The sequence below is a fragment of the Nelumbo nucifera genome, chromosome 2 (genome assembly GCF_055504915.1).
Source record: "Nelumbo nucifera cultivar China Antique chromosome 2, China Antique-T2T, whole genome shotgun sequence".
NCBI classification, from domain to species: domain Eukaryota; kingdom Viridiplantae; phylum Streptophyta; class Magnoliopsida; order Proteales; family Nelumbonaceae; genus Nelumbo; species Nelumbo nucifera.
This window is the reverse complement of record NC_142650.1, coordinates 53,898,562-54,016,806: the sequence shown is the minus strand read 5'-3', so window position 1 is coordinate 54,016,806 and position 118,245 is coordinate 53,898,562. Positions and strand designations below refer to the sequence as shown.

Here is a 118,245-nt window from a genome sequence, read left to right as displayed (position 1 = left end):
ATGAAATATATGGTATCTATATGTAATATTTTTTTCTATACATGAAATAAATGGTATCTATACGTAACATTTTTTGTTTAGTGTGAATATATGAGGAATGAAGCTAGGGCTTGCTATTGACATATTTATTTTTTTGTTTGTTTTAGTTATTGTCTCAATCACGTGTGAGAGGTCATTCTTCTTCTTTCACCACACTCCACTAATCAGCAGAACAAGCCAAACACTTCCACATAGGGGTGAATTCGAGCTGAATACTTGGATATTCGAGCTTAGCTCATTGAAATTGTGTTAGGCTCGAGCTCGATTCGAGCTAGAGATTTGAGCTCGATCTTGGCTCGACTTGAGCTCGACTGTAAGCCAATTTTTTTCTAAAATAAATTATACATATAAAAATATTTTTTTATTTTATATACAAAAATTATTTACTATTATACATAAAAAATAAAAATATTATTATATATAATAAAATTATTTATTATATATACTTATATATTTATATGTATATGTATATGTATATGTATGTATGTATGTATATAATAAAAATTATTTATTTATTATACTAGGCTCGATTACGTTTGTGAGCCTCACGAGTCAAGCTTCACAGGGCTCAAGCTTGGCTTAATTAGCAAATGAGCTTATATATCAAGCTCAAATTCAGCTTGAAATTCGGTTTAAACCAAATCGAATCGAACTCAAATAACTCATAAGAAGCTCGGCTCACAACCACCCCTACCTCCACACTCCAACGTCCTTCAACAAGTTTCCTAAATGACCATTATCGACAGCACAGCCATTGAACACGCATCAATAAATAAATAAATAAATAAATAAATCTAAACACCACCATTAATCTTTTACCACACTCACTTTTCTTCACCATCAAATGGTCATCCTTTCCACCGGTCAATCTGTGGGCTCCTCTCTCGTTGCTAGACACCAAAGTACTATGTAAATCAAAGAGACAAAGGCTGCCTGTTAAGCTACGGAAAATATTCAAAAGGGTTGTAACCCTTTCTTTGCAAGTTCTTCCCTCCTTTGGTAATCTTTTCTTGAAGATTTCTTTTTTGATAATTCTGCCATGTTTTTGTTATGCATGGATGGTGGTGTCCATTGCCTGGGATTGATTTGAAGGAGAAATGGCAAGAAGGTTGAGATTCCAGGGTCTGGGGTATCAAAGAAGGGAGAATGACAGTTCAGCCTAGGGTCAGAATTTGTAGGCTCAAAGTACATTTGGGGTAGGTGCCAGTTCAAAATTGATGCTAATTCATGGGCGGGTATGGATGCATAAAGTGTGAATTTTTGACCTTTTAAATGTTTATAACTCTGCATTGGGCCTGTTCGTACTTCTCCGTATTGAAGAATACCGAATTGAGGAGCAGCAAAGCGAATCTTAATTTTCACGTCTTGCTTGGTTCTTGAAATCCAAGAAATATGCTGAATGTGTGGTTGCTGGCACTACTTTCAACCTTGACGCCTATTAGGGAATTAAGATAGTAATTGGTGTATGGATTAAGATAAATTAAAATAGACTAGTCATAAATAGAGTTTAAGAATTTGAGTTTGAATAGATTTGATCTTTGTTTTAGCCTGTAAATAAGATATAATTATTACATTCATAAATACAATTATTTTCTAACTTTTTTGAATTTTAATTTAGTATGAAAGCCCAAGAATTGAACCTAGAAACCTCTCATTGTGTCTTTTCTGTTTCCAGCGGGTGGCCGGCTTCTTAACCACCCGCTGGGTCTGAACTCTCTCTCTTTCGTATTAGATTTTCTTTTGTATTAGTTTTTCATCCATGGTTTTGGAAGAAATAGATATGTCAAGGCCTAATACGTTACTCATGGCTCCCTAAGATTTTTTGAAGAAAGCTTCTATGATATTCTTGATTTAGCTTAGGAGGGGAGTGATGTGGTCTCGTCACATCACTTAGTTTCTCTCAAGAAGGTTCCTGCCAGTGATGTCTTTGGAACTATTTCTTACGTCTCGACTGCAATTTATTTCTCCTGAGCAACACGACAAGAAAAATGGGTTTTAAGCACGGTTTTTCTAGCAACGGACAAAAAAGCGTGGCTAAACACTATATTATAGCAACAGAGTTATTTGCCCGTGGTTGTAAACTGATTTACTTGCAACGGGTTTGTCACGGTCTCGTAATCCGTTGTTTAAACTAACCAACTAAACCAGACGGAAGCTAATATTTGATAGGACTGTGGCTACTTGGGGGTTAATGCGCGCTCTCCAAAATTTTGGCCTGCGTTCCCTCCGTTCTCTCTCTCTCTCTCTTGTTGCTATTCCTTCCCCGCTGTTGTTTTCTCTCTTCCTTTCCCCCTCTCTCCTCCTCAATTATTCTCTGTTGTCTCCTTTATTTTTCCTCTCTCTCTCTCTCTCCTATGGATTTGAAAATAAAAGGTGTGCATACCTCTATTTCAATAGTCTCATTTCAATAAACAGGCATTGGGGTTTGCAAAGTAACGGTGTGTAAAGAAAGTGTAAATCTGAAAAGCGTAAGTTACTTTACCTTCTTAGATCAAACTCTTGTGTTGTTTACTTATACTTTACTTAAATCTACAAGTGTATTTGTGTTATTTGATTACTGTGCATTGTAGGAAGTAGCTCAATTCTTTGTGGGATTATGTGTTAGCCGCTCAGAAAATGCCTTTATTTCGTAGGTGATTAAAAACTAATAAAAATTTACCATGATGGATAAACTATAAACTAATAACATGTTTCTTAAATGATGGTATGCGGTTCATCAAAAGAGTTATTAGAAGGTATTCTATGAAGATTCACCATTGTGGTTTGTTTTCCATATTCTATTGTCATCTTCCGAAGGCACAATTGAGCGCTATAAAGGTACACCAAGATGTGTTTTGGAAGGTCAGTCCATATGAAACCAGAATAAATAATGGAAAAAAAAAGATATGAAAATAAAATAGTTTTTCATATTTTGAGCCAATGCATGTCCTTACAATGTTCATGGCTGAGAAATGTAGGAATTAGTTGGACAATTATGCTCTGGTGTTTTAGAAAATTTTCATTTACCCCTATAATTTCCTTAATATATATTTTTTTCATTTGCTTCAATAATGGTATGAATGTATTGATCTAAACAGATGAAGATTATATGTTTGCATATTTTGGATATGATCCATGGGGTGCCATTCCATGATTTTTTTGGATAATTTATAAGATCAGAAGAGCTTGTTAGTAACTAAACAAAGCTTTAAAAATATACAATCATGTCTAGAACCAGATAGTGGCTAGAAAAAAAAAAGCTCTCAAATATAAAAACCCAAACCAATTGGGCCTAAAATTAGCCAATAAGATCTCTCTTAAATACTGTTAAAAATTCTTTTCTCTAGAGACCTGGATTTTCTAATGTATTTATCAAAGTGTAGTTTCACAACTTGAGGGGGAGGCGTCCAAACTTGGTTAAGCTCCTACTTGGCTGAAGTTGAACATGCTAAGTGGGTCCATCTCTAGATAATGTCATCTATATAAAAGTCTAGTGCTCAGATTTTAAGTAACTCTAATGGTGATGATATCCATCGGTCCTTTGGTCAACTATTCCTTCTATCACAACATTATAACATTTGTTTCCATCATTTTTTATTTTTTCATTATACTAATATTACAGTTAAGTAATATACATATATAAAGCCAAAGGAGTGTCTTAATCATGTATAGAGAATAGCAATTAGTTTGGTAGTTAAGCACATTTGTTAATTTTGCTGTTGAGTAAAGCATACAAACCAATTGGGTTGGGAGAGGGTTAGACTGCAAACTACAGGCCTGGGCAGGGATTTGAATAATTTTAGGTCCAATCTCACCAACCCAATTATATAATTATAAAAAAAATAAAGCTTCCTAGCTATTTTCAGTCAAGTTTATCATGTTATCCTCACGCATACAAAATAAGCAACTTATTAATAATATTATCAATTATGTAATTTATTGACATGAATTGGGGTTGACCTAACCTGAGCTTATATGTAACTTTTAGTGTAGATGGATTCTGGAGATGATATTAGCAATACTGGATCGGCAGTATATCCCAATCCCTCAAGGAAGAACTGGTGGAGTTTCTTCAAGGATAAAAAATAACCTTCTCATGGGCTTGAATGGTTTGATACTAGAATGAAGCTACCAAGTGGTGATTACTTGGTTGTGCTCTATTTCAGACCCCCTGGCCCTTTAGATTATTAATAAGCAAAGGTTTGTCAATGTTGAGATAGCCAATATTTCTAAGCTTTCTATCATATTTATGGAATTGAATTGGCTTCTCTTAGGGACCGTTGATTCTGCTTTCATTCTGTAGTTGTAGACTCATGAAGACTTGAATACTGCAAGCTTCAAGGTAAAATTTCATTAAGCCAAAATCTTTTTATTAAGCAAAGATGCACATATGAGCAGGGATGCCACTTAGTCATGTTAGGTTGGGTTTAGGACCAACCCAGTCCCAATGCTAAGACTTGGGCTTTGGTTCTGGGCCTAGCCCAACCTAAGGTCAAAGCCTAAGTTTGCTAATCCAATCTCAATCCCATAGTTTAAAAATACAAGCCTAATTGGGTCTGCTTATATATTTTATACTTATTTTCTTATTGAATTTTTATTTTATTATCAAAAGAAAATTTCTGCTATGGCATAATCTGAAAATCTATGAAAATTTCAACTTTTAGGTATCTGGGAAAATTTCTGAGCTAAAGACTACTATTGGTGTTAGGCTGATGCATCATCAAGACAATTTGTTAACGATTATCAACTACGAATATAAACGGTGGAGCTTTTTGGTCAGTCCAAACTTATTCTATTAAATGGAGTCTCTTGTTTCTTAAGGGGTTGTAATGTGGGAATTTCTTCCATGGAATTTTCTTCTTCCCATCTCTATCCATTTTTTTTTCCATTAAGCTAAAAAAATAGAACGCTATTAGTGGTATTTATTAGTTGAATTCGTGTTTAATACTTGAACTTTTTATCTTTGAAACCTTGAAGGTGAGGAAGGAAAAATCCATATATATATCATACACTGAAAATGCATAGCTTTGATTTAACAAAGAAACTTCTTGTTGTAGAGGATTGGAGCCTTTTATTTTTCTTTTTGCTACAAATCAGGTATTCTTCCTTTAGATGTTCAATATTTCTCTAGTTCAACATATATCATACCCTTAATAAATCATCTATAAGTCAAAATATTTTACTAAACCCTTAATATGCCATTCTTTGTTTTGTGCAGATTCAAGATGCCTTACAGTGAGTAGCATTTGACAACAACTCAAAAGTTGGATCCATATTCCAGGCCTTGAATATGAAGGAATCTACACTAACATATTTCCAAACAAATAAGTTTATTTATGCTTTTCAAGAGATTGTTGATGCATATGGGTAAGTTTGAGTCTTTCTCTACTATTAATAACGAGTAGAAGAAATATCACTATCATATTGGACCATATCTAATGATTTCTTGTCTGAAAATATGATGTAAATTCCATCTTTTTAGGAGGTGATATGGGCTTCTTACAATTAGAGAATTATTAGATTATTCTACACTAACTCCAATCAGGTTCTTAGAAAAGCATTTAATTGAGAACACCTCATCCTTGCTCCACCTCCATATCCTCTTCCCATTCCCAAGTGTGCTAATTGGGACTAGCAGAACACAGCTTTTTCATTAAATCCATAAGTTGAGACACCACCTAATCATTTGGAGCTCTCCTGAATAGGGGATTTCACACTTTGATACCGTCATGTAATACCTATTAAAAGAGCTATTAGTAGCATAACAAAAAAAAGCACACTATTACAAAAAACAAAATGCGAGTGACTATTGTATAGATCCATAGGACATACTTGGAAACAAAGAGAAATGGAATATGAAGAATTTAGTCCCTTCTTATTTGATTTTATGACATCTTGAATAATTATCACTTTCTTGGTGGAACTCTATCACAAATTATATGTTCTTGGCTAATTTAATGACATCATGAACAAATTACATGTTCGTTCCTATAGTTGAAGAATTTTCTTGTCTTTTCACAGGGATCGAAAGCTTGGGGATTTTATATTTGGTGTACCTATTGCATTGGCATTTGTAGCAAAGTTCCATTGAGAAATACATTTATGTATCTGTATACCTATTGCACTGGCATTAGCAATTCCGTTTATCTATGTGTAATAGAAAAAGAAATACATTTATGTATCTGTATGCCTTTGCAAATGCATGCATGCCCGTGCCTATGGAATATTGTTTATCTGGAATGGAAGAATTGACATATTATTTATGTCATAAAGTTGTGTTCTGTATGGGCCCTATAGGATTCATCTTTATTCAGGCCATTCATTTATAGTCATGTATAGGTCCTGATGCGATTCTCATTCACTTGGATAAGGAGATTGATTAATTTGTTGGGTTTGATGTATATACAAGGGATTGATTTTAAGTAGTACTGTCTAGGAAGTCAGTACTAGTAGATAAGAAAATAGGAAGGTATTAATGTCTAACCTTGCTCACAATTTTCCCTTCGGGTCTAGTTTGTTTGGTGACTAGTATCTGCCCAAGCATCTTCCCTTCAAGCAATGGGAACATGGGTTTAAAAACAACAACTTGTATGCTATGTGCTGAATGCTGATGAATTCAATTATGTGGGAGCAAACCTTGTTAAGAATCTTTCCAGATAGGCAATTGGACATATCATGAACATATCAGTCCTAGCTTATACTTGTGAAGGGAAAAAATCACTCTTAAGACAATAGAGTTAGGATTCTGAAGATCTACTTCTCCCCTGTATCATCTTTTAATAAACAATAAAAATGTCAAAAATTGGCCCAATTATTGGGACTGCTTCCATGGCACCTGGGTTCTCACGATGCATATCCCCTTTGAACCTATATCTCTTGTTTAACACAATCATAGGGGAGGTGAAAAGGAATTCTGAAGATGTACTACTCCCCTGCATCATCTTTTTTGTTTTTTGCTATTGATAAGAAAAGAAGATTGTGGGGTTGACTGGGATTAGATCTGAATTCTTATGACTGACTCTACCAATTCAGGTTCATCATGTAGAAGTGCATTAGAACAAGTGCATATCACAATGCGGTTCTATTAATCAAGATATTAATGAACTAAATTTGGATCCGGATATGTCCTATTTGGTCCTTTGAAACATGTTTACTTATCTATACTGGTTTTGTAACATCACCCATGCTTTCTATAGAGCTCAACAGTATTTTGATTGTTGAAAACTGTAGTGACCATACCAAGTGAATCTCCATTAGTGATTGAAAACTGTAGACAAAGCCCTGCATGGCTAGTCAGTGGGACCATTGAGCTCCAAAACCACAAAACCCAACACTATTTCAAGGAATTGTGTGAGTTAATCTAGATCCTCTGCTGCATGGAACTTGAAAAATTCAATCTTGGAATGTTTTCTAATTGCCTAAGTATAAACAGATATTTTGGATTATTATATGGTTTTGACAATTCATTACTCAGTTATTAATTTTTGTAGATTAATTCTTTTGTTTTTGGTATTGGGGATCTTGTGTTCATTATAGAACCTTCCCTTTCTTTGTCTAAAAATTTAAATTTGGCTCTTGTTAAGTCTTATGGTCTACACAATATGAATTCCAGGCAAGGCAAAAGAGGTCCTGCAAAGAAGGATCTGAAGGTGGGTTGTGTTGGTGCAGATTTCCCTTGTACCAACCTTAGTTGTTGCAGATCTGGGAGCAGTGTGGGAAATTCTTGTCATTTAAAATAACTTGATGACAAGAATAGAAAATTCAAAGAACTTTCATTCAGACCAAAAAATCAACTTCATTAGAATGTAGAATGTTGCTACTTTTTCTATTTTATTATTTTTTATTAAATCAATGGCAAGTGCATAATGCATATAAAACTCTTACATTATTTAACTTACATAGCTAATTATTGACATCAATCCTTATGTATTCATTTTTGTTGAACTTGATAGACCGAAGTTTATGATCCAAAGCGAAAGTCTTGAGTGTGATGCACGTGCATATTTGCAACTATTCAGATGCAATGAGGATAATTTTGTTAATTCTCTTTTCTTTTTTTGTGATGAAAAAGAATTTATAAAATGTGTATATTGAACAAAAACCATTATGGATATATTGTATTGATGCCTTACACATTTGTTCATCCTTTGAATTCTGGATTTATGCGTAGACTCTCTCTCTCTCTCTCTAAGACCGACCACATTTATGATTGGCGACTTATAATCTAATAAGCTGGAGAGAGGTTGTTTTAATGACGAATTTTCTGGGTTCCCAGCATCTATCTCCAGTTGCCGCTAACATAATCACATTCCTGGTGGTCGGAGATTCCTAAGTCTTCCCTTAAACTGCAGAACCCAGTGCGGTCAAGCCACGTTGCCTTACACGTTATTTTTTATTTTTTTTGTAATGGCGTCCATTCAGAATTTAAATGAGAAATAAACTTTTAGCAACGGTTTTACGAAACCGTTGCTTCATCTCTTTTAGCAACGGTTTTTCTACCGTATAGTAATCATTATTATAAAAAACTATAGTAATACAAAAGAAATTTAATACTTTTAGTGACGATTTTATCTAAAACTGTTGCTATTGCTAGTTATTCATCAATACCGTATATTTTATAGCTACGGCTAAAACCATTGCTACAGATTGATAATAGCAACAATACATAATAAATCCGTTGCCATAAAGTTTTAAATTAGCAACGGTTAAAACTGTGGCTATACATATATTTATAGCCACGGTGTAGGGTTGTTCATAAGAAGACTCAAACCGACCAACCCGGTTCCACCCAACCCAAGTCGGTCGGGTTTTCTTTAGTGTCAATCGGTTTCAGGTTACTAAAAAGCATAAACCGATGGGTCGATTTAGTTTCGATTTCCACACATGAAAATCGAAACTGAACCGACCCAAACCGATTTAGTTCCTAGTTAGTACTTAGTAGTTAGTACCTAACTTAGTTTCTACTTTCTAGTTACTTATAGTTACTTATAGTTTCTACTTTCTAGTCTTCTCTTTAGGAATGCCATTAATGGCAAGCATTGCAAGACAAGGAATGCCATTGATGCTATTAATAGCTTCTTGCATTTTTATGGAAGGTTTAAAGAAGGATCCTATTTTCTAAGGTCCTTTACACCAAATAGGTAATTACAAAAAAAATTACAATTATGTGTCTTTTTTACTTATATTAGAAGCCTTCTTAAAAATTCCAAATTTCAGTCCTCTTTTTCTAACACAATTTGACTTTCTCTTTTCTTGGTAACTTCTAACTTGGCCCGCCCTTACTCCCTTAGCCCCTCAACTCAAGCACTCAAACTGACCAGGTCGGTTTTGCCTAACACAGGGTCGATTTTGGTTACATTTTCAGGCAACCCGACCAGGTTGGGTCGGTTGGAAAAATAGCAGTAAACCGACCCAACTTGACCCATGAGCAGCCCTACCACAGTGTACAATATTTGTGGCTATAAGTTTTAGCCACGCCAATATTCGCCAATCGCCATGGACAGAAAACTGTTGCTATAACCTTTAGCGACGGTTTTTGGGAGCATTTAGCAACGGTTGTCCGTTGCTAAAACCATTTTTTCTTGTAGTGCAAGAAGCTTGCATTGCAAAATGATTGAAACAACTTATGACTAGGGGTGAGCAAAGTTCGGTTGAAACCAAATAACCGAACCGAAATTTCGGTTTTGGTTTGATCGGTTTGGTTAGTTCGAGTAAACGGTTCGGTTCGATTTTTTAGTGCGGTTTTATTAAGATCGGTTTTCAGTTTCGGGTGTGTTATTTCGAGGTTCAGTTAATCGAATTAACCGAACTATTAGGGATAAATTAGTAATTATGTTGCCCCTCAATCCATTGGTAGGCTAGCTAGTAGCTGAACCAACAGTTTTCCCTTTCAATCGTTTAGCTCTCATTGTATTCACCTATTGGGTATATTAGGTTTGTGCTGATGACGGGTTACAGAGAGCAGCACAAAAGTACACTTGGGGAGTTTGCTACTTGTCGCCATGCCTATAGCTAGCACTGGAAGGGATCATCTCTTCGGCCCTCATTAGTCATTAGGAAACCCGAAACCCTCGAGTCGAGTCTTCTTCTACTCTCTTCGTCAATTCTTCTTCTACAGTCTTCTCTTCATCCTACTTAGTTACTCTTCATCTTCTCTTCGGTCTGGCAGATTGGCACCACCGCACCACTCACCAACAACAGCGGCGACGCTGGCAAGTGATACTCCGACGACGGCGACTCTACAACTTAGGTATAATATTTGTTTTTTGTTCTTTTTAGGTTTTCGTTCTTCTGCCTTCCCGCTTTGACTCAACATAGTCAATGTATTTCAGTTATAACCGAATCAACCGAAATAACTGAAAAAAAATTCGGTTCGATTTGTTATGTTTTGAAGAAGTTCGGTTTTCAAAAATACTATTCAGTTTTTAAAATTTTAGTTTATTCGGTTTGGTTTTTAACCGAACAAACTGAATGCTCACCCCTACTTATGACACATTGTTGGATCTCAAGGCCTAGTGCCTCCTGTGTAGTTACTGTCTATAGCAATAATCCCATCTTTGAGTGTCCATGTTCCTTCTCTACACATCAAACTTAGCTCTTTCTTGTAATCTATATGGTGTCTCCAAGTATAGACATGTTGTCCATCTTGCTTATCTTTTGGAGCATCGGAAGGTGGTCATTCAATCGCTTCCTTCTCCTTCTCTCGGTTGTTTGGTTGGCTACCTTGATGCAACTAGGATGCTTCTCGAGAGTGGAGCAATCTGTTCCAAGCACACCTTTGGCAGTGATCGGTGTCATTATGTTGCATTGAGTCTCAAAGTGCGGAAGCTTCTCAAGGCTTTTGAAGCTCGACAATTTTCTAACCGTGGCAAACTTTCTAGTTATTCTTTCTCTCCTGGTAAAGACGTTTCTGAACTCTCTATGACCTTCTTGGAAATCTCCCACAGCAAAAAAAATAATAAAAGAAAAAGAGGAAGCCCATGGAGGCACTGCCGTTTAGCTCATTGACCCATTAAGGTGTTTTATTGGCCCTTATTGGCCTATTTTGATATTGGCCAGATATGGCCTATTCTTTGATTGGCTTAAGAAGCCAACCCATTGTGGCATTCTTAATTGACCCACTAAAAGTGAGGTCTTTTCATGGCCTATTTTGGCCTATTTTTAGTTTGGCCCATGGTTGGCCCATTGACAATTTTCATCATCAACCCATGGAGGTTCTCTCTTGAGGAAGCAATATCATGCTATCAGCACGGCCATGTCATCGTTAGTTTGCCACATTATTATCACAACAGATTTGGAGATTTGGACACATTATCACAGGTTCTCATCATGTCGGTCATCGTTTGCCATCATCATCATCATTCCAATAAGCTTGTTATCATCTTCACAACAAGACACCATTAAAATCATCATCATCTACAGAGCTATCACCATATTGCGACCATTTATGATCAAACACATGAAGATTTCTGATCCCCATGTGTTTGAGGGGGCGTGTTAGGGAATTAAGATAAGAATTGGTGTGTGGATTAAGATAGACTACATAGAGTAGTCATAGATAGAATTTAAGAGTTTGAGCTTGAATAAGTTTGATCTTTGTTTTAGTCTATAAATAGGATGTAATTATCACATTCATAAATGCAATTATTTTCTATCCTTATTGAAATTTAACTATGCCATTCTCTAATACTTTGCCGATGAATTGAGGTATAACTTTGATTGAGCTCCTATTCAAACACCAATAAATTCAGTCTTGGAAGTTATATGACTCCCCCATTTATGAATTTGGCAAGTATTTTTTGAAGCATCTTTTGCACAATCAAAAGATGGCTTTCTAGCATCTTTTGACAAGTATTTCCATGAATCCCAACAAATCTCCTGGTTCGGATGGCTTTCCAGCTCTCTTCTATCAAACTTTCTGGCATGACACTAGGAAGGAGGTTGTCAAAGCTCTACAGATGGCTTTCTCAGAAGGTACAATCAGCACTGAGCTAAATAGAACACACGTTGTCCTTATCCCTAAAACAAAGAAGCCTATTGAGATTACAGGTTATAGACCAATCAGCCTTACAAATGCCAGCTATAGAATTTTGACCAAATGCCTGGTTAATAGACTAAAAAAAGTCATGCCTTTGTTGATAGATCAAATTCAAGGAACCTATGTTGATCAAAGAAGCATCTCAGATAATGTTCTTCTCACCCACGAGCTTTTCCACTTTCTGAAATCAAGGGAAAAGAGTAAGAGTTGTTACATGGCCATTAAAGTTGATATGAACATGGAATTTGATCGGATGAAATGGCACTTCATCTTAGCTCTCATGGAGAAACTGGGTTTTCACCCTCATTTCAGGAAAATAGTTCACCAATGTTTGTTAACGGCGACCTTTTTAGTGTTGATCAATGGCACAAAAAGAGGTGATTTTGAAGCTCAAAGAGGAATCTGACAAGGTGACCCTTTGCCTCCATTCCTCTTTATTCTAGCAGCTCAAGCATTATCCACTGCCCTCTCCCAAGTAGCAAATTCAGGACAGCTCCAAGGTATAAAAATTTCAAGACAAGCTCCCCGAGTTTTGAATTTGTTTCTTGTTGATGATTGCATTTTCTTCATTAAAGTTGATATTCAGAATGTTTTAAAATTAAAAAGCATTCTAGATGAGTTCTGTTCTGCCTCTGGACAACTGATAAATCTCTCTAAGTTAGATATTTACTACAGTAGCAACACTCCTCGCCGCTTTAGGCGTATCCTCTCATCAATGCTTTGGATTAAAGAATGTGCCATCCCAGCAAAATACATGGGGCTTAAAATATCAATGGAAAGGAAGAAGAAGAAAAACCTTACTGAAATGCTGGAAAAAATAGTGTCCAAAATGAAGGGCTGGAAACGTCAACTATTGACTCAAGCTGGAAGAGAAACCTTAATCAAATCAGTGGTCACTGCTTCTCCATCCTACCTAATGAGTCACTTCAAAATTCCTTCCTACTTGATTTAGAAAATTCATAGTAAGTGTTCATCTTTCTTCTGGGGGCAAAGAGAAGATGAAAGAAAAATTACTTGGATAAGCTGGAAGGGGCTTAGTGGTAGTAAAACATCAGGAGGCCTTGGTTTTCGGAATCTATCTATTTTTAATCTTGCTTTGCTTGCAAAATTAGCATAGAAGCTTCTGAAGGATGGTGACTTCCTTTGGGGAAAGTTAATGAAGGCAAGATATTTCCCCCATACAGATTTCCTTTCAGCTCCAACAAGCTCGAACCCATCTTGGGGTTGGAGGAGTGTGATTTCCGGAAGGAATTTCCTAATGAAAGGCCTAATTAGAAGAATCGGAAATGGGAAAACAACAAATATCTGGGAGGATCAATGGGTTCCATTGCTACCAAATGGAAAAATTCAGACCCCAAAGCCAGATCAAACAAGTCTAAACCAAGTAGCTGATTTGATGTTGTAGCATCCACAAAGATGGAACTTGAATGTTCTTAGACAAAATTATTCGAATCAAGAGGTACAAGCCATCCTCACTATCCCTCTTCCTTGGTATGACTTTGAAGATATCTTGATATGGAATTGCACTAACGATGGAGTTTACATAGTGAAATCGGGATACCATCATCAGTGGGGAGCCAATAACCCCATGTTACACCCAAACAAGGAACTTTGGAATCTCATATGGAAATCTCAAGCCCCTTAAAATGTCAAAAACATTATTTGGCATTACTGCACAGGAGCGATAACAGTGAAAAAAAACTTGCTCCTACGCCATATTACAAACCAAGGTCAATGTCCTAAATGCTCCCATGAGTTGGAATCCATTCAGCACTTACTCTGGTTTTGTGACTTTGCTAGAGCAGTATGGATTACTAGCCCCATGAGTTATCGATCTGGAAATTTTCAGTACAATAACATAGAAGATTGGATAATGAGTTGGGAACAAACACCTTGGTGGAGCTCAAGTGATAGGAAAAAATGGATAGCTCTTCACTTTTTCATATGCTGGAACATCTGGAAAGCTAGGAATGACTAGCATTCCAGTCAAGTGGATAGACACCCAACCTCAGTAGTAGCTCAAAGCATTAGTCAGCTCGAAGAGTACAGTACATCTTGTAACATCAACAGTCCTCGAGACTCTGAGACTAAGGCATTTGCAACTTGGAATCCTCCTCCCATAGGCTGGACCAAATGCAATTGTGATGCGTCCTTTAGAGAAGCCTCAAAAGAAGCCACAATTGCTTGCATTGTCAGAACTAATGAAGGAGCACTCTTAAAAGCCAAAACTGAAAAGATCCAAAGTCCATCAGTAGAAGTGACTGAGCTCCAAGCAGTTCGAATGGGTTTAAAGGAAAGCAGTAATCTCCCTCATTCAAGAATTATCATAGAAATGGATGCTCAAAATGCTTCCAAGGCTATCAACCATGAGGCTTCATCCCGTTTCTCTCCTATAGGAGCATTATTAAGTGATATCAAATCTCTCCGAGAAAGATTTTTGGACAGCAAGGTAATCAGAATCTCTAAAAGAGAAAACAGTGCAGCTCACCACCTAGCTTCTAAAGCCTGGCATCTTAACATTAATCTTTGTGAAAGAATGAATGTGCCTTCCTGGTTATTGCAAATCCTGCTCAATGACTATCCAATGATGTATCCTCCATAAAATTTAATGAAATCCCATTTTCTATTACTAAAAAGAAAAAAAGATGTAATGAGCTTTTACATTAAGATCTTGACAACCTGAAAACTATTTGGTTAAGGTGCGTCTTTCTGCATGTCCTTTTGTGCAAAGATGAGTTGAAAAAAAAAAAGAAAAGTTCTATTTAAAGCTTATCGAAAATCTTTTAAAATGGGTTTTACATGTCTTTTTTGGCACAACATCTTTTGGCAGTTGAATTTTTTTCCAACCAAATGAGAAAAGACGAAAATGCAAACTACCAGACTTCTAAAAAGCCGATAGCTCACACAAAAAGGCATGCCAAGTGGGGGGCTTAAGACGGCCTCGTCGAGAAATAGGATAAAAATAAAGTGAGCATCAAAATATTTGAAAGTGTACATGTCATTGGCTCTAGCGGGTGGGGCATTTTTTAGAACCGAACCGGTAGTATCGGTTTTTGGAAAACCAGTAACCAAAACCAAACCGAGGCTAGTCAGTTAACCGGTTGACCAATTCGGTTAACTGTCGGTTTTTTGGTTTTTTAGTTTTTAAAAGATATAAGTATATAATATTATATTTTAAATAATAAATAATAAATAATATATTACAAATATATATTTATATAATGCATATTTATTAATTTATAATATATATATATATATAATATACATAAATATATAAAAAATATATAGAAATATATGTATGCCGATCAGTTCGGTTAACATCCGGCTTTTTATATTAGTTAACCGAAACCGAACTAACCAATTCGGTTAACCAATTTTTCAGTTCGGTTTCGTTTGATTAGTTTTTCTTTTCTTTTCTTTTTTTTTTGCTCACCCCTAATTGCCTCAGTCGACTTTTCATTTTCGTTGATGTTGATGTTAGGTTCTTAATTTTAGATTTGGTTTCCACCAGTTTGGTGTAATTCTCCTTTCTTAATTTTCTTAATTTTCTCATATTTCTTTTTTTTTTCTTAATTAGTTACAGGTTGATAGCTCTAAATCTAGCTAATAGCATAGCTGTAATACACATGAGGGAAATGAACCCAGATTTCCTACTCACTTTTCCTATCCAACCTCTACCCGCCGTGAATTGCAATCACACATCTCTCGATGCAATCCTCACTCATCCTCCCTCCCATTTTGTTGCTTCTCCTCTACTGAACCCTACCCCACACACCAGCAAGCATATCACAACGGACGGTGACTCGAACCATTGGGCATTGGTGGCGAGAGCTCCGACAATACGTTCTCTGGCCTCCTCCTCCTCCTCCTCCTCTTCTTCTTACAAAGGGTTTCCTGTTTTCTTTTTTCAACAGACCGAACACTTATTTTTTCAACACTGGCAAGATTCTTCAGGCGAACGAAGGTGGGTGAACTCGAAAAATAGTTCACACCGGCAGATTGCTTTAGTTCCTAGCTATTTGGATAACAAGGTCTAATCTGAGGCCTCCCTCATGATGGATGCTGATGACTTGAAGCAAGAGGGTTAGAATGTATTGCCTTGCTGCAACAGAGATGAGCTATTGCCTTGCTGTAAGAGGATTTAGTGCAACACAGATCAACACGTTTCAGGTTGAAGATATGGTTAATGGTTGTTTTGTTATTATGTCCAGACCTTCCATAAGACAGCAAAAGGGATGGTTTAGGTAGCCAATGTATTGCTGAGATTATTGGGGAGTTTTCCATGGTTTATTGCTTGTTTTGTGTTTTAGAGAGGGTCAGACTCTTTCTTTTCTGCAATTGAACATGGGAAGATGATCTGTCCCTAGTTTTTTTCTCGTATATGCTTTGACCTTGAAACCATTATTTCTCGTATATGCTTTGACAGTAGTAAGTGGTCACTCATGAAATAGCCCTTAAACAAGGGATTAAGGGAGCAAGTGGAACCCATTCATTTTGCCTTTTATTTTACAAGGATATCCCATTAATTGAAACATGTTAAACTTTGCTCTATGCGTCAAATGCACGCTTAACTACTTGTTTGATGTGATTAAGGGAGGTCATAGATCAGACCTTATTGTCCAAATAGCATAGCCAAGAACTAAAGCAATCTGCCGCCGGTGTGAGCTCCTGAAACTTTGTTCGCCTGAAGAATCCCACCGGTGTTGAAAAAAAAAAGGCTTTGGTTTGTTGAAAAAGACAATAGGAAGCCCTTTGTTAGAAGAAGAGGAGGCGGCCAAAGAACGTACTGCTAAAGCTCTCACCGCCAATGGCCAATAGTTTCGTGTCACCGTCCAAAGACCCATTAACATTAGGAGGATTGGCCCCAGACGACGTGGTCGATTGTCATTGATGGGTTCACAGATTGCAAACTCCTTTTTATTTTTCTTTCAGATACCAATTTTTAGGGTGTGTTTGGTTCGTGGACAGGACCAGAATCGGAATTCCTGGCATCTGTTTGGTTCAGTCAAATTCCGATTCCTACTGTTTAGTTCAACTAGAAGCTAGAATTGAAATCAGCCAAAGTTTCCAATTCTACCCATGTTAGAAGAATCTCAAAAACATCCACTGAGTATATATTTTCAACATATACACACATTGGCAACCTAATATCAAGTGCATATATGGAGAAAATATGAAAAAAAGAAAAGAAAAACACATGAACAAACAAAAATCCCCCCCCCCCCCAAAAAAAAAAATCATTCTCCATAAAAAATGAAAAGAAAAATACATAAATAAACAAAAATATCTCATATTATTGGTACAACATGATTGTTTAAAAACAAAAATCTCGCATCTATAATACGATGTCACTCCTACATTTCGTCTTCTACAATTGAACTTCAACTCAAAAGGCTAGAACTTAGTCATAATTTGGTGATTGATTAATAAATCCTAGCCTTCTGGCATCTGAACCCATATTTTTTACAGTGAGTTCCATCTGAACCATCTGACCTCATGAACCAATTATGGGCTGAGATAAGTAAGAAAGTGCATAAACTGAAAGACGCATCTGGGTTCCATGATTTTCACTTCTAAAATCCCAAGTCAAGATTAAGAACAATTCCTTGAGCAAACATTTTCTACAACACTAAACCAACTTAGCCTGCACAAACAAATTAAACAAACCAAAAGAACTAATCAATTAGACATGTATACATCAACCACCAAAGTAATAATTGAACGGATCATACAACCAACAGAATAAAAAGGGAGTCTTCAGGGAAAAGACAATCTATATGCATCTATAAAGGTTAAGGCATGACAGAGTGGTTCAAGGCCCTCAGTTGTATATGGTACACTTTAGGGATCTCTGCAATGTGTCTCGCTTCCTATGCCTCTGTTAACTACTAATGACTGTTAGGGCTGATCTGCCATAATTAAGATCGAAGTCCTCTCTCTATGTTGTTAATTCTAGAAGCAGCAGGAAATCAAAATTGAGGAATCAGCTTAATTGGATGGTGTACTGAACGATGATGCACAGATCAATCCCAACCCACACCCCAAGAAAAAGGAAAAGGGGAAAAAAAGGAAAGCCCAGAACCTATGATACCAAAAAATCTGAATTACCTTTTTCTTTTTCATCATAATTTTTGTCGCTGCCTGCAGAAAGTAGACAGCCTTGGTTACAAAAGACAGAAATTAAGAAATAAAACCTAAGTAGTTAGATATTTCAGCATACATACCTGTGTACACAAAAATACACCTGTAACATCCTGCCACTGAGGTCTCTTCATTCTCATCAGCAAACCATCACGAGTAATTCCTAAAGCCATTGTGGAACTATCAGGGGAAAGGAGACAATGAACAAAAATGCTTAATTCTAATGAACCGTGTACAAACTCTTGATACCTGCATTATTTATCAATATGTCAACTGTTCCCCATGTATCTACTGGGGACATATTTATCGATCAAGTAGGTGACAACACATATTTATCGATCAAGTGTTTCAACTGGGCAACAAACCATGCCAAAAACCAAGAAACAATCAATTGCAATCCAACCATTTAGAACCATAAAAGGAATAAGGGGTATTGGATGTCAAAGCATTAGAGCAATCAAAGTTAGATCCACCTTTCATTGTTGCAGCATTGTAGGAAACCCTCTAATCTGCACAACAGGCTCAGAGCAGTACTGCTACGGAATGATGCCTATGCCAATTTCCTTCAATTTGAGTAGTTAAGAAAGTATGGGTTTTTAACTTGATGACCTGTTGAAAGTTTATTTGTTTTCAAATTTCTGTTTCTAAAATTAAATCCTACACTAAAATAGTTCTTTCCTTTTTAACCTTTTTTTTGGTTTATCTTTAATTTTAGTTTCATGATTGTTGTGTTTTTTCTATTCTGAATTTTAATACTCACCTTATAGAAGTACTTTTCTTATATGCTTCAGAAATTTAAGGTTCTAGTTTAAAAGTTCATCCTGGTTTTCATTACTTTGTCACAACAGTTCTGCATATCCATCCTGGATGTACCCAGAGTCAAATTTAATCCATTACTTCACAAAATTGCTTCTCACAGATTCTTCTTATACAGTTCTGCATTGAGAACATCAGATCTCGACATGAATAAAAATATATATAGCTGCAACGGGCAATAAAGACGTGAGCTTGGAATCTCAACAAAGTATATACATACATACAGAGAGTAGCTTGAAATTAAACTTTTCATAATAACCAATGAAGAAGAAAAAAAAATACAATGGTGCGGCATAAATCTCAACAAGATTTCATCACATTGCACCCATTTCTACAATCTCAATGACAATACCTATCGATTATCCAATCTGGTTTAAGTATCTACTGAACTGATTTGATTTCTAAGTTGTAAAATAGAGCTTGGTTTGAAGTAGGGCTGTTCATAAGAAGGCCCAATCCGACCAAACCGACCAATCCGGACTGACCCAACCCGAGTCGGCCGGGTTTTCATCAGTACTGATCGGTTTCGGGTTGTATAAATTTATAAACCGATGGTTTGGGTAGAAAACCGAAACCGACTTAATTCCTACTTAACTAAAAACTGAAATATCTGAAAATATATATTTCAATATCTATATCTAAAAAATATATATTATGAAATATGTCAGATATATATTTCCAGAAAATATATATTCCAATATATTGTATGTATATTTTTGTTTATATATATATATATATATGTATATATATTTCTAAAATACATATTTCAATTTTAAATATATTTCCAGAAAACTAGGTGGCCATGGGGGCATGGATGAACTTAGAGCCGAAACCGACCCAACCCGATTCAAACCGACCAGGTCGGTTTTGCTTAATAATGGGTCGGTTTCGGTTTCCATCTCAGGTAACCCGACCAGGTCGGGTCGGTTGGAAAAACCTCAGTAAACCAACCCAACCCGACCTGTGAACAGCCCTAGTTTGAAGAGCAAAAACTGGATTGACTGATTTGAAGAACTCATTAATGGCAACAGTGAAGAAATAGATCAATCTCGAATTAGAGTAGGGGCGGATTGCAAAAAATAAAAATCTTATTGTAGTCAGTTAAAAGAAAAAAGAAGGAAGAAGGAGAGGAAGAGTAAGCAGGGAAGAAGAAGATCTTGCATTAGAGGAGATCCCAGATCCCAGATCAAAGCATGTGCGGTTGATTTGGAAGGAGGAGGGAAAGAACCGAAGAAGAATGGGCGCTTCTTCCTCTAGTCGATTAGGGTCGGAAGCGACGGGGTATTTTTGTCATAAAAAGATAATAAAAAAGCTTAAACCAAAATGGGAATGGCATTCCTTGGGGTGGGGTCGGGAATGGGCATTCCCCCATATGGGGGAATCCCATTCTGCCTAAAATGGGAATGGGATTCCCTTTCTGTTTGACCAAACATCCAGAATGAGAATGAATCATTTTGATTCCGATTTCAGACTCCTATTCCCTCGAACCAAACAGACCCTTAGTTCTGAATTTTGATGTGATGGATTTTATTTAGTTTTGGAAACCCCCTACGGTTGTAATGGATAGAATTGTGTGGCCACCAATGTGAAATTATGGTTCTATAAGAATGGGTAGTTTTAGTTGTTGCTTTTGGTTTATCTTTTTATAAATTTAGTTGTTTCATTGATGGAAGAAATTAGATCAAAGGACTAGGGGGCTATTTGGCAAATCTTTTCAGGAACATCTTATGGTTGTTTTGACAGTCAAAAGATGCATTGAGCTTTTGCATTAAGATTGATCAACTTAAAGCCCATTTGGTGAAGGCATGTCTTTCTGCATGAGGATGAATAGAAAAAAAATGCAAAAGCTCCATTTAGAGCCAATGTTCAAAGTATTGACACGTACCGGCCGATATGTATCATTCCGGGACCCCACCGATACGTCCCTATAGTGGGTGTATTGGAGGTCTGATCGGTTTAGAAGGTAGAAGAGACCTAAACTGCCCCCCCGAACCGGTTGCGAAAAAAAAGCAACCAAAATGTGTATTGATTCACCTGATACGCCTTTACCGGTGTATTGATATTTTGAACCTTGTTTGGAGCTTCATAAAAATTGCCAATTTTGGGCTTCTCATGTCTTTTTGGCACGCTGGCTTTTGGTAGCTAGAGTTATCGTGAACCAAACAGGAAAATACCAAATCGTGGTCTGCTGGGTTTGTAAATAACCAACAGACTGCATGGAAAAATACGCCAAACGGGCCCAAATTAACCACTACTTCTATTTGGGTATATCTTTCTATTGCTTTATTCCAAACTTCATAGTCCAATATAGCAAAATTTGAGCTTTCTATAAGCTTTGTTAATATATTTATTTGATAAGTGTTCTGAAGGTTAAGAATAAGGAAATTATGACTCAAAGAAGCTCCTGCACCATCATCTAAGAACAAATACGTGGAAGCTAGGACTCTTTCTTCCGCATCAAGATTCCTAATCTCAAAAGTTGTAATTTTGGAAGATGAATTGTTTTGTTTTGGCAAGATCTAGGTAGTTGTCATCACGTGCAATAGTGTTCTATTTTTCTTTTATTATGAATTATTTTTACTAATATATGTAATTTTAAATTTAGATGGTTGCATCTTTTCTCCTTTTTGTAATCCATTCAATTTCATATAAATTAATCAAAAACCTGCAGGATGCTTTTTGCCATGCACTAAGTTTTTGATAGGGCTGCAAGTTGGGTCGGGTTGAGGCCAACCCTAGTTCAATCCTAACTTCTAAATCCCCTAGTTCGAACCCTAACCCAACCTACCCAATTCTAACTTTAACCTTAACTAAATTCCTTCAACCTTAACCCTAACCCAACCCAACCCAAAGTTAATTTCGGGTTGGGCCCAACCCGACCTTTTTCTCATCCCTTAAAATCTCATAGAACTTCTTAATCTTATATCTTAACTCAACTTTCATTACATATATTATCCTATAATTGTTTATTGATGTTTTTATTGGTTCTTTAAGTACAAAATTCAGAAAAAAAAGTGTTTGAAATGACTATAGTTATGACTTATAAAAGATCTTTTATGGGTAGCAAGCTATGGGTGGCAAACAAAAGAGAGGAGACAAAGAATAAAATATCCAAAAAACACAAAATATGTTATCAAGGTTTTAGTATTTTCAATTAGGATTAAGTGAAGTAGTTATCTTAAATGAAATAAATGCATCTAAACAAATCAATGTATGATAATCATATATATGTATATATATATGTGTGTATATATATATATATATAGGTTGGGTCGGGTTGCCCGAGGGGTCAACCTCGAAGTAAATCGGGTTCATAAATTTCAACCCTAACCCAAGCATCAACCCGACCAAATCCAACCTGACTTTTTTCGAGTTGGGTTAGGATTAGGTTCGGGCTAACCCGGCCCAAGTTGCAACCTTAGTTTTTGAGCAACCCCTATAGGCCACATATCAAAAGTAAAGGCCTCTTTGTTTTTTGTTTTTTGTTTTGTTTTTTTTTTCACATTTGCTCGAATTGTGTATTAGGAACCATTCCAATTAAGATTTTAATTCTGAATCTGATTCCTTCTATCAACCAAACGGACCCTACTTTATGAATTTAGTAAATATAATAACACTAGGGAAAATCTATATATGATGCGGAAAAGATATGGTATAGGAAGAGTTTTGACTAATCAAAACCCACCCATGAATTTTGATAAATAACATCTGATTGACTACCATGTTTATGATTCCAATTGAGTGGTCAGAAGTTTTTCATATATCATATATTTTCCATATCATAGTCGAACCTGATAACACTATTAATATCAATGCATGTATTTAACTTTTAATTGACGTTTCATTTTATCCTTCACTCCTGTGTTGAGCACAGGCTACTTGTATAAGTTAGGTTGGAACTCTGAAAGGGGAGTTGTATTAGGCAGTTTGGCAGGGTCATTTGCATCAGTGTCCAAGTGTCTGTTGCACCAACTCCCGCGGTCTAAATTTGCCACATCATGTTCCAAAATGTTTAAAATGTAAGATCAAATCAGCCCCCCACAATGTCCCACAACACATCACCGTTGTGTATTGGGAACATTTGATGATAATACCAGAAATGATGATGTCATCATCAAGAGATGTTCCCAATACATGGCGGGAATGTGCTGTGGGACGTTGTGGGGGGCTGATTTGAACTCTTAAGACATCGGTGTAATATAACTTGATACAAGCAACAAGATCAAATCAGCCCCCACAAGATTGCCCCCCACAACGTCCGACAACACATCTCTGCCGTGTATTGGAAACATCTCCTGATTATAATATCAGAAATGATGATGTCATCATCAGGAGATGTTCCCAATACACAAATGTTGTGGGGAACAATCTTGTGGGGGGCTGATTTGAAATCACAAGCAACAAGCAGTATTATATTGGTTTCCACTTTTCACAGAGGTTGTTGACACGTGACACAAGTGGGATGGGTTGGTGCAAATCATTCCTATGTGTCCGACTCCAGATCTCTTGCCCACAAGAATTCTCAATGTGCATAATAACATGAAAGAGGATGAGATATTTGTGATGATATGTGGTTAAGTGTGGATAGAATTGTCATGAACAGGAAATCCAAGCTTTGTGTGTCCATGGAAATCATGTGGGTAGAATTACTTTTTTTTTTTCAAAATCAAAATTGATCATGTCTAACACCCCCTAACATTTCCACTTTTTTTTTTCTCACTCAAAGTGTTCCATTTTCACATTTACATTAACCATTTTCAAAAAGTCATACTGATTAACTAGCATATTATTATTATTATTTGATTTTTTTAAAAAAACATTGATTTGGTGACACTACAACTCTTTTAAAACCAATTTGAATTTAGTTTTCAAGGGTACCATGTGTTTGGTAGAACTGTTTATTAAATAAATGTTTGTATTTAATTTATCATCAAAACTGAAAAAAAGTTGTTGATAAACATTTTTATGAGATTTATTAACAATTAAATGCCACTAAGTGCCATTAAGCGCCGCACTAACAAAACAGTAAATAAATGTTTTTGTTTTGAGAAAACGTTAAAATGATACTTTCCCAACGATTGATTTACATGTAAATTAAAACAAAAATTTACTAATAAATATAAATACAAAATAACGTGATAAAATAAATATTAATTTAGCAATGACACGGCACCGTTTATCCAGAAACTGAACGATACCAAACACAACTCTGCAAGAGTCGCGAGCTAATAAGCCTAATGTCAGTCAATATATTTTAGGCGTTAGTTTGGTATATATATATCATATCTTTTCTTATCATAGTTGAACCCATATATATATATATATATATATATATATATATATATATATATATATATATATATATTTGCAGGCGTTGGTTGCTCACTTGCTCCTACTCCAGAGCTCAGGATTCAGACAACTGACTGGTAAGCCTGAGATGCCTACACAGGATCGCTTCCTTCACGCTTGTTTTCCCGCCATTTTTTTTTTTGCTTTAATTCTCTAGGGTTTCGATTGGGGTTGAACTTTGAAGTTACACCTGTCTTCTCTTCAACCACAATTGGCCTTTAGATTTGGGGATTATAGAAATTTTTGTACCTCGCGCTATGGATATAGGGTTTTCTGTAGTTCTATTTTGTTAGTTTTGACTTTTGAGGGGTGGTAATTATTTCATTTGATGAGTTTTCTCTTTGAGAATCAACTTCAATTAACTTAGGGATCTCTGTGCAGAAATAGTCGGCAGGATCTGAGCAATGAATCCGCTGACGTTAGTGAAGCGTATACAGAACATTAATTCAAAGGAAGCAGCGCTAGGAATTTCTGAAGATGCTTCGTGGCACACGAAATACAAGGAGTCGGCCTATGTATTTGTTGGCGGCATTCCTTTCGATCTTACGGAGGGGGACCTTCTTGCGGTTTTTGCACAGTAAGTCCAGTTCAGTGCAGTTTTTATGTTTCGACCTGATATTGATAATGCATTTTGTTCTAAGATTTGAAAGGTTTATTAACTGAAAAGATTTCATGAAAGAAATTAATAGTTTCGTCATTGTTGGCATTGCCATTTCCAATATTACATTTGCAGCTGTTGTAGTCTTTAACAGTACTTTAGGGACCGTGGCATCTCATTCTATTGTGCAAATGAGTCATCTGATTTTTTGGTATTCATATTGTTCTAAGCGTGAAAAGAGTTGAATTGGAGTCTTATAAAGTTCATCTTACTTAATGATCAAAAAATTGAAGCTCATCTTGATGTGCTTTTAGCACATTTATATTTGACGTGTAGCCTAACCAATTTAGCAACTTAGGATTTGGCGTGTTATGATTGAACAAATAACTCGGTTTAGTTTACTTTAGTTGGAGTGTTCACTTGAGTCATGTTTTACGTTTGGCTTTGTTTGCTTCGCATCCTGCCTGACTTGCACCTGTTCTTGACCTTGTTTGCAATCAACTATGCTTTTGTTTATCCTATGTTGCCATATCTTACTTGGTTGTAAAGCCAGTCTTTCCATATCTGTAACAAGAATATGATTGTATTTCACTATTTCAGTTTGAGCCTTGCTTACACCTTCCAATTGAATAATTTCCAGGTATGGGGAGATTGTTGATGTTAACCTTGTTAGAGACAAGGGTACTGGTAAATCTAAAGGATTTGCCTTTATTGCATATGAGGATCAGAGAAGCACAAATCTTGCAGTAGGTTGGTTATCTTCTGACATCTTTTTTCTCTATTTGGAATAGAAACCTATTTCTTTTCTTCTAAATAATGGCAAAACGGAACCAGTTTATTCTTAAACCAACAATCAGAGGTTTTCTTCTCACTCGAATTCTATTTCCTTTACAAGGTTTCAGGTGTAAAAGCATTCATTTTTTCAATGCATTTCAGATAATTTAAATGGAGCCCAAATTCTTGGTCGTATTATAAGGGTTGATCATGCCAGTAACTACAAGAAGAAAGAAGAAGAGGATGAGGAGAAAGAGCAACAGAAGAGGGAGGCAAGAGGTGTATGCCGTGCTTTCCAAAGAGGTGAATGTAACCGTGGAGCTGCTTGCAAATTTTCCCATAACGAGCAAGTAAGATCAATATTCTTGTTTGTTAGTTTATTGGAGGACTTTAGACGTTACATCTAAAGTAACTTTTGAACAGGTTATTCACATTATTCCATGATGTCCATTCAGGATAAAATTATAAAAGTTGCATTCCCATCTTTTAAAAATCATCTGAATAAATGACTGTGGTTGTCCTTTATCATACTTAGTTCATTAGTTGGGCAGATTAATTGGGGTGAGGGGACATTACAAGGAGTTCAAGTGCCAACATGTATAAACCACTATTTTTAGAATTGATTTTTAAATTATTTTGCTAGGATTAGTGTTTTCAAAAACAGTTATACAAGTAACCTATGGATTGTTTATTTCCTGCTTTGATTGGACTGTCTTGTCAGACAAACACAAGTATGAACTTTGGCACTTTATAACACTATGAAAATCTAGAAATGCTTTTCATTTATCTCTATGGGACCCATTACTGGGTAGTTCCTGACCCTATGACTTATGATGCTTACTATATCATTTCTATAAAACACAAAATTTGTGGAAAAAGATTTAAAAATGCTTTTCATTTGTCTCTTCACGCCTAATTGCATTGTCCTAACCCTTATCTTTTGGCTATAAGGTGCTGGCGTGCTGCTTCTGTCATACCTTTAATTATGGTACTAGTTGGTCCCTGCATCTTACCTAGAGCAGGACGTTAAAAGCAAGAAGCTCAACCAAAGCACAAGGTATTCTAGAGCAAGTACACCTGAACAACCTGAGGCACCACTTTTGAAAACAAAATCCAAAAGAAAAAAAAAACTTAATATACAAGTATATGCAAATCTAGATTCTGGAAGAAATAAAATATTTCAAAAGTCCTATAGGTCCAGTTGGTTAGAGCATCATCATATTTACAGAAAGGTTATAATGTTGCATGCTCAAGTCTTATATAGGTTAACTGTTTAAACTCTAAACATCATAGGTATAACCTAATATACAAGTTACCTATTCAACAGTAAGTTCAAGGTTAATACATGAAAGTATAATAATAAGCTAAGGGATATGCACCTGGATTCAGGCAAAGTGCACCTCTTAAAAAACTGAACCAGAGAGGAATATGAAATCATTCATAAAGTGTGGAGTGGAGATTGGTGAAAGGGAGTAATATTGAGGTCATGGGTATAACCTATTTAAGTCAGGTAAGGTTGTTAGTAGTTAGAGGGTGGGGCCTTGGTGCAACGGTTGGGTTGCTCCATTGCAACCTGGGTGACCAAGGTTCAAATCTTGGAAACAGCCTCTGTATGAGCCAGGGGTAAGGCAGCATTCATCTGTCCCTCCCCAAACCCCGCAGTGGCGGGAGCCTCGTGCACTGGGCTGCCCTTCTGATAAATTGATTGTATTTGTGCCCTGAGGATGGAGATACCATTTATTCCTTGGTACCGATTTGCACCTTCTCAAGAATGGTGTTCTGTCACTTCCTTTTTCAATTCTCAGTTTGCTGTCTTGAGACTTGAGTCCAACTGAAGAATATAAAAGAAGTGTGATGTAATTGTCAGTGCAAGTCAAGGTTTAAAATGTTGACATGTCTTAATATTTCCATGTCCATTTTCATGGGTACCAACACAAAGTATTACTGGAATTGACATTCCCTTATGAAAAGTTCCACCACTATGAGTACACGAGATGGTGTTGTAATGTGGTGAGTTAGCATTAATATTGAAAATATGTGGAGCAGTAGTATAATTGCCAGCCTAACGGAGGTGATTAGCACTTTGAACTAGCTTGAAATTAGTTTTTGATCTGATATTGAATCTTAGCTTTTTGTTTATGGAAAATATTATTTGGTTAACCTATGAGTCATTTGTACATTATGTGAGTTTAGGTTTTGCTTTAATTTAACCTATTATTTGGTTAACTCCCACCCTAGACCAAAGTATTATTTGGTGCTGCCTATGGTCTGACATGACGGACTGCAGGCCATGCCAGGCCTGGGGTTTCAGGTCCATGGGCCGGCACGGCATGGCACGACCAAACAGGCCGTGCCGCCCGTGGCCCGCGTGCTGGCCCAACCTGTGGCATGACCCATATATATAATATATAATATGTATATATACAAAATTTTATTATATTATTTCATTTTATTATTGCATATATAAACAATTGTATACATCAAAATTCATATAAAATAAAATTTTAAGATCCTTTTAATTTTTTGTCTATTTAAAATTTTTCATTATTTTTTTCACAATTTTTAAAAAACATGGCTTGGCTCGGTCAACAGCCCGGTTTGGCTCAAGGCTCGGCTTGTGGAATGGCACTGGTCCACGTGGGCTCAGGCCGTGGGCCGTGCAGGGCCGACCCCCAAAGTAGTCCAGGGGAGGGAAGCATAGCTTGGCTTGGCCTGCCAGCCTGGCTTGTGGCATGACCCATATATATATTAAATATAATATGTATATATATATATATAATTTTATTATATTATTTCATTATAAGCAATTGTATACATCAAAATTCATATAAAATAAAATTTTAAGATCTTATTTAATTTTTTGTCTATTTTAAAATTTTCATTTTTTTCAAAATTTTTAAAAAACATGGCTTGGATCGGTCCACGGCCCGGTTTGGCTCAAGGCTCGACATGCAGAATGGCACGGGCCCGAACGGCCTTAGGCCGTGGGCCGTGCTGGGCCAACCCCCCAAAGTATTCTAGGGGAGAGAAGTACGGCCTGGCTCGACTTGCGGGCCGACACGACATGGCCCGATTTACACCTCTGGGAGCCTCATGCATTGGGGCTGCCCCTTTTGCTCTATTATTCAACCCATAAAGCTTCTATAGGACATGTTTGCAGTGTATTAGTTTGTCTCTTAACATTAGTTTCATGGTTTTGTTTGATGGTTAAAACAGAATAATAATCTAAAAGGGTGCATTTATGTTTCCTTTATCATTTCATATATTATTTTATGTTTTCACATATTTCACAATGTTTCCACCATTTTAATAATTTTTTACAATATTTTCATCCTTACATTTCTATCATATTTTATATATTTGGATGACTGTTATTTCCACTGATATCAGCATTTTAAACATTGGTGTAAGTGGCCTTATCAAGGCAGGGAATCTTGGAAACTTCTCCCTTTTTTCTATGGACCAATATTGAAAAGAAATGCTCCAAAAGAGCCTTTGAAAACAGAGGTGTACCACTGTCTCAGTTGGTAAAGTTTCCTGCTGGTTGTTGCAGATACTGGGATCAAATCTCACCTTCATCATTGTTTTTTGGTGGCTGTGGACAGAACTACCCCTGTTGTTTAGCCCATCTTTCTAAGCAAGAAGAAGAGCTTTTGAAAATGAGTTAACATCAAGTGTGGCAATTTCCAAGGGATTATGAACCAACCTATTTCCCTTTTATTCTCTATCTCTTGTACAGATCTCGGAAGAGTTCCATGTTGTTCTTTTTGAAATGCCACAAGTTATGCCAATCTTAAGTTTTTCTATTGTTGTTTAGATAAGTAGTGATAAATAAGGAAAAGAAAAGAACTATATATATATATATATATATATACATGACATATATGCCACATCATCACGGTTTGACCATGGTCAAACCTACAAAATACATATTAACCATTGGTATTTTTGCATATTTGTAAATTTTGTAGGTAAAGTTCTAAATCTACCCAACTGGAACATGATCAGGTTGGTTAGGGTTACTATTAACCTAAGTCAACCTGGCCTTTGTTGTACCAATGGTTAATATGATGCTTAGTTCATCAAGAAAGTGATATAAAAAAACTAGGTAAGCAATTGATGGAGAATATAAGAAGGTAGCTAGCTGCATCATATACTGCAGTTGGCCACCAAATCATTGATCTAGAGAGCTCAACTGGAGGGTTAACTCTGAATGACAGAATAGAAAAGGCAAAAGAGAAAAAAAATTCAAACAAAGAACCCTTGTAATCAGTCAGTTAAAACTTGGGCTAATAGCCATGGTAAACATATCAAAATGCCTTCCGGAAATTAAAGAGGGGAAGATTAATGATTAAGCTAGCAATAAAGAATATTCATTTTAGGCAACCTTAATATGTGTTACACTTAGCTGCTGAGGAATTTGCCCTTATTCATTTGATATTTATCTTGGTTGTTCATCTTCATCTGTTTGTGACTTTGTGCAAGGCAATTAAAGATTGAAATTTGAAATACAGGTGCTGATGTTTGCTTTATTCCTTAAAGTGCTCATCCATGCTTTTGTCTTCTCCAAACCCAGAGATGTGCAAATACAGGTGGGGGTCCAGAGGACAGCCATTCAAGATGGGATCATGATAAGTATGATGGATCATCTAGGAGCCATGGAAGATATGGTAACATCTCCTCAAGTCGTATCCCAGAATCTAAAGTTCAGGAAGGTGGCTCAAGGTCTAGGTTGTATGGAGATGGTGCCAGAGCATCCAGAGCAGAAGATGATGAAAGGGAGATGAAGAGCCACTCTAAGCGAAGCGCAACAAGTCCAGGTGAGCAAGATAAGCAAGGACTCGAGAAACAATCAGAAAGGAAAGAGGAGAGAAGGCACAGAGAACATCATGATAAACGAGAAACTGAAAGAGCGTTGGGAAGGTGCGAAGCTGAAACAAAGCCAAGCAAGGATCATGATAGGAGAAGGGAAGAGAGGTCAGGAAGACATGAGTTGGAACGAAATCCAAGGGAAGAAGATCGAGATCGAAGAGGAGATGGAAAACGATCCAGGTACGAGAGGGACTCTTATTCCCATCATCATAGAGAGGACGACAAAGAACATCACAGGAGTTCACATAGGTAAGTAGTCTTCTAACGGTTGATGGAGGAGCTTATGTTAATTTCTGTCATGGTTTATTATCAGAGGTGAATAACTGAAACTATTTATAATTTTCTTTTTGATCTCCCATGTATGTGAATTTTAGAAGCAAATAGTTAGATTCACAGATTCCTTCTGTTACAGATTCTGTTCATTAGAGTTGGATCCTATGTGAAGCATATGATTTGACTCCATTGTTAGACAATATTAAAAGTCGCTTTCTGCCGAGTATGATAAACTTTTGTTGGTCCAGATGCTTCCATGTCGACACCATTGGTGCAGCTTGGGCAAATTGTGGAAACCAAGTCTGGTTTAAACCAACAGTCCCAAGGAACACAAGATTCAGGAAATCCTGATTCTTAAGATATCAATACTTTATTGGTAGTTTTACATGTATGATTGTTAAAGCGTTAACCGCTTTACTTAGTGCTTGTTGGGGCGATAGAATGGTACAAGACAGCATTTGTATCTCTTTGACCCAAAAACGAATACAGCTGTCGGACGTGGACATAACCTTAGTAGGTGTTTGGCATCAATGCTGTTCCTTCAGATATGTTTTCGGAGAAAACGGTGTTGTATGCATGAGGGTCTGTTGCACCATTTTCTCAGAAAACGGCTCCTTTTTTTTTTGTTTGGCATCAATGCTGCCACATAGGCTTTTTTCTGGGAAAACAATATTGGTTTTGTTTAGTACCAGAATATCAGTGTTGTATAACCATTTTCAGCATTGGTCTGCATTATCCAATGTCCAAGATGATGCCACATTGATGCTACATCATTGCACCGTTGGCAGCAATGGGCTGTTTTCTGAGATGACATTGAATTTGACGTTTCTTTAAACCACATTTTCTTGATTTCCAAGGCATGGTCTGGAGCAACATTTTTTGTTTGGATAAACGATGCCAAATAAGAGGTCATTTTCTGAAGCACCGCTTTTTTTGATGTGGTGTCATTTTCTCAGAAAACGGCATCGATGTCAAACACAACCTTAGTTTTTTTTTTTGGTTTTGGTTGGAATGGGAGGAGGCACCTAGGCACAAAATAGCCACTCAGAGCTCTAAGCCCTGTTCCTTTCCTGGAATTATGGGGGAAGTCGAAAATGGGGTTGTGTTTCTCATTAACCGATTTTTTTATGTTCTTTTTTGTGGATTTGGGTCAGACCTTTGGAAAAGTCATTTTCCTTAGGTATCACTTAATCGGGCATGTGATATTCATCTCTTAGGTGGGTAGGTAACTTTTTCAATTGGAGGAAAATTGTTACTACATGATGGGATAATATTGCCCCTTATAATTCTCTCTTTTTATGGGTAAAATGGTTATTGTTTTATTAAATGCATGTACTGGAATAAATGGCCGAAAGAAAAATGAACAAGGCCTAAGATGACAAGATATAAGGGGACTTGCATCCCCACATTGCTCATGAATCAATTTGAATCCACAATGACCACATAACAAGGGGCCTTGGCATCTTGGTCAATTTGAATCTAGAATGATCATGAATCAGTTTGTACATTTATTGGCCATATAATTGAAAACAACATTCCAGGCTAACATGAATCAAATTTAAATTTAAGGTATGCTTTAGTGCTTTACCATAATCATATTTAATGTGTTTTGGTAAATTAAGAACTATTTTTTCAACTGATGTATTATTAGTGAAATTATTGTATGATCTCTACTTGGTTTTATGTAGGGGGTGGCTACAAGCTGAGCTTTTTATGAGTTTTTTGAGCTTGAGCCCAATATATAGGCTCATTTGCTAATCGAGCCAAGTTTGAGTCTAGTGAAGCTTGGCTCGTAAGGCTCACGAGCCTAATCGAGCCTAGTATAATAAATAAATAATTTTTATTTTATACATACATATATACATACATACATACATACATACATAATAAATAATTTTTATTATATATAATAATAATTTTTATATATTATATTTTTACTTTTTATGTATAATAGTAAATAATTTTTATAATTCTTAATTTTTTCTATGTAAAATAAAAAATATTTTTATTTGTATAATTGTTATTTTTTAGAAAAAGATTTGCTTGCGGTCGAGCTCGAACTTGTGAGCTTTTGAACCAAGTCAAGCTCAAGCTTGAATCGAGCTTGAGCCTAACACTATTTCTGTGTGACAAGTTCGAATAGCCATTTGGCTCTAGCTCGACTTGACTTGAATCCACCCCTAATTTTATGCACCTTCAATATTAATTTTCTTTTTCTGTACTAATACTTTTACCCTTGTCCCTTCTAAATTCTCTAATTGTTTGCTGTCATCTTTAATTTTATTGGTTCATAGACCAATTGAGTTGCTGAAAATAGCTGATCAATCTTAGGGTCCGTTTGGTTTGCATTTGGAATTGGAATTAGAATCTGAATTTGAACCAAAATTTTTCAGAATCGGAATCGGAATGATCTATTCCCATAATCTGTTTGATTCAGATAAGAATGAGAATATGAATTGGAATCAACGGAAATGAGATTTCATTCCCAAGGAAAAAAAGGGAATGACCATTCCCTCAAATGGGAGAATGTCATTCCAATAGGAATGGGAATGGAATTTCGATTCCACCCAACCAAACAGTTAGAATCGGAATAACCCATTCCGATTCCAATTCTGAACCCCTATTCTTGCAAACCACACGGGGCCTTAGACATTCGAGATGAGTATAGTTGAGAATTATATACGGTGAAAGTGTGACACTAAGCGGGTGGCTCATGCATTTAGGGCAACACCCTTCGAAATTTTATTCAACATTTATGTGGTTCAGTCATCACTTGAATTTGCTCTACCCAAAAATAGTTTATTTATTTTTCACCGATAATTGAGTTGAATGGAATGAACCTAATTATTTTTCAAAAAGAGGAAGAGGAAGAGAAAGAAGAAAGTGAGAAGTTGGCACTCCTGCCGTCGTTGATCCCTGTTTTCTTATAATCGTGATTTCTTCTTTATCAAGGGTCTTCTTCTTATGATCAGTAAAGAGCATTGATTCGAGAAGCATAATCAAAGGGGGGTGGGGGGTTCCTACACGTCTCTCATGTTAAGAGGCCAACAATTATTCCTTCATCAGTCTAGACTCCTGACTGGGTCACACCATTGAAATCAATGTTTTAAAAACCGAAACTGAAATTGCTTTGGCCATTAGTTTCTAAGTTAGTGGTTTGACCATCTGTCCGAATGTATGGCTGGTTGTGGTTTTAAAATAAAAATGGTTAAAGACCATTGTTTGGGTCAAATGAATTAGCAGCTTGACTGTTCAAGTCAGTGGGTCACAGGTCAACAGTTTTTTATAAAAGAACAGTTTAGGGGTGAAAGGAAACTAGTTGCCTAAATAACCTCTGGGTTGAACGGTTTCACTGTCCAGGCCAATGATAATTCAGAAACTATAATTAAAATTGAATAGGCCAAGAGTACATGGACTGAGGCAGTCAAATACCAAAGCGATCCTCAATGTGATGGCAAATCTGAGACTCAGATTGATTGCATCATCTCTTAACACAGTTGTTATATGAGAATTCTGTTAGAAAATTCACCATGTGATTAGAAAACTGTTTCTGTTAAAGATGGGGCCAAGGGCAACAAGGTAACTTCGCTGATGTCTGATGCGGATGGATCCAACCTGCAAACAGGAGAAGGGAACACGTCAGAATCCCCAATTGTTATCTCAGGAGTAGAGAGTCCGGCTGTCAAGTTAATCAAGTGCTAAAGAGAAGTTTGACTAGGCTTGAGACGAGGGCTCAGAGCTTAGTTCTTAAGAGCTCAGAAGTGGTCTCTCGAGATAATAAGATGAATTTACTTTGAGCTGGGTACCTCCTTTTATAACTGACTGATTTGAGGCAGTTAGAGATGGACAACCAGGATCCTATCCGGCCGATGCCACGTGGTGCAATCCGAGGCCTACCATGTGGGCTACATCAAAAACCATTTCCCATACAACAGTAACAAACAAAGAAAGGGTCTGGATTCTAGAGGGACTTTGATCATCGAGTTTAATGGTTCTGTAGTAACTAGTAATAAGGTTTCTGCAATTGAAAATTGAAAACAAAATGATGCATTTGAAGAAAAACTTATTCATCATGAAGTCACTAAAGACTTGTTCAAATCTGCTCAAGAAAAATACCAATGGATATCTAGTTACATTAATTTTTGTGACATTGTATGTATTCGCAATTGTGGGAAAGCGGACTCAAGTATCAGATCGGCGGTGGGTCGGCCATACCCGACAGACCCGAACTTAACTAACCCAGTTATTTAGGATCTGATTCTGAATTACTGTGTCCCATCAAGAAATTATAATTGGTTTATGATTGGTCTTGATTGTTTTGAATCGGTTAAAGCCTGAACCTGCTGTAAATATATAATTATGTATATGTGTGCATATTACAAAAGGTATCCTTAGTCTAAGATCTATTTTTCTCATGATATATTTGTAATATTATTATATTATGATGTCCTAATATGTTAATTTAACAAATAAGCAGGTTATTGTTTTAGTAAAGGTTAGTAGAACTATATATTGATAATTCCCCTTGGGCCCTTACATATATATGTTTCATGGACATATGCGGTAGATCCATGCTTTGTTAGGTTTTGTTCTTCCCTTTTGTCTATAGAAAACGATTAAAATTATAGCTCTCAATTATAATCAGTCTCTTATCAGGTCAGACCTGATAGACCCAATTACAGACTCTATAGGTCTGGTTCTGAACTGATTCTACACATTTACTCATTGGATGGACTGGGACCAGGTATGTGTGTATGTATATATATAAATCAAAGTTCTTTATTCAGTTTATCTCTTCCAAGAGTGACCACAATTTGAGCCAGGAATCAGATTTTAGATAGGGGTGCAACTTGAGAGGGCTCAGGTTGAGAATTTGTCAATGCTTGTATCCCGGCCCAAAAACCTGGGTCCAATATACTGCATATTCTTCAATTCGGTTACCTCACTTTCACCCATAAATTTAGTATGGTAATTTCCATTGTTTTGAGGGATTTGGGGAGGAAATATTCCTTAACCCCTTTGTGTGCAAAAAACACTTCCCCTCTCACTTTGTTTTGTTTTCTATACATGACACCTCAAAGGGCCACACAAATAGACTGAAAATTCCCCCCTCAAGTCTCAATAAATCAAACTATTGATTTTATCAAAGAAATTTCTTAATTAATTAATTGTATTAGTTAATTTTAGATTAAATAGTAGATATGGAGGAAGGTATAGTATATGGTTAATTTTCAGTTTATAGAAATAGATGTATGCATGAGCCAAGCATGACGCATGTCTTGGAGAAACAAAGCGTCACATCAAAACCATCTTGTCATCCTCATTCATGTTTGAAATTTGAAGTCCATCGTATTTCTGTCTTAAACTCTCATTTTCTAATTGCCAGTATATGGCATTTAACAAAGTCAAAATATTTAATTTCTTTTAACATTTATTTAAGGGTGGTGATTTGGATACCTCCTAATTTCTCATAAATCAGACACATTTCACTTGAAAAGACATGCAAATACATTTATTTTAATGAAAACTATATAGTTGAAGGGAAAAAAATATTGGGAAGATTCGATGAATAAAGTATATGCGGAAAGTTATCCTTGAGCAATCCAGCCACAATTAATTGTTTATTGCTGCTTTTTGTGTGAATGCTAGTCAGAGTGTAGCAACACTATCCTCAAATTCCATAATAATGCATTGGTGTAAATGCAAAAAAGTGCAAATTTTGGTTCAATTTTGCTTTATCTAGAAGAGGTAAAATTATGTGGTCTCTGCAACAAACAAAGCAAATTAAGGTAGGAAGAAGATGGTTAAGTGTAAATTTTGCATTGTTTTTTATGATGCAAAATTAGGACCACCTACAAGTAATTAAGTGCATATGGCAGAAAGTTCAAATTTTACATGAAATAGGAGATGCAAATGACGGTGTGGAACAAATGTCTCCAAATCTGAACCGGGTGCAACAGTTATGATTTGCCCCACAAACAGATGAAACCATAGGACAAAATATAAATAGATATTGTGCAAATAAATAAGGTTAAGGAGATGATATATCTTGTCCTTTTTGAGATTTAAGCATGGTTTGTAAAAATGAACCGGTCAGGGTCCAGTTATCGGTTCGAATGGTCGGACTGTTTGATCCGAACGGCCAGCCCGCTTGACAAAAAAAATAAAAAAATTTAAAAAATTGGAGAACAGTCAAAACCGTTCGAACGGTTCGAACGATTAACCAGCCGATTCAGCGGTTTGCTGACTAAAATCAATGGTTTTGGAGGAAAACAGAACCAGTCAGGTGATCAATTCCTGGTTTTTCCGATCTGACTGTCTGGTCCGGTCCAGTTTTAAAAACAGTGGATTTTAGGTCTAGAAGGCTTTCACTCTGTTGATGCTAGAATTTTTGCTTTTCCTTTTGTAAAGATAAGGGATACTTCTGTTTTTCACAATGATCTAGTTGTAGTCTTTATTGAGGAGTATGCCCAGTTCTTGAAGAAAAACAATGCTACGCTTGTTCACAATTTTTTCCTTCTATATTAACTTTAGGTTAACTGATGACAAAGAGGGAACATGGAATAGACCCTTCACTTAAAATCATCTAAACCCGGATCAAGCAAAAGTCGGAAAGCTAAACAAGTCGCCAGTTTACTGGTTTAACAGGTGATTTAGGGGGTGTTAAGTAATATGATCGAATGCTTTTGTTTTTCAAAACAAAAACAAAAACAACTGCCAGAAAAAAAAATTAAAACAATACACCTTCTTAGGATGTGTTCCCTAATGTGATTTATTTTTCTTGTTGTAAGTTGTTCTAAAACAAAACAAAAGTAAGCTGACTTGATAGAATTGGTTTTGAAAACAAAAACACAAAAAACACATTCTTGGTTGCATATAAACATGTTTTTGAATTTTTAGTTTAAAGAATATGTTTTCATTTGGTTTTTTAATATCATGTTCCATAAATTATATAATTTTTGTAATACAAAATTTGTTTTTGTTTTAAAAACTATCATTTAGATGGTTTCAAAAGCATATATTGCTTTTTTTTTTTAAATAAAGCCAACTTATTTTTTTTTTCTTTTTAAAACAAACATACAATCCAAAAACATGTTTTTGTTTTTTCTTTCTGATTTGGTAATTTGAAAAACAAAAATATTCATATTGTACAATGCCCTTGCAATCATTTAGCTTAGGGGTGAGTAAAGGGTAAAGTTCTACCCAGAATCGAATAGAACTGACCTTAAACCAGCCTTAAATTGACTCTATCCAATCTTAGGGTTGTTCATAAGAAGACCCAATCTGACCAAACCGACCAATCTGGACCGACCCAACCCGAGTCAGCCGGTTTTTCTTCCGCACCGGTCGGTTTCGGGCTGTAAAAAATTATAAACCGACTCGAACCAAACTGACTTAGTAGTTACAACCTACTTACTTCCTACTTAAATAAGTTGTCTCTATCCTAGTTACAACTTAAATTAATTTCTAGTCTTCTAGTTAGGAATGACATTAATGGCAAGTATTGTAAGACAGCTAGACAAGGAATTTTTTTGGAAAAGTTTAAAGAAAAGAATTAAAGGATCATAGTTTCTATGGTCTCTTACAACAAATAGGCAACCAATTACAATTATAATTAGGTGTCATTTTTTACTTAGATTAGAAGATTTCTTGAAATATACAAATTTCAGTCTTCTTTCTCTAATACAGTTTGACTTTGTATTTTCTTGATAACTTCTATTCTAACTTGGTTTGCCCCCCTTAGCCCCTCAACTCAAGCACAATCTCTAATACAATTTGACTCTCAATAATCAAAATTTTGAAATTTCAAGTTCTCAAGTCTCAACTTCAAGACATCACTCGAACTTGGCTCTCCCAAATCCCATCTTCTCATTCTCTCAACTCAAGCTCAAGCATGGTTGAACTTAGAGCCAAAACCGACCCAACCCGACTCAAACCGACCAGGTCGGTTTTGCTTAACACAGGGTCAGTTTTGGTTTCAATTTCAAGTAACCCGATCAGGTCGGGTCGGTTGGAAAAATCTCAGTAAACCGACCCAACCCGACCCGTGAACAAGCCTATCCAATCTGTTACAGGGTAGGGTATGCTTTTAAATTCTTATACCAGAGTCTAGCAGTTTACCTTGCCCGAACCAACCCGTTGATCCGGCCTTAGTTGTCCTTGGTGGAACCAGTCTTGGAACCAAACTTGCTTTGAAATAAACTCCAAAATACTTTTGAGGATGTGGAGATTTGAACCCAAGCACTCATGGTTACAAAGAATTTGGTCTCACTTGAGTATTGAGTTACTTAAGTAATTTGATAATTTGTTTTCATTTTAATATTTGAATATGTATAATAAATAATGTAGAAGGTAATATTTACAAAATTTAAATTATAATGATAAGTTTTGAATCATATATTAATATATTATGATAATCTAGATATTAAATTATTCAATGTAATCAATAAAGATAATATAAGTTTTAAACTATATATTATATTTATTGAAAATCAAGTTTTTAAAGAACATGTATCATGTTTTTTTTTTCCTTGAAGGGGGAGAGTAAAGAAAGAACAAGTTCCACCGATAGACCCTGGAACTGACCCTAGAACCATTAAGGCAAGAATTGACCCTGAAACCAACCTTCACAAGATAGGTTATGATTCCAAAAACCAGGAACCAACAGGGTTGGTTCTAGGTTCTGTCATGGAACCGAACCAAACCAACTCATGATCACCCCTATTCAACCCATGAAAAAATGTTAGTTTCAGTAAAACCGGATCTAAAAACTGGGGTTGGGGCACACACTAGTTCAATGGTCCAATCCCTTCTGGGTCCAATAACATTGCCTCTTTTTTAGTCCCATCTCAAGGGTTCCACTATGATGCCGAAAAGACATGTTATAGTGGAAAAACTTGTAACCAATTAACCGGTATCATAAAATTGGTAACCAATCAGGTGATATTTATCAAAATTTACAAGAGAGTTTGATTGGTCAAAGCTCTTCTGGTATCATGTGTATCCAACAACATGGTTTTTTCTCCATCCCAATCACTTCTAGGATATTAATATCATTATTGTCTTAGAAGTACCCATCACTTCAATGTCCAGGTAGTGATCATGCAGATCTAAATGTTCTAGAATTTTTTTACCCATACTTTATTCCAGGCCACCATAAAATTTTATTAACCATTATCAAAAGGAAAAGAATACAATAAACTCGAGGACATAAGCTACCTTTCCTTTAACCCAAAAGAATAATTTTTGAATAGATAAAACAATTACTAATTTCTTCTACAACATTTACCCATTTTTTAGGCTATGTTTGGAAGAGGTGTAAAATGTCATTAGTGTAAAAATACACTGATGACGTTTTACACAGAACCTTAAATATATATGACTGTTGTATTTTGAAATCAATGTAAAAAGTTGTTTAAGTTTTACATCAATAAAATCGATGTAAAACCTTAAATGTGATGAGGTTTTACATCTATCATTGACGTAAAACCATGGTTTCCAAAACCGGACCAGACCGGAAAAACCGGGAACCAGTCACCTGACCGGTTTCGTTTTCCCCCAGAACCATTGATTTTGGTCAGCAAACCGCTGAACCGGCCGATTAACCGCTCGAACCATTCGAACGGTTTTGACCGTTTTCCAATTTTTTTATTTTTTTAAATTTTTTCTTTTTTTGTCAGAATGGTTGAACGGTCGGACCGTTCGAACCGGTAACTAGACTCCTGACCGGTTCAGTCACCGATTCATTTTTAAAAACCATGCGTAAAACTAGACTCCATCCAAACACACACAAAACTAAACCAGAGTATAATTTTACATCGAACACACCTCATATCAATCTCACGGCATGTTACAGTTGTGCATTGAGAATATCTACCCACGAGTGACAACATGCAAGTGTGAACCTCCTGATGTGCGACTGCTAAATGTTGTGAGGTTGGTGTGATGCACACTCTGAAGAGCAAATCTGGAATCATTTTTTAAATCACCTTGGTGAGATTCACATTTGAGTCTGAACCTGCTGTCAACAAAATAGTTCCAGCATGATCTAATATCACACATCTCATACATAGCAGGCCCCAATCTCAAGGTGTGATGTGCTATGGCAAACCTTGTTGGAAGGTGATTTGTTGACAGGAGATCCTAACTCCTCATTCCTCATATCTTTTACATCAATCAGTGCAGAGGTCAACTAAAACAGCCTTGATGCCCCAAAAATGTCCCACACAATGAAAGTCTGTCGTGTATCTCTCACACGCATTCCCCCCTCAGTGCGTGCGGATTCACCCAAAACGAAAAAGTTTCTCCATTCCCGCTCATGCTCTCTCAGTTTCTCGACCTCTGTGTAACCTTAACCCCTACACTTCCTCTTCCATCCAAGCTTGGGGAGAAATTTGGCACCGACAACACCAGAGGTACTTCCGCCTTTCTCATCTCATCTCCGGCAGACACACCGGAGGTACCACACAGAAAACGTTTTCTCCTCTTTATGTCCAGATAATTACATGAAAAATAAAAGTCTGAGTCACCCACAAGAATGCAAGATCCTGCAGCTTGAATTATCCAAAAATAAAAAGAGATAAAATAAACAGAAAATCAGAACCTCGTAACCACATATTACCAACAGCTCATCACATAAATTACTGTGTTAACAATGAAAATTTGGCAATTGTATCTCCTAAAATCGAATCCCGAGATGGGTTTCAATCCAAGAATGCAACCCGGTTGATAGGGTCGAAATAGAATGACAAAAGAGCAATCGTTCAAAAGAGTACATGTTTGTTCTCTCTAGTTCCTCTCTCCCTCTGTGTTGGGGTTGTACAACTATTATCTTCTTCTCATCCCAAAGTTTCAATTTTTTGGATCAATTCAGAGGAACCCAAAAGGGGTAGGATCATCGGTTTGTGTTTTGTATGAATTGTTTGAGAGGTTATGATGATCGGCACTTGGGTGGTGAAAGGAATCCACTGCTTATGCCTCAAATTTCAATCCTAGGCATTGGAAAGCGACATCCCTCAGAATAGGACGACATCAAGACAGAGAGTATGAGCGGTCATTGGTGCCAAATTTCTCCCGTGTGTTTGTCGGAATAGTTGTCAATTCTCTCTCTCCCTACCATCTAAACATGCATCAAACCCTCAGAGGGATGGGGAGTACCTCCTGTATCTAATGGAACGGTCGTCGGCGCTGGTTCTCATCGTGTGGGGTGAAGCTCCACATCAGTTGCAGTTCTGCATGGGACAGGTCAAGACTCAAGAGACTGAGAGCATGAGCGGGAGTGAGAAAATATTTTCGTTTATGCTGTGTTTGGTTTGAAGGAAAAAGTAGGGAAAGGAAGGGGAAGGTAAGGAAATTTATACAAATTTTGTAAAGGTTTCCTTACCTTTCCCTTCCTTTCCCTACCTTTTCCTTCAAACCAAACATAGCCTTAGGGTGAAGCTCCACATGCGCTGAGGGCAAATGCGTGTGAGAAGACACGTGGTTAGCTTCCATTATGTGGAACGTTTTTGAGGCGCAGATTCAAACTCGGAAAAAAGCCGTTATCTTGAGAGGGGGGAGATCTATACAAGGCATATTATACTTCTTAATGCTCCGGTCATGTATAACAACAGCTAATGCAACTTAAAAGGGGAGGTCCTATACCATTTTGAATTTAGAGGGGAGGTTTAAGTTATGAAAATGTCCATGTTTTGACTCTCTTTTCTCACTCTTCATCTTTCTTTTATACCTTTGGACTTCGGATGCAAACCAATGGCGACAAAGTAAGTGTTTAAAAATTAGACTTAGCCCCATGAGTGAACCCACCCAAGTAGTTTGGCTATCCTGCATGTGATACAAAACGATAACAAACAGGACCTATTGGTGTTGGCATGGTTAATTTTCTAGAAAACTTCTTGGGTGAGAGCTTGAGGGGGAAGGAGAGATTGAAGAGATGTAAACGAGAGAGTGGGTAATCTGCTATGGAAATGAGATGTAACGTACAGTTTATGTTGTTCTTCCATGACAACCATTATCAATACCCTTTCAGATGCTATGTATTTTTTTTTTTTTTGGTCTTATTTTCTCTTAAGATATATATATAGGGATATCAATGAGTCGGGTCTGATCAGTTGGGTCTAGGTAGAATCAGTCTTGAATTAATTATTAATCGAGACAAAATCATAGATCTAGAATCATCCCAATTAATAATCGGGACAAAATCATGGATTTGATAGACCTAATTATAGACAACTAAGGGGTGATTCTCTTTAGCACAGATGTAGATTCGATTCCCACAACCACCGGACCTTGGAGAGGGGGATATTAGTGTAGTGTAGTGTAGTGTGTATCAGATAGACCTGATTATATTTTCTTATTTAAATAATAATTTAAAATTTGATAATATAGTCTTAATAAAAAATGATATCAAATTATTAAATTATTTATATATTAATAAATTAAACATTTCTAGTTAATATTATCATATTTGTTTTCTATCAAATCAATCATTTCAAACATAAAATATTATACGTAATTAATTTTAGGTCTGAATCAATTCGAGACATGCAAAAACCAAAACCAATCCAATTATTAATCAGCACAAAAATGATGAAACCATAATTGTTTTGGACGATTCGCGTGTATGAGATAGACCCCACCCTACTCATTGACAAATGACAACCTTAAAGAGATAAGACATACAACTGTGTGCCGTGTGACCGTCGGCGTTTTAATAAATGATTTTTAAGGGCATTTTAGCAAACTTATATCTGAAAATGATAGTCTCGACTCTCAAAGGATATATCTGGTATTCCAAAAAAAAGCAACGTATTATGCCAGCGTTTTCCAAAAGAACACCAAGGGAAGAGAAGGGAGATTCTGTTAAATTAAAAAAAAAAATAGATATTTATATGATTGTCAGAAAATCCAGGGGAGGTTTTCATATTTTACCCTTTTTCTGGTTGGTAGTTGTCGTTCAATAAAACAGGAAACCTGGGAACAGGTTCCCTACCAAATTTGATATTCCCTTACTTAAACAGTGTTTCATGGGACCTTGGACCATGAAAAGGAAATTCTGGATTTAAATAAGAAAAGTGGAAACGACGACCCATTGGAAAAACGCGGTAAAGTCTTGAGTCTCCAACGACCTCATACGGTGACTTTTATTATGTGGAAGAGATGAAGTGAAAAGACATGTGAACATGATGTGCGGCCTCAGTCCAGAAGCCAGAGAAGCAGGAGAAGGGCGTCTCTTTCTGGGTTTTGCTTTGTTGATAGACTCTCTTAACTCTCATATACATCATACAACATACATACAAGTACTTTTTAGACGTCTTGACCCTCCCCTTCTGTATTGCGTTTTCAACTCCAGAGAAGAAGTACACACGTCTCAGATTTAAGGGAGATGGACAGAACCATAATCCATACAACCACTCGAATCAGGTCTTCTTCTTCTTCTTCTACTTGCTCTGACCAATCCATCCTTTGTCATTCTCGTATTCGCTCTCTCAAATCCAGTCGATTCCATCACGGTTCCTTGCGTTTCTGTGGTTCCATGTCCCAGTTGCTCTTGGTGTTGGGGGCCTGAATGCTTTGATTGATAATTGATTACTTGGGTAACCAGTTCTGCTCTTTTCGTGTAAATTCCGTTATTCAATTATGTCGATCTAAACTCTTTAATGTCGACGGTTCGGCATTTAATTCGAAAACCGTGTTTCTTTTATGAGGTTGACCAGGTGTTTTTTCTGTGTTTGAGCTTTGAAGATTCTCTTGATGTGCTTATTTGCTTGACCCCAGTAACTCAGTTCTTTGTTCATGGTGGTTTTTGTTTCCGGAATTTTGAGTGTTATGTTTTGGCAGGTTTTGTGTTGAAGAGGATACTCATTGCTGGGGTTGTGGGCTTCTTCTAAATTAGTAGCGATGAAACTGTCTTGCTTTGGTGCGTTTAAGTCATGTAAGAGGAAGAATGTTCACTCTCCAACACAGACAGAAGGTAAGAAGTGCTATTATCTGAAATTTGTTTGGAATTACTAGTTAGTATGTCTTTGGTGGGGCAAAGACCCGAACAAAATGATTAAATGCTAAAGGTTTTACTACTTACATATCCAATTTCTATTAGCAAATTCTACAGCGAGAACTGAATTCACTTCTCTATCTTTTTAGTGGAAAAAAAAACACTTGTTTATCATGGTCTCCTTGATTTTCCTCGAGCTTTCCTGCTCAGATGATTTTGCAACTTTTCGAAAGCAAAGGAAATGTTTTTGAGGGCAGTAGGTTAGTCCTGAAAGAAATTCTAATACCCAGGAGGCCAAGTAACATCAGGGGATTATAAATATTAATTAGCAAGTCGTTTTTACGGAGGAGAGCACTTTAGGAATTCCAGAAGGTTTTCTTTACGATTTTGATATGATCTATGGTACCATCTTTGAAACTGGTGACTTATCCACCAAAGTGCCTCAGCTTAAAACTTTATTACGAACGAGTTCAGGTATCAATACGTTTGTATGTTGTTCTGTGTAGAGATCGTTGCCAGCAATGTACGTCTCTTTTCCTACAAGTCATTGCTCTCTGCAACAGGGAGCTTCCATCCGTCAAATCGTGTAGGTGGAGGTGGCTTTGGAATTGTTTATAAGGTGAGTTCACGACCGTTCTTAGCTCACAGTTTTATTACATTTTTGGATTTAGTTCTTCTGTTAGAGAATGTAAATATCTGGCTTTCCTGGGTACTTTATCAGCATATGTGTTTATGCGCATCCTTTTAAAGTTAATCAATCTGTGGGTTCTGACTGCAGGGAGTTTTAAGAGATGGAACCCAAGTTGCAGTTAAGTCCCTCTCTGCCGAGTCAAAACAAGGAATACGTGAGTTCTTGACTGAAATTGACATGATATCAAATGTCAAACATCCAAATCTTGTCCAACTAATTGGTTGCTGTATTGAGGGCACTAATCGGATGTTAGTCTATGTGTATATGGAGAACAACAGCCTTGCACATATTTTACTTGGTAATTGTCAGCTACTTATTACTCTTTGTTGTGAAAATAACTCCTCTATCAGCTGCATATTACTAGAATAGCTCTTTTAATAAGTATTAGGCTTGATTATAGGGGGCGTTCTTTTTTTGGTTAATGGGATTTTGGTTCTCATTGACCAAGAATCCTTTACTCTTTTTTCAGATTTATGTGGGGATCAGGGAAAGTTCATTTTCTTGGGTATCACTTATCTAAAATGGTCATTGCCTTATTTACATGAGAAATAAAAGAACATGGGTAAATGCACTTACCAGGTAAACTGCATTTACCCGGGTAAGTAACTTACGGAAAACAGAACAAGGCCATACTTGTTGGGTAAGACACTTCAAGTAACCTTTTCAGCCATGACGAGCTAACAAGTTAGTATGTATTAATTGGTGTTGTGAAGAACTAAAAATGAGTCAATAAAATCATGGCACTTAAAGAGCATCATCATCAACATCTTCTAAGCCTTGCTCCAACTACATGGGATTGACTATATGAATCCTGTTTTGCCATTCCATTCTGTTTAGTGCCATATCCATTATTAAACTTATGAGTGCTTAAATCACTTCTTATTGCTTCAAATCATGTCCTTTTCAGTCTACCCCTTCCATGACCGGAAGAGTTTGACATGTGAAGAACAGAATGTTTAAGATAATTACATTTCAATAAATTTACTTACTGATTGTTGCATTTTGCAAAGAATCAATACAAGGTTCAAATGTTCAATATTTATCCAGGCCACCCACTTTGTTTACCCAAGACATGTTATTATATTTGTGAAAATCAATTCTCATCTACAAGTTTGCAGACTATGTTGATGCCTATATCTGCCATTTCAGGTTCAAAGAGTAAACATGTTCTTCTGGATTGGCCTACAAGAGCTGCTATCTGTGTGGGTACAGCTCATGGTCTTGCATTTCTTCATGAGGAAGCTAAACCACATATTGTACACCGTGATATCAAGGCTAGTAATATACTGCTCGACAAAAACTTTCAACCTAAAATTGGAGACTTTGGGTTGGCAAAACTTTTTCCAGACAACATCACTCATCTTAGTACACAAGTTGCTGGAACAGAGTAAGCATATCTCTAGTTTGATTATATAGCTTTTTTATTTGGTGAGCTGCCTGCATTATTTACTAGTCAGTGGAAACTTGTGATAGAGACTTATTTAAACAACATACAACATTTGTGAAGAAAATTTAGTAGACTATGCATGAAACTATGCTGCTGAGGTGTCTATTAGTTGTACTTAAATAACTTGTGAGGACATATAGGTAGTTATTTCATAATGTGAAGGATAGCCTAGTTAAGAATACCGATAAACATGGTGGGGAACCTCATTTTTGAGATTTCTCACTTGGCCAAGGTTAAGGAAGTCACCACGTAACAAGTTAAGAGGTGCTAGGTCCCTTCTTGCAACTAAGGCTATGTTGGTTGCAATTCTTCTCCAAAGAATCTCTATTTGAATAATGAGTTCTAAGATAAAAATGATTCTCTTTGGAAGCTAAAGTTTTTTAGCTTAAAAAATCAGCTCTTATAATGAGTTTTGAGCCCAGAAAAAGAATTATTTCCAACAATTTTCATGAATCTAAACTCTAAAGTGGTTCATAGAATCACAACATTCATCAGAATCAATTCTTTGAAAACGTGCCGTATATGCCTGTTTGGCTCATTGCCAAATTCTGTCATTTCTGGCTAGAAACCGAATTTATTCCAACCAGAAATAGGAGGGAAGGAAACACTCTGGAAGAACTAAACAATATTGCTTGGTTTAATTTAATGAGAAGTAGACATTCCATAATAGAAATAAAGGAATTTTGAGAAATGCATTTGGTTCAAGAATTGGCTAAAATATTTCTAATTATCATTTTTTATATTTCATCTTAATTTAAATCCAAAACTACATTTGTGAATCCCACTTGACATTGTTTTATGAAATTTGGACATATACAAAAAAATTTATAAAAAGAACTAGTGGGTCCCGCATGAAGATGGAGACCTTTTATCCGAGGTTTCTCTTTGTTAGAGTGAATAAATTCTGACAAATATAAATAACATGTCTTGTGTAAACCAAGTGGGTAAGAAATGGGCCAAGTGCAACAGGACTTTTGGGCATGTTGCACTTGGGCAAGAAATGGGCCTAAATTCTTGCCCATTATTAGATGGAAACTGCACAGCTGGGTATCCCAAACATTGTTCTGGCTGATTCCTGCCCAATTTTAGCAAGAATGAGCCAAAATGGGCTCCTAGATGCAAAACCAAACCGACCCTAAACTGCAGCTAAATCAGGCAGCTAGACACCCTTGGCCAGTCCATATTTGGGGGTCCCAGTGACCCTCAAGTGGCTAAAAGTTGAAATAAATGCAGGCAAAATGTAGGTGGAGACAGGGGTGAGCATATGGCCCTTTTGGCCCAGCCACAAAACAGTTTACCATGAGGAAAAGGATATAGTCATGTGACTTGACCTTCATTGCCATATGGATAGAAAGCCTTGCCCCATTGAGTTGACATGGGACCAAGGCAAGGGCTGAGTTTGGTTTGTAAGTTGTAACTGAATCGGCCATGTGACAAGCCTCTCAGCATGTCGCAAGAGAATCTTTCCATGCAGCTAGCCAAGCCAAGTACACGGCAGATTACATTTGCAACTCGTAAGAAACAATATACACATCGAGAACATTAGCCTGATTACCTGAGCTAACATCATAAAAAAAGAAGAGGGTGCAGTACAAACTGTATTTCTCTAACTTGGGTTTGATTATGGTACTGGAAAAACTTGTAACCAATCAACCGGTATCATAAAAGTGGTATTTATCAAAATTCATAGGGGTTTTGATTGGTCAAAGCCCCTTTGGTATCATGTCTTTCTGGCAACATAGATGTGTGACTCTAACAAATCAAACTTTTAATTTAAACTAAATGTTGTAAAAAGACTATTAGCTCAAATTAAAATACATAAACATTACATATAAAACATATTCAAAATGAAAAAATAAAATATAAAATGGCATATAAAACATATTCAAACTCGTCAAACTCCCAGTTCTTTATTTCTTTCCCAATCACATTAATTTCAAATAACCAATATGATGTTAAACACCTTTCATTCCTAATTCTACAAGCCGCCTTTGTACCAAGCTCCTTGAGGCAAGCCCGAACAAGCCAATGTTAGAGTCTTAAATTTTTAATCCCCACAAAAAAACGACTTTATAATTTTTAGTATCTTCTAAAAATATCTTTTTATTAGGATGAATGAATGAACAACATTAGAAAATAAGAGGTTCTTGAAGCTTCGGTAAGCAAGCCAAGTGAGTGAAACCCAACAATTACTGTTATCACCAACAGTCTATCCTTTCTTTTTTTTTTTCATATTTTCCCATGTCATGAAAGCTCTTCTAGAGAACTCTTGGCCACCTAAAAAGGACAAACCCAACAATTTGTGAATTTGAACCTCCTCAGCAACATTTTTTTCCAATACCACTCTTTTCTCTATCAAATCCACTTTGTCAGAATTTGCAGTAGCTGCCTCTTCTTTCTTCCTTGTGTCTTCTACACCTTCCTCATCAACCAAATCGACCCTAACCAATGCAAGGTTTAAAATATCGATGTCGATGGAAATGTCGCTTACCAAAATATAGGACATATGTCAGAAATGTCAAAAATGTCAAGGAGAAATATTGTAAAAATTAGAGACATTGTGGAATTATTATGAAATATGTGGAAATATGCAATGATATTTTGTAAAATGATAAAAGAAGTATTGATACATATTTTTAGACTATTATCTTATTCCCAACCACTATATAAAGTTAAGAAACTAAGATCAATAACAAATTAGTAAATGATGATTTACTGATTTATTATGCATTTTGATGTTTTTACAAGGTTATCTAATATTTTCTTTTCTTATTTTTAATTCTGATTTATTATAAATTCTAATATATTTATTTCACACTAGTAAACAGAAATACATTTATTTCAATTTTTTATATTAAATGTAGAATATGATTTATTATAAAATTTAATAAACATTTTCTAGTTCTAATAAATATTTTAAAAAATACTAACTAGTTAATATTTTATTAATTGAAAAATTTTATGTTTTATATTTTAAAGTAATTAATTTATTCTTTTGTTTTTATATTTTGTTAATTATTTTTTATAAATGTTTTATTTGAAATATTAAATAGAAATTATTAATAGAATAATTTATATTAAAATACAGTATTATAATAATATAATATACTAATATACTATATTATTAATGTACATTAGTCGACATCCTCTTGACATAATAGAAAAAACTGTCGTTTTTTTTGGTTATTTGGACCGATTTGGTCAACATTTCTGAAATATAGGAAATGTCGACCAAAATAATATAATTTTTATATTACCATCCATTTTCATGTCGGTGAGCCTTGACATCAACATATGTCGGGTGACATTAACGACATTTCAACATTTGAAACCATGAACCAATGTGATCAACAACAGTTTATGCTCTGAAACCATGTTTCTTGCAGTAGATCAGTTAGGACTTAGGAAGACAGTAAAATACAGAGTATAGAGAGAAGAAAGAAGAGGCAAGAGTTTGAGAGAGTCAAAAAGCGCGGGGCAATACCACTCAAATTCGAATAGAATTAGGCAATGTCTGAATTCAAATCCAATTAGCTGAATTCGATTCGACATCCGACAGATATATTATTTTTGGTAATTAATAAATATATAGAATAAATATTTTGTTTATATAAAGTATATACATATATAAATTATATAAAATATTTAAATGTTTTATATATTATAGATAAGAATTAAATAATCAATCAAGTTCGAATATTTATCGAATCGAATTAGGTCATATCCGAATTTGACCGATTATGATATTTGAATTATCCGAATTTGATTTAATTATGTTGAATCTGAAATTCAAAATTGGACTTTCGAATACTGTTGACACCCCTAGATATATGAAAGGTCTGATTACAAATAGGGGAAAAGAGACTGCCAAATGAAGTGAATAGAATAGTCTCCAAATCAGCTAGGTATCTATTTATGTTATTCTATTCAAACTTGATCCCAATTACAATATTAACCCCTTAAGTAATAAAAAGTATAACTGACTAGTCTACCATCACTTAAGTTAAAACTATAAAAAAAGGTAAATACTCACATACACAGACATATAAGGAAGCACGGGGAGTCGACCACTATTAACATGTTGCAAGTGCTGCAAGTGTATCACAGAGTTTGCATGTTGGGTAAGTACTGAAAGCTGAGGAAGCTTTCAAAACAATACAATACAATAATTTTTCAAAAAAAATAAAGAAAATAAAAGAAAAATGTCAGGAAAGCTTGCCTTGCCAATAATAAAAAGAATGTGTAAATGGCTTACAAAAGTATGCAGAAAGTGGACATAGATGCTACAATTGTGAAGTTGCAACTCAACATCTGAATGTAGAACCATCATCAACAGAGGAAAGGGTAGAAGAATGCCTTTATGGCATATCCCAGATCAGATGAAGAAGTAGATGTGAGATGATGATTAGCAATGGAAGCTGGGAAAATCTGTATTGTTGACATGGCAGAAAGGCCTCACTATATGAGCCACATCCAATTCCATAGAAGTTGCATGGTTTAAAAAGAGTGGAAGCTATATGTCATATTTTCCAATGACAACCTTACGTAATATGCTCAATGGATAGTGCATGTGGATATTGAATTTCTTATACATTCTAGTAGGATTGACAGAATATTTCATTGGTAGTGATTTAGTAGAAAAGAGCCTATAGGGATTAGTATCTTAGAAAATAGCATTGATCAGGAGTTATCGGAAACTGGAAAAAGGATACAGGAATTGAAGAATAAAAGGGTTTACATGTCACCATGGCGAATCAGATGCTTCACATTGCTCTAGCAATATATATATATATATATATTTGATCAGTAAAAAGAAGGTTTATTCATGTATAGAAATTACAGGGGTTATAGTTTATGAGTAGCATCGGCTACCCCATTACAGTGCATCCACTAATAAATTTATTTTTCAACTTTACAATTGGGTCCAGAAGCAGTAATCCCTGTTCACCCTTTGTTTGGCTCGCTGGTCTGCAAATCCATTTGCATCTCTATGAGTCCACTGAATTGAAAGCGATAAACCTTTAATCTTTTTTATGTCATTTCTGAATATCCAGGGTGTGTTGTCATGCTGTTTTAGCCAACTGATAATAACTTTGGAGTCCCCTTCCACAACCATTCTTTCCACCCCCATCTCCTTAGCTTTTTGTATCCCAAATACCATTGCCTTCAGTTCAGCTATAATGGAATTACCCATTCCAATGGGACCCGAGTACATCCCCAACACATTGCTCTATTTGTCAGTTTAGGTGTCTGAAGTCACAGAATCCTTACAGGCACATTATAATCTATAATTCCATATAACCAAAAGTTTCTGCATACATGTCTTTTCTTTTGACACTTTACTGAAAGGAGGACAAGAAGATTGTCATTGTCCAAGCCTTATCCCAACTATATGGGGTTGGCTAAAAGAGGACAAGAAAATAGAGAATGTTTTTTCACATTTTGCAGTTCCACCGAGGGAAATGCCAGGAGTCGTTAAAATTCATATGATTTTATATGGTCAATGATTTTAAATGGGCATTGCCATATTTTGCAAGTGTTTTCTATTTTGCACTGGTTTAGTGCAAAACTAGTCAGATATTTAGGATGTTTATGTCAATGGAAATATAGATCTTTAATAGGATATAGTTGATTTAAAAGATAGTAGTCAGGATCAAATTTTGGTAACTATATCACACAGCGTAGAGAGTAGAGACTTGAATCTCCTGAAGTAACACTCCAAAGCATGACAAGCTCGTCTTAACTCCTTGAGGTTTGCATTGTTTTGGGGGGTCTTATGCTGCATATATATGGGTTTTCCATATTTAACTGTTATTTTCTTTTTGAGAAAAAAAAAAAAAAATTGATTATAAGGTTTTAGCTGGACAGAAATGTACCTGGAGGTCACTACTCACTAATATATTGCCTCGGCTCTTCTAAATGGTGACAAGTGCAAAGTACTCATACTTAAAAATTATGTTAGGCATGAACAGGTAAAGAGATGACATTTGCCAGTGCAATCTTTGTGTGAGAGTCATGTTCTTGCATTTGTTTGCAGGGGTTATTTGGCTCCCGAGTATGCATTGTTAGGGCAGCTAACAAAGAAGGCTGATATTTACAGTTTCGGTGTTCTAATACTTGAAATAGTCAGTGGCAGAAGTAATTCAAAGGCAGCATTTGGAGAGGATCTGAAGGTCCTTGTAGAATGGGTAGCTCTCTAAATCTCATTCATCCTACCGAAGTAATATCATATATTAAAGCTTGACCCTTTCTTTTAACCAGTATTTATAAAACCAGACCGTACATCAACCTGAAGTCTTGGTGGGTCATAGGTTTAAAAGTCTGAACAGAGAATTCAGTAAGTTGTATATAGATGAATTGCAATTTAAAACACAACCCAAGATTCATCAGATAGTTGTATATAGATGGATTCCAGTTATATTGTGCTGATCAGATATGAATGAATGTCGCAGACATGGAAACTGAAAGAGGAAGGTCGGCTCTTGGACATTGTTGATCCAGAACTACTCGAGTATCCAGAGGATGAGGTGGCACGGTACATAAAGGTTGCATTGTTTTGCACCCAAGCACCACCACAACAGAGACCTTCCATGAAGAGGGTTCTGGAGATGCTTTCGGGAGAAGTGGACCTCAATTTGAAGACATTAATCCAGCCAGATGTGTACAAGAAAAATACAACCCGAGACTCAGCTAGTTGTTCACAGGGGAGCTCTTCTTCCCCATGGCGCAAAGACAAACAATCCATTACGTCAACCCGTTTATACAGCTCTCCTCTAAGCAAGACAGAGATGCAGCCCCGATGAGACAGAGCCGTCTTTGTGAGATTTTTTTTTTTCTTTTATTTTTATTTTTTGCCCCATGATTACATGATGACGCATTGATTCTTTTTGGCAGAATCATGCCGAATAAATTCTTGTTAGAGGCTTAGAAACACCGAGGTGCATAGAATGTCCCTAGGAAAAATGAGAAAAAAAAATCTTTCTTGTCTAATTTGATTAATTTCATATTTTCATTTGCAGCTTTCACAAAAAAAAAAAAAAAATCATATGCTCAGTGGTAGCTGTTCTGATTGGTTGTATTTGGCGGAAAAAAAATATTAAATCCTCTGCATTTAGTGAAAAAAAAAAAGAGAGATCTTAATAGTCTAATACACACGGTAATTGGGAGGGTTTTGAAGAACTGAAGACCCGTCTATTTTACACCATAGAACCTTGTTTCATTTGTTTATTTTTCTTTCTTCATTTATAATTGAATAATTTGGAAATCATAAGATCAAGGGGAACACAAAATGGGGGCTTCATTGCATGTGCCAACTGCCAATCAATGACCCACTACGCTAGTAGTTTGGACTTTGGTTGGTCAATCGGCATCCCTAACAAAAGAGTGGACCTTACGTGCGCGGTGCACCCTGCTTTTTACATTAGTTGCAACATATACGGTGAATAGTTGAACTGGCTGAACTTAATGGCTTATTGCATTGCCTTTTAATGTGATTAGTAGCGAGTTCCAAAACGGCATGTTGATTTGATCACTAAAATCAAAGAAATAAGTCATTCTCTTTTTTCGATAGATAAAGAAATAAGCCATTTAAACCGTTATCAAACCACTCTTGGTTGCAACAGTTGAGTGAAAAATCAGTTAGTAAAAAAAAAAAAAAGCTCATATGATATGCCCATAATTTTGCACGAATATCCTATAGGACATATACCATTACTACATACTACATGGTCCCATGCCCCTCACAACCTTACAGCTCAAATTCGTTAGTTTGGCCAGCTGAATCAACAAGTTGATCATATTGAAATTTTATAGTTCTCCACTTCTCCTAGATGGGACAATTACGAATTTCCCTCTCTTCAATTTTGACTTGACATGTCTGGTTAATTCTATTAGACCGCAAAATGTTCAATGACGAGATGGAACCTCCTATTCCTAGACAACTAGTCTTGGTAGAGCCCAATAAGTTAACAAATCACACTTCGCATCAGGTCACAGTTACGAGCAAATATGGGGCACAACGCAACATTCACACCACCCAAAACCAATACAACTAAAATAATAATAATGCATCTACTTCTCTACACCAGAAAAATAAAAAAATCCAGAAAACACTAGACGTCTAACCTTGCATGCTCAGGAAAATGGCCAGAAACCAAATACACAAACTCACTCAATGAGCATTATTTTATACGAACTCAGAGTATAAACTATGAAGGAAGGGCCCCCAAGATGCAGTCTCAAGCAACAGCCACAGCTTGAGGGGCAGTGGTCACAGCAGCAGCCTTAGGGGGAGGAGCAGTACCAGTATTGGAATTGCCAGTCTTGGCATCTTTGGCGGGTGCTGGCGCTGGAGGTGGGGAAGTCTTCATGTGAGGGGGTGTGTTATGCTTGAGCTTAACAAGTATCTGACGCATCCTTGCCAGATCAGTTGGCTTGCCGGGCTTTGGGCCTTGGATTACAATAATTGAAGGCTTCTTCTCCTGTTCCTTCCTCCCCTTCTTTTCTATAGCTGGAACTTCACGTGGAATGAGCCCTGCAATTGCCTTCCAGTAGTCCTTGTCTGCTTCGCCATGGAACTTCGCCCGATTGGCCAGAAATAGCTAGCACAGAACAATATATTAAGTACAACAGATGTATTGTTTGCTTATCAAAAATAAAAAAGTACAACTAATCTATTACTCCATGGCTTGGCTTGGGTGTCAGATGGATTAAACATTTTCAGTTTCAAAGAATAAAGGAAAGAATCCATACACATTTTGTCATTTCCACCTTTATCCTTAAACAAATATCACGCTCTCAAATGTCTACATGCATCTCGATTGGAATTGTATAAATGATCATAACTATCATGACAAAATGGTAGAAAGGAATACCAAAGGACGAGTAGAGGAAGAGGACAACACCATAGAACCCCTTCTTGACGGAATATTCTTGTTCCTTTGTCTCAACTTTCAACAGCCTTGTAGTGTCATCCTATATTCTGTTTGGTTGGAACAGTGAGTCAAGAGGTCCTGTAATTGCCTTTGTCTCAACTTTCAACTTTCAACTTTCAACAGCCTTTCTCCATCAGAAAGGTCCCCCCTCCCCCCCATTAGGCAGGCAAGCTGAACATCTCACTCTAGCGAGTGCCTCTCTGTAGGGCTGTAATTGCCCAACTTGAAGAATTTCAACTACATCAGGCTCGGGATAAAGGTTTAGGCCCATTCAAAGTTTGACAAATTGCCAACCCAGCCCAACCCAAAACCCAAGTTGCACCCCTACCTCTCTAAAAATTCCCAGAAGATTCACTGTTCTTAAATTTCCAGAATGTTCAAGGTTCTCCTAAAAGATGGACTCCAGAGGACGTCAATCTCTACCACTTCAAATCTGTGCTATACTACAGACTTTGTTATTGAAAATAGACTGGACATACAACCAAAGGGGCAACCTCTACACGGAATTTGTGATTCCAGAAGTGATATTTATCCTTTTTGCTGAAGCAAGCAAAACTAAATCCTTGATAAATTTTCTCAGATTCAGATTTTTTAAACTCTGTGTTGCAAAATCCAAGCATCCAAACATGGAGTTGATAAATGCTACTGACATGATTCCAATCCCAAGCAAGGTTCAAAGTATCATACACCCCGATACGGTGCAAGGGGTGTATCGGCACTTTGAACCTTGCACCCGCTTTTTTTTTTTCAAAAATAGGTTGGGGGTAGGTCTTAGGCCTGTCTACCCCATGAAATAGGTCAAACCCCCAAAGCATTCCTATTTAGCATATCTGTGACCACCGATACAATACATATCAGCTGATATGGCCCAATACGTAACAAAATTTTGAACCTTAATCCCAAGCCTAAAATTATGAAAATATCATTTCTGAAAAGGACCTCATGACTTATTCTATGAATCCAGGTAACAGAGTCGGTTTGTCTTCCTTCCCATCATCCTCCCTTCCCTACGATCAACCGATAACCCTCCCCCCACCCCATAGAAAGAGCAACTGGAACCACCTAGTTCAAGAGTATCATTTTTCCCTTGGTGGGGGGGAGTTACTTAAACATTGCCATATACTTACTAAAATGGGCTGAAACCTCCCCTTCTTTTCAGAAAATAGGTTTAAATATCCCCTATAAGAAAGTCTCTGTTAACACAAACAGAAATGTGTAATGGCAAGAAAACCCTTCTCAGGAAATGACAAAAAAAAAAGCTTCCATGCTATATAAATTCTAAAAGTATCCTTATGTACTAAACATTGATATTACTACATTGTAGCCAACTCACCATAAGAGATGTTACCAAATATTTTCAGACTCACCACACCAAATGGTAGGCCAACCAAAATAAAGAACCAACACTCTAACAATCAAAATGGTTTTTTTGTTTGGTCAGTTCTTAAAAATGTTGACTTGGTTAAAGTAAACTTACCGCATTTATGTGTTATACCCACTAAGATTTATTGGTGTAAGCTTATTCTTTTTGTTGTTTTTTTTTTTTCATTACATCAGAATTCGATTACACTTGATTGTATTCAATCGGCAGAATCCAAATATGGCGTATAAACAGAATTTACTTTGATTAGTTGGACGCACCAACTAGTTATGAAATTACATTACATTAATAGCCTCTACTCGCGTAATCAATATATATTTATTTCTTAGAGGAGTCACCTAGAGATAATTGTTCCCCAACTAAAAACGGATCTCACAAACAAATTATACGTATCTACAACATCTAATCAGGTCACTACAGAGATAAGTTGGGGCAGTTCATCAAAAGGCTACTAAGCATGCATCAAGTAAACATAATCCATTCCCAAGTCTCACCTTCTCCTTTTCTCTGTTAGTAGGTTTTTTTGTTTCAACATTGATCTTTCTCCTCCTGTAGAATTCAATTTTGTATTCATCTGCTTCATCAATTATTTGGTTCAGGAATTCTTTCTCCCTTTTCTCCTTCTCCTCCAATCGAATAGCATTTTGCCTGTACATTATAAAAGGGATGTACAGCATGAGTTACTAAAATTATAAAAGAATTAGGCATCAATAGGAAGTAGAAACAGTTAGTGTTAACAGATATATTCTTTCTTCCATCGCAGAAGTACAACTATTTTACTAATTTAAAGAGTAACGGAGAACCAATAGTGAAATTGATAAACCTAATACATCAAGTCATCAACTATTGTTTTGTCATTTTCAAACTGATTGAGGTTAAAACTGGGGAAGATTGGGAACTACTAAAGCCATACAATTAAGCAAGACGCATACAGATCTACCACCAAATCTTCTATCTATATATAGCAGTCTCTGTCCATTCACCTTACTGCAAACTAAAGTTAAACACATACAACAGGATCAAAAGATCCACGTAATGATATATACCAAGTGAAATGGCTGCATCAATAGAACGGTGTCGTTTCCTTGGAAATTCAAGCCAAGTTACATGAGAGACCGAGAGAGTGATCTAAAACCACTACCTACATCTATCATTTGCAATATAACTATAACCGACTGCCAATAAGCTAATAAAGATTCAAACAACGATCTATCAAAAGGCAAATCTAGGGAAACTGGGAACTAGGAAGTAGAAGAAACTTAATGGAAATCTAGCCGCAATAACCAAATTGCGAATTAAATTAAGATAAATTCAGGGGCAAAACGTAAAGATCACAACCAAACCTTCTCCACTCTCTGAGAGCAAAACCCTCCTCCGGCTGCATCTCTGCAGGAGGTGGCAGGATCGGCCCGTCCGTCGGAGCAAAACCCTCATCAAAAGCCTTAACGTTAGACTCCGGCGAGAAAGCCGAAAATCCACCACCGGTACCGTAGATGGGAGATGGAGTTTCAGGAATCGGCTGTGAAGTAAATCCATCGTCGCCAGCGCCGTACGAAGTGGTGTTGAAGATGGGCGACGAATCACCGACCGATTCCTTGACGGACTCGTTGTCAGCAAAATTGGCAAAGGCGTCGAAACGCTGAGAAGGGAGACGCGGGTCATAGCCGATGTAACCATCGTCATCGAATGGGCGAGTGGAAGAGACCGGTCGTGAATCCTCGCCGTCATGACTGAACGAGTCGGAAAAGGTGGACATGTTTGTTTTCCGAGATTCTGACGCGAGTCGACCACCGTTCGTTCGTTACTCTGGGCGGTAGGCGCACCAATAAGGTGCCTTTTGTTTCACTTACGTCACACGCTTCATTCGCTTCGCTCCCGTAAACCGTCTCCAAAGTTCAAAACTTCAAATTTGTCATTTTTTATTGCGAATGTGAAACACGGCCGAGTTCAGCTTCGGTCAGGGCAAAGTCCGTTCGAACAACTTTGTATCGAGAATCTCTGGAGGAGATTGGCTTCAGTCAGCAAGGCCCGCGAACAGCCTTTATAACCTTTTATGGGAATATTTTCGTACTTTTATGGGAAAATATTCCCAATGCAAGATAGAATGTACTTTGCTCCGATCTTCATAAAAGGTGGTTGGAAACGGTATAGGCACAGGCTTGCCCTGACGGAAGCCGATTTCAACACGGACACTTCAGCGATGGATGGAAAAAACAATTCATAAATTCATTTCCATCGCTAACGTGCTCGTGTTTCACTGGGGATCACGAGGAAATGCAACAGATGTGAAATTCATTAGACTGCGCCTCGTTTACTTGGGTTGATTACTATATGCCAGTAACAAAATCGTTCAGTTGAGGCATGAGAATTTACCGATGTTCAGACAATCGAATCAGGCATAAAACTGGAAAAAGGAGAGATTTACAAGTTAGAAATTCGATTGGAGTCGAATCATGATAATATATTTTATAATTTTTAATGTATTTAAATATGATGGATGAATGATAAATTTCTTAATCTTTAAAACAAATGATTAGGGTTCAAGTCTTTTAATTTAAATTTTTTAAATATACATATATAATATATACAATAAATAATCATTAATTAAAGAGATGAATTAATGATAATTTATGAAAACAAGAGGTATTGAATTTAAATTTTATTAAACAATATTTCAAAATTTCACTTATGTATGGATCTGAACAATTTTATAAAATCAGGATCAATTCACCGATCTTCATCAGTCAGCCGGTTTTCAACATGTTTTGAACAAGTTCAGTTATTGGGTTATTGGACTTTACCCCCTTCAGCTGCTTTTGTTTTTCGGGGGGTAGTATTTGTAACCATATGTTCGTGCATAGTATATCTGCATTTACAAGCGAGCATGTTAACCGGTAGCCCCAAACTTTTGAGATGAGCATGTTAACCGGTATACTTCTGCAAATGTATTATGTCCGCAACATGGCCACTGGGTTTTGAGATGAGCCTTCTGCAGTTATTGTTGAATTTACAGGTACACTTCTGCCAATGTATTCAGCAGTCATTGTCCGGAACCTGGCCATTGGGCTAAAAGGAGTCTTGAGTTTACAGGTATTGTTGGTATCTAATAAAGTCTTACTGATGAAATGATCTTAGATTGCATTTGGCATTCCTTGTTTTAATTTTTAAGGACTGTCTCCTTTTGATGTTAAAATGCTTGTATGAATACTGAGTTTTTAACTACAAAAAGAAGATACGTATTTAAAATAAAGAATGCCAAATGCAGCCTTAATCTCTATGCCTGTCTCTAAGCATCAAAAGCTCTTCTTTTAGAAACCAGGGATCCTATTTAGGATTTTTTTTTATCAGTAGTTATTTAGGAATTTATGGAATTATAGTTTTGCTAAGAATAATTTATTGCGATTAATTAAAAAATATCAGAACAAACGACACAATCCATGTGGAAATTGAACAACTATTTTTCACAAGAATCCGGATTTGCTCCTCACAGAGTACCGACTTCACAGTGCTTTCAGCCATGCATTGAGATCATCTCCCATACTTGATGTCGTCATTCATGGGAAGATGTTCCCAACGAGGGATATGATGTACTGTGAGGCGTAAATCCAATTTCTTTCCACAATACTATGCTATAGTATAAGCTGGGATTACTTAGTGCACCCCAAGGCCCAACATTTATTACTCTTTTCATCCAATAAAGAACCAGTAGTCTCAAAAAACAAACCTGATTAATTCAATTTAGACCTACTGGATCGAAGAACTACAACTGTAAAATCCAACACAATTTTGAGAGGAAATTGTTGGATTTTACATGGTCTAAGAGTCTCTTTGACCAAGTGGTCTAGTGTTTGATCCTCATTGCTTCCCTTGTAATTAATTAAATTTCCGCCAAGGTATGGATGGGCCTGTGCTTTTCTCATGCTTCAAGCCCAATGAACCTTCGCACAAGGGGACATGTTAGGGAATAAAAACCTTTTCACGGATCCAAATTATCAGAATATTAGAATGAGAAGAAAAAAATAAACAGAAAAAGCAGAGGGATGACATTTATGAAACATTAGATATGACATTGCAGAAAAATCGCCTGTATAGCTAATGAATCTAGATATCCATCACATACACGGTACATTTCCAAGAGAAAATCAAGCAGTATTATCTTCTACAAACAAATAGTATTTCAAATATATCAACAGAGAAGCTCATACCTCATGATAAAACTTTGTGTAACAATATCCATGTATGCAAACATTGACAACGAAGACAGCCAAGCACTTAAAAGATGCTACTCGCTTTTGTATCTCAAAAGAATGGCATGCAACTAGATACCGCAAATATAACAAAGATATTATGTACATATACCAACAACTGGAATCTCTGGCTGTGCTGCTCTCTTCTGAATCCACAAGACCCGGATGGTAAATAGATGTGGGTGAAGTAAAATGCTGTAGTTCTTTCCCTGTTGCGCACTAAAGCTTATATTCTAGAAGAGAAACCCCAAATTCAATAGAAGCTTGCGCAGAGTTTCATGACCCCATTTGATGTCATTCTGCAATACTTCAACATTATCTGACTGAGAATTCTTGTGTGCTTGTTCATTGGTTAAATGGATTTCTTCTTCACGCTTATCTGCTTGAGAACTGGACTGCTCTTGCACCAAGGTTAAATTGAGTTCTTCTTCAGTGCCTTTTACCAGAAGATTGGACTGCCCATGTTCATTGGCTAAACAGGGTTCTTGTTGAAGAATAGTGGCATGCACTTCTCCCTTGGTCACATTGTCAAACACAAACTCTGTTGCTTCTTCCTGAAGTGGCTCTCTACCAGGTTCTTGCTTCTCATGTAACTGGTCTTCCTGTGGTTATGAAAAACAAGAAAAAGAAAGGATTCAATGTATGTATGCATGTGCTGCCAGTGAAATGCTGGCCATTAAGCTGGATTATCTATTAAAGCTTACAATTGGAATGCATATCAAGTTCTCAAAATAAATCTGTCATTTTTATTGGGAAACATGACTATTAAGTAATTGCAGTTACAAATAACAAGATATATTGACTTTCTTTTTTACCTCAACTTGTAATTTAGTTGCTGTAGGAAGGTAGAAATAATTATTTTGAAAGAGGTAACGTAAAATTATATTCAAGAAAAGAAAGAAAAGGAAGGTAGAAATATTAATAAATGTATCATCTATCAAGTGGAAAAGGAAGGTAGAAACATTAATGAATTTATCATCTATCAAGTGAAAGAAAAGAGATTATGGGCGTTATAATGCATGTCCATGACCATATATTGGAGAATTTTATCTGTGAAGTGGAAGGGAGAAGGATATGAAAATCATAATACTCCCATCTATCAATACACCAGTTGTTAACTGTGGAAGGGTTACAATGCTGCCTTTTCTTCACCTAAAAGGCTAAAACCCATCCCATATCTTGGAAAAACCAAAGAGACTACTGGTTATAAGCGCCCCCACCCCCCCAGTCAATCAATTCTAAACCAGTCATCTCAACAGAAATCAAATAGGAACAAAGCGCATCATACCAAACAGTTACCTCGGGTGCTATGTAATCTTTTGTTTCATCAGCTGCAACTGAGGTACTAGCATTATTGATTTCTTCAATCTCTTTTTTAAGCAAACCCTTAGTTGCCATCTGTGGTAATGGGGTCAAGCCAGGTACCAAAACATGACCTTCTTCATGAGCAATCAAATTCTCGATGTTATTCATGATTATAGGGGACTTGCCATTTATAGTTCTTCCATGACTTCTAAGTATGCTTTCTGATACAGTCCATTTGTTATTTGTATTAAGCTTTGCTTCCTCTTTTGACTGAATGATGCTTTCTGCTATGGCCACTTCCCTGTTCCCATGATCTGTGGGGCCCTCTTTAGGATAATTTATGTTCTCTGCAACAATTAGTCCTTTGTTTGCAATGCTCATGGGTCCTTCACTTGGATGACTAATGTTTTTTGCAACAACCATTTTCTGGTTGACATTAGCCATCACTTCCCGATTCAGATCAGTCATGTCCTCTGTATTAGGATTAACCAATGATCCTTCTTTTGGATCAGCCATTGCTTCCTCTGTTATTTTCTGAAGCTCAGAATCTTCCCAGTCTTCCAAAACAATGATCTTGTTAGTGGTATTCCAAGTTTGCAGAACCCGATCTGGGCCAGGTTGCCACACAACCACCCCTGTAATTGCTTTGAGTATGAATTTGTATTGGATAGCCTTCCCAATAGGTATGTCCTTTTCAACATAAAAGAACAAATATATCAGAATTCAGCAATCAAATAATATCGCATTCTAATCCCCACGATTTCCTTCTTACCAGATCAACTGTCCAAATATGCCCATCTGACCATTCCAATGGTATTGCATTTGAAGGGTCCCACAAACCAAAGATGGGATCATCCCCAACCAGGAGAAATCGCTCACCAAACAAGCATTCCTTCTGCAATTGAAATCTCACATGAACAGTCCTTGGGAGATCTGAGAAGTAAAAACTGTGATAGTTTGAGAGAAGCAGAGCAAGCAGGAATAATATTTAATATGAACCATCAAGGCAACACTACTTGATAGGAAAATAAATAAACAAAAGGAAAGAAACCCGCATGTTGCTTGGCCCTGGTATTCTGCAGTCTCCCAGTCTGCCTGCACAGAAGAGGTATTTGTACAAAATCATATTAAAATCAAATTCACTTGACTGTGATTAAGCTCTGACAACAATTGATGTCGAAACTCAAAAGAACAAATCACTATTTTAGTGGGACAAATCTGCACCGCCTAAAGCTGTATAAAGCATCCACAGTTGCGGATGACATCACAGTTCATAATTTTTTGCTATCATCTTAGCTCGAGTTAAAAACTTATTAGATATATTCTTAACACTCACATAGTCACATTTATAACTAAGATATCCATAAAAAGTAATGAGGCTTAAATAGGTAAAGGCATTATACAAATAAAAGCAAAACGCAGAAACGAATAAAGGGCCTGACAACAGAGTTAAGAAAAAGAAGAAAGAAAAAAAGAAACTTTTTCTCAAAGAACCAAAAAGATCGGCATCAAGGAAAGGATATGGAGTCAGAAACTCAGAAATGACACTTCAGAAAATAAATTAGACAACCATGAGATTAACCGATTCAAGGAGAGAAAGAACAAAAGAGAAGGATCTGAAGAACTACTAACTGTAGTCAGGAACAAAAAGAATGAAATCAGAACAACACCGAATAAATACGAGACCAAAAAACCGGAGAAGACAAGAAGCTCGAAGTTTAAGAGAATCAGACGAGTTCTAAAAGAAAGATTTCAAGAAAGGGCCAAATGTAAAGAACCAGAATAGGAAAAAGGGATGGAAACGAGAAGAAAAAAGTACCTGCGCTTCGGATGCAAACGAAGCTGTCGAAAGAGACTGAATCGGTATCGGCTTGTGTTGTTGAAGAGCAATTGAAAGCGGAAAAACGACATTACTAACTTCCTGAGGTCGCAAGAAGCGACCAAGTTCTGGTCTATCAAACCAAGTTCTGGAACAGAAAGAAGCTCTACCGAGACGCTTCTCCGAAAAGATCTTCCACGCCGAGCTCGTTAGGGCTTCCATGGGTCGGCTTCTGCTTCTTTAGTGAGACTGTGATGTGAGTTGTGAGAGCGAGCAAGCGAGTGGAGAGGAAGAAGCATCCGGAATTTCTTTCTGGTGGTTGTGGTGCGACTTAAAAAAGACGGACCCAGACAGGAAGTACGGATTTGGCCGATGTGTTGAAAAGCCAGCACGTGTCAACATTGGGATGGATCCGAGAACTCGATATTGTAGTTGGACCTGATAACATCCCCGTATTTGTATTCACTAGTAAATATAGTAATTGCATTTGCAAGATACAGTATCTCCAAGACAACTATTTACGATTATGGATAGTTAGTTTATCAATATTTACAAGTGAGAGTTTCTTAAATATTATAAATGGACAGTTTTCAATAATTATCGATAATTTTTTAATTATTATAAATGAGTAATTTTGGGAGTGAGAGTAAAGGATATAAATGTCTTTTCTTATGTTTGTTGTATGTTGTTTATATAAGAGATAAAATTGTTTAATGAAAAATTTAAAAAATGGAGTTATTCGCTTTTTTATTAATAATATAGATTATTCATAAAAGATGTTTTCAATACATGGTGGGATGTGGTTAAAAAGTCGAATCTATTTCAAGGTCTGTTTGATTATTTATTTCAAGTCTTTAGTTAATTGACTAACTCTACCTTTATTGATTGAAAATTGATTAACCTTATTTTTACTGTCTTTAATAATTGACTAAATACACCTTTACCATGTTTTACCGTTAGCAGGTCGTAAATGCCCCCCATTTGACTTAACTCTCCCCACATGAAGAAAAAAGCTGATAACATGCAGATCTATACTATCAGGAGGGACAGTCATTTGGTCAGTATTCTTCAACAAGTTAGGTGTGAGATCCCCCGCCGACGGGGAAACGCGGGTTGCGAAATGAAACGTGAACACATTTCTCTATCATGTTCTACAATTATAAAAACCCGGGTTTTCGAATTCTTTCAATATCTTGTCGTGCTCTGACTCCATTATCTTGTCCTGTCCTACATCACATTTAGAGACTGCAGGGTTTAGAGTACAACTGCATGGGTATCTCCTTCTCCGTGGTTTAAAACTACGGCAGCTTGTAATTCCCACTACCATGTATTCCAGAGAAACTCTAATGGGTTGTATCAATCAAAGTTTCGACCAGATTCATAAAATACAACACCAGCACGTCAGTAGCTTGCCGAGTTAAGTGAATTAGTGATTGCATCAGATTGTCAGTTTCGAATTTAATGTCAGTGGATTAGTGATTGCATCAGTTATCGAACTTAATGTCAGTGGATTAGTATCTGTTAGTTAGTTACCGAATTAAGTGTTAGCGGATTAGTGGATTGGTGAAGTTGTTAGTTATTTGCCGAGTCAAATGTTAGTGGGATTAAATTGTTTTACTTGCCCCAAGTTTTAGGAATTAGTTGATCCTCATGTATGCTTATATGAGGCAAACAAGTTTTAGTGAGATTCTTGGTGAGTGTCTCTATTTATCTTCCTTTGTTGTGTTTCACCGATTTCATCAATTTGGTATCAGAGCCAGGTTGGTCGTGGATATCATATTTGGTGAGCTTTTTCTCTTGACAAGATAAACGATCTTCAAGTCATTGGCGGAATAAAAAAGCTCAACAATCAGAACTACAATACTTGGTCTACATGTATGATGTCCTACATGCAAGGCCAAAATATGTGGGAGGTTGTCGACGGAAACGAAGTTACGCAACCGGAGGCAAAGGATGCAAATGGTACATTGCGGAAGTGGAAGATAAAAGCGGGCAAGGCAATGCTCACTTTAAAGACCACAATCGAAGAAGATGTGCTAGAACACATCCGGGATGCCAAAACTCCCAAAGAAGCTTGGGATACGCTCGCCGTGCTATTCTCAAAGAAAACGACACAAGGCTTCAACTTTTAGAGAGCGAACTTTTGTCGTTAGCACAACGCGACATGCCGATCACTCAGTATTTTCACAAGGTGAAGTCACTATGCCGCGAAATTACCGAATTGGATGTGAAAGCTCCAATCGGGGAAACCAGGATGAAAAGAATAATTATCCATGGTTGAAGGGATGAGAGATCCATCGTATGTACGTCCAAATCTTGCGGAATAAGGGGGGAAATTTCAAAAATTCTTCTCTCCCTTCAAATGAGAAATGCATTCCCTATTTAGAAAATCATATTTTCAAGGATCAATCTTGAACCATAAACTAAATCAAATCCGAACCAAAAGAAGTAGGAGAGGATTGTACCTGATACGGAGAAATAATATCTCCCAACGAAGGTGTTCACACCCAAGGAATAATCCAAAGACTGCTCCCACTGAAGATGGCGCAGTGTAGGATGGAGCAGAATCAACAATATTCTTCAAGAATTCTGTCCTTCGCAAGAAACAACAGGATGGCACGTGACCACATCTTTCTATCAATTCTTTCTCAAAGAACAGATGTCAAGATCAAATCTTGACTTCTCCCACAACTAGAGATCGAACTGGCAAACAGGGCGGCAAGAAAGAATTCTGCAGGGTTGCTTAATTCTTTCTTCTGTGATTTCAGCTCTGAAGAGGATCTGATTATGTGTCTTCTAAAGGTTGTCGCCCCCTCCTACTTTTGTTAACCTAAAAAGATCAGCTCCTAATCCAATTAGGAGCTGCTTATCCAAATCATATTTGGATCATCCCTCTCTTTAGGTGATAAGGATAAACCCTTATCTTATCTGCAGATTAGATTAACTTTCTCCTAATCTCATTAGGAGGTTTCTAGATCTGAATGTGATTCAGATCTGAACTCTCTGAGTGGATAGGGTCAAGACCCTATCCTATCTGCTAATCCATCTCATAATTCGCCCCATAATTAACTAATTAAATAACCCAGTTCGAAATGGGCTTTAGGCCCATTAAGCTTATGTGCTCACTTAACCTTCCTAAATGCTACCTAGTTGGGCTTCCTTGTATGGCGTGGGACCCAAACATTGATCTACACATCAACCACATGTGTTCGGCCCGGCCTTTGTTATAAGGCCTGGCCGAATACACTGTTATGGACAGTGCACCCCCTGAAACCCATCAAATGGGCTCTATGGGCCCAACACTTACCCTAAGTGGTCCCTGGGCCAAGCCACCTTATAACACCCAGGGACTGTGGGCAGATGCAAGATTAGCCCATCAGGTATTACGCTCAATGGTCTTACACATAACCTCTCAGCCCATAATGATCATACACTGCCCGACAAGAGAGGACCTATCCCTCGGCTGCAAGGAACAGTGTTGCACTCTCTACTTCTATGGATCCCGGGAATTAAAACCTTCTTGCAAACATTTTGGAAACCATAATATATATACTTTTATATCTCATATAAAATATACTTTGCAAAACAAATCTCAACGGTTGAAATCGGTTGCCGGCAGTCTTGGTTTCTATCAGTGAGAGCGCATCCCCGATCATTACCTTTGTCCGACAAAGGGGCTGATCATGTCACTATGATCACCCACTCAGATGAATTCTCAGACTGTCCCAACATACCCAGGTTTTGACCCCCGCTAAGGATCTCACTGATTGGTACATCAAAGACAGCCCAATCCGACACCTAGTGCAGTGTCATAATCGAGTCTAGGGGTCGGGTGTAACTTTCCAGTTTTGCCCATCAATCTCCAAGGTCCAGGGCAATACTGGAAATCTGGTCCAATTCAAAGATTCAATTAATCCTACACAATATGTGCCTAGGGTCTCACCCTGGTAGCTGAGACAGGCCACCCCAACCGACTTGGTGGCACCACAGTGTCAACCTTATCAGGATAGGTCTCCCTAGACCGACCCACTGGCTGTGAACATTCTAAACTAACACGAGTCTCATTAAGTGTCTAGTTTAAGGGTATTACACAGAAACATACCAAGGGAACATGAATCAAATATGCACTTTTATTCATTTACAATAAACTCATAAAGTACATCATTCTGATTGAAGCTAAGGGCATACAAAACTGTCTAACAATGGTTTGAGGCCTGAATATAGGGGCTTTGTTGTTGCAGTACAGGGATGGCAAAATCAACCATCACTTGTTGAATTCGAAAATGAAGTAGTAGAAAGGAAGAACAGGCACTTGGCAGAAATATGTCGAAGTATGCTTCATAAGAAGAATGTTCCAGGACAATTTTTGGCAGAAGCAATGAAGACTACAGCTTTCATAATCAACAGGCTTCCTCAACAAAGGTTATGCTTTCTTTCACCTTTTGAAAAGTTGTGGAATGTAAAGCCTACAGTTAGCTATTTTCGAGTTTTTGGCTGTATTTGCTATGTTTTTGTACTTGATCATTTACGTAACAAGATGGACAAGAAAGCTATTAAGTGCATTTTTGTAGGATATGACAATCAAAGAAAAGGATGGAGGTGTTGTGATCCTACAACTGGAAAGTGCTACACATCTCGGGATGTGGTGTTTGATGAAGCATCTTCATGGTGGTCCTCAGAAAAGGAGATACTACCAGACTCAGATATTATTAAAGACGAGCTACAATCTGCTCAAATCCAGTTGAGTTTAGGCAAATCTGAAGATGCAGATGATGGTGGCAATGTCCAGCAAGACGTAGCTCAAAGTCCTTGGCAAACTGGAGTTTATGATCGATCAGGCAAAAAAGGTGAGCCTATTGAAGCAGAAGCACCAACTTCTCTCAGAAAATCTACAAGAGCCAGAAAGCCAAATTCCAAATATGCCAACGCCGCTATAATAGAAGAAGCAGCTGCATACGAACCAGAGACATTTGAGGAAGCATTTCAGAATCTGGAGTGGAATAAAGCTATGGATGAGGAGATCGCTGCATTAGAATGAAATCAGACTTGGGAGCTCGTGCCAAAACCTAAAGATGTGAAGCCTATCTCTTGCAAATGGGTGTATAAGGTAAAGTGTTGCACAGATGGATCAATCGAGAGGCACAAGGCTCGCCTGGTAGCTCAGGGGTTCTCTCAACAATATGGACTAGACTATGATGAAACGTTTAGTCCAATTGCAAAACTTACGACTGTATGAGTTCTACTTGCACTTGCAGCTAACAAAGATTGGAACTTGTGGCAGTTAGATGTGAAGAATGCATTCTTGCATGGGGAGTTGGATCGGGAGATCTACATGGTTCAATCGATGGGCTTTCAGAGTCAAGATCATCCTGAATATGTGTGTAAGCTACGGAAGGCGCTTTATGGTCTAAAGCAAGCACCGAGAGCTCGGTATGGCAAGATTGCTGAATTTCTGACTCACTGTGGTTATTCGGTGGCACCTGCGGATTCTAGCTTGTTTGTCAAAGATAGTGGTTGGAAGCTAGCTATTGTGCTAGTATATGTGGATGATTTAATTATAACAGGAGATTGTGAAGAAGAAGTTCTCCAAACAAAGGAGAATTTATCAGTTCGGTTTCAGATGAAAGAACTTGGTCAGCTCAAGCACTTTCTTGGTCTAGAGATTGATCGTGTTCAAGGAGGATTATTTCTCTATCAACAAAAGTACTCCATAGATTTATTGAAGAAGTTTGGAATGCTTTAGTGCAAACCAATTTCGACTCCAATAGAGCCAAAGGCCAAAATGTGTGCCCATGAAGGGAGAGATCCGGAAGATGTAACGATGTATTGATAGTTGGTGGGTAGATCTATTTAACTTTAACCAAACCTGATGTTTCTTATGCAGTTGGTATGATGAGTCGGTACATGCAAAATCCAAAGAAACCTCACTTGGAAGCAGTTCGGCGAATTTTAAGATATGTGAAGAGTGCACCTAGCTATGGTGTTCTGTATAAGAAAAGTGAGAATTGCAAACTAGCTGGTTATTGTTACGCGGATTATGCAGGTGATCATGATACCCGACGCTCAACTACTGGGTATGTCTTTATGCTTGGGTCTGGAGCAATTTCTTGGTGCAGTAAAAGGCAGCTAACTGTATCTCTGTCAACAACAGAAGCTGAATATCGAGCTACATCAATGGCAGCTCAAGAGTGCACTTGGCTTATACAATTGTTGAAGGACTTGCGTCAACCAACAGATTATGCAGTTACTTTGTATTGCGACAATCAGTCGGCAATACATTTGGCGGAGAATCCAATCTTTCATGCAAGAACTAAACATGTGGAGGTGCACCATCACTTTATCAAGGAAAAAATTCTGCCAGAAGAAATTGTATTAGAACATGTTAAGACAGAAAATCAAGTTGCAGATTTGTTCACAAAATGCTTAGGTGGCAACAAGTTTGAAAGTTTCTGCAAACAATTGGGGATGATAGAAAGAATCAAAGCTGGTGTTGAGGGGGAGTGATAAAATACAACACCAGCACGTCAGTTAGTTGCCGAGTTAAGTGGATTAGTGATTGCACCAGCTTGTTAGTCAGTTCCGAATTTAATGTCAATGGATTAGTGATTGCATCAGGCTGTTAGTCAATTATCGAACTTAATGTCAGTGGATTAGTATCTGTTAGTTAGTTACCGAATTAAGTGTTAGTGGATTAGTGGATTAGTGAAGTTGTTAGTTATTTGCCGAGTCAAATGTTAGTGGGACTAAATTGTTTTACTTGTCCTAAGTTTTAGGAATTAGTTGATCCTCATGTATGCCTATAAGGCAAACAAGTTCATCGATTGTAGCATCCAGTTTTCAAATTAAAATAGCTTGGTTGCTGTTTAGTTTGTGCTTTCTTCTCTGTTTCGTGAGATTCTTCGTGAGTGTTTCTAGTTATCTTCCTTTGCTGTGTTTCACCGATTTCATCACAGAGGCCCTGTGACGACGTTTTCTTTGATTTAGTAGTATCGGCGAGGATGAAGAAAGATGAAATCGATGCCGTTTATTCGTCTGGAGTGGAAGAAAGCCAGATTAAATCATAGCCTCAAGGGGAACGATGATTCCGGTGATGCTGGAAATGGGGTTTCCCATGCTCAGTAGGAGCCTTGCAATAGTAGTTCGAGTGTGGGAGAAATGGAAGGTTCTTCTTCGAGGTTGCATTTTTTCGTCAGGATGATTTCGGGGGGAAATACGATTGTCATACATGCGAATTCGGAGGACTCTGTCGAATCTATCCATGAACAAATTAGAAAAATGACTGGGATTCCAACAACCGAGCAAAGGTTGATCTACCGAGAGAAGCAGCTCCAGTGGGAACAGTCGTTGGCCAAGTGTTCCATCCAGAACGATGCGGGGCTTCAGTTGGTCGGGCGTATGAGGAGCACTGAGTATCCTCGAACTTGGCAGGTAATCAACGATTTGGTTTCTTCTATTTGTCGCCTGTGTCAAGGTGATTCAATCCGTTCCTCTCGAAACGTTAAATCCCGCGTGAAGGAGTTCTTGTGTATTACTCCGAGGGATGGCAGTGAGCTTACTTCGGGACATCTTCAGATATTTAGGTCTTCCGGTGCCCCATCAGCTCTCGTCATGCTCTTCCTTTCGCCCCTCAAAGGAAACAAGGAATACGCGGAAGAGTCTATTCGGCTCATTCTTACTCCCAATATTGAGTTCTAACCGAAATCAATACAGTCCCACTGCGGAAGCAGCATTTCTAAACTTTATCGTGGCGCTGAATAAAAACTTTTCTCTGTCATGAGGTCAAGGTGGTATTTGCAACGACCGCCGTAGGTGGCGATGGCGATGGCAGCGTCGAGCCGTGGATGGATGGTGCTCCTCTCTTCTCTTTCGACAGATGGGACGAGTGTCTGAGAGGGATTGAGTTAAATATAATTTTGTATAGGAGTATAACGGGCATTTTACCTTTTTTTTTTTCATGTTTAACGGTTAAGGATATACTTAATCAATTATTAGAAACCTTAAGAATACACTTAATCAGTTTTTAAAGATAGAATTAGTCAATTAACTAAAATATAAGGATAATTTAAGAAATTTATCCATAATTAATTAATGGGTAAATTCCAAAACCCCCCTGAAACATGGGAGTGGGTTGCTTTAGCAAGTTGAACTATGAAATACCCTCAAACTTTGGAATTTGGCATTGGTTCCTAACATGCACCCCACAACACAGTCAACGGTGCATTTAGAACATCTACTTCCGATGACAAGGAAAGTAAGGACACCCGGTCTGATGAAATATGCTATGTTTAGTTGTTTACCCAACCGTATTGGGCTCCCAGCTTGATAATTTTGGAAGTATAGAGAATTAGAGGCTGTTTGGGAGGGCTTTTGTATTTGGGGTACATTGTGTTAATTGAATTGCAGTGGTTGCATCAGTGTTCTAAAAGCTATTCAAAGTAGTTGGGTTTAAAAAGCCCAAATTGATTTTGCAAATTTTTATCAAATACAGCTTTTAGCATTTTTATGTGGGGTCCAGCTTAAAATATTAGAAGCGGTATCCAAAAAAATCCTCCCAGACAGGCATTAATTTTACCCCAATATTAGGTCAGCCAGTCCAAATGGAACTTGGTTTGGTTTGGAGCTGGTTTAGCTGCTTTAAAAAGATCCGGCTAAGTTATTTAAAGAGGTAGAAGCAGACGGGCCTTGAAATGATTGAATGACAGTCAATTCAAGTGTTAGAGAGCAAGGTTGGATCCAAGATACACGAGTTGATTCAATCAATTCAACCCTTTGATAGAATGATAGGGGAGGCAAATACTGGTTACAACAGCGGTAATTTCATGCTCTAGCACCATGAAGAATTTCAAGCAATAAGAGAGCGCATATCAAATTAAGAAAAGTGGGTGGGTTCTAACCTGCCCATTCGAATTGGTTGATCAATATCTATTGGAAGTGTTGCCCAAATCACAATAAATTACTAAAAAGAATTATAAGAATAACTAACAAGGAAAGAGCAGGTATGTAGAGAAATAGTCCAAACTGGAAATCAGAACTTCCTACTTTCTTCAGAGATTGTGTCGCCTCTATCAAAGGGTTGAGTTGACTGAATCAACCCTTGTTTTCTTGGATCGAGCCTTGCTCTCTGACATTTTTTTTTTGGAAAAACTAAAGGAGAATTCATTAAGAAGAGTTTAAACTACATCTCCACGCTGAGCTAGGGCCAGGAGAAGTGGTCCCATAGCCATAGTCAGGTTGGTGGAGCTTCAAGATATCCATATCACTTTGTTGCCTAGCTTTTCCTGCTATTATATGAGCTATGATATTACGGTCTCTTTCGATATAAGTTACATTACAACTGACAAATTGATTAACAATCCTCAAGCAGTGCTTGTTGCAACCATCTTTTGTTTTTAATTAGTTTTGTTGGATACTTGGGAGACTAGAGTAGCAGAATCTGTGAAGACTTGAACTCCTTTCAAACCAAAATTTAATGCAGTTAACATGGCTCATTGCTCTGCAGTTAACATGACTAAGAACCTTCAAAAGTTTTCCAATTGCTCCAACAATTTTTTTTATTGGGGATAATACTACGAAGCCAATACCAGCCTGCAAATTTGAGACAAAAGAGCCGTCAACAGAAATAGAATAAGTAGTGTCATCTCCAGAGGGTGAAACATTCTGATTCAATATAGCCTCCAGATTGATCAAGCTGGTGGAATATATAGAAGGTTCCTGCATATTCAGAAAGGAGTTCAACTTACGTAAGGGGATTCAATATAGCCTCACTTCCCATATTAATCTCATAACAACAACCCATTTTCCAAATAGCCTTTGTTGTAGAAATCGGATTCAGTCAGTGCTAGGCCCGTTTGAACAGCCTTTACAGCCTTCTTTGTATTGGGAATATATCCCCATATAATAAAGCATATAATTATAAAGGTATTCCCAATGTAATGTTGTAAAGGCTGTTCGAAAGGTGTTTTAATGGGTTTTGCACCGACTAAAAGCCCATCTCTTTGTTGCAACCCATTTTCTGCTGTCCATGTGGGGCCCCCACAGAAAGCCATAAGCTGCTGTGTTTCAAGTTCAGATTGGTATTTCAATAAATGGTTGGGAATGTGTTGTGGGGCACGCTTTATAGGATGCCCTTGCGAATAATTCCAGCACTTCAACCCCCAAATAGGCACTTAATGGTCATTGCACTTTTAACATTTATTTTTGTGTTGTCCAACATGGAAAAATAATAAAAGAAACTATATAAAGGTGTCAGCTGGTAATTCAAAGTTAGGGATGCCAATGGACCAGTTTTGGGTTGGATCCGTCCAAATCAACATCAATTTATCCAAATTGGATGGACCAATCCAGCCTTAATTGTCCAAAGTATTTTTTGGATTGGATTAGATCTAGTTCATCCATAATGAATTTATATTGAATTGGATTGGATTAAATCAATGTCTGATCCTTTGATAAAAGATAAGAATACAGGTGTCAATATCAGGCTTGAATTGGAACGGATGTAAATTAAAACCATTTTGAACTTGAACGGTCTTGACATTGAACTGGACTGGCCCAAAAAAAGTCTAGAGACTCTAGACTCTAGAGTATTCATAGGATTGGATTAGACCTCGTCTATATGTAATGGACTCATATTGGAGGATTAGATTGGACCAATCCGGTCCAATTGACACCCCTATTCCAAGCTCAACATGCGAAAAAACTTGGGTTGTAATAGACTAATATTATGAACCAAGTTAACCAAGGGCTGTAATAGCATGTTTTAACTGTCACGTTTAAGTAGTCTACTTAACTGTCATGTAAAACCAAGTTTTAGGCCTACTAGGAATTTAGCAGGAGATTTAATATTTGGGGGTTGCCAGGGTTAATAGTTTGTCTTTTGAAACCTCTTCGAGATTTTTACAGAATATACTTATAATTGTCATAGTGTTGTTATTAGCCTTCAAACGTATCTCTGCTCGAGCATAATTCACAAAACTCATAATATATTAAACCCTACCAAAAATGAAATCAAAAAAATTAGAGCATATTGGATTTACATCAGTTTGAAATCTGTGATGAGGGGTAATTTGGTCCTCCAATGATATCATGACATGTGACATTGCAAAACAACGGAGTGATACTTCGGCACCATATAAGCAAACCCCAAGAGCGCCTCGGACACTTCACAACTGCATTGATGATCTCGGTACCACTCCAATAGGTCGAACCGCGAACAACTAGGCAAGACCTGAGGTCAGCGTAAGAGGTGACCTGCTTCCATCGATCTGACCTGACTCTGGTTAACGACCTACCTAACGTGCCAAGCGACCTCCTCCTTAAGTGGACTATCGCCTTTGAATTCTCTGGAATCATGACACCATGTTGGAAGAGTTTGTTATCACCTTGCCTGCTTCGGGCGGAATTAGATAAACATTACCTACTTACAAAGAATCCACCTTCAGGCGTGAAAACCACCTCCGAATCAGATGGGCTAGAGATCCCGAATGCATTTCGTGAGCCTCATGGCAATTTGCCTATATAAGGGCCTCACCTCCAATCTCAGAAGGTACGTGCAATTTAACACTCAAGCTCTCTAGCTCTCTTTTGCTTTCTAGCTCTCAAAAAACTCCACTTCGCTAATTTAAGCATTGGAGTGCCCATACTGAATAAAGTAGCTTGAGTACTCTGATCTTTTCTCTCTTTCCTTACAACTCGACCAAGCAACCTATCTAGTCTGACATACGAGCTTTCCTCTAGCAAGGAACTATGGGTTTCTCTAGAACTCGACATATATAACTTGCCCTATGTTGCATTGCCCCCAAACAGTCAAGATTAATTTTCATTTTTGTCCACATTTCTCCATCTTTCTTTTAACTAGTGGAATGGCCCGTGCGATGCACGAGGTATTTGATATTGATGGTGATATTTGAATATGCTTTTATATATTGGGTATAGATTTGTAATTTATGTTATTTTCTTCAATTTTTATGATTTTCTTTTTTTTATAATTTTTTATGTATTTTTTTGTTTTTTATAATTTATATTATTTTTTTTCATTTTATGTCTTTTTTCATAATTATTTTGCAATAACATATATATAATGGGAAAAATAGAAAATTGAGGGTAAAGTTGAAAAGTAAAATTAGAGTGTTTTGACCAAACCAATTGCACCATTCTCATTTTTGATATATAAGTTTCTATGATTTTCTACATTTTTTGTAAATTTTCAATGTATTTCTTTGTTTTTTGTAATTTATATTGTTTTCTTCATTTTATGTTTTTCATAATTATTTTGTAGTGACAATATATATAATGGAAAAAATAGAAAGTTGAGGGTAAAGTTGAAAAGTAAAATCAGGGTGTTTTGGCCAAACCAATTGCAACATTCTCATTTTTTAGTATATAAGATAAGATATACATGGTATAGAAATTTTTATGATTTTCTATATTTTTTGTGTATTTCACATTCTCATTTTTTAGCATGTTATAGAAATTTTTATGATTTTCTATTTTTTGTAAATGCTTTTGTGTATTTCTTTATTTTTTTTTTTGTAATTTATATTGTTTTCTTTATTTTGAGGAGAAAGGTGCATAGGATAAAGAGACACCATTTCTATTTCCTTCTTCCTATTGTGAAGTAGGGGGAATGGATAAGATATACACTATACAGAGAGGGGTTTAAAGGAGAGAACTAGGGTTTTAGAATTTATTTCTTCGCTCCATGTGTGAATGATAATATTTGGCCTTTTGCCTCATGTTGTTATGCTCGTCAATGGTGGGGTTGTTATTTGCATATCTAACGGCTAGCGTTTGGATATAGGTTGATCTTGATTTGTTTATATTCGGATTTGAATTGAACATCAATCCGATTTTTGTAGAAGAGTCCAGATCTCCTGCCAACAAAACACATTCCAAACCCCTACGACCCTACCAAGTACAAAACCCCTACGGTATTACGTTGGTAGGGTGTTTGATTATTGGACTGGCCTGATGATCGTTGAGAAAAAAAATACCCTAAAACAAATCAATATAATGAACCTGAAAGCAGTTCCAATCCAATACAACTTATTATGTTAACGAAGACAATCAAAATAGAGGGGAAATGGGAAAAAATACTTGAAAAAATAGGGAAAAACAAAAAGAGGCTTCATTTAATCATCTAATTGATTGTTCGATAATGAAAATAGAGAGGTCAAAAAAATCCATTCCTCCCTTCAATTTGAATTTGTGGGTTTTGGGCAAACCATCCGATACTTGATACATGTTGGCTCTAATCAATGAAGAGGCTCATCAGGTAGGCCTGACGGGAGTAGGCCTGTCAATGACACCCGAAAATCCGAGGCCCAATTTGATATCCGATCTGATTATCTTGGATTCAGATTACATATTTATGTAATCGGATCAAATTCGGATGTTACAATCTACATCCAATTAATAATCAAATCGGATTTGGATTTGACCCAATATGATTTGATTAAAATTTGAATATGATTACATTATAATATTTATTAATTTTAATATATAAATTCTATATAATTATATTAAAATTTATAAAACTATATTTTAAATATTATATTATATATGAATTTATATACAATAAATTTAGTATGTTATATTTATATTAATTATTATATATAAAAGTTGAAAAATAAATATATATTTTTTTAATTTTACTGGTATTTTAGAGAATTTAAAGTAGAGTCGGATTAAATCCGAATCCGATATGAGTTTGTTAGGATTCAAATTCGAATCTGAGTCTTTAAATCTAATCGAATTTTGGATCAAATTTGAATGTAGTTTCTTAATATTCGGATCGGATGCGGATTTTGCTACATCCAATCAGAATTCGATTCGATTGCAGCCCTATTGGGGAGAAGATCAAATAAGGCCCAAGGGGAGAGAGAGGAGTAGGTTCCATAGCGGTCTTATTATTATTTTATTTGTTAAAAGCATGAACTATTAGCTAAATAAAATTGGAAAAATAAAAAAAACTATTATTATTTTATTTGTTTTATCTAATTACAAGTGTTAACTGTTAATTAAATAAAATTAGAAAACTAAAAAGGGTAAAAATGGAAAGTGAAAATCAGGCTTTTTCACGAAACATTGTCACCATCCTCATTTTTATAAATGGTACAGACAACATTCTCATTTTTTAGTATGGTATAGAAATTTTTATAATTTTCTACATTTTTGTAATTTTTTGTTTGCGTATTTCTTTATTTCTTTTGTAATTTATATTGTTTTCTTCATTTCGAGGAAAAAGGTGCGTAGGATAAGAGAGATGCCATTTCTGCTTCCTCCTTCCTACTATAAAGTAGGGGGAGTGGATAAGATATACACTATGCGGAGAAGGGTTTAAAGGAGAGAATTGGGGTTTTAGGATTTATGTCTTTGCTTTATGTGTGAATGATGACATTTGGCCTTTTGCCTCCTGTCGTTCTGCTCATCAATGGTGGGGCCGTTATTTGCATATCTAATGCTTAACATTAGAATATAGGTTAATCATGATTCATTTATATTCAGATTTGAATTGAACATCCATTCGATTTATATAAAAGAATCCAGATCTCCTGCCAACAATGCATTCCAAACCCCTATGACCCTACCAAGTACAACCCCTACGATATTACGTTGGTAGGGTGTCAGATTATCGAATTGGTCCGATGATCATCGAGAAAAAACACCTAAAATGAATCAATATAGTAAATGTTTGGCATCGATGTTGTAGTTGCAACACAGTGCCTTTTTTTTATTTGGAATCGTTGTTGCCAGGTAGGACGTTTCCTGGAGCAACAACAACTTTTTTTGTTTGGTACCAATGCTCTAGGAAACATTTTCTGCACTTCTACCCATTATCCACTGCCACATCACTACCCTGTTGGAAGCAACAAGCTGCAGCTCCAGGAAATGCCAAATTTAGCGTTGCTCCAAGCCATGCCCTCCTGATTTCCAAGGCATGGCTTGGAGCACCGTTTTCTATGGAAAAATGGTTCCAAACATATGGTTGTTTCCTAGAGCACTGTTTTTCCTACATGGCGTTGATGTGGTGCCCTTTTCTAGAGCAACAACAACGGTTCTAAACAAGCGCATAATGAACCTAAGAGCATTTCCTGATCCAATACAAGTTATTACGTTAAGAGAGAAAATTGAAAAAAAAAGGAGAAAAAAAAAACTTCATTTAATCATTTGATTGTTCCCTGATGAAAAGAGAGAGGTTGAAAAAAATCTATTCTTCCCTTCAATTCAAATTCGTGGTTGGGGCAAACCATCCAATACTTGACACGTGTTGGATTTAATCAATGAAGAAGTTCATTAATTAAGTAGGTGCTTCGGGAGAAGATCAAATAAGGCGAGGAATAGGTTCCTTAGTAGTCTTATTATTATTTTATTCGGTTTATCCAATTACAAGTGTTAACAGTTAATTAAATAAAATTGAAAAATAAAAAACATAACAAAGGGTAAAAATGGAAAGTGAAAATTAAGCTTTAAAATATAAAAACATGATAAAGGGTAAAAATGGAAAATGAAAAATAGGCTTTTTGACAAAACATTGTCACCATCCTCATTTTTATAAATGATGAGATATAAAGATTATCCAATTACAAGTGTTAACTGTTAATTAAATAAAATTGGAAAAATAAAAAATATAATAAAGGGTAAAAATAGAAAGTAAAAAATCAGGTTTTTTGACGGAACATTATCACCATCCTTATTTTTATAAATGGTTCAGACACAGATATTATATATATATATATATATATATATATAATTTAGGCATTTTAAGAGGGCAGGATTGAAAATATAAAATCAGTATTTTAAGAGAGGATAGGATTGAAAATATGAAATCAAAGAGGGATAGAATTGGAAATATAAAATCAGAATTTTGGACGGTGGACGCTCATCCATTTCTGTTTTTATAAATGGGTAAGATAAGATTTCCTCTGATTTTGGCTTCGACCTTCGACTAAACCAGTTTTCTACCCCTTTTCTTGCCCTTCTCTTTGGCAATATTCCTAGCAGCCTTGTATGTTTCTATGGGCGTCAGTGCTCTGTTTTTAGCATTTCATGCGTTTTTTCTTCTGTTATTTAATAAAATTTATCGATGTCAAACAGAGTGGTCAACAAAAAAAAAAGTATCAGAGTCGTAGTGACGGAAGTTCCACTAACATGTGCATGGAAGGATTTAATGTCGAATAAATAAATGATATAAGGCTCGGAGCTACACATAAATGAATCTTCAATGCCATGACATTTGATTGGTCAACGAACAAAACTTGTATCAATCTTTCCTTTTCTCCACATAACGCTTTGAATTTAGACTTTGGAACCAGCCAGCCAAGTGACAATGGTTTGCAAGTTAAAATGCTCACAAGTCAAGGAGTTGTTAAGAATCCATCGGATAGGAACTTAAATCTGCAGAGTTGCCGACTTGCCTCCACCAAGGCACCAACTGGGGGTGTATGCACTAATTGTGATCAAATTATTTTTTACGGGTGATGGGACCCACTGAGACGTTCATGTCTCCTTTTGAAAACTAGAGATATATGCTTGAATGGGGTCTCTATATCTCTGTGAGTATATCTGTTTTCTGGTTGTGATGATTGACTAGAAGTTGTAGGCTAGGGACCTGCCGAATCAGAAACTCGATGGATGTACGTATGTTTTGTTTCTTTCTTCTAAATTTGCTGAATACTTTTGGCACTAGATCCACAGTAGCAGCCATGTTGGGAAACCAAACGGATCGACTCGCTTTGTTAGCCTTCAAGAATCAGATAAATCATGACCCACTTGGAGCTCTGAGTTCGTGGAACGATTCTCTCCATTTCTGCCAGTGGCAAGGTGTTTCATGCGGTAGCTTGCACCAGAGGGTGACAGCCTTGAACTTAGAAGGGAAGATGTTGGTTGGCTCTGTTTCTCCTTCCATAGGAAACCTTTCTTTCCTTACAGAGATCAACCTCCAAAACAACAGCTTTCATGGACAGATTCCTCAAGAAATTAGTCTCTTGCCTCGCCTACAGCATCTCGTTCTGTCTCAGAACTCATTCAGTGAGGGCATTCCAACTAACTTGTCCCGTTGTTCCCACCTCAAAGTCCTCGATTTGTATGAGAATGAATTGACAGGAATAATTCCGACGGAGCTCGGGTCATTGTCGCAACTGGTCAACTTGGTTCTTGCTAAAAACAATCTAACTGGGGTGATTCCAGCTTCCCTTGGGAATTTATCATCTCTTGAGATGCTTTCTCTAACGCGAAATGGTTTGGATGGAAGCATTCCATATGAACTAGGCCAACTTTCGAGGTTGACGTTTCTGGGCATTGGCGCAGGCAGACTATCCGGTACGATCCCTTCCTCGCTTTACAATCTCTCATCTATCAATTTATTTTCGGTGGTTCAAAACCAACTATCAGGGAGTCTGCCGCCTGACCTTGGCCTTAAACTTCCAAACCTCCAAGTATTTGCAGTTGGAGTAAACCAGTTTACTGGACAGATTCCAGGATCACTAACAAATGCCTCTGGCCTTCAGATCCTTAGTTTCCATGATAATTACTTTACTGGACCAGTACCTAGTAACCTAGGAGAGTTAAAGTCTCTGCTCTGGGTGGATATCAGCAATAATTCGCTTGGAGATGATGCAGATGATGACTTGAGTTTTCTCACATCTTTGATTAACTGTAGCAGTCTAACCAATCTGGGTTTTGCTAATAATCATCTCAGGGGTCTATTGCCCAATTCTGTGGCCAATCTCTCAACGAAATTAACAACACTAGAGATGGGAGGGAACCAAATAGTTGGGAGCATCCCCATAGGGATTGAGAATCTTCTTCAGTTAACATTATTGGGAATGGATCGGAATTTCTTCAGTGGTAGTATTCTTGCTACAATTGGAACGCTTCAGAGTTTGCAGAAACTACTCCTAAATAAAAACAGGTTCACAGGACAAGTCCCGTCGTCCCTGGGGAACCTTAGCCAACTGTACGAACTACATCTGGAGGAAAATCTTTTAGAAGGGCCTATACCATCGACTCTTGGAGATTGTCAACATTTACAATTATTAAACCTTTCAAAGAACAGTCTTAATGGGAAGTTACCCAAACAAGTTCTTGGCCTTTCTTCTCTGGACTCCCTCAATTTGGCAGGCAACTCTTTAACTGGCTCCCTGCCATTAGAAGTTGGGAGCCTCAGAAATTTGAGGGACTTGGATGTTTCTGAGAATAAATTGTCTGGTGAAATCCCAAGCACACTTGGAAACTGTTTGGGACTAGAACGCCTGCATATGCAGGGTAATTTCTTTCAAGGGATTATTCCTCCATCTTTGAGAAATTTGAGAGTCATTCAAGTCTTAGATATTTCACGCAATAACTTCTCTGGTGAGGTTCCAAAATTTCTTGAAAGTTTTCCTTTTCTGCTGAATTTGAATCTATCCTTGAATGACTTTGAGGGTGAAGTACCAACTGAAGGAGTCTTTAGAAATTCAAGTGCATTTTCAGTCGCTCAAAATGGCAAGCTTTGTGGAGGAATCCCTATACTGCAATTGCCGACTTGCTCCAAGAAATCATCCAACCAAAAGTCTAATAAGCACGTATTAATCACAATTATCAGCGTGGTTCTTTGTTTGACATTAGCATCATGCTTTGTTACTATTTATTGGATAAGAAAATCAAGACAGAAGACTTGTCCTACATTTTCAGGGGAAGATTGGTCCCCAATGGTTTCTTATGAAAGGCTCTCCAAGGTAACCAATGGGTTTTCTTTGGACAAGAAGATTGGAGTGGGTAGTCATGGTTCTGTATATAAGGCAACTCTTGATGAGGATAAAACAGTGGTTGCAGTGAAAGTTCTCAATCTTCAGCAACGAGGAGCTCTCATAAGTTTTTTGGCAGAATGCGAAACCTTAAGAAACGTCCGGCATCGAAATCTTGTCAAAATACTAAAACTGTGCTCAAGCATGGACTTCCAAGGTAACGATTTCAAAGCTCTGGTTTTTGAATTTATGCATAATGGGAGTTTGGAGAAGTGGTTACATCCAGAAGCTAACTGCTCGAGGAATCTCAACTTTATTCAGAGGCTGAGCATTGCAATTGATGTGGCTTCTGCTTTAGAGTATCTTCATCATTACTGCCAAATACCAATTGTTCATTGTGACTTGAAGCCAAGCAATGTTCTCCTCGATGACGAACTAAATGCTAAAGTAGGTGATTTTGGGCTGGCAAGATTCCTCTCAAAAACTGGAAATCAATTTTCCGAGAGCAGAAGTAATTCAGTTGGTATCAGGGGAACAATTGGGTATGTTCCTCCAGGTAAACATCTTTGTTCTACTTTCATTTTTATTTTGTCAGATTTTCTTCACTTAAAACAAATTCTTAGGTACATTGTTGTCTTCCTTTGGAACATGAGTATGAAATTTATAATTAAAGGTCCCAAGTATGAAATTTCCTTGTTGGATGATCTCACCATGGATTCTATAAATTTTAGCCATTTAAAGGATTGTTGATAGAACAAAAAGCTAGAATAATTTTTACTTAATATAAGCATGGACCTTTTTTGGGAGCAAATAGTGCTCTTTGACTCATTTACTGAACTAATCAGGAGGACATCCTCCTGTTCACCCTCAGAAGTTATGTTTTGTTATCTTGAATGTTCCTCTTTTTAAATACATACAAGCATTATATATATATATATATATATATATATATATATATTAATGTGTGATGTGTAAATTGCAGAATATGGAATGGGTGGAGAGCTATCTACAAGTGGAGATGTGTACAGTTATGGGATACTTCTATTGGAAACGTTTACAGGAAAGAGGCCCACAGATGACATGTTTGTTAATGAGATGAACCTCCATAAGTTTGCTAAGATGGCTTTGCCTGAGAAGGTTATGGACATTATTGATCCAAGATTGATCACTGTAGAAGAAGAAGAGACAATCAAGGGTTCCAGGATTTGGAACTATACAATAGATACAATGGAGGAGTGCCTAGTGTCCGTAATTAGAATTGGAGTTGCATGTTCTGAAGAATCTCCAAGAGAGCGCATGGATATGGAAGAAGTCGGAAAGAAATTGCACTTGATCAGGGACCTATGTTGTTGGTAGGTCAAAGCACATATAGAAATTCATTTAAGATGATACCTATTAAAGTATTGTTGTGAATTTTACCACATAAGAAATTATGCTTTAGTGTTCTTGTTAGGGTTATATGACCCATCTGGGTCTTCCCTGTATACTTGCTCATTGGTATTTATGCCTGATTATTGCCTGTATTCATTTTGAAAGCATATTTTTTCATTGTATAGCCACTACTTTGACAATGTATGTAGGTCTTATCTTTTTCCCTTGTCTTTCCTTTGGCTTATTTCTTCTTTTCTATCTCATAAAATCCCAACACTAGGCCAACCCGCTACCTCTTCCAGGTTCTGGTTTGGTGGATTCCTCCTTAGATATGAAGTCAACCTGATCTGGTGTGCCTATTTTTATTAGGTATTAATGTATCAGTGGGAATGAATGTAAGGTTTTCTGGTCCAAAATTAGGATCCACTCAATTACCAATACATTCAGAAAACATGGACATAAGCCTGAGTAACCAGGATGGATATGTAACAAACTTTCTGCACTGCACAATACCACCATGAATTTGTGACCATTGCGAGGAGATAGATCCATTCACTTTTCTTACATTCTTGGATCAAGTAATACTTGGTTCAGATAGGGGATTAAGTTGGTAGAATGTTTTTGTCTACAACTTTAAATGCCAAAGTTAAACAGAGTTTCTACTGATGAAGGTATAATCTCAAACCTTGAGGCAAGATCTTGTGAGAAACAATTTTCCCTAAAATAGGAGGGTCACCTTTACATGATTCATTGACATAGGATAAAAGCTTCATGCCTAAATCCACATGGGATTGGTTATCTATTGTGCTTACACGTGACATTCTAATATGACACTAAGAACAATCTTCATATATGAGCTATTGTACATTCTACATTCTAATATGGAACAACATTATTACTAATCTTCTGGGATGGTCAGCAGGCAGCTCACCTGCTCTCTTTTTTGTAGATTTTGTCACATTTTGATCTAAGATCTTGTACATGCTTTTGAGGCAGGACTATATCACATGTCAACCATGAAAGCTAATCTAAGTCTTGCTCATCAAAAGAACTACTTGCACATGTGAGAGAAACAACTGGAGGCCATTAGCTAAGATAAGGACTTCTACAAAACCTGAGAATCATCAAGCTAACTTTATTTTTCACCTCACAAGACTACCTTGTGATCTCAGAAGCATTACCCAGGTCAATTCAACCATGCAACTACATTGCACTCTTAACAAGTGATCAACTATAAATGGTTATTTGTGATGAAGGTTCATGGTCTTGACCAGGAAGAAAGATATTGTGAGAATGGTGCCTTCCCAACAGAAGCAACACCTTCCTTTCATTTAAATCCTCATGGCATTGGTTGGTTGTTTTGTGCTGGCACTAAAACATGTTAATCTAACCATTAGGCTCAGTATGGAAAGAGTACAAATACAAATATGTACAGTGCAAATACATACAAAATATAAGGTTTTGCACTCTACATATTTGTATTTGTACTCCTTCCAAACTAAGCCTTAAGAACTTTTTTTTTAGTACAAAAGAATGGTATTATGTCAATTCCAGAACAGATTAGGAAAGATGTAAAATGAAGGTTGGAGCAGAGACTTTAGTATGAGTGAAATATAAACCTTTTCTACTAAACTGAAGATTTGGCTTAAATATTTGATCATTGTTCCAACATTCACCTATATATGTTACCCAGATACGGCTGGAAATGGCAAATTTACACTAAAAATTGAAGTATGGGACATGATTCGACACCATTGAACAACCCAAGTGAACCAGAAAAGCAGAACCAGGTCCCTTTTGGTTTGAGATTGAACCGCACAAGTAGGAGCACATAAGACCTTATTTCCAGTCAGGTCCTAATCTTTCTTTAGATTAGACTTTGAACCGATCATGATGGGATGCAATGTTTCTTGGGCCCTAAGCCTAGCATAGCACTGCTCTCTTGGGTTGCATGTATGAGGTATCCAAGTAATCGGGTACCAGTATCCATTAAACGAGTACACATCTCCGCCCCACAACGTCCCACAGCACATCCCCCCCTGTATTGGGAATATCTCTCGATGATGAGATCACCGGTTCTGATACTATCATCGGGAGATGTTTCCAATACACAGCGGGGATGTGCTGTGGGAAGGAGATGTGAATTCCCATTAAACACTCTCACTTCTTAGAAGAACAAAAATCTCCTCCAACATGTGTCTCATATCTGCTATTGGTTGCAGCACAACCCCCCAATTATGGGCTTGTTCTCCAACGTGAATTGTTTTTCTTGTTGTCTGTTCCAAGAACAAATTACCAAGCTTGGAAATAGATTGTTTCTCAAAATAAAACACAGAAAACATGTTCTTTTATGTGTCTTTTGTTATCAAAACCGAAATCAGAAACATGTCTTTGAATTTATGGTTTCAGAAACACATTTTTCCTTTCGTGATTTGGTATTGTGTTTTACAAATTCTAATCCAATGGATATAAGTTTTCTTTCAATTTTTCTTTTTAAATGGGCTTATGCCTAGTTTAGCCTATATTGGTAGGGATAAAGCCCATGATTGTTTTTTCTTTCCTGTTTTGTAACAAGTATAAAGGCAATATGGAGATGATTCCTTTGAACTCCATTGTATCCATTAGAGTTAAGTTGAACCGAAGAGGAGGAGAGGTGAAGAAACAGGGCTTCTGTGCCACACACTGTATCAAAAGTCTGAAGAAAATTGATTTTGTTTTAGAAAGTATAATTTTGATGGGTTCAAAACATGAACATCTTGTTTCACTTCTCAAAACAAAAACAAAGTTAGACAATATGTTTTTCCATGCTGATGTGAGAATTTTAAAAATAAGTGAAAACAAAAGGGTTTGGAATGGAAAAGATATGATAGGGGAAAAACAACTGACCACTAAACTGAAATCATAAACATGGTAGCAAATAAGGTGTTATTTATCAAAATTTATGGGTGGGTTTTGATTGGTCAAAACTCTTTCCCTATCATATCTTTTCCGCATCATAGATTTTCCCAAAATAAAAATATTCACATTGCCATTGGTTGGAATCGATGTTGTTATCTTGAAAAAACAATGCCACATCAGTGCCACATAATGACCACACCTGTTGTTTGGTTATATGTCTTTTCAAAAAACATTTTCTTAGACCATGACTTGGAGATCAAGAAAGGTGTGGTCTAAGAAAATGTCCCTTTTATGTTTTCTTATCTTTTTTTACCATTGTGGTGTTGAAAATGCCTATGTGACAGCAACAAGCAATGGACTCAAATAAAAAGAGAAAAAGTACATTTTCTGAAAAATTGACATATCAATGCAGCACCATTTTTTCTCAAAAAAAAAAACACCTCTCAAGAAATAACATTGGTTTCAAATATGGCCATTGTCAATACCCCCTAAATATGGATGTACAGTGATGCAAATTCAGAAAATAGTATTTTGTTGTTGTAGAGAAAATGGAAAAAAATGACAAACTTACAGGGCGTTCTACAACATTAATGTTTTTATTTTCATTTGTTTTTGGAATCGTGGCATCAACAAAAAACAAAAACATGTTCTTAAACTCTGTTTTTGTTTTCAAAGAGAAAAAACAAGTTGGTTTTGTTTAAAAAATAGTACATGCTTTTGGAACCAACAAAATATTGGGTTTTAAAACAAAACAAAATTTTTAATATAGAAATTATATGATTTATGGAACTTGATGTTGAATAATCTGATGAAAACATGTTTTTGAAATCAGATTCAAGAACAAGTTTTTGGTTTCAGTTTTGAAAACAGAAAACACACATGCAACCAAGAACTTGTTTTTTTGTGTTTTATTTTAAGAAACAATCTGTTTTCAAACAAGATGGTTTTTATTTGTTTTCCTTTTTCAATAAATTCCTAATAATGAATCATTTCCAGGATTTCTTTCCCTTTTTCGGCTTTAATGGTTTCTTGCTCTCTAACTATTAAGCCAAGTTTATACGTTTTATGGGTTTCTTTCTTTCATTCTTCTATTAATGTTGATCATGTCTTTAATAAGTGCATGGATTTCTTGAAGCGTATGTCATTCCACCTTTCTCAACTCTACCAAGTTACCTCTAGCTTCACTCTATTTATCGTGTCAGTCTTATTTGTTTGAATGTTCATTGGCTTTGGCTGCCCCACATAGCGCATCCTACACCACTACACGTGTTCTACAGCATATCCCAACTGTGTATCGGGAACATCTCCCATTCACCCATGCACACTGAGATGTGAATGTGGGGCACAATTCTGTACTCTTGTGGATCATCGAATTTGAGCGAAGTGAAATCTTGCTGGAATCTCTTTCTTTATTTAGCCAACATTTATTTCATTTTACTTTTTAGGCTCAGTTTGGAAAGAGTATAAATACAAATATGTACAATGCAAATACAGACAAAATAATATAAAATACAAGATTTTGCACCTCTATATATTTGTATTTGTACTCCTTCCAAACTGAGCTAGTGAGTCTTAGATGATCGATACTCAAAAGGTATTTGTGTCTTTTTCAAAGGCATTTAATGACTGATTAATAGCTGATTAACTATAAATATTGGATTGACACGTTTTAAAAGTTCAGATAATGAATTATTGCATTTTAAAATTCAAAGACCAAAATGGCACTAGGCCCAAATTACAATCACACAGGATAGTAATCGGAAATTTTGCCTAAGTTAAAAATATAAAATAATTTGAAAGAGTTAGTTACCTAAAGAATTTTAGTCCATGATTGACTGGGTGTATAGGGCCTATGTGATCGGTGAGAATCGGGCCCTGTCAATGTGCTTACGGCCCATGACGAGAGCATTGGACTAATTTCACCTCTCAAGCAGCAGAAAGCTTTTAATAATATGCTTAATTAATTCCGTCTGATGACATGAGCCAAAATGACTGCATCAACGCCAACGGAAAGATCTCCAATAAAATGGTTGGTTGGTCGGTCGGTCAGTTAATGCTTCGGCTCCTTGTGAGGTGTGACTTGGGAGGGCGTTATCTCTTCAAATATACAATGAAATGAATGTTTTCACCAATCCAATGCTCAGTTGAGAAATGTTCCACTTCCACATATATATGACATATACATACTCTAAAGTCAAAACTCTTATCCCTTTTCTAATTTTTGACGTTTTTCCTTTGACATAGCTCATAGCTGATGGAACGTTGTTCCAAAAGCTCATTCGTCTGGAGTCGGGATCGGGAAGTAATGTTCACGGGACCCCCTGAAAAGGTCATTCAACAACCATCTCATCTGGCCATTTGGTCAATCCAATCCACTTGTGTTGACTCGGTCGTAAAGTATCGTTCACTATCACCCAAAGGCTAGCTCTGAGCTCTCTATGTTGTGCTAGGCCACTGGCCATACTATGCAAGTATGGAGTATGAGAACCTTGAAAATTTGACTTCTCTAAGTATGAGGCGAAACTTCTTGATGGGTAGCATTCCAGATTTCGTTGGAAAGCTTTCTCTGTTGGAAGGTTTATTATTGGATGGAAACAGAACTTCAGGAGAGATCCCATCCTCCATAGGTAACCTCACTAAATTGGTAAAGCTGTATTTGCAGAATAATAGCCTAGGAGGAAGAATACCTTCGAGTCTGAGTAATTGTCAAGGTCTAGAACAGATACTCAGTTATAATGAACTCAATGGCATCATACCCAAAGAATTATTTGGTCTTTCTTCCCTCTCAATTGTCCTTGACGTATCTCATAACTCTGACTGGTTCTCTACCATTGGAAGTTGGAAACTTGAAAAATCATGGCAAATTGAATGGTTCTTTTAACAGATTGTCTGGTGAGATTCCAAGCATGCTCGGAGATTGTTCCAACTTGGAACACCTTTATATGCAGAGTAACTTCTTCCGAGGAGCCATTCCATCATCTTTCAGCATCTTTGACGCAGCGTGGAAGCAATGAGAACCGGAGCTGGCTATGCAAGCATCGGGCGTTCGCTAGCACCTAGCAAATAACACCGATTTCTCTAGGAGAGAGAAAAGGTGGCGAAAACTCAAAGAAGAGAACTCAAGAAAATCTGAAAATCTGAAGTATGAATTGATGAATAACTTTGGGAAAATAGCAGTATTTATAATACATTTGGAAATTGTAAAAGAACTAGGAAATAATAACTATGATAGATCTAAACATCTAATTTGATAGGATCGAACTCTCCTTGGTTTGATCTCCTCCGTCCGATCTCCCTAGGTGCATGGACCTTGGATTATCTTGCTAATCTTGATGCTTCTTGGAGTCTTTTTTGATAATCTTGGAAGAGTCTTGCATTATCTTGCTAATCATGGAAGAGTCTTGCTAATCCTGGATTCTTGGATCCCTTGCTTATCTTGAATTCTTGGATCTTACTTAACTTATCTTTATTGTAGGGGCGGCATGAGATGGGCCTTGTGATGGGCCTCCATCATTCTCCCCCACTTGGAGAGAACTCGACCCCGAGTCGTGACTAGGGTAGGCGAGTGTTATTTCCGGCAGGTACCGATGAAGGTCAGCAACGTTGAAGGTCCTGGACATACCCATATGATCTAGCAAATCTACTACATAGGCATTGTCATTAATCTTCTTCACGATCTTATATGGACCATACTTCTAAGGCTTCAACTTGTTGTAAGTACCTACGGGAATCCTTTCCTTCCTTAAGAAGACCATAACCTCATCACCTACATCAAACACTTGAGGTCGGCGGTGCTTGTCCGCGGCCATCTTGTACTTGGCGTTGGATTGCTCTAGCTTCTGTTTCACAGCTTCTTGGACGGACTGGATTTGTTCTGCCATCTGTTCTGCTGAGATATTTGCGCTGGGTACTCTGGGTAGCTTCACTAAGTCCAGTGCATGGTTAGGGACCTTCATGTATACGATGGAGAATGGGGATCTGCCTGTAGAACTGTGCACTGCATTGTTATAGGCGAACTCAACCTGGGCAATGGCGAAGTCCCACTGTTTTGGCCTTTCCCGGCATATGCTGCGGATTAAACTTCCTAAGGTCCGGTTTACCACTTCTGTTTGTCCATCTGTCTGCGGATGGGCTATACTGCTGAAATTAAGTGATGAATCAAACATCCTCCACAGGGTCATCCAAAAGTAACTGAAGAACCGTGTGTCACGATCTGAAGTGATGGTCTTGGGTACCCCATGTAAGCGAACAATCTCCCTGAAAAATAATTTGGCTGTTGCAGATGCATCTGTTGTTTTCTTGCATGGGAGGAAGTAAACCATTTTTGAGAATCTATCAACCACCACAAAGACGGAGTCCATGTTCCTCTGGGTCTTTGGCAAGCCTAGCACAAAATCCATGGACAAGTCTTCCCATATAGCAGTAGGAACGGGTAGGGGCATGTAGAGACCTGTGTTCTGGGTTTGTCCCTTAGTTGTCTGACAAACATAGCACCTGCTTACGATGGTAGACACGTCCCTTCTTAATTTCAGCCAGTAATATCACCCCTTAACAGCTTCTACTGTTTTGTCCCTTCCCAAGTGTCCTGCTAATCCACCCCCATGCAAATCGCTGATGATCTTTTCGCGGAGGGAGGTGCAAGGGATACACAGCTGTTCCCCTTTCATAAGGAACCCATCATAAATAAAGAAGTCCTCTGCTGGCTGGTTAGTCACACATTTCTCCCATACCTATTGGAAGTCTCCATCCTAGGCATATAAGTCCTTTAGGCACTCAAAACCCACAATCTCAACGCTGAGGGTCTTGATGAGAGCTACACGCCTGCTAAGTGCATCAGCCACTTTATTTTGCTGTCATGTCTTATACACAATTTTATATGGAAAATTGTTTAGGAAAGCAGACCATCTGGCATATAAATCACTTCTTAATTGCTTTTGCCCACTAAAATATTTTAGGGCTTGATGGTCAGTGTAGAGAACAAATTCTTTTGCAATCAAATAGTGTTCCCATGTTTTCAGGGCTCTAACCACAGCATAAAACTCCTTGTCGTAAGTAGACCACTTTTTCCTAGATTCACATAATTTTTCACTAAAGAAAGCAATGGGTCTTTTCTCTTGGGACAATATAGCCCCTATGCCAACTCCACTGGCGTCACATTCAACTTCAAATAACTTATTAAAATCTGGCAAGGCAAGAACAGGAGCAGTACATAACTTTTCTTTTATGAGAGCAAAACTTTGCTCTTGTTCTTCTCCCCATTGAAATTTCCCCTTTTTCAAGCATTCAGTAATGGGAGCCATGATACTACTAAAATTCTTAATAAAGCGCTTATAGAAGGTTGCCAACCCATGAAATCGCCTGACATCTGTGACAGTGGATGGGGTCGGCCACTCCCTAATGGCTTTCACCTTTTCCTCATCTACTTTCACACCATCCTTGCTTATAATAAACCCCAGGAATAATAAATTATCATTCATAAAGATGCATTTCTTCAAATTAGCATATAATTTATTTTCCCTCAATGCTTTCAGGACCTCCTTAATATGTCCCACATGCTTAGTGATAGATTTGCTATATATCAAAATATCATCAAAATAGACTACCACAAATTTACCAATGAAGGGGCGCAATACCTAGTTCATCAGTCTCATGAAAGTGCTGGGTGTGTTGGTTAGTCCAAAGGGCATGACTAACCACTCGAACAAGCCATCTCTAGTCTTGAAGGCTGTCTTCCATTCATCTCCGGGACGGATCCTAATTTGATGATATCCACTCCTGAGATCTATTTTTGAGAAAACTACAGCTCCGCTTAGTTGGTCCAGCATGTCGTCCAGCCTAGGAATGGGAAATTTGTACCCAATGGTGATCTTGTTAATGGCCCTGCTATCGACACACATTCTCCAACTGCCATCCTTCTTAGGTGTTAATAAGGCAGGTACTGCACAAGGACTCATGCTGATTTGAATGTGTCCCTTTTTCAATAATTCTTCTACCTTTTCCCATAAGATTTCATTCTCCTTAAGATTTATCCTATAATGTGGGAGGTTAGGTAGACTAGCACCTGGAACAAAATCAATATGGTGTTGTATATCTCTCATGGGAGGGAGTTCATTTGGTAACTCCTCTGGAACTACATCATTAAATTCATCCAGTAGTCCCTGTATTTCAGCTGGAATTGTATTTTCATCACTAACATCTTCTCCTTTTACTACTAACAAATGTATCTCATGAGTATCCATCCTTACATTCGTTAACAAATTCAGTATGATGATGGGTGATGGTAAGGAAATTCTTTTCATGTGCCTTTGGAGTATTTGTAATATTTTTTTCTGCTATGGGTAACAAAGTATAGCGTGTACCTTCTTTTTCAAGTTGGTAGGTATTCTTTCTACCCATGTGCCTTGCATCTGTATCAAATTGCTAAGGCCTCCCTAACAAAATATGGCAAGCATCCATATCTACAATATCACAATATGCTTCATCATGGTACTTACCAATTGAAAAAGGTACCTTGCAGCGTTCTTCCACTCGTACACCGCCTCCTTCCTTGATCCACCCAATTGTGTATGGGTTGGGATGTTTTTCAGGAATCAGCTGTAATTGTTGGATGACATCCCTGCAAATAATATTTTCTTGACTACCGCTGTCAATAATTAAATTAAATAATTTTCCCTTGACAGTACATCTGGTACGAAATAATCTGTGCCTTTGAGAAGTATCCTTATTTTTCTGGGACAACATTACTTTTCTTACCACACAAGTATACTCCTCATGTTCATATGGACCCTCTTCATCCTCCCCATCAGGTCCACAATATACTTCTTCCTCAATATCTTCTTCCTCCTCCCTTTCTACCATATTAACTGCCTTCCTCCTAGGACAGTCACTGGATCTATGTCCAACCTCATTACATTTAAAACATTTAATAGGAGCAGGTCTTGCATAAGGGTTATTGGGTTTAGGAGGGTTGGGAGGATTACCTCGAGTATGTCCTCCTGTAGTAGCCTTATCGGCGTTACTGGTGTTGGTCGGGTGAGAAGGTTGTACTGCCGGGACTGATTTGTTCCTGTCGACAGTTGCCGGTCTGTTGTCGCTCCCGCTGTACCGGCGGTAATTATCACTGTGTGCCTTGTCTTGGAACATTAATTCTGCTTTCAAGGCTAGGTTCCTTGCTTCTTGCACACTAAGGACCATTTGTACACCAATTTTGTCTCTGATGGACGGTCTCAAACCGCTCAGATAACGGGCTGCCTGCTGGTTATCACTTTCAGATAATTGGTTTCTTTCAGCTAATCTCAAAAATTCAGATGTATATTCGTTAACACTACGAGAACCCTGCGCACACCTCTGATAAGATTCAAACATATATTGTTCATAGTCAGGAGGTAAAAATCTACCTCTGATTAATTGTTTCATGCGCCTCTAGGTTCGAACAAGACCCCTTCCTTCTCTCATCCGGGTCTCTCTCATCCGTTCCCACCAAACATATGCGCCTCCCTTTAATCGGAAAGCTACTAATTTTACCCTTCGTTCCTCTGGTATTTCCATGTAATCAAAGAACCTATCGACTTCTGTGATCCAATCCAAAAGTCCCTCTATACCAAGATCTCCACTAAAAGTAGGAATATCTACCTTGAGTTTAAAGTCATCATTATTCCTACGAGGATTGAATTACCTTGAGTGTGCCAATTTCTACCGTTTCTGTCGTTGTCGGGAAGAACTGGAGCACCACCAAATTCGAAATCATCATCACTGTCGTCGTCAAGAACTAGTCGTCGAGACGCAGTAGCGACGGGTGGTCTGTCGTGGTCATCTCCTTCGATCTGCTGTGGATTTTCCCGATTCCGTGGGACAACCTCCCGTAACAAGGTTTGCAGTTGTTCAGTCACCTCTGCCAACTGCCGTTCGATGTTACGTGTGGCTGTACACTACTCTTCGATTGCTCTCCAAATAGTTGGGAACCCCTGATCTCCGTCACGGGGTGGGTTGCGACTGCTACCGTCTTGGTTGGACATGACTGGGCGAATTCCCTGCTCTGATACCACCTGATGCAGCATGGAAGCAATGAGAACCGGAGCTAGCTATGCAAGCACCGGGCGTTCGCTAGCACCTAGCGAAGAACACCGATTTCTCTAGGAGAGAGAAAAGGTGGCGAAAACTCAAAGAAGAGAACTCAAGAAAATCTGAAGTATGAATTGATGAATAACTTTGGGAAAATAGCAGTATTTATAATACATTTGGAAATTGTAAAAGAACTAGGAAACAATAACTAGGATAGATCTAAACATCTAATTTGATAGGATCGAACTCTCCTTGGTTTGATCTCCTCCGTCCGATCTCCCTAGGTGCATGGGTCTTGGATTATCTTGCTAATCTTGATGCTTCTTGGAGTCTTTCTTGATAATCTTGGAAGAGTCTTGCATTATCTTGCTAATCTTGGAAGAGTCTTGCTAATCCTGGATTCTTGGATCCCTTGCTTATCTTGAATTCTTGGATCTTAGTTAACTTATCCTTATCGTAGGAGCTGCCGCCCCTAGGGATGAGATGGGCCTTGTGATGGGCCTCCATCAAATTTGTAAGTGATTCAAGACTTAGATCTTTCAAATAATAATTTGTCTGGGCAAATTCCTGAGTTTCTTGGGACCCTCCAGTTTCTACTTTATTTAAATCTGTCTCTCAACGGCTTTGAAGGTGAAGTACCTGTTGCATTGCAGGAGTCTTTAAGAACTCTAGTGCTATTTCAATCTATGGAAATAGCAGACTATGTGGAGGTATACCAGAACTGAAGTTGCATGCATGTCCCATGGAAGAGTCTAAGAAAAAAGGAAGGTCTCTTGCTTTCAAGCTAATACTAGCCATAGTTAGTGTGGTTTTCTTTTTAGTAGCTTCTCTGTTCTTTCTAATCTGGATTAGAAAGAGAAAGAAGATATCTTCTTTTGACTCTTCATCTGGGCAACGTTTTACCCCAACAATTGGGAACTGGCACATAAGGGTATCTTATGAAGATCTATTTAAAGCAACTAATGGATTTTCTGCAGATAACTTGATTGGTTTGGGTGGTTTTGGGACTGTGTATAAAGGAATTCTCAATCAAGTCACTTTTGCAGTTAAGGTACAATGCAATGAGAAACATCTGACATCGCAACCTCATCAAGATAATAACTGCATGCTCAAGCATGAATTTTTCAGGCAATGAATTCAAAGCATTGGTATTTGAGTTCATGTCGAACGGGAGCCTGGAAGATTGGTTGCATCCAGGAGATCAGGGGAATACTCAGTCTAGAAAATTAAGCTTTCTAGAAAGACTAAACATCGCCATCGATGTGGCTTCTGCATTGCAATATCTTCATCACCAATGCCCAACACCAATTGTTCATTGTGATTTGAAGCCAAGCAATGTTCTTCTTGACAATGATATGACTGCCCATGTGAGTGATTTCGGTATCTCAAGGCTTCTTTCAAGGTCGACGAAAAATTCATTTCAGAACCAATCAAGCTCGACTGCAATAAAAGGAACTATTGGGTATGCTGCTCCAGGTAACTGTGTTTTACTACACTCCTCTTTTCAGAATTTCAAAATAATCTCTTAACGATTGCTTTAGCATATTTGAATTACAGAGTATGGAATGAGCATGAAGGTGTCAACTCATGGAGACATTTACAACTATGGCATCCTATTGTTGGAGATGCTCACAGGAAGGAGACCCACTGATGAAATATTTAAAGATGTTCTCAACCTTCATAACTTTTGTAAAGTTGCTCTGCGGGAGAAAGTGGTGGAGATTGCAGACCCAATATTTCTATATGAAAAAGAAGCAGAGCAAATTGGAAATGTAGAAGCATCTTGTAGGAATGAATTGATGAATGGTCTAGAACACAAAATCCGGGAGTACACAAACAACCTCATCAAGATTACTACATAGAAATTTCATGTAGTTGACCTGTCCAGAAGGGTTTATCCAACTGACCCGGGTTAGTAATCAATCACTCATAAACATATTAACCTGAACGACCTGCTCTACCCACCCTACCGACCAGTTAAATTAAACCAGATTATCTTGGCCTATTCATTTTTCTGGAATGGCCCATAGGTTTTGCATGTCATATGACCTATTTATTTTACAAGTTAACCATTATAATGAGATTCGATTGATAGCTTGAGTTTAGGAACCTTGAATTAAAATGCCTAATTTGTTTAAAACAATCTAATTGTGGAGTTATTATTTTCTAGCACATGGGCAATATGTTTGTCCATATTAGACCTGTTCATGGGCTGGGTGGTCCAACGGGCTGGCCTGGCCCCCGGACGGGCTTGAACATGTTTATAGGTCCGTGGGCTTAAATTCGGGTTAAAAAGCTCGACCCGTAATAAATTTAAGCCAGGCTCGGGTTTTGTCAAAGTAGCCCGGGCTCGGGTTTTGAATAAATTTTTTTATTTAAGAATATAAGACTGTGTTTTAAAACCTAAAAGAAAAGGAAAAAAACCATCTTATAGGCCCATTGTTCATTTAAATAGGAAAAAAAACCATCTGAATTTTTAATTCTAATTTGAATAGGAAAATTGTAATTTTTTTTATTAGGTCGGGCTTTAGGCTTTTTATCAGAGCCAGGCTCGGGCCCAAGTTATAGGCTCGTTGGTCGGGCCGGGTCGGGCTCGAGCCTAGCGTATTTCCATTAATAATGAGTAAAAGCCCGGCCCGGCCCATAAACAGGTCTAGCCCATAGACATTGTCAACTATATGGTGTCAGTTATATAAATCCTCTTCATCCATATCCATTGTTAACCTTGAATCATTTCTCATTACTTAATTGGCTATTTGGCATCGTTGTCGTTGTTCCAGAAAACGGCGTCACATCAATGCTACATCGAAAAAAACAGTGCTTTAAGAAATAGCTATTTGTTTGGAACTCTTATCTCATAGAAAACGGTGCTCCAAGCCATGCCTTGGAAATCGGAAAGGCATGGCTTGGACCAACGCCAAATTTGGTATTTCCTGGAGCTGCAGCTCGTTGCTGCCAACAGGATAGTGATGTGGCACTAGATAATGGGTAGAAGTGCATAAAATATTTTCTAGAGCATTGATACCAAATAGAAAAAGTGGTTGTTACTCCAGGAAGCGTCCTACTTGGCAACAATAATTCCAAACAAAAAAAAGGCGGTGCTTCCAACCCATACATCAGAAAGCGGTGCTGCATTTGCAGCATCGATGCCAAACATATACTAAATTTACTTGTATATTGACATATGCAGGCTGTTTTTCTGCATGTGGCCAGACAATTTTAGGGTCCATTTTGTTCTTAATAGGAATCAGAGTCCGAATCAAAATTCGTTGGAATTGAAATTAGAATTGGAATGATCCATTCTTCTTACCTGTTTGGTTCAGGTGAGAATTGGAATCAGAATCAAAATCAGTTGGATTGGATTCTCATTCTCAAGGAAAGGGGAGAGAATGGCCACTCCCTCAAATGGAGGAATGCCATCCACCAGAAATGGAAATGGGATTCCGTTTCCACAATTCCGATTATGATTCCATACCCTTATTATTACAAACAATCAAACTTTTAGTTTACTTTCCTTCGTTTTATCACCCATTAGAGCCACTAGGGATGCAAACGGATCGGACCGGATTTGAATCAAGGTATATCTCGGATCTAATACATTGCATATCTAATCTGATTGGATCTCATAAATACTTATTCGAATTCGAATCCGATCAGGATGTCGGATATCCGAATCTGATCAGATTCGATTTAATTTTAAAAAAATAATAAAGTATTAAAAGGAAAAGTAAACATTAACAGTTTAAATAAAGAAAAACAAAAAATACAAATATTTTTTTTCAATTATTTTTATCATATATATACATAATTTTTATAAATAAATGATATATTACAAAAAATATAGTATAAATGACATATTTATAAATAAATAAATAACATATATATTATATAAATAAATGAATTTTAATCGGATCCGATTATCCAATCTGAAATTTTGAAATAGGTATATATATCTGAGTATTGGATTTTGGATCGGATCGGGACCCGATCCATTTGAACCCCTTAGCTTTCAAATAAATTCCTTTTTTTTCTTCAATTTTCATTCTCAACATTTGTAGTTAATTTGCCACTCTGAATGCATGTCTCCATTTTGTCCAAGTAACCAGTAAGCACCCATGGATTGACCATTGACACCACAATAGTGATGTTCAATTAGAATCTGGATTAGGGATGGCAATTTTCCCCATTTCCCCGATCCCCATGGGGATCCGCCCCGAATAGGGCGGGGATGGGGATGGGAAAATTTTCATCCCCGTTAGTAGAGACAGGGCGGGGATGGAGAGAGCACTCCCTGCCCCACGGGGACCCCGATCCCTGCTTCGTAAGATCCCCACTAATATATACGTATATATGTATGCATAAGTTATATATATATATATATATAATATTTTTAAAAATATAATTGAATATGTTTAAATCTTTTCTAATAAATTTTAATTATTTTATTATTATTTTTTTAAATAAAATAATTAATATTATTAAAAATCACAGGGAATGAGGATCCCATAAAAACAGGAATAAGAATAACCTTATCCCCGTTAGCGGAAACAGAGAGACGGGAATCAGGATTTTCACGGGAAAGGGGATGGGGAGAGGCTCCCCCGTCCCCGCCCCGCCCCGTTACCATTTCTAATCTGCATTTATCGGACCTGTGCTCCATATTACATATAGATGCATTGACATATATATATATATATATATATATATGCGCGTATGATGGGACACTTTTCACAAACTAAATGGAAGTGCAGGAGATTCTGACTCCTTATTGCTGCTCTTATCCTTGAACTTGGGTGAATACTATTGCTCTGTACGTAATTATTGGTTATAAGTTGAAATTAAGGTTCATACGTGCCTATGCTGCAAATTAAGTTAATTGGTGTCCAATAGAATTCACAGAATCAATGGACGTGACGTGACTTGGTTTTACATCTTTATCTCTATCTCTATCATGATTCATAACAACTAGTACTAATTTATATGAATTATATATAAGTTCGTAATCCCTTGAATTAATTATTTAATATTTATCAGAAAAGAAATATTTAGAATTGGGAAGAGTTACCAACCAAATCTATATAGTTAATTAATAGGGAAAGTTAGCAATGGTAGCGTAAAGAGATCCACCCCACTAGCTAGTCGGTTGATGTGGTCGTTAATGCCACCTTCTATACTAGCTATACTTGCGGGTCCTTAAAATCCTTTGCTTATTCTTGAATTGGAGAGATTGCCTATGGAGAATTGAATTATATTCAAATAGAGATCTGAATTATGAAAGCAAAGGAATTAAGGAACCAGGTCCAATCACGGTTTAATTAATTAATTTGTTGGATACGGCCTATTTAATTTGATTTGAACTTCTCTTAAGCAACCTTCCTTGTCTTACAACTTGGTCATAGAAATCCTGATCGATCCAGCTGCTGAAGTCATTCAGCTGATTTCTTCTTATTGGATTGACGGGGGAGGAATCAATGAGAATGGTTTCCAAAAATATTGTTGAAGAGATTAATGCAACATTTTCTGCGGTTAACAGACTCCACCGTGGATCAGCTGAAGTAGTAAGTAATAGTAACCATCTGGAGACTAGAAGCTGGATTTGTAAAACTTCATTCTGGTGATGCACACCTTAATCAATATTACCAAATAAGGGCTGTAGATCTTTAATTTGGTTACACTCTGATATGTATATCATGGAAAGTACTTTGTAGGCATGCAAATTTAGAATTTCTCTTTTAAGGCTCCGTTTAGGGTAAATTTTTCCTTGAAAACACTTGCATGTGTTAAGTGCATTTACCCATGTTCTTTTATTTCTTAGGTAAATAAGATAATGACCATCTTAATCATAAAAATCCATTATTAAAAGGGGCATTTTTGTCCCATTCAAGTGTTAGCAGCTTTCTTCCTAGGTGGGAAAGTTATATACCCACCTAGGAGATGGATATAAACTTTCCCTAGTCCCCACATTAATCTGAAAAATGAATATAGGATTCTTGGGCAATGGGAACCAAAATCCCATTGATCAACTTTTCTCCCTCTCAAAATCCAACAAAAAAAAAAAAAAACACTCCCTAATAGTTGCAATATTAAAATTGGTCGGGAATTAAAAATTAGATGCTTATAAGAGTCTTCAATTCAAATGATTTTTGATGTTTATACAGGGGTAGAGTTAGTCGATTAACTAAACCTTAAAGGTATTTTAAGAAATTTACCCATTATATATTATAATACATTGATCATCAATTTGTTTATTACAATTTAAATTGATTGAATCGAATTGGAATAAAATATTCAAATTTAAATTCGAATCATAATCTTAAAAATCCGATGTTTTTTATCAGATTTCGATAATGGCTTCTGGTGACCGACGACAGTCGAGCCCTGTCAACGACGTCCTAATGTGCTTACGACCCATGACAAAAGCATTACGCTAATCACTAAAATATTGTTAATAACTCTTAACCAGTAGAAACTAGGAAGCTTTTACTAAAAGGACAAAAAGAAAATTAAAAGAATGTGAATGCTACGAACTCACTCCTCTACAGGCCTGACTTTGAGAAGAAATTGCCTACCCAAATAACCCAATGCTTGGCCTCCAACGTAAAAGTGTGAATGACGGAAGTCTGACTTAGGAGGGTGTAATCTCTTCAAATACATATCTTGCTAATTAATCTTTTGAATTTAAGGCAAAATTCGTGCTAAATCAATTGCATTGTGAACAAGTCAAAATTGAATACATGAAGTAACATCTATAACGTCATCCATTGAAATCTTAATTTAACGTGAAGCATATTAGCTATCAATATTGTACTTATTTGAGCTCTACCAAGTATCAAACTACTGCGTCATATGCTGATATGCAATACATTGGATCTTGATTAAAAGATCTGCATTCATTTTTCACAGATAAACTATTGGGTCATAGAGATATTAAGAGCAATGGGGGGTACTGAATCTTTACCCTAATTGTGCAAGTCACAAATCATAATCATCTTCAATAGCCACCATTGATTTTAGGCTGTATTTGAAAAAGATGCAAATATATAGAATTAATTAATTTTACTTTTAACAAATTTACCTTCTTACCAAACTAAAACAGTTGTAATAGATGCAAACACGAATTTCAATAATGTTTTTTTGCGACAGTAGCAAATGTTGGCAATAATCATCACCAACTATCTACCACTAGTGTGGCTTTCTCAATTCTCAATGCAATGGCAGCAGTTTGCTTTATCTCTGTGTCCAAGAACAAGAGTAGTGAAATGTTGTTGTCGTTTATAACTCGTATTGTCCTTCTTTCCAGCCTGAACTTATTATTGGGGTACTCCGAATCTACCCTGGCGGCAACCTTTGGAAATGACACTGATCGGCTTGCATTGATCGAGTTCAATAGACAAATAATTGATCCTCTTGGAGTATTGAGCTCCTGGAATGATTCAACCCATCTCTGCCAATGGTATGGAGTCACCTGTGATGAACGAAATCAAAGAGTCACTAGTTTGAACCTGGAGGGGCACAAGTTGGCTGGAACCATGTCACCCTACGTCGGAAATCTCTCTTTCCTCGTTTTTATCAATCTCCAAAACAACAGCTTCCATGGAAACATCCCCCAAGAAGTTGGTCGACTGTTGAGCTTACAAGGTATCCTTCTCAACAACAATTCCTTTGGAGGTGAAATTCCAGTTAACCTGTCTCGCTGCTCCAATCTCATGGACCTCAGGTTTGAGTTCAACAGCTTGGAAGGTAAAGTTCCAGCCGAGCTTGGCTCTTTGACGAAGCTCGTCACCCTCTCTTTACGTGGCAACGATTTAACCGGAGGAATACCAACCTCTATTGGAAACCTTTCATCCCTCCGGTTTCTTTCTCTGGCGAGAAATAATTTGAACGGTACCATTCCAGATGTCTTCGGCCAAATGAAAAGCATGCAACATTTTGGTCTACAACTGAATCAACTATCCAGTACCATCCCTTCTTCAATTTACAACCTCTCATCCATCACTTACATAGCTTTGACAAATAACAAACTACATGGTAGTCTTAGGCCCGATATAGGCCTTATCTTTCCTAATCTCCAAATACTATGGATTGGAGGAAACCGATTCACTGGACCAATTCCGATTTCCTTGGCCAATGCTTCAGGGCTTATAGAAATTGACATCCCTTACAACAATTTTACTGGACCCGTACCTTTGAGCTTGGGCCACATTAAGACTCTACAGTGGCTTAACCTTGCAAATAATCATATAGGGAGAGGAGAAGCTGATGACTTGAATTTCATTGCATCTTTGATCAATTGCAGCGATCTGTGGACGTTGCGTCTTCAGAATTGCAACTTCGGAGGAATTTTACCCAACTCCATAGCAAACCTCTCAACCCGTCTCACATGGCTATCACTTGGGTTCAATAAGATAGTTGGTAAAATTCCCATAGGCATTGAGAATCTAGAAAATTTGATTTTTCTAGATATGAGGCAAAATTTCTTCAAGGGTAGCATCCCAGATTTCGTTGGAAAGCTTTCTGTGTTGGAAGGTTTATTGTTGGATGGAAATAGATTTTCAGGAGAGGTCCCATCATCCATAGGTAACCTCACTAAATTGGTAAAGCTGTATTTGCAAAATAACAACCTAGGGGGAAGGATACCTTCAACTATCAGTAGTTGTCAAGGTCTACAAGAGGTAATCCTCAGTTATAATGAACTCAATGACACCATACCCAAAGAAGCATTTGGCCTTTCGTCCCTCTCAGTTGTCCTCGACATATCTCATAATTCTTTGACTGGTACTCTACCATTGGAAGTTGGAAATTTGAAAAATCTTGGCAGATTGGATGTTTCTTTTAACAGATTGTCGGGTGAGATTCCGAGCATGCTCGGAGATTGTTCCAGCTTGGAACACCTTTATATGCAGAGTAACTTCTTCCGAGGATCCATTCCATCATCTTTCAGCAACTTGAAAGCGATTCAAGACTTAGATCTTTCAAATAATAATTTGTCTGGGCAAATTCCTGAGTTTCTTGGGACCCTCCAGTTTCTGCTTTATTTAAATCTGTCTTTTAACAACCTTGAAGGTGAAGTACCTGTTGCAGGAGTCTTTGAGAATGCTAGTGTTATTTCAATCTCTGGAAATAGCAGACTATGTGGGGGTATCCCAGAATTGGAGTTGCAGGCATGCCTTATGGAAGAGTCCAAGAAAAAAGGAACATCTCTTGCTCTCAAGCTAATACCAGCCATAGTTGGTGTGGTTTTACTTTTAACAGCATTTATTTTCTTTGTAATCTGGTTAAGAAAGCCAAAGAAGATTTCATCTTCTAACTCTTCACCTGGGGAAAGCTCTACCCAAACATTTGGGAAGCGGCACTTAAGGGTATCTTATGAAGAGCTATTCAAAGCAACTGATGGATTTTCTACAGATAACTTGATTGGTTCCGGTAGTTCTGGGGCTGTGTATAAAGGAATTCTCAATCAAGTTACTTTTGCAGTTAAGGTACTTAACATTCAGCAACAAAGAGCTTCTAAGAGCTTCATGACGGAATGCAATGCAATGAGAAACATCCTACATCGCAATCTCATCAAGATAATAACTGCATGCTCAAGCATGGATGTCATGGGCAATGAATTCAAAGCATTGGTATTTGAGTTCATGCCAAATGGAAGCCTGGAAGATTGGTTGCATCCAGGAGAAGAGGGAAATACTCGGCCTAGAAAATTAAGCTTTCTTGAAAAGCTAAATATCGCCATCGATGTGGCTTCTGCATTGCAGTATCTTCATCACCAATGCCATGTACCAATTGTTCACTGCGATTTGAAGCCCGGCAATGTTCTTCTTGACAATGATATGACTGCCCATGTGAGTGATTTCGGAATCTCAAGGCTTCTGTCAAGGTCCACCAAAAATTCATTTCAGAACCAATCAAGCTCGGTTGCACTAAAAGGAACTATTGGGTATGCTGCTCCAGGTGAGAGTTTCACTAGACTCATGAGAACTTTTTGGTCATCATCATCATCCAAGCCTTATCCTAACCATATGGGGTCAGTTTTGAATCCTGTTTTACCATTCTGTTCTGTTTAATGTCAGATCCATTGTTATTGGTGTTTAAATCATTTATTACTACTTATATCCATGTCCTTTTTGGTCTACATCTATCCCTTCTAGTCCCTTCAACTTGCAACAAATCACTTCTTAGGTAATCTCTTAAAAATTGCTTTAATGGTGAAGTATATGTGTGAATTACAGAGTACGGCATGGGCTTGAAGGTATCAACTCATGGAGATGTTTACAGCTATGGTATCCTGTTGTTGGAGATGTTCACGGGAAGGAGACCCACCGATGAAATATTTAAAGATGTCCTCAACCTTCATAACTTTTGTAAAGCTGCTCTGCCAGAGAAAGTAATGGAGATTGCAGGCCCATTATTTCTATACGAGGAAGAAGCAGAACAAATTGGAAGTGTAGAAGTACCTTGTAGTAATGAATTGTTGAATGGTCTAGAAGAGAAAATCCAGAAGTGCCTCATTTCTGTAATTGGAATAGGGGTTGCGTGTTCTGCAGAGTCCCCAAGAGAAAGAATGGACATGAATGAAGTCACAAGGGAGATGCATCTGATCAGAGATATCTTTCTTGGCTCTGGGAACCACAGATATCACGGTAAGGAATAAGCATTTAAGATTCACGAGCATACTTAATAGAATCTGGGAATTGTAGTCAAATAAGTAAAATTGGAAATGGATCCATGGTGATTACATTTAGGTATAAAACCAGAACTTAACAAAACGGCCTTGGATATTTCCTGTAGACTGTAGTTGCCCCGGCCAACCTCGCTGTTCCAAGCAGGTTGATCAAACTGACCCGGGTTCATTGATCAAGCACTCATAAACATAATAACCCGATTAACCTGCTCTACCCACCCTACCCACCAGTTAAACCAGATTATCTTGGCCTGTTCATTTTCTGGTCTGGCCTCCATAGGTTTTACATATCATATTAGCCAATATTTAATTTTACAAGTTAACCATTACAGTGAGATTCTATTGATAGCTGACTGAGTTTAGGAAACTTGAACTAAAATGCCTAATTTGTTAAAAACAAGTTAGTTGTTATAAACAAATTCCTTTCTAATCATGTTTTTAGTTTTGTCGCTTATATGTCTCAACATTTGCATCTTTTCTAATTTCTTTATTGCCCACCACCCAACTCCATACTAGTCAACTTGTCAGTAAAGAGGAAAAAAAAACAGAACACTCACTCCACACAACATTACTGGCCTTATGACCATTTTATAAAAATTTTCTTGTATCCTAAGTGATATTCTTCCATCATACAGGACTGATGCATCCATCCAGTTTGCTCATTGTTTTAATTTCATAGGTAACACTCTGCTCAATTTCTCCCTTATAGTGGTTTTAGTTATGCTGAATGTAATTCAAGAAAAGGAGAAAAACATCCAAAACAAACAAGTATCCAAGTATCCCTTGTAAAAATTTCAAATTTTATATATAGAGATTAAGTGGCACTGGATCAGACCTGACTCCATGGGGTCTTCATCTTTCAATCTGAATTAGAGCCAACTATAATGGATGCATTGTTTTTAGATATTAGCCCTACCACTTAGGCTGTGTATGGTGGTATACTATCGTATACAGGTAACCAGGCACACACCGGCACCACCACGACGCCCTCAGATGTATCCCCTCCAACAAGGGGAAATCTGTAATTAAGAAACCTCAGCGGAGGTTCAGTACATTGTCACATAGCCCATGACTTCACTTGGAATCTGAATCTGCTCCACTTATCTGTACTTCCATTCAGTCTGCGACAGGTGTCCCATTACATGTGTGGTCTCTCATATATCAGTGCAGCAGCCAGCAGATTTTAACTCATTGTTGCTGCTGTTATCCTAGGGTTGATTCTATTGCTCTGTAATTGTTTAGGTCAAATAGACCAGCTCCAGAAGTTGAATGGTTCACACCTATGTACAAACCTTGGTGTCCAATATGGATGATGGAATTCACAGTATCCATGGGTCTGACTTAGTTTTACGTCTCTATCAAAACAACTAGTAGTGATTTATATGAATTATGTATCCACTTCTTAAGGGTCCAATATGCATGATAAGGCATACTATTCATGGGCATGACCTGTGAATTTGTGATCTATTGAAATATTTAATATTTACCATTAAGGCTCCATTTGGAAGGAGAGTACAAATACAAATATGTAGAGCGTAAAATCTTGTATTTTGTATGTATTTGTACTCTACATATTTGTATTTGTACTTCCAAACTGAGCCTAAAGAATATTTAAAGTTTGTATGAATTACCAACCAAATCTATAGTTAATAGAGCAAATTAGCAATGCTAGCGTAAAGAGGCCCACCTCCTAGTTTTCTGCTCAAGAAGGTCGTTCTGATTGATGTGTTAACGCCTTCTATACTTGTATTTGTGGTCCCTTAAAATCCTTTGCCTTTTGAATTAGAGAGGTTGCCTGAGGAATTGAAGAGGTATGCATTAAAAAAGTATGGGAAGTTTGTTGACTATGGCCTATTTGCATTTATTAAACAACCTTGTTTACAAGTGTTAGAACTTGGTCATACAAATCCTGACCCAGCTGACTTGCTGAACTCTTTGCATCTGAATCTGATTTCTGGGAAGGAAGCAATGAGAATAATTTCTAAAAATATTGAATTGATTACTGCAACATTTTCTACGAATGACAAACTCCAGCGTGGATCGACAAAAGCAACCATCTAGAGACTAGAAGCATTGTAAACTTCACTCTGGTGCACATGTTCATCATTCCCGGATAGGAGCTGCAGGTCTCTGATTACAATTTGATATAATATCACTTTGTTGATTGCAGAAGAAAACCATTAAGAGCTGGAGAAGAGGAGAAACTGGACTTTGGGCAGCCATGACGGAGAACATTAGCAACCTTTAAGCTGAATTAGTTGTTCGGTGAGGAGTTTTCTTTCCCTTTTGGGTGTAAATGGACTGGAACGGGGTCTGAGATCTTTTCTATTTCATGTAATGATATTGTAGTTAGATGGAGTAAGCTCTACTGTAATTTATTTTCAGAAGAATACAAATTATTACTTTAGAAGCAAATATATTAAGGGGAAAAGGCAATCCTAAGCTTTTTCTTCATACGACCTGTCTAAATATTAAACTATCTGGAATCAAAGTGATATATCAAGATCTCAAGTAATCTGAGCCATCTAATTAATCTGATAATCAAATCAAAGATATTGGTCATCAATTGGTGATCTAAAATTTATCGCTGAATCTCAACCATCGGCTGCGTTTGTTTGCGGTGTAAATATCGGACTGATGTAATATTACATTCTGGTCCAGTTTTACCGCTATTTGGATCGAGTGTAAAAGAATATCAAAGACCGATGTAAAACTCGTTTTGAAAGACTTTTATACTGATAATCAATGTAAAAAATAAATCAATTTTTTCAATATTACCGCTCTCCGCTCATAACATCAGATGAATTTTCGGCTTCAAGGGCAGAGAATGAAGAAAGGAGAAATCTTTTTCCAATAATTTTCGGTCACATGGCTTCTCCGCCTATCACTACCCCATAACCTAACAGTGCTGCTGTTTAGCATCATTAAATCCTGATAACAGTACCAACCCAAATCTCCTGTATTCGTACTCCTCAGTCCCACCCAAATCCTTCCAATTCCAGTTCCACCCTGTCGCAACTGCTCTTTAACGCTCCATGTTGCTTACCACCAAACACCACTGATGCCATCAGCACCCCGGTCTTCCAAGCTCTTCATTGGTATAGAATCGTCATCGTCAGACAGCTGCGTTGTTGCACAAACGCTAGCGATGGCTTATCCAGTAAAGACGGTTGAGACAACTGTTGGGAGGAGTCTAAGGGCATTAACTCTGAAGATGTTCCATACTCATTAATAATCTTTTGGCCATGGGGAGGCAGAGGAGAAGAAAGAGCTTCCAATTTTGAAAGGTGAGAATAGGAACTGGCTGCTCTGATTCGCCAAATACAGCGGTTAAGGTGATTGTTATTGCTAAAAATTGAAACAGACAATACTCCGTTTTTTCTTAACCAGCCGGCAAGGACTGCAATCTCTCAGTTAAAAAACATTAGACTTTTACCTCAATAATTTACCAAATGCGAAGAGTATTAAATGGGACCAACATCCGATTCCCATTTTACACTCTCATGAATCCATCGATGTAATAATCTTCGATGTAAATTTACACCGCAAACAAACGTAGCCTTCAGAGTGATATACCATATAGAAATTATGAATTTTGCCGCACTAGTACTCTCTACACCTTATCCACTGCCTCTAATTTTATTTCCATCCCTTAATTACACATCATCATCTCCACCATTATCGTTACACCTCCCGCACTTCCACCCAGCACCACCTGTTTATTGTCCACCACCCCACTTTTTCATCCAGAACTGTCTTCACCACTATTAGTTCACTAATCTCCATTTTCAGTTCTACCTCCATGACATGCACAGAGAACGCAGAATAGTATTCCTCTTATATAATTAACACCATTGCAAGTCTTTTAGTAAGTTGAACGAGGTATATGCTACAGATTTGGGGTCCCATGTGTGAGTATGACATGTCTTGAAAGTTGAATGCATTTCTATTGGAATGAGTTACCCGCCCAATCCAATCCACAAAATTTTTAGGCTCTATCTGGGTCTGATTTATCTTGCATGGGGCCATATTGACAAGGTCCCAGCTGCTGTATTATTCGCGAACGTTAATTCTTCCTATAATCCATTTGCTGGCCAACTATATATAATTAGTACAGCCACGTGCAAGGTCATTGACGAAGTGCTTAAGCAAGTGTCCAAAGTCCACTGCCGTTTCCTACCTTGAATAGCAACGGTTGCCCCATTATTTTTTCATAGAACTTGCACCTGTTTGTTTTAACAGTAATTTTGTGATTTATTACTCATATTCTCCTTTTCTTGTTCCTAAAAAATGTGCCTATAGTTTTTGGCCAATAATAAGTTTGTATGGTAATCTCAGGCTTGATAATGGGCCTTGTTCTTCCTAATCTCCAAACAGTTTCATTTTCAAATGCATCACGATTATAGACCTTGATCGATCTTCATTCAAACAACTTTACTGTCAATGTGCCCATGAGCTTGGATGGAAGCTTGACCTTGTTTTAAACTATCTCTGAACAAGGCAGCTGATGATTTGAATTTTATTATGGAAACCACCTTGGAGGAATGTTTCCCAAGTCCATAACAAATCTCTCGTCCCAAATCACATTTCTCTCACAAGGACAAAATCAGATGGTAGAATTCCTAAAGGATCCAAAAGATACTCCGCTCCAGATAAGAATTCAACTGTACTATTATCTATGTGGATTTTTCTTTCTTTCTTTCTTGAGAACTGATATGTGCATCTAATGATGAAAGAAGTTTAAAACAAGAGGTTTTGAGAAGGATGTCACCTATATAATTGGAGAAGGATGGGCGAAATGGAGGGGTGTATCTAGAATCTTATGTGATGGGCGAATATCACTTAGATTAAAATGAAAATTCTATAAAACAGTTGTAAGGCCGGTTATGCTATATGGAGAAGCATGTTGGGCAGTCAAGAAAAACATGTCAAAAAATGAGTGGCGGATATGAATATGCTGAGACGGATGATTAGGAAAACGAGGGCAGATATGAATAGCTCAATATCAGTTGAAGTAGTAAGAAATGATTTATGCGCTAATAATTTAACAACAGATATGGCATTCAATAAAATGGAATGGCAAAACAGGATTCATGTAGTTGGGATAAGGCTTGGATGATGTTGATGGGTTTTGGTGCTAAAGGTGTGTCAATACAAGAAAACGTGTAGAGATATGACATCCTGCCATTGGAGATGTTGACTGGAAAGAAACCCCCAGATGAAATTCTATGATGGTTTGAACCTTCATCACTTCTGCAAGATGCCTTACAACTTTTGGAGATCTGCGGAAGAGATAGAACAAAGAAAGAGGGAAAAGCTATTGTCTACTAGAAACATTTGGAGTTCTAGCTGCTATGGCCTTTAAGTCCAGGAGTGGTTGGTTTCAATAATTCATTGGTGTTTCCTATTCCGTAGAATCACCAAACCAAACACATTTTGTGTAACAAATTTGGTGTAATTTCATAAGACTTTCCCTCAACTTTCTGTTTCTCTCTTATTTTCTATCAAACCAAACACAACCCAAAATGGCCACCGTAGTTTTCAAGGTGCCAAGGCAAGGCTAGGTGACAAGGGGGTGCCTTGTCGCCTAGTTGCCTAGGCAGGTGCTTAGGCGTTGCCCAGGTGGTGGATTTTTTCGAGCGAAAATATGTATCCTAAGGTAGGTCCCTAGGTTCCATAATCATATTTCCTTAATAGTTATCTATAATTTTCATGAGAAAAGTATAAACTTCATGTTAAAGTATAGAAAATCAACATATTCCAACATATTCATGAGAAAAAAAGAAGAAAAGAAATTTCAAAAAAATATAAGGGCTGAACCCCTATTTCTGTTATAGGAAAAGAAGAAAAGAAAATGTGGAAGAAGAAAATTGGTATATAGTATACACACACAAAATTAGTAAAGAAAAATAAGTAAATGTGTTGGTTAGACAACATTTTAAGTTCTTCCTTACTTATTGGTTCAGGTTTTGAAGTCTTTCAGGGTTCAATACAGCATTTAGCATTGTTTGTGTTGATTAAACCCTAACAAATAAGAAAATAATAAAAAGAAATTAGTATATAAACACACAAAATGAATATTTTAGTTTAAAAATGTCTATTTTAAAATTATAACCTCAAAAGTTAAGAATATAAAAGTTTTGTCGAACAGGCTATAGAAAACTGCTTGGTGATTAGGCGAGGTGAGCCTCCAAGGGCACCTTGTCGCCTAGGCGTCCGCCTTGACAACTATGATGGCCATGTACATGAGAGAGATCTCAAAGCAAATGCAAGTGGTCAGAGACATCTCTACTACCGAGGATCAGAGATATGATGCCAGGTTCAGATTTAATGTATTTATTGTTCATGATAGTATCCATAATCCACAAGTATACTGATTAAATTAGCAATGGTTCATCTACTTAACCTGATAAAATTTAGAACATATCCATTCAGGGCCAGGACTCTGCATAAAAGTCGAATTAAACTGGAAAACCCAGCTTATTCGTACCCTGATTAGCTGGGAAGGTTGACTTGACTGACCTGGTAATGTGGTTAGCCTGCAATACTATCTTGTTTGATGGTGTTTAACAGTTACAGGCTACAGCATAATCCTTTTTCAAGGAGGGAAAAAAGAAAAAAAGCAGTGCGACTTCTAAGCAAAATAGTCTTCTAATGTTCAGAAAACTGGTTGTTCCTTTCGCAATTTGGACCTCATTAGATTTTGCAATGTTTTGACTTTTGAGATGGCACATTGTTAAGTTATCCTTATATTACTGAGGTCCTAGTGGTTTAAGCCTTTTAGAATCGCTATTAGAGCTGAATTGCTTGGACTTGTTCATGGCTAGAGGTTGATATTCTGCATAGGGTCTGAGTAGGTAGAGGTGAAAGGTAGATCTAGAGGGCTGCAACTTGGGTGGGCTCAGACTGAGCATTTGCCAAAATATGAATGAATCCATCCCAGCTCAATGCTATGTAAATTCTTCAAGTTGGATACCAGACTTGCACACCTATGATTCTCTCAGACTAATTGATTGGTTATGGAGTTATAGAAAGTCATTGACTGTTCTACATCTAGTCAAGGAGGCTAGATAATTTGTGTCAAGATTGAAAACCTCATCAGGTGGATTGCTAGATAGGCTGACTTCCCTGCAGATATCTTGCCTAAGGACTGTTTTGAGAGGAGAGAGTTGTAGTAGGCAAGGATCAAAATTTCGATACAATACGCCCTGTATCAGGTGTATCGTATCGTATCTTTTGGGTTCTGTTCAGAACCCTCTTTATATATATATACCCAAAGACCAATTTTTGAAAAAAAAAACTAAAAAAATATAAAAGTGCATGCTTTTTAGTACCAATATGCCTCTGCTGATACACGGGGGTGTATCGATACTTTGAACCTTAGTAGTAGGTGCTAATTTCCTTGAATAAGTATTCAGGTTAGTAAAGGAGTTGTCACTAATTAGGGGGTCTGTTTGTGAGTTCTTTATGCTCTCTTGAGGTTAGTAAAGGAGTTGTCACTATAGTCGGTTCACTTTTATTCTTCCATCTAAACAAGTTCTCAGTTTTATTCAAATAAAAATAAAGCTGCCATTGAGAAGAATCTACACCTGTATGGTTAATACTATTAAAGTAACTGATGTTAATAAAATCTTTATTATCTATCAAAATAAAGTAACCGATGATGAATCTCACAAAAGTGAAGCAATATGGGAACGGAAAAGGAATATAACTTCGATGAAATATTTTTCCCAAACTCCTTTAATGCCATTTGCCATGATTCCCTACTAAGCTAAATTGGGAATAAATGCTCCTCCAAAAGTGAATTCTATGGGACAACTGTTTGAATAAAATGCTGATGGTGAACCTCCTCACCAGCAGAAAGACAATCTGGACAAATTTCTTCTCTACATATTTAAGGAATAGAGAGCCAGTCACCCACCTGGTACCCAGCACCTTCACTTGGAAATTTTGGTGTCCCTTGTGGTCATCTTTTCTGGGTCATGACAAACTGGACTGTCAACTTGCATAGGGGATAATAGCACAATGTACTGAGCAAGAAAGAGACTATCATTTGGGGACTTATGACTTATCCCTCTCTATGCGGCATGGAATATTAAACTAAAGGAACTCTAGAATGAACGCAGCACCTTCAAAGACATTATGGAAGGAATTCATTATCACTCATTTGGAATTTCAAGTTTTTTACAGAAGCAGCTTTAGAGTTTTTTCCTCCCTTGGGACAATGATGCCATAACCCATGGCTCTAATGGATTCATTTATAAACACCCAGTCCCTTTGTTTCTCATGGATGGACTTCAAGCAAAGCTTTTCAGGTTATTTTTCGGTTACATATTTATTTATTATAAAAAGAAATGACTGTTGACAGGAAAAAAAAAAAAAAGATGGAATATGAAGTTCAAGTTTAAAAAAAAAAAAAAAATCTGGCGAACAAGTTTAAGAAGGTTGAAAATTTGAGAAAGAGATGAAATAGCCATTTTGGCCTTGAATATGGATTAAAGCAAGCGTCACCATAATAAAATTAATAGATTCAGAAATTCAGTCCAAATCTACTTAGGCAGCACCATGATAAAATCCAGAAAATACAGGTCCATTAAAAGTTACACCAAATAAGGCATGAGAGAATTCTTGTGTGTTCTCCAACCTCCATAGAAAGGTAAAGACAAGAACAAGAACATTACAAACCCTGAAGGATCATTCTTTTGTAGCGGCACTCCAAAGTCCAAACCATAAAACCTCATTGGAGATGCTATAGAGGATTAAATAAAAAAGAAAGAAAAAACCAAAAACAACATTCAGATAAATAAAAGTTTTATAGATAATAGAAGCCCCTAAATGCAAACCCAAAGAAGAGAAGGCACTGATACTGAATTATGCAGTTAAACTAAACTGAATCCCCTTCCAACCAGAAAAAAATATAATAAAAATTCCCAGCACAAAAAAAAAACTAAAATTCCAGAAAAGAAATAAGTTGACGAGTTACACATTATTAAAAACCCTAGCCATAATTCCAGACAACATAAACACAAAAATCAAACCAAATTGCCGTTAGGATCCGAAAAGAACAAGTGAATAATTCACGACAAAAAGCAGGAATTGGAATTAACAGAATGACAGAACAAGTTCTATACAAAGAAGAACAGAAATCAATAACAAGTCCTCCCACAGATGAAACGCCAAACGATCTCAACTAATATACACATAAAAGATCCGCACTTCATGGATCGACGTGACGAGACAGGATGGAACGCACCTAGTATACCTAAATCTGATCAAATACTTCCTTCATCGCTTGCTATCGTAATCGACGACCTCAGAATCGGTAACAGATCGGGAGTGCTGGACGATGGAGCGCCCGATCGAATTGATCCACTCCTCCTTCTCCTTCTCGGAATCGGCGATGAAGTACATGGTCTCTCGGCTGGTTGAGAGCTCGAAAGCGAACTGTTTGTTAAGGATGTCTTCGGCGCCCTTCACAGTAAGGCATGATCTAACGGGGATGACGCCGCGGGGCTTGGAGGCTCGCGTGATGTAGGAGTTTTTGAACCAGAAAAGCTTGCCTTGCTTGAGCACGAACCACCGGCGACGCCATGTCTTGATGTACTCGCCCTGCTTCGTGAGCCACCCAGTGCGCTCGGGATTCGACCAAAACTCCACTCCGTCGTAGTCGTCGGTCTTCTGGGTGGCACCAAACGCAGCTCGCCAAAGGTTCGCCATCGCTTATGCTGCTTTGCTCGTTGCGTTTAGACTGGAGAGACGTCGAACCGTCGAAAGGAACAATTAGCGAAGCGAGAGCCGAAGCGACAGAGAGAAAGAAAATCTCTGCACGGATCGACTATGGTTTTTCAATTTTCAGTGTGGTCCATAGGACAAACGGATCGGATGTAGGCATATCCGAATTCATTTGTTTACATTCGAAATCGAATCGGTATGATCGGATTCGGATCGAATTCAACGTATAAATAAATTAGACTAAAAATGATCGGAAATATTATATATTATTAATAAAATGAGTTAAAAATAACTTTAATGTTGTATTTTTATGAATAAAATTAATTGAAAATCATTTGTACAAAATTTGAACATATAACAATTTAATGAAAATACAACATTGAGACCAACTTCAATAATAGATATAATATATTTTTTAAGTACATTCAATTGAATCACATTATGTTAGATAGTTATAAATTCATATTTGGTCCAATTATAAACGGGTTGAATTTGGGTCACCCTTAAGGCTCAGTTTGGAGGGAGTAGGACTGCAAATATGTAAAGTGTAAAACCTAATATGTATTTATATTGTACATATTTGTATTTATATTCTTCTCAAACTAACTGAACCTAACAGATCAAATTTGAATTTGAATTTAGATAATTAGATGTAGTTTACAGCCCTAGTGATCCAAGTGGTCCTTTTGGCTTGACACTATTAGATCCATTGGTCCCACAATTTTTGTGACACGATCTAGATCAAATGGCTTGAACATTTTGTTGCTCTTCAGTCTTCACTTTTTTGAATGATACCCTGAACTTTGGGGGTTGTGTCTAGTCAGTCCCCAAATTTTTGAACATATCTCCAAAGTACCCTGGACTCTAACAGGTCCTTATCGTTAGTTGACATTCATCGACAAGGTAGAATGATCATTTCCCTTCATATTTCAAGTCAGAGAGAGATAGAGAGATTTTTATAAAAGGATATTACTGCCCTCGTCTGGAAAAGGGCTTATGCATTGGTAGGATGCACTATTCACTCAAAACACTGTTCTGAGGTTGCAGTTTGAAGTCATAATCGATGATTAACTGGGCATTTCTACCCAATTTTTGGTTACAAGGTTTTTTCTAATACGGTTGTTTAATGCACTATTTTCCAAACCGGACTGGATCGGACGGTTGGACCGGAAAAATCAGGAATCGGTCATCTGATCGGTTCTGTTTTCCTCCAAAATCGTTTTTTTTCTCAAAACCGTTGATTTTGGTCAGCAAATCGTTGAACCGGATGGTTAACCGTTCAAACGGTTTTGACCGTTTTCCAATTTTTTATTTATTTTTTTTATTTTTTTGTCAAAATGGACCGGCCGTTCGAATCAAACAATCAAACCGTTCGAAACGATAACCGGACCCCTAACCGTTTCAGTCACCGGTTCGTTTTTAATAACCATGATTTAATGAAAAGAAAGTAATATCACTCAATTACCAACGCCGGAGAAGATACTAAACAATGGTCGTCGCCAGAGAAGACAACAAGCCCTTGTTGTCACCGGAGAAGAAGGTAAAAAAATCGTTTCTTTAACCATATTTTTTTGCCCCATTGACTTATTACTTGTGTTGGATTTTTTGTTCATTCGATGGATAATAGAATTTTTATTTTTCAGATCAGTTGTCTTTTAATGTCCATTCGTTAGGCATACAAAAATCCCATGGTTTTTGTGTCTTCTTCATTTTTGTTAGATCAATAGGTTATTTTGATTTTCACTCCATTCCTTGGGCATCTTCACTTTTTCTTGATTTTCATATAAGAATAACAATGTATACATGAAAATCTTTTGGTCTGTTGTCTATGTGACCAATGTTCAGATAGTATTAGACTATTATCGGTTCATATTATTGTTCTTTCCATATTTAAATCTGATGAAGTAGTGAACTATTTGTTCTAGTTGGTTCTAAACCTTTATCGCTAACTTGTCTCTGATCAACATTTATTACAGAGTAATTTTGATGTATTTTCATCTTTCTTGTCTATCGGTGGCAGTTTGACAGATATTTATTTGTTCTTTAATTCTGAAGTTTCTTCGTCTGATTTCTGTTCGGCTTTCTT

The 118,245-nt window shown here is 37.2% G+C and overlaps 6 protein-coding genes, 1 long non-coding RNA gene and 4 pseudogenes across 19 annotated transcripts; 8 read left to right on the top strand and 3 right to left on the bottom strand.

Annotated features, from left to right (window-relative positions):
* Window positions 1–1,922: 1,922 nt before the first annotated feature.
* On the top strand, window positions 1,923–8,161 carry LOC104601248 (uncharacterized). Of its 6 annotated transcripts, none has more exons than XR_016082091.1 (5): window positions 1,923–2,507; window positions 4,007–4,218; window positions 4,293–4,360; window positions 4,683–5,385; window positions 6,040–6,285. It is a non-coding gene; the product is annotated as an uncharacterized LOC104601248 (long non-coding RNA). The 6 variants fall into 6 exon arrangements; XR_016082092.1 differs by having other exon boundaries at window positions 4,007–4,360; window positions 4,683–4,793; window positions 4,996–5,385; XR_016082090.1 differs by having other exon boundaries at window positions 1,925–2,507; window positions 4,007–4,360; window positions 4,683–5,115; window positions 5,237–5,385.
* A 16,154-nt stretch (window positions 8,162–24,315) lies between these two features.
* Window positions 24,316–31,125, top strand: LOC104601247 (RNA recognition motif (RRM)-containing protein). Its single transcript, XM_010264524.3, has 5 exons — window positions 24,316–24,438; window positions 24,743–24,938; window positions 25,600–25,709; window positions 25,896–26,083; window positions 30,310–31,125. Exons 2-5 carry the CDS (start codon window positions 24,766–24,768, stop codon window positions 30,856–30,858), a joined length of 1,020 nt encoding a protein of 339 aa, XP_010262826.1. The 5' UTR covers window positions 24,316–24,438; window positions 24,743–24,765; the 3' UTR covers window positions 30,859–31,125.
* Window positions 31,126–44,050: 12,925 nt separating this feature from the next.
* On the top strand, window positions 44,051–54,011 carry LOC104601246 (cold-responsive protein kinase 1-like). Of its 3 annotated transcripts, none has more exons than XM_088899475.1 (7): window positions 44,051–44,473; window positions 44,718–44,850; window positions 45,378–45,490; window positions 45,650–45,716; window positions 46,712–46,949; window positions 53,047–53,197; window positions 53,462–54,011. In XM_088899475.1, the coding sequence occupies exons 2-7, from the start codon at window positions 44,778–44,780 to the stop codon at window positions 53,810–53,812; spliced, it is 993 nt and encodes a 330-aa protein (XP_088755601.1). In that variant the 5' UTR covers window positions 44,051–44,473; window positions 44,718–44,777; the 3' UTR covers window positions 53,813–54,011. The 3 variants fall into 3 exon arrangements, with proteins under 3 accessions (XP_088755601.1, XP_010262825.1, XP_010262824.1); XM_010264523.3 differs by having other exon boundaries at window positions 44,057–44,300; window positions 45,650–45,860; XM_010264522.3 differs by having other exon boundaries at window positions 44,058–44,473; window positions 45,650–45,860.
* A 1,049-nt stretch (window positions 54,012–55,060) lies between these two features.
* LOC104601245 (clathrin light chain 3-like) lies at window positions 55,061–59,519 on the bottom strand. Its single transcript, XM_010264521.3, has 3 exons — window positions 58,667–59,519; window positions 57,818–57,971; window positions 55,061–55,609 (listed from the first exon to the last, which is right to left on the bottom strand). The coding sequence occupies exons 1-3, from the start codon at window positions 59,077–59,079 to the stop codon at window positions 55,247–55,249; spliced, it is 930 nt and encodes a 309-aa protein (XP_010262823.1). The 5' UTR covers window positions 59,080–59,519; the 3' UTR covers window positions 55,061–55,246.
* A 1,873-nt stretch (window positions 59,520–61,392) lies between these two features.
* LOC104601244 (uncharacterized) lies at window positions 61,393–65,003 on the bottom strand. 4 transcript variants are annotated; one of them, XM_088897392.1, is made up of 5 exons: window positions 64,695–65,003; window positions 63,892–63,970; window positions 63,648–63,808; window positions 62,870–63,565; window positions 61,393–62,172 (listed from the first exon to the last, which is right to left on the bottom strand). In XM_088897392.1, the coding sequence occupies exons 1-5, from the start codon at window positions 64,914–64,916 to the stop codon at window positions 61,804–61,806; spliced, it is 1,527 nt and encodes a 508-aa protein (XP_088753518.1). In that variant the 5' UTR covers window positions 64,917–65,003; the 3' UTR covers window positions 61,393–61,803. The 4 variants fall into 4 exon arrangements, with proteins under 4 accessions (XP_088753518.1, XP_010262820.1, XP_010262821.1 ...); XM_010264518.3 differs by having other exon boundaries at window positions 63,648–63,822; window positions 63,927–63,970; XM_010264519.3 differs by having other exon boundaries at window positions 63,931–63,970.
* A 5,583-nt stretch (window positions 65,004–70,586) lies between these two features.
* Window positions 70,587–71,198, top strand: LOC148802225 (secreted RxLR effector protein 161 pseudogene; annotated as a pseudogene).
* A 177-nt stretch (window positions 71,199–71,375) lies between these two features.
* LOC148802224 (E3 ubiquitin-protein ligase UPL5 pseudogene) lies at window positions 71,376–72,452 on the top strand (annotated as a pseudogene).
* Window positions 72,453–81,116: 8,664 nt separating this feature from the next.
* On the top strand, window positions 81,117–86,342 carry LOC104601243 (uncharacterized). The gene is made up of 2 exons (XM_010264517.3): window positions 81,117–83,972; window positions 84,399–86,342. The coding sequence occupies exons 1-2, from the start codon at window positions 81,320–81,322 to the stop codon at window positions 84,770–84,772; spliced, it is 3,027 nt and encodes a 1,008-aa protein (XP_010262819.1). The 5' UTR covers window positions 81,117–81,319; the 3' UTR covers window positions 84,773–86,342.
* Window positions 86,343–90,158: 3,816 nt separating this feature from the next.
* Window positions 90,159–97,608, top strand: LOC104601335 (putative receptor-like protein kinase At3g47110; annotated as a pseudogene).
* A 5,107-nt stretch (window positions 97,609–102,715) lies between these two features.
* Window positions 102,716–115,355, top strand: LOC104601242 (putative receptor-like protein kinase At3g47110). Of its 2 annotated transcripts, none has more exons than XM_088896899.1 (3): window positions 102,716–105,697; window positions 105,976–106,386; window positions 107,063–108,591. In XM_088896899.1, exons 1-3 carry the CDS (start codon window positions 102,958–102,960, stop codon window positions 107,104–107,106), a joined length of 3,195 nt encoding a protein of 1,064 aa, XP_088753025.1. In that variant the 5' UTR covers window positions 102,716–102,957; the 3' UTR covers window positions 107,107–108,591. The 2 variants fall into 2 exon arrangements, with proteins under 2 accessions (XP_088753025.1, XP_010262817.1); XM_010264515.2 differs by lacking the exon at window positions 107,063–108,591 and adding an exon at window positions 108,598–115,355 and having other exon boundaries at window positions 102,721–105,697.
* A 148-nt stretch (window positions 115,356–115,503) lies between these two features.
* Window positions 115,504–116,255, bottom strand: LOC104601241 (pleckstrin homology domain-containing protein 1 pseudogene; annotated as a pseudogene). The gene has a single exon (XR_016081817.1). The product of XR_016081817.1 is annotated as a pleckstrin homology domain-containing protein 1 pseudogene (transcript).
* Between the last annotated feature and the right edge of the window lie 1,990 nt (window positions 116,256–118,245).

Coding starts and splice junctions, on each gene's coding strand:
- LOC104601247 (XM_010264524.3), top strand. CDS start 24,766: ATGAATCCGCTGACGTTAGTGAAGCGTATACAGAACATTAATTCAAAG. Junction 24,939..25,599: donor CTTCTTGCGGTTTTTGCACA/GTAAGTCCAGTT, acceptor AATAATTTCCAG/GTATGGGGAGATTGTTGATG. Junction 26,084..30,309: donor AATTTTCCCATAACGAGCAA/GTAAGATCAATA, acceptor CTCCAAACCCAG/AGATGTGCAAATACAGGTGG.
- LOC104601246 (XM_010264523.3), top strand. CDS start 44,778: ATGAAACTGTCTTGCTTTGGTGCGTTTAAGTCATGTAAGAGGAAGAAT. Junction 45,861..46,711: donor CCTTGCACATATTTTACTTG/GTAATTGTCAGC, acceptor CTGCCATTTCAG/GTTCAAAGAGTAAACATGTT. Junction 46,950..53,046: donor ACACAAGTTGCTGGAACAGA/GTAAGCATATCT, acceptor ATTTGTTTGCAG/GGGTTATTTGGCTCCCGAGT.
- LOC104601245 (XM_010264521.3), bottom strand. CDS start 59,079: ATGTCCACCTTTTCCGACTCGTTCAGTCATGACGGCGAGGATTCACGA. Junction 57,972..58,666: donor GCTCTCAGAGAGTGGAGAAG/GTTTGGTTGTGA, acceptor TATAATGTACAG/GCAAAATGCTATTCGATTGG. Junction 55,610..57,817: donor CTAACAGAGAAAAGGAGAAG/GTGAGACTTGGG, acceptor GTTCTGTGCTAG/CTATTTCTGGCCAATCGGGC.
- LOC104601244 (XM_088897392.1), bottom strand. CDS start 64,916: ATGGAAGCCCTAACGAGCTCGGCGTGGAAGATCTTTTCGGAGAAGCGT. Junction 63,566..63,647: donor ATATTTGGACAGTTGATCTG/GTAAGAAGGAAA, acceptor TATGTTGAAAAG/GACATACCTATTGGGAAGGC. Junction 62,173..62,869: donor AAGATTACATAGCACCCGAG/GTAACTGTTTGG, acceptor TCATAACCACAG/GAAGACCAGTTACATGAGAA.
- LOC104601243 (XM_010264517.3), top strand. CDS start 81,320: ATGGATGTACGTATGTTTTGTTTCTTTCTTCTAAATTTGCTGAATACT. Junction 83,973..84,398: donor AATTGGGTATGTTCCTCCAG/GTAAACATCTTT, acceptor TGTAAATTGCAG/AATATGGAATGGGTGGAGAG.
- LOC104601242 (XM_088896899.1), top strand. CDS start 102,958: ATGGCAGCAGTTTGCTTTATCTCTGTGTCCAAGAACAAGAGTAGTGAA. Junction 105,698..105,975: donor TATTGGGTATGCTGCTCCAG/GTGAGAGTTTCA, acceptor TGTGAATTACAG/AGTACGGCATGGGCTTGAAG. Junction 106,387..107,062: donor TGGGAACCACAGATATCACG/GTAAGGAATAAG, acceptor TCCATCATACAG/GACTGATGCATCCATCCAGT.